Raw genomic sequence first — 134175 nt, forward strand, 5'->3', positions numbered from 1 at the left:
TTCTGGGCAGGCAGGAAGTGACCAGAAGGAAGTCTATGCCCTGAGCTATCAGAACAGAGATCTGAGCTGCGCTGGGCAGAGCAGGGTGGACAAGGCTCCCCCTTCCCAGGCAGAGGGATAGAGGGTCTGCTCCCCCTCCACTGGGCAAGCCCTCTCAGCCCTTTGTCTGCCCCCCTCCCCTCCCCTGACCCAGTCACCCTGCACCCCAGCCCCATCCCAGAGCCCAAGACTTTATAAAGCTTTCACATCTTGTCATAGAGTGCCTTGGGTTATATTTAGTTGTGAAGTACCTGTCTTCCCTGGCAGTCTGAGAGGTCCCCAAGGGCAGGGATTGACTGAGTCACCTCCAACCCCCTCCCTGCCCCGGGCAGTAACTTCTGTATGCCATGTGACCTTAACAAGGCCCTCGAGGTCCCTGGGACTCAGTTTCTTGAGCAACGTGGACAAAACGCCATCTAAGGTCTCTTCTAGCCCTGTTGATCCAGATGCTTCTGTGGTGAGCAGACCGGGGTTCCTCCTCCAACCCTTCCTCTAGTTCGGGGCCAAGAAAGACCCTTGGGTCCTGTCTTCAGCACTGGGGCTGAAGCACTGTCCTTTCCGGGCACCATCCCACGTCGCCTTTGGAGAGCCCTTCGCGAACTCACGGCATTGGGTGGGAGCCTCTGAGGTCACAGCAAGGGGACCTTGGCAATCCTCAACTTCCTTCTCATCTCTCTTGAGCTTCTTCCCTGGGGGTTTGCGGTTTCTGGTCCCTCTTGGAATGTGGTCCCGTTTGCGTAGCCCTTGAATAACAACCATAACATTCCTAGGGCATGAATATTTTGATTCCACCAGAGCAAGTAAACTGAGGCCCTGAGGTGTCTTGTCCCAGCAGAGGAGTGATGAGCTCCGTATCTTCTGAATGCCAGGCCGTTTCCATGCAGACACTTTGGGCAGGGATGCGTGTCTCGTATCCTTAGCTGATGCCCTTGTGCCCATGGGCCCCCTTTCAAGGTTGCTTGCCACGGTCTCCTCCCTACACGCTCACCTCCCTTTCTGCGCCCGGCAAACTACCTGTCCTTGAAGATTTCACTCAAGACCCACACCCCCGCCCCTCTCCAAAGCCTACCTTGAACCTCCCTCACCCCAGTCCTGGACTAGAGACCCTTTCTCTGCACAGTCTTCCCCCTTGTATTGTACTCACTGTCTGTCTTGCTCACCTCCCCCAGGAGACTGTAGACACCTTCAGAACAGGGACCAAGCACGCTTGTTTGTTGCCGTGTCCTCAGCACCCGGGACAGTGCCTGGCAAAGGTGAACCTCAGGAAATGTTTGTTGACTGACTCGACAAGCATCTCATGCCCTTAGAAGAGGTTGTAAGTAACGAGGCTACCGTGGCCTTAGCTGTGGTCCCAGCAGTGGGCACTGTCTGTCCACTCTGTTTTCAACTTTCCAGAACCAGGATGTTTCCGGCCGGAGGCTCCTGTGTAGCAACAAGGACTTGTGGCTTGGGCTGCCGGGGAGACAGGGACTGCACTCCCCCAGCTTTGTGGTCCCAGCCCCATCCTCCCCTCCGACTGACTGCAGCTCCGGGAGGGATGGGCCGAGCGTGTGCTGTACCTCCCTGGCCGGGGAGCATCCCAGGGGAACCCACTGGAGATTTCCTGGCAGGGAGATGGAAAGAGAAAATAATTGCAAGGCACAGCTCTAAGCAGCAATGACAGCAGAGAGAAGAAAGCAGAGCAAGGCAGGGATGGGGAGACCCGGGGGCAGAAAATGCTGTAAACGGGGACAGTCAGGTGGGAACTCGGGCAGGGCGGGGTGTGGAAAAGCAGAGCTCTCCCCTTTACTCACTACCTGATTCTTTTGAGCCCCTTGTGGCTCCTTGAAGGCCTGGAGCACCCCCAAACCAGATCCAGCCCCCACACTCCAGCCTGATGGAAGCCACACCGGCCCCCCTCGTGGCCTCAGCGAGGCTGCCTCTTCGCTCCCAGCCTGCACTTGATCTGATTTGGCATGCATGTGAGCACGGGCTGCTGTGACCGATGCAGGAGTTTTCAAAGCAAGAAGAATGAATTAGCTCCGTGGGCCACCGTCAGCAGCTCCCACCCCTGGACCGGCACTAAGCCAGAGTTCTGAAGTTCTCAGCAGATATCCCCCCTGGGTGTTTGCTGAGGTGCCGCCTCCCTGACCTGCCTCGCTGCGTCCTCAGAGTAGGGACCCAGTCCACAGCTCAACTCGCTCCTGGTAGCCGTTGTCCTGGGGTTAGTCCTGGGTGCACAGGCCCTAGGCAGGTGTCACTGAGCACTGTGGACTCACCACTCCCATGGCGGACGAATCATGCAGACAAGTCCTTCATTGCATCTCTGAGCCTGTTTCCTCCCATGGAGGGCCATGCAGAGCACCCCCCTGTAGAAGATGCCCATCAGTGTGGTGTCCTCTCCCTGGCTACGTCCCTCGAAGGAAGGGGCACGGGGGTGGCACCAGGTGAAGGTACCTTGTGCTGCCACCTGCTGTCTGATGTCCTCACTGCACCACGGTCGCCAGCCCCCCAGGTTGGGTGACGGCTGGCCCAGGAAAGGGCAGAGGAGGCCACGGTTGTGATGGGTGGGGACTAAGGGTGACATTAGAGGTGAAAGCTGTTTGCCAAGTGGGAGAGGTCTGGGTGGGGCACGGGGAGAGGACGGGAAGGACAAGGGGGTGGCAGGCGGGGGAGGGGAGCCAGTGCTCTGTGGTTCAAGGGCAGCATTATGCCGGGGAAAGGTGGTATCTGGGAAACTGCGTGATTGCAGAGACAGCCTTGGCCAGCCTTCGGAGAAGCAGCCAGAGCTCAGGGATGCCTTCTCTTGTGGTTAAGCCTCTCTCCTCACACGAGGTGAAGGACCGTGGGCTCCTTTAAGCCTCTGAGTACGCCAAGCTGGGAGCTCGGGCGTGCATTTCTACGAACACAAATGTGACTGCCTTGGAAAAGGCCTCCCTGGCAAGTCGTTTCATGATCGGGATTCCTTGCCCCATGTCCCATTCCCTCGACAATGAGAAGAGGCTGAGGTGGATGAAGCCGATGGGCTAGAGGTTGGCCAGACACATACGATGCAACCCCAACCCTGCCGCTTCCTGCCTGTGTGATCTTGGGCACGTCACTAAACCTCTCTGAACTCACTGGCTCGTGCAAAACCGATAGCAGTGCTAGCCTCCTTGTTAGCGTGTTGGGAAGAATAAGCGAGAGATTACAGATGAGCCTCAGATTTGTTTTTAGCATCAGCTCAGCTCTCTCCTCTTTCGGGTCCCCACCCCCCACGCCCAGGCAGACCTTTTCCTGGAGTCTTGGGGGGGGAGGAAGCAGAAGCTGCCAAGCCCAAGGTGGGGGCCTGTGGCTGTTGACACAATTCCCTCCGAAGCCCCCACATCCCTGAAGCTCCTGGCCAGTTCCTGCTCCTGGAGGCCTTAATCCAAGACCTGCTTTGCCCCCACCAGCTCCTCCCCCCATCCCAGCCTCCTTCAGTCTCTTCCACTCCCTGCTGTACCCTAGAGCAGATAGAACCATCCGGACAAGCGTCATGAGGTTTGCCTCATCATCATTACTACTGTTAATAAGATTCAGCAGTGTTATTATTTCCACTTTTAATGAGACACATCAGCTTCCATCGTTGATAAAGATTTTACATTGTTGGGGGAGAGGCCACAGTTCTGTCCCCGAAAATGCCCACGTTGACTCCGGGGGCCCCGGGGGGGGGGGGTAGGGGTTAGGGTGAAGCCTTGGATGGAGGAGAGGGTGTTATAGCCAAGCTCTCTGGCTTTACCTTGACCCAGAATCCTCCAACCATTAGAAGGCAAAAAGACCCCAGAGCCCCCTCCCCCAAATCTCCCACCCTCATTAGGGAATAGACAGCTACAGATTTCGACAAATATATAAAAGCTTAATCTGCAGACCTAGGTGACAAAAGTCTAGGAAGTTGGTACAGTTTTGCTTTAAAAAAAAAAAAAAAAGACAGTTCCCATAAGCACCCCCCTCTCTCCACCCAAGGAGGCCAGAGGACAAGAGTTCCACACTACTGCACACCCCAAGAGGATAAAACCTGCTTGCTTCAAGGAGTAGTGTCATTTCTGTCCAGAAGAGCAATTAGAAAACCTTTCGCCACCTTAGAAAATACGGGATGGGCCAAAGCCTCCAGGCTCATCCGTCCAGCAGCCCCGCACCCCTGATCCCAGGGTCGGGGTGGGGGAGGGGGTTGCTGAGGGAGGGCTGCCCAGCCCATTGGAGCTGCCTTTGAGGTTTCAAGGGTCCTGGGGCTTGAAGGTGCTGGGGATGAGGGGGTGGGGTTGAGGTGGGTGTTTGGGATGGCTGGCTGAGCCTGCGGTTGGCTCTGTGGCACTGCCTCTTAGCTCAGGGTTCCAGGCAAGAGAGTATTGCCCCAAGGCAGCACCAGAAAGGAGGTTCTGGGCCACACCAATAATAGCCCCTCCTCCTCTCCCCCTTCTCCTCCTCCTCCTTCTCCCTTCTCCGCCTTCCCTCCCTGTCCTGCCTTCCCAGCCCCTCCCCCCCCCCCCCCCCCCCCCCCGCTGGCTCCCACTGGGCAGGCAGCGGCAGACCATGTAATCACCTTGATGGCGCTCATTCATCACCCCCCAGGGGTCCAGCTCCGCACTCCGCAGCCTGGCCGCCTGGCCCTCCCGACTCCACCGGGAGGTGGCCTTTGGACTCCTGGCCCCCTCCATCTCGGGAGGGAGCAGCCCGCTCTGTTTGTACAGCTTAATCCCATTGCCAGCTTGATGGAGCAGTGCCCACGGTGCGGGTCAGCAGGGCTCCCAAGGCGTGAGGCTAACGCCCAGACCTCCAAGGTCAAGGGGGCTGAAGCCTGGGGAAGGAAAACCCGGACGCGCTTGCCCCCTCCCCCACCGGTCCCGTTGGCAGCGGCTGAGGCCGCCTCCCCCAGTCTCAGTCGGCCCCATTAACCAAAACAGCTTCATTATGCCAATTTCCAGCTTTCAATGTGGGGCTGATAGCTGTCAGCAGAAATAAGAGTTAATCTGGAACTACTCACATTCACAGAGCTGCTGCCTGGCTAAGAGGAAGCGATAAAGCTTTGGTAGAAGCAGTAAACCCTGCTTGCCTAGCCTCCTACCAGGCAGAGGGGCTTCCCTCCTCCCTTGCCCCTGGGGGGTGAGGCTGCAAGGTTGCAGCCCTCCTGGGGGAGGATTAGGTTCTCTCTCCCCCAGCCAGCCAGCCAGACACGCGCGCGCGCGCGCACACACACACACACACACACACGCGTGTGCACGCGTGCACACACACACTCCTATACACACACAGGCAGCTCTGACCCCTTCCCTGCCCGCTGCCCACTCCCCAGCTCCGGGGTTCTTTCTCCAGTGCCACCTGGAAATGCCTAACTCTGTCCCTTTCGCTTTCACTCTGGACCGTGATTAACTTTTTTATTTTGGAAAATTACTTTATTATAGATATAGATATAGATATGTATGTACGTATATATAAAAAGGTTCCATTTCATTTGTAAAATCTTATTTTTTGCTTTTTCTCTTTTTCTTTTTTTTTTCCTACACAAAATGATGACGAGGTTAAAGGAGAAAATAAGTTACATTACAGTTTCCAAAATGGTCCCCGCTCTCCGCTGAAGATGGGCCACCGTCAGGGCTGAAATGCACTCTCGGTCCCAGCTTGTGCTTTGCAAGAAGAGGGGATATAACTAGACTGGTTATTTTAGGTTAAAATAGCCAAGAGACAGACGCCTTCGCCTCAAAAATATTCTGAGACACATAAAAGTACAAGGAAACAAGTCTCTTCAGTCACAAAATGTCGTACATCCCGCATATACTAGATTCAATTAATTTAATAAAATAGAATATACATAGAGATTCTGCACAAACGTATTGCTTTCTCCCAGTAGCTCCTGGTGTTGGGAACCTCAGCTGCACTGGGCCTCTCTCTCTCTCTCTCTCTCTCTCTGTCTCTCGTCTCTCTCTGCCCGGAGCCGGGGTGACCAGGGCTGCTGCTTTCAACGCTCTGGAAATTCTGCTCGCCGGTTCCCAGCGCCACTGAGGCGGGGAGGAGCTCCTCCCTGGAGTCCGTATGGAAGGTTTTTCAGGAACATAGCCCAGGAGGAGGAGCTAGGATTTGGCACCCGGTGGAGAAAGGTGAATGGGGGAGTAGGGCAGGACTCAGGGGTCCAGGTCTGCTGGGTCGGAGGCTAAACCGGAGAGACTCAGCACGTCTTTCTTTGGGGGGGGCGAGGCAGCCATGCTGTCAGGGGGGCCGGAGGCCGAGGGATCCTTGGAGTCGCTGGACGGAGCCCTCCGCCGGAGGCAGACGCCAGGGCTCAGTGGGGGCCGAGGGCCCTGACTCTCTGGGGGGTCTATGGAGATACTAGGCGGGCTGAGTTTTTTCTTGGGCCGGCTTCCGGGCCCCCCAAGAGGCTGGCCCCCAAGGCTAGAGGGGTCGGGGCCCAGGCTGGGTTGGGAGACGCTGTCCAGGCAGCTGACCGCAATGGAGTGCCTCCTCTGTTCATCCAGCCAGGACGAGGGCCTGCGCCGGCCGCTCTGGGCCTCCACACTGTAGCACTTCTTCAGGTCCCGTGGCGACGGGGGCTCCTCCTGGCTGCCCACGGTCAGGGGGTCTCCTGAAACCCAGCTCAGTTCCGTGTCCAGCTCCAAGCTGCTCCTGGTCTCTGGCGGGCCCTCGCTCCAGGTGGGGTCGGAGCCTGGGCAGGGGGCTGGCGGAGGCATGTGCTTCGAGGTCTTGCTCTGGCGGCGGGGTTGCGGCTGCACCTGGGTGCCCGAGTGGCCCCAGAAGGAGGAGGCCCGGGCCAGAGGCGGGGAGGGCCCACTCCCCTCGGACATCAGGTCTTCCCGGCTGCCCAGGCCCTGAACGTCCAGGGAATCAGTCCTTATTGCTGCCTGCGCGAGGTGGGAGGACAGCTCAGCCTAGGGGCTTCGGCTCCCCCATGGACTGTTCCCACCTCCCCCCACCCCCACCCCCAAGCCGGATAACCCCCGCCTCCCCCCCCCGCGGGCCCACCCTAAGCCGGAGTATCAGCGTTTGCTCTTGTTGGGAGAAGGGGGCCACCATGCCTGCTCCCCCACCCCTCCCCCACGCCTGCAGGAATCGTTCTCTGAAGCTCCCCGCCCTCGGGACACCAGAACGCACTGGGCCAGCTCTAGTGCACAGCTGGCTCCTTCACTCTTCCCGGCCTTCGCACAGGCTATTCCTTTGGCCTTGAATGCCCTTCTCGAATGACAGGCGCCCCTCAACTTGACGGGCTCAGGTCCTCTTGTGACACGGTGCCTGACAATCTGTATCCCCACGTTACAACTAACCCATTCCTCCTCTTTGCTCCCTGCTGCATCGCACACGTGAGCATCCCAGCAGCTGTGAGCTATTGCTGCAATGGTCTGATGGCATTTATGTCTCTGACGTCAGACTGGGAGCTCCAGAGAGCAGGGGCTGTGTCCCCAGTGCCTGGCACACAGAAGCTGCTCGGTGAAACTCTGTACAATGGGTGGCGACCGTGCCTGTTTCAAGTGTGTGGCATTGAGCAGATTCTCGTGTGGCCAGGATTACACACGAGGGCACCCTGGGCGTGGGCTGTGGCCTTGTCACAGTGGGGTCAGACAAGCCTCACCTGGCTACATAAGCCTCAGCCCTGTGCCCCGGGAAGGGGGGGCCGCGGGCTTGGCCAAAGGTGGAGATACCCAAAACATGCCCTGTGTGCCGTGGCTAAGTCTAGAAGTACAGAGAATCATTGGAAGGCAACTCTGGGCCAGGGAAAGGGAGTCCAGAGACCTGGGCTCTCCCACCAAGTCGACCTGTGTCCCTAAGCCACCGTGGCCCGCTCCGGTCTCCAGCCCTCCTCAGTGGAAGAAAGGAGCAGGATGCAAACGCCAGAAGGGCACAGACCACTTCTGCTTTGCCAGGCACCGTGCCCCCGGCACCTAGAACTGCCTCTGGACCGCGGTCAGCACACAATAAACGTTTGCTGGAAGAATGAAAAGTGGCCACCTGGTTGTCACCAACAGCCCAGGATTCCCAGCGGAGAGGCCGGCCCCGGGGCCCTGGCCCACCTCTCCACACCTGCTTACCTGGCGCCTGAGTGGCCTCTGAGCCAAAGGGGAGCGGCCCGGTGGGGGCAGTTTGGGGATGGTGCCCCAGGTGGGGGCGCTGTGGGGCTGGAGCAGGTGGGGTGTGTCTTTGGGAAGCTGCAGGATGTAGCTGCTGTCTGCTGGCTGGGAGTGGACTGACAAGACGGAGCCTGTGGGCAGAGAGGGGAGGAGAAGAGGAAGGAGCTGGCAGGTCAGTGGCCTGGCTCTTACCCCAGTCCCTCTTTTCCGCTCTCCCTCCCCCATCGGGGCCTCTCCCCTCACCGCAGACCCCTCGCCCTGGATTGACAACCACTCTCCAGGGGCTGGCGGGGGGGCCCTTGGAGTTCGGAGAGACCTCTTTTGCTGCCTCGGTGCCCCTCCCACCCAGGTCAGGAGTGGGCTTAGGCAAGGATGGGGTCTCCCTGTGCGAGCCGAGCAGCCCTGCCTGAGCCCTGGTACCTGACTGAGCTTTGGGGAGCCCCCAGCTTCTGCGTCCTAGGGACCCCTCGGCGGTGCTCCCGTCCCGGCACATGTAGCTGTCATTGGGCAGAGAGTGCGTCCGGCTGACTCCAGACTTCCGCACGGTCAGCAGGTCTGGTCCCAGGGCGAGGGGAACCTCCTCAGGGTGGGGCTCCATCTGCAAAAGGAACAGGGGAGGGAGGTGGGAAAAAGAGGGGCACCCGGATATCCGGGCTGGCTAACTGAGGCAGAGCTGGACAACAGCAAGCAGAAGCGCCCCCAGGCTCTGGCCCCCTCCCCCCACCCTCCCGACAGGGCGGTAATGGGATGAGTTAGTGGGTGGGGGGAAAGGGGGCAGACACATGGGTGAGCCCTCCAGCACAGCAAGGAAGCAGAAAACTATCCAATACTGCATCATCTCAGAGCCTCCTGGTGGGGATGGTGGAGGGGTGAGAAGGTGTCCAGAAAACAGAGAGCAGCCCCCAGGTCCAGCCCGGCAGGTGGTTCAAGAGATGGTTCTCGGGGCCCCTGTAAGAGGCCCTGGAGCAGGACAGTGGAGGCTGAAAAGCTAAAAGCACCCCCTATCCCAGTGCTGGGGTTGGTGGGGGTGGGGGTGGGGAATGGGAGGACCTGCCCAGTGAGCGAGGACTGCCTACAGAGCAGAGGCTGTTCACCATCCAGTTCTCTAAGGCAACCCCACGACCCAGTGCGGGGCAGGAGCTGGGCTAATGTGGGTTCAACGACAGGTGAACACTAGAGAGTGTCAGCTGGCTCACCCACCTGTGGCCCCGCACCTTTTAATTACTCAGCGGCTCTGGCAGGGGGCAAATGGGAGGTGGGGGGCAAGGTCTGAGTATCACGGCTTCAGGTCCTCCCTTACTGGACAGATTGGGGGTGGGAGTGGGCTTTTTAAATTTGTTTCAAAGAAAAGCAGTAATCTGCCTTTGACCCCAGCTGGAGGGAGCCAAGGTGTGCTCCCAGAAGATTTCTCCATCTCCCTGTGACCCCTTTCCTCCTTGGGGTCCCTTGTACCTTCCATTCCTAATTCTCAGAGAGGCGGGAGGGTTCCTGTCTCCACGCAGGCCCCGCCAGCTAAGCTCCCCAGGAGGGACGGTTGGAAAAGACTGGATCCTTTGCTTCCCCTCTCGGCTCCAGGCTCCACTTCTGCCAGCCACCCCAAGACCCCTAGGGACCCCCAGCCTGTGGTCAAGACCCTGTCGCAGCCGAGCCCTGCTGTGGGGAAGGGGCCCCTGTCTCTTCTTAAGTGCCCAGAGGAGGGGGCAGGCAGGGAGGAGGGGGCTGCTCACAGTCTGAAGGGGAAAGGGAGCTGGGCAAGGGTAGAGAAGCTGTCCAAACACAAAGAACACCCCCCCCCCCAACACGGGGACACACAGGGACAGTGACAGAGGAGACAGGGACAGCCCCCCCAGGTACAGAAGGGCATGGTGGTAGCAGCAGAGAGGTATGAGGCTCTCGGCCACTACGTGGAGGGAAATGGCTCATGTTGCAGGTAGGCGAGAAGGAGGGGGGCGGGGAGGGGAAGGGCTGGCTTGCGCAGGCTCCAAACACAGAGACTGGGTCTACATCGAGGGGGGCCCTTTGGTCGGCTGCCTGATGCTGACCTCTGTTTCGGAGGGCCGTGTTACTACTCCTGGGTGTTGGGATTAACTCTTTCACAACTGCGCCCCTGGGCCCTTGAGGCCCCAATTTAATCTCATCTCATTTCTTGGTCCACAGTGGGGACCCGGAAAGACCCATCAAAGCCTGGAGCGCTAAGTGCCTGCCGGTTGATGCCTCCGGTGGCCAAGAGAGAGGAGGGAGGGATCTGGAGCCCTGCAGCCAGCCCAGCCCCTGGGGAGGCTGGGGGGGGGGGCAGTGAGGAGCGTGTGTAAGTACATTGCTCTCCAGGGCACTAAGTAAGAGTGTGTGAGTGTCATCAGGCAAAGAGTCATCCGTCAGAGCTAGAGAGCAGGACAGTTCAGACACAATCTCTGACGTCAGAGACAGAGCCTCCCTCTCAGCTAGAGGGATCTAGACAGGGAGAGAGATGATCAGGCATTAGAGACCAGGACAGAGGACCCGCTCGCGCGTGCATGCGTGCACACACGCACACACACACACATACACACACGCGCACGTGCACACACACAGGGCCCCCCTTTCCCCCTTTCCACAAAGCACGGGGGAGGGGAAGGCCTTTCTTCTCTCTCCCCTCCCCTCTCCCGAGTAAACTGACAGTGCCTCCCCCACCCCACTTTGAACCCCCCCCCCCCCCGGGCTCGGATCAGAGAGGCTGCGGCAGGCACCGAAGAGCCAGAGCCAGAGCGAACACCGACAAAGCAGGAGAAGCAGAAACTTATTCTAAAGATACCCCAGGAACCTTAACAGCCCCCTCCCACACCACCACCACCAAGAGAGGAAGCGGGGAGCAGGGAAGGCTTTCGACTCTCATAGAGATGATACCAGAAAAAAAAAAACAAAAAACGAAGAAAGGCCAGCAAAGCGCCTCTCTCTGCTCTCGGCACAGACAGAGCCGCGTGGGGGGCGCTGGGGACAAAGCCGCCAATCTGATGACTGTTTTCTGCCTATTCTCTCTGCTTCCAAAAGCCTGGCAGGACTTGGCCTGCCCCCAGATTTTGGCTTCTCCCCTCCTGGGCCCTCCCCCGCCTGCCGGCAGCTTGCCCGCCCTCTTTAGCTTGGGTTCTGGGAGATGCTCTCCTCCTGCCGCCACACAAACTGGCTGGCTCACCAGGGATCTGCAGGGGGACTTCAGTGCCTGGGGGAGAGGAGAGCCATCCCTCCCAGAATGAACCATCCGCCTGATCACCCCATCGCGTCCTCTTCTTTCCCTTTACCTTTGCCCCATGAGCCTCCTTCAGGATGAGAGGCCTTGGGAAGGGATGTGCTCTCTCACTGATCATTCTAGGTCATTGCCATGTTGAAGCGCCTATAGCCTATCTGAGACCGAATCCCAAGGGTGGACCCCTAGAGGCAGGGTCCTTTCTCTATGTGCGGGTCACTGTTCATTGGAGTCAGGCTACAGGTGTCCCAGGTACTGGGAGCCTGCCTTCCTTCCCCTCCACCCAACAGGGCCTGTGGAACTCTAGGCTTTTCTATCTCCTGCTGACACCCGTCTCTTTGCCTCCACTCCAGGTCTACTGAGGTCTTCCCTGCAGCACCTGACCCCGGACCTAGGAGGGACGGCAGGGTGCTCTGCCAAGTGGAGGGGGTCAGGGGCAACCAGACAGGTCAAAAGGTGGGGAAGAGGTGGGTGGGAGAGCCCCAGAGAGCAGGAAAGCCACATTTAGATGGGACTGGGGGAGAAGACCATGCATGAGCTGTGGAAAGGGGCTGGGCTGAGGCAGGACGCCCAGTTTTACTTCACAGTGAGGTCCCCAGAATCCACTCACAGCTGGAACCTTCCAGGCCCTCTCAGGGCCAGGTCAGAAACCACTGTCTACTGAGGGCACTCATCATGTCTAGTGGGCTCCGTGGCTCAGAACGCCACCAAACAGAGGCTTTGGGGGTAGGTGCTGGACACAGGAAAGAATCAGACTGTGGCCGAAGGTATATCCCTCAATGGGTCCCCTGGCCACCTGCAGACCCCCCCAAAGCCCTTCTCCCCTGGGTTTGGTACCTCGCTTCCTCCACCCACTAAGGTCCCACTCCCCGCTTGTCTTCTGCCCTGCCCTCTTCTCTTCTCCTTTTGGTCCAGGTTCCTTCTGACAAATGCCCTCCGCAAGCCCCTCCTCTAGCCATCCTTCACTCCTAGAGGTGCGGTCCTTAGCATCCCTACCTTCCAAATATGTATTCAAGAGGTTGATCTCAACTTGTACGAACCCCTGGCTGCCTCCCGCCGAGCCCAAAGCTCAACTGAGGCCCCGAGGCTGCTCTTTCTCCAGATACCCAGTGGGCAGGAAACACCCCCGCCTCCCCAGAAGCACAGCACAGCATGGCACAGCCCGGCACGGCACAGGGGCACGGTAACCTGCGGGTCGGAGCCGCCCAGGCTGCGGGCGGGAGGCAAGGCAGAGGGCTGGCCCCCAGGGCCCGCCAGCTCTTCCATCAGCTTCAGCTCCCCCTCCAGGGAGCCCTGGATCAGCAGGGATATGGTGTCAAACAGCTGTCTGTCCTGGGGGGGGACCAGCCCATGAGGGGAGCGGGGATCAGAGGGGCAACAATGGGAAGTGTCGTGGCAGGGGATTGACAAGAGACATGGAGGGAAAAGGAGGAAGAGGTAACACACACACACACACACACACACACACACACACCAGCAACAGACAGACAGGAGAAGGGGGAGGGGAGGGGATGTAGGGAAGAGAGGTGAGGGAGGAAGGAGAAGGGGAGCGGGAGAGGAGAAGAGCTCAGGAGGAGAGAGGGAGAAGGGGAGCAAAGATAGGGAAAGGATCGAGAGGTGGAATTGGGTAGGTGGAAGGGTGGGAAGGAAAGAGGTTGGTAATCGGGCAAGGGTAAGAAAGAAACAGGAAGGAAACAGAAAACTTAGCCTTGAACCTAAGAGCCGAGAAGGGGAGGCCGGCTGGGCCGGAGGCACAGGGTGTGCTGGGGGCTTGCCGGGGTGGCCCCTAGGCTGCGAGCGCACGCAGCCACCGTCTGGGGGCGGGCGAGGGACCGCTCATCCCTCAGCATCCAAGCAGGAGGGGCAAAAGGACACAGGCGGGGGCCCCGGGGTCTGCCACGCTGCCTGCCCGCTCCCTGCGCACCACCCACCTGGACCCACCCCACACCCCTCTCGGCAGGGGTGGCTGCTGGCTCACCGTGGGGTGCTCCAAGGAGAAGCGCGAGGCCGCGCTGGCAGCGTGGGCTGCAGCACCGGGCTTGGGGCTGTCGGGGCCCTCCACCCCGGGCCAGAGGAAGGGGCTGCCCAGAGGCGAGCGGGGCTGCGGGCTAAGCGTCTTCATCTCCAACTCCAGCTCGGCCTCCAGCTCGGCCTCCTCCTTGGCCTCCTTGTTGCTTTCCTCCAGGTGCTTCATCAGCACGGCGATCACCACGTTGACCAGCACGAACTGGGCCGTCAGCACAAAGGACACGAAGTAGATGGGGGAGATGACCGTGTTGTAGCAGGTGGACTCCTGGTCACAGTCCCGGAGGGTGTCCTGGGGGCAGAGAAAGCATTACACACTGTCCTGGGGAGAGGGAGTCCCGGAATGTTTCCGCCTGAGGGACAGAAGGTCACATGCTTTCATTCGGGGTCAAGGAATTCATCCTGCCGGGGAATCTGGGCTCCAGGTGTGGCACCGTGTCTCTGGGGCCAGGGCCAGCCGGGGGGGGGGGGGGGGGGGGGGGACACGGCTGTGGTGCTCCCTCACCTTCATAATGCCATTCCAATTGTCACCTGTGGAGACTCGGAAGAGGGTCAGGAAGGCCATGCCAAAGTTCCGAAAAGTGGCATGCCGGCCCAGGCCCTCGCAGGGGTGCGTCTCGTCACACTCTGGAGGAGGAGGGAAGGAGAGAGAGGCCTGAGTTAGTGCAGCAGCCCCGGGGCCTCCAGCCCTGACTCCTCTGCCCTCCCCACCCCGACTCACCCAGGTCTCCAAAGAGCTCCACACCCAGAGCTGCAAAGATGAAAAACAACAACATGAAGAGAAGTCCCAGGTTCCCCACCTGGAAAAGAGGAAAAGAAATGGGAAAGGTGCCACTGGATCTCCCAGCCAGCTTCCCTGAGCTCCCTTTGGAAAGCACCCCCTTCGCCCTGAGGGGACCCCTCCCACCCAGCCCCACCTCCAGCTACCTGGGGCAGGGCCTGCATGACCGTATCCAGCAGTGCCCGCATGCCCACGGCCATCTTCAGCAGCTTCAGCACTGCAGAACAGGACAAAGTTGTGAGCGGGCCCCGCTGGGTCCCAGGCCACACAGCTGGTGGAGCCAGGGCCAGGGTGGGGGCTGGGGTCGGTGGGATGGCCAGCCAGGCCGCCAGGGCCCTACCTCGGCCCAGCCCCCCGGCCCTCCCCTCTGTCAAAGACTGGGAGAGAGACCCATGGGAGCACACACACACACACACACACGTACAAAGTCCCTGGACAGCCACAGAGCTGACCCCTGCTATCTCCCCCTGGGTACGCGCGTGGTGGGCAAGAAGGCGGGCACCGACCTCGGGCAATGCGTAGCACCCTCATGATGCGGATGATGGTGGGGTTGATGGGCAGCGAGGCATTGACCTCGATCTCCTCCAGCGTGATGCCCATGATGGACAGCAGCACGATGGCCAGGTCCAGCTGGTTCCACCTGGAAAGCCCAGGACACAGCTCCTTGAGTGGGGGGGAGCCGGGGGCACCGCGGAGGAGGGGGCAGTCAAAGTAACACAAGTGGTTGCAGAAAGGAGGGTGGAGGTCAGCCAGTCCCGCCTCCCCATCCTGCAGAGAAGGCATGGCTTGACCCTGGTCACACAGCCCATCGGTGGCACGGGTGGGGCCAAGACTTTAGCTCGAGGACCTCTACTTTCCATGTGTATTCATTCATTTTTTTTTTTTTAATTTGGCACTTATATGCTGTTCACTAGGTGCCAAGCACTGTTTTAAGGGCTTTACAAAAAAAACTCCTAATCTTCATAGCTCTGTGATACGGACAGTATTATTATCACTCATTTTATAGATGAAGAAATTGAGACACAGAGAAGTTAAGTCACTTACCCCAAGTCACCAGCTTCTAAGTGGGAGAGCCAGGATCCGAATCCGGTCCAGGCAGTCTGGCTCCAGGCTCTGTGCTCTTAAGCCCCAGTCTGGGCCACATGGACTTCCAGCTGCCAATGGCCCCCAGGCCCTGTCTTGTCAAATTCCTTCCCTTCCCTCCCGTCTCCCAGACTCTGGACGGCCCCCCCTTCCCCCTCGCCATCAGCCCTGGGTGGGTCCTAGCGTGGAGGCTGAACCTCAGGAGTCCAGAAAGGTTTTCAGGCATTTCCCTGGGAGACATGCCCTTTCCCCACTCCCCCCCACCCCCCACCCCCCACCCCTCTCTGTTACCTGTCCTGGAAGAACCGACGGAAGCCAAAGGCCACGAGTTTGAAGACCGACTCTAACACAAAGATGATGGTGAAGATGTAGTTGCAGATCTTCAGGGCCTCGTCCAGGATCTGGCAGGGATGGAGGGGGCGGGGATGTCAATGCAGGGCCTCCTAAGGCCCAGGGGTGATGCCTGCCCCTCCCCCTCCATCACACTCCGGGATCTGGGAGACAGGTGAGTCTAAGGGGGCCGCTGGCCACCACACGGGGACAGAAGAGGGTCCTCATTCACATGCATGAGCCAAACTTTGAGCTAAAGGATCTCTCTCCTTGAGGGATGGTGAAGAGACCACATGAGAACGTGCTGGAGGCCACAGAAGGCTAGAACCTGGAAAGGGCCTCGTGCATTACTAATTCGACATCCCCATTTTACAGATGGGGAAACTGAGGCCTGGAGGACAGCTGACGGTGGCTGATTCGAGGAGTGGCAGGATCATTGGTGAGTTTAGAGCTGGACATTCACCAGAATCTAAACTCCAGAAGGGCAGACACTGGTCTTCACTGGTCTGTCTTCTTTACCCTCAAAGGGTAAAGAAGGAAGCACGTGGCAGGCACTCAATAAATATTTTGTCGGGGAAAGAAATCAGGTCCTCTACTTCCCGGCTGCGGGACCTTGGTGTAGTCGACTAACCTCTCTGAGCCTCAGTGTCCTCATCTGTAAAACCAAGACGATACCCACTTCCAGGGGCCACTGCAAGGTGTACAAGAGGGCGCCCAGCACTTGCCCGAGGTCCCCTGGCACGGGCTGGGGTAGCCTCAGCCTGCAGTCCCACGGCTGGAGGCAGGACTCACTCCTACCTGGGGCTGCTGGTAGTGCTCCATGGCCATGGTGACCACATTCAGCCCGATGACACCCGTGATGAAGAGATCCAGATAATGGCTGGTGCACAAGTGGTGAACGAGGAGCCGGAAGCGAGAGTAGTCTGAATAGTAGGGTTTGCACTGGGCCTCTGGTGGGGCGGGGGGTGGGGGGGGAGAGCAGAGCAGCCGTCGGGCCCCTGCCCGCTGCGCCCCCTCCACCCAAGTCCCTCACAGCCGCCAGCCTCTAATGCCAGAGCTGAAACATTCCAGTATCATCCGCATCCTCGCCCTCCACACACCGCCTTCCTCGGGGCGGGGGCGGGGGGAGCTCTCTCGCGTCTGCCCTCCAAGCGTCTGTTCTACTGGCCACAGTTGGGTGCAGAAGGGGTCAGGACATGCAGAGCTCCCCACCCACATTAGACACCAGGTGAGCCCCCTCCCCAAGGCAGCCTCCCAAATCCGCCGGCCCCTCGCAATGCCCTTGACTTGGCGTTCTGCAGCAAGGCCAGATCGGTAAGACGAAAAACAACCGGTCTTATCAGGCTCAGAGGAAGCTCCATCAGCAGAGAGGCAAAGGCCCTTGCTCTCAAGCTCAGCCCCCCGAGGGGGAGCAGAGCAGATTACACAGAGCTGGGATTTGGAGATAACACCGGAGATTGGAAATTGGACATCCTCTTGGCCGGCCGCGCTGACCCGCCCTGAGGGCCTCCAGAGGGGCAGGGGCCTGGGCCTCCGGTGCCCTCACGGGGGGGGTGCGGGGCAGAGGGGAGGCCACGGGGCTCTGCTCTTCCCCCAGATTCACGTGGGAGGGCTCCACCTGAAGGACTCACCCAGTTTCTAACGAGGCAATGCCCTGCTCTCGAGTGGCAGGCTAGCATCAGGCTCCAGGCTGGGCTGGAAGCACTGTCTGAGATCTGTCAGAGGCATATTTCTCTCGTAATTAGCGAACCACTTAGTTATAAAATCATGGCGCCAGAAGGTTGGCCTGCTAAGCAGGCGGAATGAATCTGGGGGCAGAAGATGGCAGGGGGCCCCCTCCTCCAGGTGCTGAGGAAAGGCCAGGCCAAGTTGGGGATAGATGTCATCTGGAGGCGGTTGACAGATCGGTCTCCCAGGCAGCCACAAAGAAAGAAGAGGCTCCCCGTGGGGAGGCTTGGGGCAGCCTCAGGTCCCAGACAGCCCTTCCCCCTCAGAACGTCTAGGGCAGAAGCCAGCCAGCGAGGGCTGCAGCCTCTGAGGCCGGTGCCAGGGGTGGCTGGCTCAGGGGCAGCAGGAAGCTTTGGGTCCGGGCCAGCTCAGTTGTAAGTGTCCTTCCCCATGCAGAGGACTATTTCACAGAGAGGGAAACTGAGTCAGGGGGTGGCCTGGGGGGTGGCCAGGGGGTGGCCTCCCACCCAAGGCCGAAGGAAGAAGAGTGCCCAAGAGCTGCACGTTCGGCCTCGCCTGACGCCACTCTCCAGCATCGGCCTCGATGTGTGGATAACCAAGAGGCCGGAAGTCCCGAATGTTCTGGCACACCACAGCGTGGGTTATGCCATCATCTCGTTTTCGGAGATGGGCCGGCCAACTGTGGCTTTGTTAGCTCAGGTGGCTCTCCTGATCCCCAGGACGGGGTGGCGGTGGAGAAGCTCAGGACAAGGGACAACATGAGGCCACGGGTCATCCACACTGCGATTGTGGAGGGTGGACCCGGCGAGCCGGGCGTCTTCCTTCCTTCAGTACCCACAAGAACCAGAGGGCGCTAATCGCCCTGCGTTGCCTTAGCAGCTGGAACACTGTCTCTGCATTAATCTCCATAAGTGCCGAGAGCACCCGATCCCATTATGCTAAAATATGAATGGAGAATTAACTAAAATGTTTGAATACAATTAGGTTAGAAAAAGCAGCTCCTTATTAGCCCCATTATTAGCTAAGATAGTGCAGAGGAGAGGTGGGGAGAGTCTCCCTCTCCCCTGTCCCCCTAGCCTGACTAGGTAGCAGCCCCAAACTGAAGGGGGCTGCTGTCACCACCTCTGCCTTCTGGCCTTGCTCTGGCTGTCTGAGGGCAGGTGGGCTGGGACTAGCCTGGGACCCTCCTCCCCGCAGCCCATAGGAAAGGTGGGGACAGGGCTGAGGCCGGGCATCTGCTGGTAGCGACAGGTGCCAGGCCCTTGAGGTCTGCGGCTCGAGCCCCAGTCCCAACCCCAGACCAGCAGATGCCGAGGCTGCCAGAAATCCCCCTTCAGAGCACAGGTCCGAAGAGTCCCAGGGCCAATCTGATCAGCATGTCCTTGGTCAAACCCTTTGTTTTACAGAGGGAGAGAACGAGGTCCAGCACAAGTGGGTTGTCCACACATGGTAAGGCCGTGACGGAGCCAGGATCCGAACTCCCAGCCCCAATCCCTCGCCAGCTGCCTGGTGGGTTTAGACCTCGAAGAGTTTGCCCGAAGGCTCTCGCCGTTAGGCTTTGGATGATACCACCCCCCTGCCTGAGCTCAGAGAAGTAGAGACCTCCTGGAAGAGCCCTGGGCAGGTCTGCTGTTCCAAGAGCTCCGGCCATAGCCCCTCTCCCTGCCCCCCACCAGTACGAGCTGCCTTAGGCGGAGAAAATGGCAGAGCTGGGCAGTAGGAGGAGGGCACCTCCAGGACTGCCCAGCCCCCAGCCGAGGGCAAGAGCCAGGAGAGGAGCAGGGACAGCACGGCTGTGAGTGAGGGCAGCAGGCGCAGGTAGTTAGTAGAGCCCGAGGCACAGCCAGGGCAGAGGGTTTGCAAGGAAGAGTGACAGGGAGTAGGCGGAAGGCAGGGGTCCCTCCCAGGGACACAGGCCCCCTAGGGCAGAGGCCACACCTTCAGCTGCTGTGGCCAGGCCTGATCACTGGGTCCCAGCGGAAGGAGAGAGGGTGAGTGGACGCAGGTGCCACAGATGGCTGAGGGGAGCCGTCACCCGATCAGCCGGTGGCCCCAGTCCCTCCCTTCGCCTGGAAGCTGGGCTGGACCCAGGTGCCCGGTCAGGCCCATTCCCCTGATGATCGAGGACGCTTCCCTTCTGCCTTTCCCTGGGGTCTGGCTGGCCCCCTCCTCTGGGAGCGGCACAGAGCGAGAGCGGCGCTGGCCGGGAGGTGTGGTGCATGGGGGTTTGATTCCAGCTGCCCCAGACTAGGGGCATCACACAGTTGGCTAGACCAAGCACCGTCCCCTGGCAACTGATTGAAAATGCGGACGTTCAGGTCCTGCCCCAGACCGCTCCATGAGAATTTCTAGGGCGGTGCTCAAGCATCTGTGTTTTAGTACGTTCTCCAGGTGATTCTTACACGCACGGAAGTTTGAAAAGCTCTACCAGCGACCACACAGAACACCAGGTTTGGGAAAGAGGGATGGGGGGTGATCTGAGCCCCTATTAAGGGTCTCTGAGTCTTCATTACCAGCTGGAAAGGTAAGACACGCTATTGTCATCAGGGTATATGCCTGTATGTGCCAACGGGCGCATGGCGGAATGTGACTGGAATGGGGGTGCAGCGTGAGGGTAACAAAGGTATTGGGCATCAAATGGGTGTGTTGGGAGGAGCTCTGGGCCCAAAAGAGTCTGAGCGTGTTAATTCCTGGTGGAGAAGCCTCTGTGGGCCAGCCCCAGGCCAGGACAGTGTTGGGGTAAATGTGTATGTGTGGACACTTCGGCCTGCAGGCCAGGTGACCCCGTAAGGGAAAATCTGTAGGGTACTTCCTCCCGCCCTCCCTCACCCCTAACACATCAGGAATTTGCAGTACAGCCTGACACAGAGACATGGGACCCAGGCAAATAGTTACGAATTGGCAAGAGCCTCCTGAACGCCCAGACAGATGGTCTCTCAATGACAAATACCATAGCTTGGCATCATGGGGACAGGAGACATCAACCCTCAGGGATGGCCTCCCAAAACAAGGCTCAGGGGGTCCCTGAGCCCCCACAGATCAGGTAGCCCAGCACCCAGAGGGCAGCGTCTGCCGGGGTCTGGCTTCTGGGGGAGCACAGAATAGTGGAGAAAGTCCCACCCCAGCAGTTCCCAGCCTGAAGTCTCAAGTCCTCTGCAGCCTGAGAAGGCAGCCACATGGGGGTCCTTAACGTTCTTTTCAATATTTCTAAAAGCTTAAAAGAAATCATACATAGGCCTGTGTTAAGGCCCCACGGACTAATTTGATGGCAAAATGGTCTTTCTTTGCTACCGTTGAGTGTGAAACCCTCTGCAGCTCAGAAGCTCTGGTTAGCAATTAGATGTGCCTCTGATTAGTAAAAACAGTGAAAAAAAAGTCATTACTGAAGGTGCTCGTAACTTCAAAGACAGTCTCTTAAAATGTGGGATCTGCTGGAGGACGTGATGAGGGGTGCCCTTGAGGACGAACAGGTTGGGAACCACCTGGGGAAGACATCAGAGGGTGTGACAAGGCCCCGCGACCTGTCACGGGGTCTCCGAGCCTCTGACCCTCTGTCGAGGGCCCGTGTTGGGGGAGGCAGCGGCCAGAGGACCAGGGGAGGGCGAGCAGGACCAAAGCCATCCCGGCGGGGGCAGGTCGGGGGGGGGGGTGGTCACGGCTCTCAAAGACAAAGACCCAATTCACTCCCAAATCTTTGGCTTTTAGGGGTGAGAAGCTTGTGGCCAACTCAGGCCTCAGATTCCCCATCCTGCTGTTCGTAGGGATGACGTGGCCACCGCGATTACTTGACTCTTAATGAGTCTGTTCAATTATTCATCGTTACATTTTTAAAACAAATCCTTTCCCTCTCTGCTCCTCTCATCCTGCTTTGCTTGGATCAAAGTCTTCCCTTCAGACAAAAGGAGACGGGCGAGATTTGCAGCTCTAATAATCGAACGGTGTGACAGGGAGGAGGAGCGGGAGCGGGACCGGGCAGCAGGGGGCTGGGCGGCTCAGCCCTCGGAAGCCTTGCGGGAGAAGGAGGGTCCGCCACGAGGGGTCAGAGGAAGGGGCGTGCAAGGCCCTCAGCCCCCGGCCGGTGTAGCACAGGCCTATAGGATGACGCAGAGCCCGGCGGCGCCCCGGGGACCCTCACTCCCTCGCCCCAAGAGGATGGAATCAATGAGCCACGGAGTGGGGGGGGGGGAAGCAAAGAGGACATCCCAGCACGCATGAGGCGGGCCTGGGGGCAGGTACGGTCTGACTGCCCCCGGGCCTCGCCCTGGAACCCACAACCCCAGACGCAGTACCTGGCGCCGCGCTGGAGGAGCTGCCGGAAGCATTTACATCGTCCAGCATTAGATCTAAAAGAACGAAACACGACATTGGTCACTGGCCGGACCAGCTGGGCTGGGCAGGGCCCCCTAGAAGCAGCTCGCTCCCCCTTGGCTCCAACCCTCACTCCGCCTATGAATGGGGTGTGCTGAGCATGGCTGGCTGGTCCTGAGTGTCCAGCCCCAAACGCCGGGGCCAGGGCACTTGAGGAAGATGAGCAATCGGGCCAGCCCATAGGGGTCACAGGGGCAGAGGTCCGGAGGCACGGCGAGGGGCAGGCAGCCCGTCATCAGAACAGACGTCCACTCCTACCCGTGCCTCGGCCTCAGCACCACCTGAGATAGCTACAGACCCCAGAAGGGGAGCCAGCTGGTCAGGCAGGACCACAAGTGCCTCCTGCCAAAAGCATTCCACGTGCAGATGCCCTGCCGAGAAGGCAGACTGCAAGGAGGGGTGGGGCCGATGGAGCAGGGGTGGGAGCGTGGCTGCTGGGGGTGGTGTGCCGGCTCAGCCTCAGGCATCCACACGGAGAGCCCAGCGGGGGCCCCACCCCAGAGCTGAGCAAGGGGCCTGGGGCACGGGCGTTGAGGACGTGGGACGTGGAGAACCGTACCACCCACCGCCGCCCGGAGGCCAGTATCTCCTCGCCTCCGGTCCTGAGCAGCCCCCACCTCCCCTCGCACAGGGAGCTTTGGCTCTGTCCCTCCCCTGCCCGCCCCCCCCACCCTCCCACACCCCCTCCCCTCACTCCAGGTGTCCCCTCCAGGTAGCAGGAGATAGAGCCACAGGGAGAGTGGAGGGGGGGGGCACCACAGCCCCTAACCCATTTGGTAGTACTCACATTTCAACAAACCAAAGGGAAAGCTCAGAGCACTGCACACATCTTACTGGCGTAAGGAAGGCGGTGTGTGAAAGGAAGGGTGCAGAGAAGGGAACCCCGCAGACCAAACAGAGACAGACACACAAAGGCTTAGAGAAACCCACACAGAAAGACACTCAGCGAGACGTGGGCAGTGACTGAGAGAGAGAGTCACAGAGATTACTGAGTACCAGACACACGGACAGGAACCCTGCAGACAGGGAGACAGGTGCAGACACACCTGGAGAAACAAAGGGGCTCCCGCGCCCGTTACTTCTCTGGAATCCTTCCCGGAATCTGTGTCTTTCCCCTTAGTCTTGGCCCACCCCTGGCGTAAGAGCATGAGGAGGGATCGGATGGGGGCCTCCCCCAGCCCAAGCCAAGAGATGTCGGAGATCACAGGTGAGGGGGCTGAGGGGTCGAAGGCTTAGAGTCCCTATAACTTCAGACCTTCCCTGAGCCAGGAGAGATTTTTCACGCCCCACCCCCGCCCCAGGCTTGGCCAAAAAAAAAAAAAAAAAAAAAAAAAAAAAGGCAGCCAGGAAGCCAGGGACTTTAGTTGGAGATAAGGAGAGAGTGGGTCTGGGGTTCTCTCATGCCTCTTGTGCATTTGTAGTTTCTGCCGAGGCCTTGCTCAGCAGCTACAGACACTAGGCAGGCACAGGGTCAAGGTGCTCGCTCCCCAACCTTGGAGCAGACCCATCTGGCACCTGGGCCAATCCCTGGGTCTCTGGGCGAGCGACAAAGTAGGGTGATCCTTATCCTGCAAGGCTCCCCTGAGGGACGAGCTGGCAGAGGTCATGCATCAGCTTCGACCTGGCATCTCGTCTGAGGAGTACGATGCTGAGACCTGGGGAGCCCCCCACGGTGGGGGGTTGCTCCCCTCCCCCACGGGGCCGAATTGGTCTGCTTCATGCGTGCTCTAAAGGCTGACATGCTCTTGAGGGGAAGGAGGTGAGGAGGGGGCGGTGGGAGCATCTTCTCCCTGCCCCCAGCCCCAGCCCCTGGTCCCCTGCAGTCACAAGGCCAAGGTCAAGCACGACTCAGAGAGATGTGGAAAGACTACCGACCAGCCATCTGCTTCTCCTTACTCCTTCTCTTTTTCTCCAGTCTCCGCAGACGCTTCTCCTCCCGCCGCCGGGCCTCCTCCTCCTCCTGGTGCTGCCGACACTTGTGGAAATTCTCCACCACCACGCCCACAAACATGTTCAGGACAAAGAAGGCCACAATGAGCAGGAACGAGATGAAGTATAGCAGCATCCAGGGGTTGTGGTTCATGATGGGCTGGTGGGGATCAGGAAGGACAGGTGGAGGCATCAGGCGGGGATACGTCAGACCTGACTGTCTCAGGTGCCGCCCCACAGCCCGGGTTCCTTAAGACAAGGTCTGCAAACTTGGTTAGCTACAGGGCCCCAGCAGGTGCTGCGAATGAATGGGAGGGGTGGGGACTGTGGCAAAGTAGAGAGTAGACGTTCTACCCCAAAGAGGCACCGGCTGCTGGGTTCCAGGTTAACTCCTGCCCTGAAGCAGTGCAAGAAGCCCTATGTTCCCAGATCTTCAGACTTCTGAGCAGGCCCAACTCTGGATTTTCACATGAAATCCACCAATTTTTAAATGTTTGCTACTAATTCAAAGAAGTGTAAACATGTTGCAATCCAATACAACACGCCCAGATATGGCCCTCAGGCTACCGGTCAAAGTCTCGGCTAATGGGGTGATGCCTCTTTGATGGAATTTGCCAATCAGCCTTGCCCTCTTTCTGTCCCGTGCCTGCATCCCATCATGCCTTGTTGAGTGACCCGAGCCCAAAGATGGATCCTGCCCACCTCAGCCCTACCTGTTGGTCCACGCCCACGGCATCCAGCCCGTCGTACATGATGTCCACCCAGCCATCTTTGGAGGCCAGCACGAACAGGGACATCAGGGCCTTGGGGGGGGGGGGAGGAGAAACCATGTGAAACCTAAGATGTATGGCTAAACCACCCACCACCTGTCCCCAAAGCACCTCATGGCAGCAGCTCAGGGGACCCTAGCCTTTCAGAGGTCAGGCCTAATCACACTCTGGGCCCTAGGAGAGCTCTCTGTCCCGGGGCTCCATGGCTGGTATGAAGCCAGAGAAGCCATGGAAGACGATCAAGCCCTCTGACCTCAGCCAGGAGGAGCCAGAGACACCAGAGCCCTGGAAAATCCAGAAAGCAAAACCAGGCTGGGTCTGGGAAACAAACCAGCAAGAGGGAGTGAGCCATTTCATTTTCGACATTTCTCCATTTTTCCAAATATGGAGTAAGCAAAGGCAGTATCTCGAGAATATAGATGTGGCCGGTCCCATGCTCAGCAAATCCACACATCATTTCATCGCACCCTTAACGACAAACCCCCGAAGAAATACCATTATGACCCATTAGCCAGTTGATGAAGCTGAGACCCTGGCAAGTCAGTTGCCCTGCGTGCATCACTACGCATGCGCCCGTGTCCCCTCCAGACTCCTGCTACTACCCCTGCCCCCACCCCCACCCCCACGCCCACCCCGGAGCATGGAGCTCACCTGGCCGAGGTTGTCAAAGTTGTACTTGTGCCGGACCCACCGGTAACTGGCCTCAGCACAGTCCGATTTGTTGGTGATGTTCCTGGTGTCCTCGCCCTGGCACACGAAGAACTTCCCTTTGAAGAGCTGGGCACAAACATCCCCAGAGACAGAGCGAAGTGAGCTGTGGCCACGGGAACTCACCAGCCCTTCCTCCCCCACACAAGCCCCAGGGCCAAAGAGCTCTGGGCACACCCTGAGTGAGGACAGGGTGCTCAACCAAGTCAGGGAGACACTGACAGAAGCCTCCCCCGCAGGCACCCCTTCCTCTGGGCTCCTGGGAGCAGAGGCCCTAGAGGAGGAAAGGTCATCAGGGCAGGTGCTGAGGAAGGCTGGTGGGAGGGGAATAGTTCTTTATTTTCTACAAAGGGTGAAGCCAGGGGTTTTCCAAGAGGGGTCCGTGGACCAGCAAACAGCAGCGGCTGGGAACACGCTAGGAATGCAGATTCTCAGGCCCACCCCAGACCCGCTGAACCAGATACTCTGGGGGAGGGGGCCTGGTTTAATGGTGGGGGCAGGCTAGGTATCATAGACTCCACTTTACAGATGAGGAACACTGAGGCTCAGAGGAGTAAATTCACTCACTAAGGTTGAATGTAGGTGGCAGAAAGGGGGCTTGAACGCAGGTATTTCTGACTGGAAAGCTCACCCTCACTCCAGAACACATCTGGCTATGACTGTGGGTGGGCAAGGGATGGGAGGGTCAGGAGGACCAGGGGGTCTGGGCAAGCCACTCAGGAGGGACCTACATCCACTGGAAAAGCCCAGGACCGGGCTCACGAGGGTTGCCTCTGCTCACCCAGGCCGGCTGGAAGCAAGGGAAGGGGAAGGGGCACCACACAGCTTTGGCGAGTGTACCCCAGCCTGGTCCCTGGGGCTAGAGAATTCTAGGAAACCGGGAACAGCCCTCTCCCCGGGGCAAAGAGGACACTCCAGGAAGCCAAAGGACGGGAATGGGGGGTGGGGGGCGGTAGCCACCCAGGAGTTCCCCCGCTTGCCCCAACAGCCAGCTGTCTACCCTAAAGCTGAAACAGCTGGAGCCAGGGGGTTCTGGAAGACTGGGGTGGAGGCAAAGCCAGTTTCCTCCCTGGGCCGGAGGCCAAGTTTCCCCCAGCAGCCCCCACTTCCTGCCTCGTCTGGGGTCTGCACCCTCCTGCCTGCCAGCTCACCGCCGCTAACCTGGCCCAGCTGTCTGGGCCCTGGATCCCCAGGCCTGGCCTGCGGCCCACTCGGCTCAAGCAGGGAAGGAGGGGAGGGGATCCCGGAGCAGACTGGGCCAGGACAGCGTCTGCGCTCCAGAGCGCAGCATGTGAGGGGGGCGGGGTGGGGGGCGGTGCGGCAAGGGCAGTGCGCCAGCTACCACAGGTCAGCAGCCTCTCTGAGGCCCTCATCCCTTTGGGGACCTCTTCTAGGCTCCTAGTTTTCTGCAAAAACGCCCAGGAGGCAAAGGGGCCTGAGGCCTAGGGCCTCGAGGGAAGTGTCCCTGTTTTTTCCTTTCTGGAATAAAGACGGCAGCTGCAGCTCGAGTCTCAGCTGCTTGGAGTCTCAGACTTGGAGTCTTCCTCCAAGAGGAAGGCCACTCCTCAGGTCCCCACTGACACCTGGCCCCCAGGCCCCCACAAACCTGCACCCCCAGGATGCCAAAGATGATGAAGAAGGCACAACAGATGACCACGATGTTGCCAATGGGCTTCAGCGAGGACATCAGCGTTTCCACTACCAGCTTCAGCCCCTGGGCCCGGCTAATGACCCTGGGGGGGGGGGGGGGGAAGAAGACGGGTTCCCTCAGCTCCCACGCTCCCTTGTCCCTTGCCCTGCTGCTCCCCCACCCCCACCCCCCATCTGGGCTCACGGGTCCCCCATCTTGGACTCTGGCTTCCTGGGCAGTTTTCTTTTCGCAAGATCCCCGCCACGGGGACTCCCGCTTCTAATGTCTCAAAACGGGACACAGACACCCCCACCTCCCCTCCCCCATCTTCCCTTCCATTCCCAGACCTCCAAGCATCACCTGATGGGGCTGGGGAGGGGACTCAACCCAAGGGAGGTGTTACCCAGGGATGCAGTGTGTCGTGGGGACAGGGAGGTTGACTTGCCGGGATCATGGAGGGTGCACGCAAGGAGGGGAAGGGGGTGGGAGGTGGATTATCACAGCCAGGGAGGCATCACTAGTCTGTCAGTATGGTCCCCATCCATGGAAAGTTCTGACAGCGGGGTGGAAGGTGATTGAGGGAGGCTTTCCTGAGAAAGCAGATTCCCTGCTAGAGACGTTACCTGCTGGGTGGTCCCTGAGAGGCGTGTGAAGGTGTGTGAAGGGGGGGAAAGGAGTCTGTTACCTCACAGGGGAGGATGGTCATCCCTGACGTTACCACCCAAGGCACAGCTCCAGCTGAAGGATACGAGGGCCCTGCCTGTGGCCTCTTATATTGTGCCCAGCACAAGGTCAGGGGCATGGTAGCCCTGAGCAGTATGTCACGTGGGGAGTATGTCATGTGGAGGGGGCGTGCCCAAGGGGGGGGAAACTCCTGGGGCCAAGGTTTGAGCCCAGTGGTGACACGGTTCCCCGTGGGGGGTCAGAGGCAGGAAGCAGGGGCACGTGGGGCTCTCGCTCCGTCAGGGAGTTGTTGGAGGCGTCCCTGAGGAGGACGCACGGCTGGGGGCTCACCTGAGTGGGCGCAGGGTCCGCAGCAGCCTCAGCACCCTCAACATGCCCAGGATCTTGGTGCCGCTGTCGGAGACCATGGACACCAGGATGTCGATGATGGAGATGAGCACCAGTAGCCCGTCGAGAATGTTCCAGCTGCTACGCAGGTACGCCTGCTCCCCGAAGCACCAGCCCAGCGCTACCACCTGGGGACGCCCGCTGCATCACTGTGGCCGCCGCCCCCTGCGGTCCCCAGGCCTGCCCTCTGATTGTGGTCAATCTCTCCAATCCCCTCCCACCACCAACCCGGCCCTGGGAACCAGACAGCCCCGGAGCAACACCGACCCCCCATCACCTTCACGGTCATCTCTGCCAGAAAGACTGCAGTAAAGATGTAATTGGAGAGGGTCAGGAAGATGCGTTCCTGCAAGAGACAGCAGGTGGGTGTTGCCCACTAGGACCTCCTTTCGTGAGCCAGGGCTGCTCTGCACACAGAAGCCAGGAACTGCCTCCGACGTTTGACTCAGGACAATGACTCCCACCTTCCCCAACAAGGCAGACAATCTCCTCTTCCCAGAATCCTCCTCCCTCTCTCTGTCTCTCTGTCTCTGTCTCTGTCTCTGTCTCTGTCTCTCTCTCTCTCTCACACATACACACACAGAGCCAGCGCCAGGCCCCCTGACTCTCAGCTCTGGACAGCCTCACCCCTGCCCTGGAACAGCACTGTCTCCCACCCCCGCCCCCGCAATGGCCTGGAAGGGGAAACGTTCCCCCGACAGTTCTCATCTGAGCCCCATATCTCAGGCCTATCCTGATTCCCTTCTTAAAACTGGGGCAGGGTTTACCTTGATCTCTGACCCCCCTCATCCTACCCTCCGCCCTTCTGCCTGCACTTGTTTTCCTGCTGTGTGGCCCAGAAATGGAGCCACAGGGCAAGCGAGGCTGTACATCCCTAAGGCGACCCATGTCCCCTGATATCTATAGGCTGAGTCCCTCCCTGGGTGGCCGAGAGAGGGCTGGAGAGGCCTGGAGAGGCAGCGCGCAGAGCATGAGAGTCAGGGAGAGCAAGAAACAGAGAAAGGGAAAGAGAGAAGCGGGGAAAGGGGGGGGGGGAACTGAGGGGAAGATGTGGTGACAATGACAGAGGGCCCTGCAGCGAGACCTTGGGCAGAAGGCCGACCAGGGGCCTATGTGACCAGCTGCCCTCGCTCCACCCTGCACGAGCCCCAGGGGTGGGGATCTCCTCACCCACCTATTTCAGGCCTGCCCTCCATTCAAAAGGGTCTCTCCCTCCCCACCCGGGCCTGGCTGGAGCCCACCCTAATGAAAAACAAAGCCTAGCAACACCGAAATCTGAACGGGCGTTGTGGGAGGCAGTGGGGAGGGGTGGGGGGGCCGCTCCAAGCAAGTGCGGCAAGATGTCATGAGGGGCCACCGTTGTCTGGGGTGGGGACTATGATGCCCGGGTGGGGGGAGACAGCCGCCAGAACCGCTTGTACCCATTCTGAAGAGGTCAGGCCCCTGGGAGCAGGTCCAGATACGCAGGCCTCTGGCCCTTCTTCTCCTTTGGAGCGGGCCTAGAAGGTTCACAGCTAAGCAGAAGTGACCAATGTTCCCCCTGAAAACCTACGTGTTTGTGATCTGGCAGGACCCAGAGGAGCAAAGGGCAGCTCCCTCTCCCCTACTCTGCACTGCCCATGGGGGAGGCTGGGCAGGACGTCTCCCCCAGCAGCGCACAGGTCGTGGGCAAAACCGAGCCCCTTTGCAGGAAGCAGGGGAAGCAAGACACTCAGCCCCGCCGGGGCCAGTCTGCTGCTCCCATCACGCTGACATCGCCGACTCACACCCAGCTGGGCCCCGCAAGTGCCTGGCTCATGAGAACGTGCTGTCTGCAAATAGCCAGGATGCAACGGGGCTCACTTTTCACCCAGGTAAGGAGCAGGGCCCCACTGCCCGAGCTGGGCTGGTGCATCACAGGAGGGAAATGGAGGCAGAGGCAGGAGAAGGACACAGGAGGCAAGCCTGGGTACCAGTTGCAAGGGAAGCCTACAGCCACCAAGTTTAGTCTTTGGTGACTCACAGCGCTGTGGGGGTCGATCTTGGGACGCTCCATGGCGATGGTGATGCAGTTGAGGAAGATGATGACAAGGACCACATGGTCGAACATCTTGTGGGTGATGATTCGGTGACAGAAGAGGCGGAACCTGTTCGGAGACGAGCAAAGGCTGGGCAGGAGGCAGGCCGGGCAGCGGGGAGCGGCCTTGCCTCCTCGGGGCCCTCCCAGCCCGAGGGCCCTCTCTCACGTGCCCTCAGGCCAGGACACTTCTAGCGTCTCCCAGGGTGGTGTCGCGGGATAGTTCCCCAGGAGGAGAGGTCAGGGATCCCCTGCTCACCTTGACTGAGGAGAGAAGACATAGGCGGACCAGGAGTCTCGCTCCCGGCAGCAGGCGGGCAGCCGGGCTCGGATCCACACTCTCATCCGCTCCCCTCTGCTCTGTAGAAGGACCACAGAACTGGTGTGCGGGGCCGGGACCCTCAAGTTCCCCACGCCCTACCCCTTGTCTGCAGCAACATGGCCTTCACTCCCTGTCCAGCCCTTCACACTGGGCCCAGTCCTCAGCCCCGCTTCTCTTTCTTTATTCCTCAGACCCCCAGTCTCCCTCTAAGCCCCTCTAGTCCCCTGAGCATGCCTCGCTTCGTGCATCTCCTCCCTCCTCCCCTGCACGCCCCCCTCCCCCCAGGCTCTCTGCGCTTATGTCTCTGCCTCCAGCCTCCAGCCCAGCCCCGAAGGCCCTCCCTGCTTCCCTCCCCGCTGGGCTTGGGAGCTGCATCAATTATCAAACACTGTACCCATCACAGCTGTCTGTTCAAAGACACACCTGGCGGGAGGGGACGCTGGCCCCTTCTCCTCACACGCTAACCCTGAGGTCCTAGATCCACGTGCCCATCCCCCAGGGTTAGAGGTGGTGGTGGTGGTGGTGGTGTGGAGGCCGGGGGAGGGGTGAATGGGTAAGGACGGGCGTGAAGTCAAGACTTGTGATAAGGTCGAGATGAGAGAGGGGGAGACAGGGGAGGGCATCAGTTTGGAGGGATGAGTTATGGGTATTTCTGAGTCACTGGGGGAGGGCCATGAAAGATTCATACGCATCTGCCCGAAACCATTCATATCCACCAAGGACCGCAGCCCCGCATGTGACGAGGATCTGGGGCTCGGCAGGGCGGGCATAGGGAGAAAAAGGGGCTGTTTGGAGCTCCGCTTCAGGGCCGGCACCCCTTGAGACCCCTCGGGCTCGACGGTAACTCCCTGAATGCCACGGAACTGGCCGCGGGGCGTCCAGCCCAGCGCCAGGTCAGGCATTGCCCCCCTCGCTCAAGGTCAGGTGTGAGAAGTCACCGCGCCCGCAGGGGCCTCACCAGGTTGCCCTCGTCATCGCCATCGTCCCCATCCAGTGGGGGGGCGTCGGGCCGCTGGGCCCGGGCCAGGCGCCCCGAGGCCGACTTGCCATTGCAGTCCTGGTGCTCGGAGGCCGAGCTGCGGCCACTGGCTGTGCGGTGCAGCCCGGGCACCTGCAGCGTGTCCGGCAGGTCAAAGGAGCTCTTGGCCTCCCGCTCCAGGGAGCCCCTGTGGCGACGGTCGCTGCCCACCGGGCTGGCTCTCTCCTCTTCCGAGCTCTCGTCCTCGTCCTGGCTCTCCCGGCCCTCGCCCGACAGCAGGGAGCGCCGTTCCCCACTCGGGCTCCTTCGCTTCAGGCTGGGGGCGCGGCCCAGGCTGTTCCGGCTGGAGCGCCTGCTGGTCCAGCTGCTTGCCGCGCTCCAGGGGCTGTGCGGAGAGCTGCGGGCGCTCGGCTGGGGGTGGGGGTGAGCCAGGGAGAGGGCGGTATCAACCAGGACCCCGCAGCCCTGCACCCCACCCCCCACAGGCACCCTGTCTCCTGGGAGCCTCCTCGGCGCCATATCCGGAGTCGACGTGTAAGCGGGAGCCGTGGACCAGACGCCTGGGTTCAGATTACTCGCTCCCACCAGCTGGGTGACCCTGGGCAAGTGACTAAACCTCTCTGTGCCTCAGTTCCTCATCTGGAGAAGAGCTACGACACTAGTACCTATTCCTCATGTAGCTGACTGGCCGTATAAAGTGACGGCAGGCGCGCGGGCCCCGACGCCGACTCCTGGATTAAACTTCTGGCTCTGTCACCGGCTCACTGCCGAGCTTCCCACCAATCAGTTTGGTAAGCTAAGACCCGGGTCCCCATCTGTCAAGTGGGGATAATAGTGAGACCTACCTCATGGGGTTGCGCTCGTACAGAATCAGTAACTGCACGGGGTTTGCTATTATGATGAAGTATTAAGGAGAGAAGGAACCTCCCCTATCTTATAGCAGAGGCTCAGAGGTTGAGTTTCACCCAAGGGCAGTTCAGGAACACAAGAATAGGATTAGAACACTGCTCTTTCTCCCCCCAAGGCCAGAGCTCTGCACCTGCCTGCATTACTAGCCCTACTGACCTCCCGGGGGCTTGTCCAACCTAGGGCTCAGAGGCCTTGGGCCTCTCCGCCCCCATCCTCTCTTCCCTCCTGACCTCTGCACATGTCCCACCGTAGGGCACCCATGTGCACCCCATACCGGTGACTTCATCTCATGGGTCGCCCCTGGCTCAGCAGACCCGCTGCTGCTGGTGCGGCGGGAGGCGGGGCCCAGCGCCTCGGCCAGGCCGGTGCTGGAACTCTTGGGGAGCGACATGGGCGTGGCGGCCGTGTGGATGATAAGAGGCGGCAGCAGGTTCTTCCGCAGCTCCGGGTGCTCTCCCAGGGACACCACTGCCGGGGGAGTGAGAGGAGAGACCCTGAGTCCACTCAAGGCTGGCCCAGGGCCAGGGCCCGCACCCCCAGGATAGATACTCACGGGCCAGGCGCTTCTTCCTGTCCCCGTCACCATCCAGGCTGGGTGAGAAGAAATCGGGCTCTGACTCGGACTTGGTGGCATCTCCCTAGGGTGGGGGTGGGGGTGGGGGGAGCAGCAGGCCATTAGAGACCTGGCCCGGCAGGGGCTAGTGGGCTGGACTGAGGCCTCCCTGTCTCCACAAGCATACACCACATATAGGCTATGGGAACCAGCAACCACGGCACGAGGCATGCACTGGCACAGGCCACACCATCCAGGCGTGGGGCCCAGAGCTCCCCAGGGCCTCCGACACCTCTGCCTCCCACCTGCCACACCTCAGAGAAGGCCACGACTAACCCCATAGCCCACGACACAACCAGCCTGGCGGGGACTGGCTCCGGGAAGGGCTGAGGGGAGAGGGGAACAGCCGGGCAGGCGGGTGGGCGGGTGGCATAGGCCAAAGGGAGCTGGGGACCTGAGTGAAATGGTCACTAGAGCCTAAATTCCCAAGGCCACTTGTGCCCTCTGCTTTCCTTCCATGGCTGCCCTCCCCTGAGCCGCAGACCTGAGGACCCCAGAAGAAAATTGAAAGACCCCAGACAGAGCAGCTCAGCCCAAGGAGGCCACTTCAGGCCCTCTGTTTCCTTCCCCTCGTCTTTCCCAAGACCCCACCCCGTCCCCTGGCCCCATTTTTACCTCTGTCCCTGTCTCTGGGGTACTTTTTTCTTCCTTCTTAGCAGGTCAGTGGGTTCCCCAGTAATTACACACTTCTCCTTAAGAAGTTATTAAGAAATACTTGATTGCTACTTTTGATAAGGGCATAAATATTGCGTAATTGGCATCTCAGGGGATCATTTTCATTAACTCAGTTTACATCCCTAACGAGGCCTTTAATTATCGAGTGGGATCTCCAGGGGGCCGCTCGGGATGCACAGCACTGTGGGGTCCCGCGGGAACCCCGGCCTTGGCCCGAATTCCAGGGCCAGCGCAGGAAACAGTGGAGCACGGGCTCCGTGTGGAGGCCAGAGTGGGGGCAGGCCCCCAAATGTCTGCTGGACCTCCCAGGTGGCCAGGGGGCCAGAGACTCGGAAGTGGGTTTAAAAATCTGGGACCTTCTGGCAAAAGGCACCCCACCCTCACATCCTCCAAAGACTTGTCCTGAGCTGAGGCAGCTTGTGGGGGTCTCCAATAGGGGCTCAGGGCAAGGGGGAGGGGAGAGAGATGGGGAAGCACAGTCTGCGGCCATGATCCTGAGACTCGGACTCCTCAGGGACCTCAGTGTAGGCACCCACACGCGGTGGACCACACACGTGCACACAGAGATTCTAAGTCCCTTCCTTCTCCCGCCCCTCTACTGGTCCAGCGGGGGACGGGAACAGTGCCCTTGGCAGGGTGGTGGGGGCAGAGGCAAGGAGGCCCCTCCTCTCCATGTCCTCAGGGGGAAGGGACTTAAAATCGAAGCAAACCTCACGACACCAATGACCACCACAGCTACCACAGTTGCACAGCGGCTGAGCGTGAACACGAGCACAGAGACACGGAGGTGGAGGGGGCACAGGGCACGGGGAGCGGGGGCATGCCGACTCATGATCGCGTACCTACCCCCTGGGAGTCGACAGGCAGCTGAATACAGCTTAACTGTCCACTCGCATCTTCCCGTTTGCTGATTTCCTACAGGGAGACGGGGAGGCAGGGGACGGGCGCTGGTCACAGGTGCTCGGGCTTTCAAACATCAGCAGTGTCAAAAGAGGACGAAGAAAAGGATGGCACAAACCCGACAGGGGTGGAAGAGGGACGAGACACTGGGGGTAGGGGAGGAGGAGAAAGGGGACAGACGGCCTTCCAGAATTCAACCACAGGCCCTCGGGCCCGAATGAATCTGAAGGGTGAGGGCAGAGGCCATGAAGGTGGGGGAAAAGGGCAGGCAAGGAGATCGAGCCCCCCAGTAGTCCTAATAATGACAGCTACGATGCACAAGGGGCATGCCAGCCGCCCAGAAACCGCTTTAGTCACACCAGCTCGCCTCTCGCGAGGCGGGAAGGAAGTCACTCGTGTCACCATAAAGGAGGCAGCTGAGGTTTGGAGAAGCTAAGACAGCTGTCCCCAGGCACGCAGAGAGTCAGAGGTCTACCTGGGCCTTGCACCTGAGTCTCCAGCTCACCTTGTACTGGCCCCGCACTGGCAGCGGGCTTGGGGATGGGCAGGGAGGCGGGGAAGGAGGAGGGCATGAGCCAGAGGCCGGGAGGAGGCTGCGGGCCAGGAGCTGCAGCGGGGCTCCCCACTCCCATACGCCCAGACTGCATCCCCCAGAATCAGACCGGGTCCAGCTGCTCCCACTGGGATGGGATGTGACAAGTAACACTGGGATGACAGCTATGATGTTGTTTAATACCAATTAATGGCCTCACACAGGGCCTGCTGTCTGCTCATTTAATTAAGTGTGTGCATGACAAATACACAGGGATTCAGGATGCTGCCCCCTGCACGTCGGCAAATGGGCAGCCGAGCCAGCCCCGTCTCCCGGGCCTCCTCCCTCTGACCTCTTGGCAAGGTGGCCAGGCCAGCTGGGGCTACCCTGGAGCCCTCCTGCTGCTGACGACCAACAACTTCCTCTGCAGAGGGGGGTTGCCTGTTTTGTAAAAGAGCGGGCCATCACAACAGCAACAACCAGCCTCTCCTGCCAGAATGCGGGGCTTCCTCAGAGCCACATGTGCAACCCCCCCCCCCCCTTAAAACTCTGTACAAGACAGGGCAGGTGCTTCTGGAGGTATCCAGGTCACCGGCCTGGCTTGACCGGCCCTCCCCTCCCCCACCTAGGTGTTGGCCCACGACACACAGGACAGTGGGCGGCTGGTCCAGCCCCTCCCGCGGGCACTTCAGGGTCAGGCCGCCGCCCACCCCCATGGAGGGGGGTTGATCTGGAAATCCTTCCTCCATCCCAGCCCCGACCTGAAGCATCAAACTCTGAGACCCTTGCCACTGGGCACCTGTGCCCTGCAGGTTGAGGCGGCCGTGGCCCCAGGCCCTAGCTGACCCGTCGGGCTGGGGCAGCCACAGGCCCCCGGCAAGGCCAGAGTGACCTGTCTTCCTTCCCAACAGCAGACATCGCCGCTGCCTAGCAACCAGGCCGGCTTGGCAGCATTCAATTTAACAAGGTGTTTGCTGAAAGGGCCGGCGGTGGGGAGGGGGCTGTCTGCACCGGGCACCTCCAGGGCTGCTGAGACACCAAACGGCCAGCTGAGGGGAGGGGAATAGGCTCGGGGTGTTTTCCATATCCCCTCGCGGAGTTCCTCGGGGATTTTTCTGAGGACATCTTAGCCGCCAGGGGCAGTGGTTTGCAAGGGGCGGCGGGACCCCCGTCCCCGCTCAGCAGTTCTTCCCACCGGCTAAGAGCGGTGGGTGTCCACGGAGACCCTGGCTCTTACGGGAGCATGGTGTCACCCCTGAACTTCTCAGGCCCCGGGGAACCCCCAATGAAGTGCCTCGTCCCTCGGCACAAGAGGCCCGGCCATCACCAGAGGCAGGGCCGGCCTCCCCCACCAGCTGCCCTCGCTGCCACCCAGTGGGAAGAAATGCGATAATGGATAAGTACAGAATGTGCACGGCCGGCAGGCAGCCGGAGAGGGCCGGTGTGGGACAGAGGCACCCGCACCCCACCAGCCCAGCCGGCCTACGGGGAACGGCCCTCCCTTGCGAAGGCTGGGAAAGAGTCGGAAAATAGATTTTTGTTTTTCCACCGTGTGCCGAGTATTTATAGACCAGGCCGCAGCGGGAGTTTCCATCCGGGTCACCCGGAGAGAACTGGACCAAGAGCTTTTTTGCGCCCAACCTGGAGCATTTCTAGGTTGGGTCAACCTGCCTGTGAAAGACGCCTGGACTGGAGGCTGGGCTGGGCCCGGAGCTCGGGGGACGGGCGGGGGGGAGCTGAGGGACAGGAACGACGTACGGCCCTCCAGGCAGGTGCTGAGCCCTGGCACAGCCAGGGCAGGATCGATGCAAATCAATATGAATGGATGACGCTGCCTGTGACGGAGGTGATGGAGCCTGGGCTGGAAATAGGACGCTCGTCTCTGCCACGCCTGCAGCTAATTGGGCTCATTTCTCACCCTGGGCAGCTTAGCCCTGCCTGGGCCCTGGTGGCATCTTCATCAGTTTAGCTGGAGCTTGGATGATTTGCACCCAAGCTGCCCCCACCCCTCGGCTCAGAGGGGTCCCCTCTGGATGTCCCCGAGAGCACCCGTACTCGGGATCCAGCTGGCACCGTGTGCCAACACTTATCCAGCTCTCCGGGGAAGAATCTGGCTGACCTTGATGCGGAAGCCCACTCAGGAGCTAGTGGACCCAGGGATCCCCCACAACCGCCCTGTCTCCCCGGTGCTGAGGGGCTGCCTGAGACCCGGGACCTTCCACCCCAAGTCCCCCAGCCTGGCCTGATGGGCACTTTCTGCGAGACCTCCCCGGCCACCATGGCTCAAGCCAGGCAGCCGACTCCTCCCGGAACTGGACTGCTGTGGGCAGGGGGTTACCTCCGCCTGGAAGCCCTCCACCAGAATGGCGACGAGCAGATTAAAGAGCACGTAGTTGCCGAAGGTCATGAGGGCAATGAAATAAAGAGCAGCCCAGGACGACGTGGAGGCCATTCCGTTGTAGAGTACCTTGTTCCAGTCCTCCTGGGTCAGAATCTGTGGGCAGAGGCTGGAGGTCAGGGCCTTCACCGGGGGTGCCCCGCCTCCCCCCCCCCCCCCCCGCCGTCCACCCCTGCCTGGTTACCCTGGCACCTGAAAGACGGTGACGATGGCCCAGAGCAGGGAGTCAAAATTCTTCCGGTCCGGCAGCGTGTCCCCGTCCCGCTCAGATGCAAATTTGCAGCCGAAGAGATGCATGCCCAGGATGCTGAAGACACAGGAGCCGGGAGATGGGGGGCAGGGGCGGGGGCACCCCCTGCCCCTCAGGCCCTCCTCCCAGCCGGCGCGGAGGCCGCCCCTGCCCTCACCTGAAGATGAAGATGAAGAGCATGAGCAGCATGCAGAAGGTGGCCACGTTGTCCATGGTCTTCATGAGCACCACCAGCTGTCGCTGCAGCGCCGGCAGGAAGCGCACCAGCTTCAGCACCCGCATCAGGCGGAAGGTCCGCAGCACCGACAGGCCACCCCCCTGCTGGCCCACGATCTCCCACACGCTGCAAGGAGGGCGGGGAGCCTGAGCCCCTGCGGGCTCGCCCTCCCTCCACCCCTCCCTCTGAGAGGGCCTGGAAGAGCCGGCCCAGCGCCAGGGCGCGGGGCACAGGCGGGAGCCTCCGAGACGGGTGTAGGTGACGGCTCCGGCCCTCTCCACGCCCTCCTCTCTCCAGGCCGGAGATCACCTCCTGGCAGCGGACAGCCCTCTCCCACATTCCGGCCCATGCAACAGCGTCAAGTTAGGGAATATTTGCTTTGTTCCCTTCTAATGAAATCTAAAGCCGGTTCCAAAAAGCAATAAAGGCAGTTCTCCTGGCCCCAGGCCTAGGGGGACGGAGCACTTTCCCAGGGTCTGGGAAACCCTAAAGCAAGTCGAGGGTGTCTGAGATGGTTTCCAAGCACTTTGCTGGCCGGGCTTCACACCCCCTTCAGCTCCTCTGCAAAGCCAGCTGCCCAGTCCTCACTCGCCCCGGGGCCCGCATGGGCTCAAGGGCAAGAAGCAGAAGTGGGGAGAGGAGACTGCACAGCGGGTCACCCCCCGCCCCCCACTGCGGAAGCGGCAGGGCCTGCGGGGGTCAGTGGGGCCTGACTCCAGACCCCTCCACCCCAGAGGAACAGGCTGCCTGGCTTCTCGTCCAAGCCACCCCACGGGCATTCCTCAGGCGACAGGCAATGGAGGGGCCGCCATACCTGATGACGACGATGACGCCATCGAAGATGTTGTAGGGGTTCTTGATGTAGCCAAAGGGACCGTACACAAGTAGCTTCAGCAGCATCTCCAGGGCAAAGAGGCTGGTGAAGACGATGTTGCTGATTTCCAGGGCGTTGGTGAGCTCCTCGGGCTGGAGGGCAGGGTGGGGTATGAAGCAGCCGAGGCTCACCCCTGAGCCCCTCACCCCTGCCGTCCCTAGCGGAGGCCACCGGCAGAGAAGCAGCAGGAATAGCAAGGTGGGGGGTAGGCAGGGCGGGGGGCGGGCAGTGGTGATGCTGGATGGACTCTCCAGAGGAGGGCTCACCCCCAAACGGCCCATGAGGAAATGCGCTCGGGGGCAGCTGCCACGCCAAATCTCAGCCCCGGGTCTCAGAGCCTGGGACCGCAGGCTCGCGGGAAGCCTGTATAATAGGTTCTGCCCACCGCCTGCGAGGAGGTCCGAGACCCTTCTTATCCTGTGCTGCTCGGTCAGCTCAGCAGGCCGTGGCCAGCGGCGCAGCGAGGCTGGCCAATGTCACAGGGCGACCGCCAAGGCCTCACACGCATACCCAGACACACAGCCACACGCAAAGTCACACGTGCTCTACAATTACTCTGTGGATTTGGCAGCCTTCTCCCGGACAACTGTTGGCTAACGTTGCTTTCTTCCAGACACAGGCACACACGGCACACCCCCGCACACCGTGCACACAAACACACGAACGAGCACACGCGCGCGCGCACGTACGCCCGCAGGCACACGCAAACGTGCTGGTGGGCAGAAAGGAGGTGACCGAGCAGGTTGTTGCAGACGAGGAGGACCTGGGGCTGCCCCCTGAGACTGCGATGCCTGGGTTCATTGCCAGCCCATCCTGTCCACTCGCTGTGTGACCTTCAGCAAGATTCTCAACCTCTCTGGCCAAATGTAAAACACTGGCGGTAATCACTTTTATGCTTCCAGCCAGGGTCCAGGATTGGGATCGAGGACCCATCCTAGAGAGGTCGTCAGAAATAATGAAAAACGTCTGCCACTCCAGCTCACTCGTCGCCGCCCTCCCTCCCTTCCGTCAAAATTAAGCATCTACTGTATGCCTAGCAAGACATCAGGTATGAAAAGGAGCCGCAAAAACATGCCGACTATTCTCCCTCTGCCTCCCGGGAGCCCAGAGTCTCACTGGAAACAGGTCGTACACAAAACAGCTGAGTAACCACAAGAGGCCTTAGATACTTAGATGCCAAAATAAATTATCCCGACGGTAAATCCAAGAGTCCAGGGGAGAGACGGTGAGGGAGGAACTAAGGCTGGGAAAGCCTTAGTCAGGAAGCAGCATTTGCAATGAGCTCTGAAGGGTAAGGTCTCTCCAGGGAAAGGGGCGCGGAAGGCGTCACAGGGCGAAGCACGAGGAATGAACCATGTTTGGGGAGAAAGAGAGCGGCAGGGCTGAGCTGAGGGCTGGAGATGCAGGGTGAGGTATGATTGGCTCAGTGGAGCTCAATGCCTACCTAATGGGGTGTCTTGATCGCCCCAAAGCCTTCGTTTCAAAACAGCTCAAGAAGTTTCAGTTAAAATAAACAACCAGATGAAGCCCTCAGTCCATCAGACACCTCCCCCTGTTTACCCAGCTGCCTCCTCTGGCTGGCTGCCCAGGTAGGTCACCCAAGCACGGAAGCAGGCCTGGGCACCCACCAAATGTATCCTGACGGCCTGACTTTGTGTGGCCAGCCTGGGTAGGGGGTGGGGAGACCTGGAAGGAAGGGCCTTCTGGCTGGCAGGTGAGGGGTGTTTGGGGGTCAACAGCTACTCAGGAGGAGAGAAGCTCTCGGCCTGTGCACGGATTCTTTCCGAAGGCAGGCCTGGGGGGCCGGGCCAGGGTCAGCAGGCAGGGCCGAGAGCCAGCCGTCCAGAGAGTGGGTGGCTGGTACAGGGCCGGTGTGGCAAGGAGCCCATTGGTCCAGTAGATCCCGAGCAAGTCCTTGCTCCCCAGACGGAAAACGGGGGCAGGAAAGGACACTGCCACCTGATCTAGTGAATGGGGTCACAGACAGACAAGATCTTGGGCCCCTCTAGCATTAGCATAGTGCAGGTGGCGGGGAAGGGGTCATCGTCAGGACAGGTAAATCTCGGGGCTCAGATCCCTCCTGACTAAGTGGATCCCCTCTTGGCATCCCAAGTCCAGTCTGCCAGGGACCAGGCTCAGTGAGCCTGCCTCCTTGTCACTCTGCCACCTGCCCAGCTGTCCAGCTGGATTGCATAAAGGTGATGGGCACAGGTGCAATGCCTTGAGGGTCCCCAGGCTCACCCTGCGTCTCACCTCATGCTATCCACATAACTGCCCTGGCACCCTCACTTCAGATAAGAGCCGAAAGGTCAAGAGATGGTGAATGATGGGTTCAAAGTCACGGGGCAGGGAGAACCAGGGAGTGGGACCCAATCCCATTTCATTCAGACTCTGATAACACGACGCAGCAGTCAGGGGCCAAACCCACCCCAGGTGACAGCCAGGCGCCCGTGAATCCAGACACACTGAATTCATAACACGCCTTCCAAAGTCTACAAAACCATATTTCGCATGAACTTAATGTATGAATAAAGAACACGCTGATTCGAAGGCACAGCTGAGGTACAGCTTACAATGGGTGAATTTTATGGCATATACACGATACCTCAAAAAACGGTGCCAAAAATAAAAATTAATAAACCTTTTTTTAAAAAAAAGTGGCTGAAAGCACAGTAGCTTTCGGCCTCTTGCGTCGACTCCATTAGTGAATCTTAAAAAGTACGACCAGCATGGGGCATGTGGAGGGGGGTATTTCCAGAATTCCCTGATGTCATTCAAGGTGGGGCGCAACGTCTGTACCCGACGGCTCATGGCTCATGGACACCTGCACACCGGCCGAGAGCCTCACTGGAAAGGTGGTACAGGGCTCCCCTGAGGTCCTGGTTGAGGGGGGCAGGGAGCAAAGGCTGGACCCCCCCCCCCCTCATGCCTCCAGGCAGCTGAGACAGGAACAGCAGGTGAAAAGGAAAAGCGGGCACTGTCCCTCAGCCTGCCCTCTCTCTTCTGGGAAGTCTCACGGCACACACCTCCGGGCAATGCCTATTTGCTCCCAGGGCCCCGGAATCCCCCCGTGATCCATGGGAAAAGGCACTCCTCCCCAGACAGGTCAGCCCAAGTTACTAAATCGGAGGCTGGGAACGTTCTGCAAACACAGGCAGGACGCAGGACGAGGATACAGAGACACAATCTTAGCAACACGGTGGCCCCAGGGACCAGAGCCGTGATCACAGCCACTGCAGCTGCAAAGGGGCAGGGAGGGAGCCAACTTCTGCCAGTATCTCCCCGGGGCAGCGCGCTGGCTACCCCGTCCCTCCCAGGGTTTCATTTCCTCCCTGCCTCCTTAGATAGCCGGGGAAACTGAGGCTCCAAGAGGTGTGGTGACTTGGTGGAGGTCACACCGCTGGCTCAGGAAGGCCCCCCCCACACCAGGTGGGCACCAGCCCCCCTCCCGACTCTCTCCTGCTGCCAGGAAGTCCTTTCTCAGGTCTCAATCCTCCCTCAAGACGTCGAGGTGCAGCGGGGGGCTGCAGTGAGTTGAGGCCAGGCAGCCTCTCCCACACAGGGGCCCCGGGCTCTTCTTTGGGAAGATGCTAACTGCAAACGCCCCACCTCCTAACACTTCCCCTCCCCTCAGCCTGTCCCCTTGGAGCAAGTATAGCACCCCCCCCACCGCCCACAAGCTCCCCGATACTTCTCGGCACCAGGACTCCCCCGAAAGCACCAGGACTCACCTCCATCAGCCAACCCTTAATGGGCCCACAGCATGCAGAACACTGGTGATCAAAACATGGGGTGGAACCAGAGTGTGGGAGGCCGGCCAACCCTGAGACTTTCTGCCTGTGTGACCTTGGGCAGGTCCCTTAACCCCTCTGATCCCCAGTGGCCTTCGCTGTTAAACAGGGTAGCGTCACCTCATGGCAGAACTGCTCTACAGAACAGAGGCGTTAAAGACCGTGAAAACACCCGGCCCAGAGCCACGCTCAGGCGGCCCCGCGGGCACTGACGGTGGACGCGGGCCTCACACACGGCAGGACGGAATGCCTGCAAGGCCGCACGAAGCCCCACGCTGGGGACAAACACCAGGAGCACCCCGGGAGCTCAAACCCAGCTGAGGCCGGGGAGGAAGGGGCGGAAGGAGAACCCCGTGGAGGGCACCCCCAGCTGAAGGCGGCACGAGCAAAGATGCAGAGGAAGGAATGCATGGGGACAGGGACAGAGAATCAAGTGCTTCTCCGGGGTCAGAGCGGGGGAGGGGTCCGTGGAGGACACGGCTGCAAGGCTGGCAGGGCCCAGGCAGGATGGCCTTGAACTCTGTCCCACCACTGGGGCTGGACTCGCCTCTGCCCGCGATGCTGCCACTGGGGCTTCTGGGGGGAGGAAAGAGATGTGCAGAGCGGTGTATTAAGAAGATTAATCTGGCTGCGGTGGTGGCAGCATGCTGATGGCTTGGAGAGACGGAGAGACGGAGACCAATTAGGGGGATGCTGCAGAGGCCCAGGCAGGAGGCCCAGGAGCGGCTCCGGCACACGGGGACGGCGAGAGGAGTGGGCGAGCCGGGAGACAGCTGGGCAGAGGCTCGTACGAGTCACCCCAGCCCTGCCCCATTGCCACCCCACCCCCATCTCCTCCGCTCCCAACAGCTCCACTGACCTGAAATCTCTGCTCCTTAGTTCACTTCACCTCTGCTTTTGACAGTCCTGCCCGCTGCACCCCCTCCCCCGACCCAGGATGGGGGAATCCAGGCAGGTCACAGCGATGGGGCAAGGGTCACTGGCACCTCTTGCCTCCTCCTCCTCCAAGGAGGGGTGTGGGAAGTCAGGAGCCACCTGGATGGCAGGTGGTTTCGAGCAAAGCCCACGGGCTTCACCATATCGATCACCACCTTGCTCTTCTCAGACCTCCGGGAGCTCTCCAGCTTGGAACTTTGCCTCTCTGGGCCAATCCCCTTGCGGCCCCTCACGCCCACTGGGCCCACTGCTGGGTGTCACTGTGCCCCAGAACCCCGTATCCAGGGGTGGCTCCAGCCCCTCCCCACAATCTCCTACCAGCACCCGGAAGTCACCTCCAGGAAACACACCAGCAAAGCAGGCACACGGCACTCACAGTGTGCTCCCAGCTGGGACACAGCCAAGCCAAAGCCCCTGAGACTCCAGATTCTGGAGCTGGGGCCCCTGCCCCTCACCTGCCAGGACACTCTCGCAGCCTGGGGCCCGGGGTGGACCATTTCAAGGCTGCCTTCCTGCCGCAGACCTCAGAGCGCCCCTGCCGGGCCGGCCCCAGCCCAGGTAAGACCCCACCCCCTCCGCTTCTGCTGCAGCCATCGAATTGTTGAGCGGTGCTGTCACGAGCCTGTGCTGACTGGACAGGGCAATGCCAGCTGGGGGCCTCACGGCAGCTCTGTACCTTCCCTCACCCTCCTCTGCTGCTGGGGCTCCATCTCTCCCCACCTAGAGCTGTTCCAAACCTTCTCCCTCTCCTCGCCCCGCCTCGTCCCCACTCCCAGCCTGGCCTCTCCCCGCCCCCCCCCCCCCGGGCTCCGCTCCCCACCCCGCAAACAGCTCTGTGACGCACAGCACAGCCGACTCTTCTCTCCTCCCCTCCTCCACCTGCACCTGCACCTCCCTCCACACACACCCCACGTCCCCAGGGCCCTGTTCACGTATCTCCTGTTCCTTCACTCCCCCAGTCTCCTTTCCTGGGCTCAGAGCAGAAACCCCCATGTGAGTGCAGGCCTAGTCCCCCCAAACCCCAGCTCTTCCAAGTCCCTCTCTCAGGGGATGCCAGGACAGCACCAGAGCCTGCTGTCGGCCCCACCTGCCAGCGCCTGTGCCCCCTCCTGCCCTCCTAGGGCTCCTCTCCCATCCCCTTTCTCTGCTCAGAGTTCAGTCAGAACCCACTCCCTCCTCTTGCCCCCCAGCTCCCGACTCCCACCACCGCAGCCCCCTCCCACCCGGCTGTCACTGGGGTGTGGACGACACTAAACAATCTCCCTCCAAGCCCTTGGCTCCTCACCCAGAGAGCCAACCTGCCTGATAGCGTTCCCGGGATGGCCGGCCTCCAGCTCAAATGCAGCGCTCCAAAACAAACCCTCCCACCCCCTCTCCATCAAACCTGCCCCTTCCCGGACGGCCAGCTCCATCACCCTCCAGAATTCTGTCTTGGCTCCTGGGAGTTATCTAGGATTCCTGTGGGCCCTCATCCCTCCAGCAGCAGGTGCCGGCCCCCGCCCCCTTGTCCTTTCCTCCACCACCATACTTGGGGCCCTCGCTGCCTCTGGTCTGAAGGACAGAAATAGCCTCTGGGCCTCTCCCTCGACCCAGCCCGCACCCACTGGAATCTCTGGCTTCCTTCAACACAGCTGGGCTCACATCACTCCTGCTCAGACACCTCGGTGGGGGTGGGGGTGGGGGTGGGGGTGGGAGGCAACATGACTGTCCTCCGAGCGTCCCACGCCACCCTGTGCTCCTCCAGGCTAGGTTGCCGGATTTCCCCTTAATCCTTCCATCGAGGCCTCTCAGCACCAATCCCGCCTAGCTTTCAAGGACCCCTCTCAACAGCCACCTCCTTCGTGAAGCCCTTCCAAGCCCCCAGCTGGGTGTGAGCATCTCTCCTCCGTCCCCAGAAGCCTCCCTTACGACATTTGGCATAATCGTCCATGAAGCAGAACTTTTCGGCTAGAACCTACATTTCTCCGGTGCTTCTGGTGCTTCTGGCTCTGTCCCCCGCCCCCTGCCATTCTGCCATCCTATTCTGGCATGCTGTGCACAGGAGGAGGTGTTTGCTGAGCCGCAGGAGCCTATCGGACCAGAGGACGCCTGAAGGAATGTGAACACCCCGTTAGCCAACCATCTCCAAAACAGCACCCATTCCCCACCCCCCCACATCTGGAGAGACTTTGGAAATCTGGGGCCAGGACGGCTCTAAAAGGATCATCCCCACCCCCCCCCCCGCCCCCCCGGTTCTGCTTGGCTCAGCCTCAGCTCCTGAGACAGGGCTCCTCTGTCTGGAGGCCAAGAACTGCTAGAAGGCCCAAGGGATAGACTTGGGGTGGGAGGTGTCCATAAACCCTTGTCCTCGAAGGCCACATGTGGGGTGTCCCTGCACGTGTGTATTTTCTGGGGAGAGAGTCCCCAGTTTTCAGCAGAATCCCAAAGGAGTCTGTGAATCCCTTCAAAGTTAAGACCTGCCACATCTGGATTTCCACCCCCCCACCCCCACCCCACTCCACCCCCAACTTCCCTTGCCTTGAACAGCTGACCTCACTCACTTATAAATAGAAACCCTCCCTGGACATGTATCTAGAGTGACAGGATGGGTCCAGAGTCTGAGCAACGAACGGGATCATCACCTGCCCTGTCCTCTGCTGGCCCGAAAGGCAGTCTACTCTGGACCCTGCCTCTCTCTCTCATTGGCAGCCCAGAGACCCACTGGGCCACACGCCCCTCCCCCACCTCTCTCTGTTGTCCCTCCTCTAGAATGTGAAGTTAACCTCTGCCCTCAGCACCCCGGAGCTAGGAAAGGGGTGATTAGGAAGCTCCTATGTCCCCAAGACCCCCTCCCCACACCACCCCCACTCCTCCTGGAGCAGCTTGGCCCCAGGGCAGACGCCGGCCAAGACACTCTCTTCTGAGCTCCAGCAGCCTGCTAGGTACGCCCCAGGATGGCCCACGGATGCCTTGTACGCAACGTCCTGCAGCCCCAATCTGCTCAAGGCCCAGTGCTCCCACCCTAAGCAGAAACCTGGGTCTTGTCCTTGCTGTGTCCTCCCCCCAAATCTCCAATTGGTGTCGAGTCCTGCAGATTCAGCCACCTGCCAGCTGTCCCCAGCCCTCTTCCCTCCACTTCCAAGGACAGAGATGTATGAACCGTTTGGACCACTGCAGTAGCCCTCTCCTTGGCTGCCCTGTTTCCTGTCTCCCCTCCTTGGCTCCACAGAATGTCTACTGATAGAGCACAAACCTGCTTGTATCACTGACCCGCTTAAAACATTTCTGGGGAACCTATCACCTTCAGGAAAAAAACTTCTTCCTATCCCTCTCAGGACCTGGCCCTGAATTTTTTTTCCAAACTGGTCTCTTGTCACTTGTCCATCCCGGCCCCCAGCCTGTGCCCCACTCATTCTGAACTCCTCACAAATCTCTCAGTTTTGGTGTTTGGTGCCCCTGACCCCTCCCCCCATCTTGTGCCCTACACACACCCCCCCCTTTTGCTGGCTACACCTCGCTCTTCCTGCAGACTCTGCTCCCAGATCACATCCTGCGTGGGGCTCTCCCTGAATCCCTTCCCTGGTCTGGATCCCAGACTACTCCGCACGTCTGTCTCTGAGCACATACTGCATCAAGTAAATATGACTGTTCACTTGCCGATGACCTCTCTGAGAGGAAGAACGCAGTGTCCTAGGCCCAGTGTGTGTACGTCTCTTCCCGACCCCACAGTCAGTGACATCATGCTGCTAGCTTGACATGGGTCATGGTGACAGCATTTACACCATGGTAATTGGTCAACACTATAAACACCACAAATCAAGATGTTTTTCCCCAACTCTGATGCACAGGAAATGTGTGTGGGAGGGAGGGAGGGAGGAAGGAAGGAAGGAAGGAAGGAAGGAAGGGATGGATGAAAGAAGGATGGCTGGATGGATGGAAGGAGATGGGGAGGGATGGAAGGGGGGATGCAGGGATGGGTGAAGGATGGATGGATGGATGGATGGATGGATGGATGGAGGGAGGGAGATGGGGAGGGATGGAAGGAGAGAGGGCGGGATGGATAATTCACAATAAGTTCCTTGCTCCATATTCTGCTGTCTCATGGATGGGGCACACGCATGCTTGTCCTCCATCAGGTGACACTTCTGTCCTCAAGTCACATTCTTGCTCCCTTCTCAGTGTCCCGTGTCCTTGTCCTCCTCACAGTCCCTCTGGGAGAAACAGTCCTGCGGGTCTCACCAGCCAGTGGGTGAAGGGGTGGGGGGAAGCAGGAGGCCATGGACAGCGCGGGGCCTACCTTGGGTTGGGTATGACAAAATGGGAGCTTCCTCTGTTGGTAGAGAGGGGCAGGAGGGCGTCACCATCCCTGGCAGGAACACCGAGTGGGGGGTAAGGTAGGTGACAGTAGGAGAGGACAGGCCTGGGGAGGGCAGCAGCCATGGGCGGGGAAGAGGGCTGGGCCCCTCGCTGGGGATCCCCAATACCGGGATCCTCTCCTGACCAATACCAGGGTCCATGGACATGGTCGCCTCGTTCAGGGTGCTGCAGGGAGACCACGAGTCACTGTGGCTCCTCTCCTCTGTTGCCACATCCCCTCAGGTGCCCCCCCCAACTTTGTTCCTCACCTGGTTCCCCTCTCCCTGTCTGGGAGGCTCCATTTGAGCCTGTGTCCCGAGCCCTGCAACCCCTCTCCGCATCTCTGTCTCTGTCACCCCGATGTCTCTGTGCCTCCATCTGTCTGTCTCGTCCCCGAGTGTCCATCGCCCCCTCCGTAGCTCTGTCCCTCTTGTCCTTGCGTCTCCGTCCTCCCGTCTTCGTGCCTGCCTCTCTCCCCCCAGGTCTTCATCTTGCTCTCTGGGACCCCCTCTCCCGGTCTCCGTCTCCCTCTGAGTCTCTGTCTTTCTGCCCCCGCATCTCCTCACCCACCTCCCGGCCCCCCTCCGCCTGCTCAGGCTCTGAGGCGCAGATGGCGGGACGTTCACGCCGCAGTGCCTGCAAGCACAGGGCCGTGGCTGCTTCTGGGACTTCTTCCCCGGCCCCTGAGGCTGCGGAGAGCAGTCAGTCATCTGCCCCGCCTGCTGGGGACTCCCACTCACCCCTGTGGGGCCCGCGCAGCGACCAGGTACTGAGACAGACCCCTCCCGGGAGCAGACGCTGCGCCACCACCAGGGGGGACCCCCTGCCGCTAAGGGCTTGGTGGGGGGTGCCCCTGCTTTCCTCAGGGACTTGGGCAAGGAGATGCTGCAGGCACCCCTGACGGATGGCTTTTATTTCCCTCCCAAGGGGGTGTCCTTCTTGACGTCTAACCGAAAGGCTTCCTGCTGCCGCTTCATCGGCCCTCGGTCTCCGTGACTCAGCTTCTCCCCAGCGCGGTCAAAGCCTCCGCCAGCAGCGTCCGCTAGGGCACGTGGCGGGATGCAGCGCCCCCCAGGGAGAGAGACACCTGACCACGGCTAGAACTGGGGGGAGGGAGGGGAGGCTGAGGTCCAGGCTCACGGAGCCGGGGTAACGGGAGGTCAGGGGCTGCCCTCACCAGCCTGGCAGAGTGGAGCACCTCTCCCCAGGGGGCCGGCTGAGCGGGCGTGTGCACACACACCATGCCCCGTGCGCCCAGACACAACACGCCTACCGCGGTGCCGTACTCCCCACCTGCTGGAGCCGCAGCCGGCGTCCTGCCCCCTCCCCGCACCTCACCTCCAAAAAAAGAGGGAATCTGGCATAGCCACCTGGGGGGAGGGGGAGCCCTGAGGCAGGAGGAAGGGGTGCCAACATGGTGTGACGGTGATGGAGGCGGGGCTGGGGCCGGCGTGCCCCTGGCTGGACAGGGCAGCTGGGTTAGGCGCTGAGCGTGCACCACGTGAAAAGGCACGGAGGTCGGCAGGGTTGGGGAGGGGGCTCTGATCCCCCTGAAAAGTGACCGTCTCATATCAGCTCCAGCCCTGGCTTGGACCCAGACCCTCTGTCCCCCTCCGCCATGAGCACCACCTGGCCCGTGTCGCCAGCACCTGCCCCGTCCCCACCCCCTCCGCACACCCCTTCAGTTCTGTATCAGGAAAGGTCAAGTTCTGGTGGCCCAGTCCCCTGCCTGAGCCTCCGGGAGGCAGGAACACCCAGGAAAGAGCACAGAAGGGCCTGGAGGAACACCTGCCTCCCTCCTTTCCCGAGAATCAGCCAAGGGGGGTGACCCGGAAGGCCAAACCGGGACTAAGGGCCACCTTCTGGAAGGAGCCCTGTTGGGAAGCCCGGCCCCAGTCAGCGCGGGGGGTCGAGGGCAGGGGTGGGGGTCCCCCAGATCACCCTTCGCATACTTTCACAGCCCTGGGAGTGAGAACAGCCACCTCCCGTTCGGCCCAGATCCCATCTGCTCGCAGCCATCGGCCCCACGACACAAGCCTGCTCCCTCTTCCACATGACAGCCCTTCAAATATTTGAAGACAGCTCGCCTGTCCCCGCTGAGCCTCCTCTTCTCCTGACTAAACATCCCGGTTCTTAGAACGATTCCTCAAACGCGATGGTTTCAAGTCTCTTCAGCATGCTGGGCGTTCTCATCCACCCAGCCGCCCCACTCACAGCAAGGCTCCCGGAATGGAGGCCGGGAGCAGATGGCCTCCCTCCCTACCGGCCGGGCCTCAGCTCCACCAAGGCGCCGCCACCGACCCTCTCCTCCTCGCCTCTACCTGCTGCCAGTCGGTCACACTCCCAGTTACTGAGTCAGGTGGATGCTGGGGGGACCCAGCACTGGGCTGGGGGATCCCCCAACACCTTCTCTCCCCTCTGTGTCTTCTCCAAAGACCCAAATCTCTTCCAACGACTTGTCCCTCCAGAGAGGCCTTACCCACACCTGAGGCTCCTCACTCACTCACATCCCTCAAAGCCCACCTCCTCTGGGAAGCCTTCCCAGATAGAACAGGCTCAGTTCAGACCCTGCCCCTGCCCTGGGGCCACCTCCAAACACACAGACTGCGTGGCATTCATCGGTTTTCACCGTCCAAAGTCCCCACACATTGGTGCACCTCCTTCCTGTCCTCCTCCCCGCCATCAGGCTAGCAGCATGGAGAGGAAATGGGACCCGGGGGCGGGAGGGGAGGAAGGCAGAGGGTCTCCAGGTCCAGGGCCCGTGCCCTTGCACATGCCCCTACCTGTTCATGGTACTCGATGCCCATGCTGAGGGTGTTGACCAGGATAGCAATCATGATTCCCCGACCAAAGTACTTGCTGTCCACGATCTTCCGGAAAGTGTCACAGATCAGCCTCCAGAAGGCCAGCACAGAGTTGGGCTCTGCGTCCAGCCCTAGACTCTGTCGGTGCCGGCTGTGAGGGTCCCGGAGATCACCGTGCTGGGCGTCTTGTGTGAGCTCATAAACTGCCTCGCTGTCTGAGTCAGGCATCTCGTGGCCGGCGAGCTCCACCTGCCCTGCCCCCGCCCGGGCACAGTAGGGGCAGCTGTCTGGGCCACAGGCTCCACTGTCCGCCTTCAAGCAAGGGCTGGAGATCTTGCAAGAGCTTTGGCAGGCGCCTGGGACAAGAGGAGGGTAGAGGTTAGAGGCTGCTGGGTTTCCTACGTGGGGCGGCCCTTCCCTCACAGCACATATAAAATGAATTAGGTGGGGCGCCTGGGTGGCTCAGTCGGTTAAGCGTCTGACTTCGGCTCAGATCATGATCTCACGGTCCGTGAGTTCAAGCCCCGCGTCGGGCCCTGTGCTGACAGCTCAGAGCCTGGAGCCTGCTTCGGATTCTGTGTCTCCCTCTCTCTCTCTGCCCCTCCCCTGCTCATGCTCTGTCTCTCGATGTCTCAAAAATAAATAAAAACATTAAAATAAAATAAAATGAGTTAGGAAGTTAGGGGTTCTTTCAATGGTGGGGGTGCTAGGCACTTCATGGGCCAGGAGTACTTAGTGCCGGCAGTGTGGACAGTCCTGAGCAACAGAATGCCCCCAAATACCGATAGCATTCTACTGACAGTCATTGTTGGGTGTCCTGGGCTTTGGCAGGTGGCCTTGATGTCCTCTGAGGTCCTGGGCAGCTCTCCTGTCCTGGGAGCCTTTAGCAAGGAGCCTAGACCATCTCTCCTTCCCGTGAAAGCCAGCCCTGCACCAGCACTGCTCTGAGTAGCATTTTCCAAGGGATCCTTATGACACACACCCGCAGATGTGTGCTCACGTACACACACACACACACTGGACACACGCACGCACGTGCACTGGCCATTTGCATACACACATGTACTGTGTGCGTATACGTACTGTTTGGGAACCACACACACCTGCACAGCCGACCACGAGCATGCACAGATACATGCACGTGATACAATGCACACGTGGGCACGCGTCCTGACCAGACAGGGGCACCGCCCTTGCGTGTGCACCCATTCGACTACACATATCAGACACACATGTACACAGACACGCACGAACATCAAACACGTGCGTGCACATGCCCACATACACACACTGGACGCCTTCCTGCACACACACGCACATACATACACGCCAGACCGCACACGCTCATGCACACAGTGACCTATGCCAAGACGCCAATCAACGTCCATTTAAATCGGCTTTGATCATAGAATCTGAGAGCTGAAGGGCACCTCGGAGGGCACGCAGGGAAAGCACGTACGTGAAGTGAAGGTGCCTAGCTCGGGGCCCAGCCCCTAGTAAGCACCCAATAACATTCCCCCTTCTGACTGCACCCAGGAAGGTTCGCCAGCAACCGTGGTGGCCCCCGCCCTGCCTTCTACACAGGACGGAGCTGAGACACACATGCACGTGACTGGCTTACGTCCCATGGCAGGGTAGCGGAAAAGCTGGCACGGGCACCGTTCGCACGGCATTCCGCACCGGCACCTTCCTGTCCCAGCCCACGTTCCCACATGACTCCCACACGTATCCCACTGCTCCCACGTGCCACAGCCTTCCCGAATCCCAGGCCCTGGGCTTCGGCTGCAGTGCGTCTGTCTTCGGAGGAGGGCCCGCCACCCCTGTCTGACGGGGGGGACGCCTACAGGCTGGGAGTGTCTCACTTCCCCTGTGACGCTGGGTGTTCCTCCCACCAGGCTAGCAACCCCCTGAGAACTTCCTGCTTCGGGCCCCCGGTCTCCCTGTGGGGAGGGAATGAAAGTCGTGTTTACAAGTCTCCTTAGCAGTGGGGTGGGGGTGGGGGGCAATGCTGGCCACAGTCACACATCATTGCCCCTCTGGGCCTCACAATGTAGTGTGCGGGCCTCAGCGTCAGGTGGCCCTGAGTTCACCCCTCCCCAGTGGCACAACCTTGGGCAAGTCAAGCAACCTCTTCGAGCCTCCTTTTCCTCATCAGTAAAATGGGGACAACAAGAAAGCTCAGCATCTACACTGTTGAGAGGATCCGATGGGATTCCGCCCGCAGAGCATGGGACAGGCACTCAGCAATCGGTCGACACCCGTTGACCTCATAGAGCAGAGCAGATCGGGTGCTCATTACATGATCGATATTGTTCCCATTACAACGTGGGAATTAAGATTCCCGTTTTAGCAGATGAGGCCATTAGGGCTCAAAGACGCGACGGGACGGCTCGAAGGTCCCAAGGCCTCAAGTGGCAGAACGGAAATCAGAGGCCTGTCCTTGGGGCGCCAGGCCCCCAACCCTCTCCGGGACCCCACCTGGCCCCCGGGCAAGGGTCCCAGCATGCCCCACCCAGAGCGCTCACCTGTGCTCTGTGTCTCGAGCAGCTTGTGCATGGAGCTGTAGGGCCCGGGCGGGATGTTGAGGCTGGTGAGGGTGGGGGGTCCGGAGGTGGGGGCCGCCTCCACTAGCGCCTTCTCCTTCAGCATCTCTGGGGGAGGGCTGGTGTGCACCGTGGGGTACACCTTCCCGCTGCCCACGGTCCTGCCCGACGCCTCGGACGGCGATCTGGGAGGGGGTGCCTGACAGCGGACCGGCTCCAGGCGGCAGTCGGCGTGGTAGAAGCTGTGTACGGACTCTGCGCCCCCCGGGGGGCCCCCGGAGAGGGCAGGCGTCGAGGGCGGAGGCAGCATCAGCCGGCGGGCCCCGTTGGCATCCCTGTCCTGGATCTCCGGGCTGGCCCGGGGGGCCCGCAGCGTCCCGTTGCCCAGGTGGTAGTGGTGGTGATGGTGGTGGTGGTGGTGAACCAGGTGGTGGACAGACGGACGGCGGTGGGAGCGAGAGCAGCTGCCGCCGGGCTGGGGCTCCTGGCCGCCGCGCGGCACCGGGCTGCTGAGCAGCCCGGCCCGCACACCCGCCGCCCGGGAGACCTGGGCCAGCCTGCGGGCCGCTTTACGGAGGACGTACACCAGGTACTTCAACAGCTCCTCGTAGCAGCTGCCTGGCTCCGAGAAGCTGGCCAGGGTGCTGGCATTGGACAGGAAGCGCACGCGCTGCTCCCGCATCAGCTGGCTCTCCCGCTGCTTGGTCTCTGAGAACTGCGTGGCGATCACCACCAGGCACAGGTTGATCATGAAGAAGGAGCCCACCTGTTGGGGTGGGGACAGGAAGAGGAGATATCCTGAAGAAAAGGGCACCGCTGCCGCGGCCGCGTACCCCCGTGCCTCTCCCCTCCCCCAGCCGGGCGATGGCCCGGACCCTGACCCCTGCAGGCTAGCCAGGCTGCCGCTCTTGAACTCGCCCGCGCTCCCTCGTCCCCCACCTCCCTGCCTCAGTTTCTCCGGGACTCCTGGATGGCATCGCTGGGACAACAATCCAGAATGAAGGAAATGAATATTTATGGTGACAAGGCAGATTTTTTTTTTTTTCTAGATTGTGTCCTAGTAATTATGATAATTAGCTTCACTAGTATGATTCCAGAGAGCTGTTTGGAAGATTCTTCACGGAGAGTGTGGGTGGAAACTAGGCCCCTTACCTCCCTGTCTGCTTCCGTCCCCTCCCCCCAGCCCAGGGAGAGAAGCACAGTGAGAAGACCACGCTTCCCAGAGGTGCTGGCCTCACTCCGCAGGTGGCAGGTGACGGTGGGGGAGGGGAAGAGGCCCCAGGCGTGGCCCCCCTTCCACATGCAGGGGCGACAGGGATAGCCTGGAGGGTTTGCTTTTTCTCAGAGCCTCTGCCTGTCACCAAGAGCTGCCTTAGTCTGTCTCCACCTCTCTCTGGAGATTGTCCTAAATCCTGAGTAGATTTTTTTTTTTTTACGATGTTTACTTATTTTTGAGACACAGAGAGAGACATAGCATGAGTGGGGGAGGGGCAGAGAGACGGAGGGAGACACAGAATCCAAAGCAGGCTCCAGGTTCTGAGCTGTCAGCACAGAGCCCGACGCGGGGCTCGAACTCACGAGCTGTGAGATCGTGACCTGAGCCGAAGTCAGACGCTGAGCCGACTGAGCCACCCAGGTGCCCCAGTCCCGAGTAGATCTTAATCTCCGTCTTCATCTCTTTCTCTCCATATCTGTCCCTCTCTCTCTGGCTCTGTCACTGGCCTCTTGGTGACATGGAGGAGGGCTGGACTTGGTGTCCGGAGCTAGGCTCAGCGTTCTCATTTAGGAGGTGGGACCACACCCTCTCCACTTCGCCACCCCCCCGCCCCCCGCCACAGGGCACTATGAGGATTAAACAGGTAGCAGATGTCATAGCACACATCAACCCCAACGCCCGCCCAGCGAGATTAATCCATGGCACCCGCAAAGCCCGTGACAGGGACAGACAAATGAAGACAAGTGGGTTTCCTCTCTATAAAATAGAGATGATAACAGGACCGTGGTGAGGATTCGATGCACCAGCACAGAAAAAGTGCTTAGAGCAGGACTGGCGCAGAGTAAATGCTCAATAAATATTAGCTGTAAGTAGAAGCAGTTTAATTATTAACTATGAATGCTGGTGACTAAAACTATTAAATATTGCTACTTTTGCCTCTGCCTTCTGCCCTCAGGAAGCCTTGGGATTTCTGAGCTGGAAGGAACAAGAGGTCAGGCACTGTTTCTCAACACAGGGTGATGGGAACGGGGGGTGGTAACAGTCCTCTGTTTGGGGGACAGTCATTTCAGGATGTTTGCCAGCTCTCCCCAGCCCCCCAACAAAACGTCAGCGGTGCTCCCCTAGACCCCGTAGGAAACAGGACCACCCTTTGCCATTTCCAAATGCCCCCTGAGAGAGGTGATGCCAGCTTGGGTTGAGAATCGCCTTTTTTACTGAGGCCTAAAGTGGGGCTGGAGGCCTCGTGGGGAATGACGTTGCCAGAGGTCGTAAGTGGTAGTAAGTGATAGAACCCAGCCTCGACCTTGGATTTCCTCCTGACTCCTCATGACGGGTGCCCTCTCTCTCTGCCTGCCTCTCTATGGGACCCGTCCTGAGAGCCAGAACTTCAGACCCAGGAGGCCTTCCCCTCTCTGGGCGCCCCACCCTGTGTCCCCAGGATCCCTCATCCCCACAGGGGCCCAAGGAGCACTCACGATGATGAGGAGGATGAAGTAGATAAAGTTGTAGAAGGAATGAGCATCCATCACGAAGTACATGATGTCGACCCAGCCCTCCAGCGTGATGACCTGGGGAGAGCGCAGAGGGACAGGCTGGTTTGGGGCCCCCTAAAGCCTCCTGCGGCCCCCTCGGAGGCCCCGACCCCATCCCAGCCCTGAGGACGGCCGCTCTGAGGCCAGACTGCATCCTGGCGCTTGCACTCTGGGGAACCTCCCCGTGCCCAGGCCGCCCCACCTGGAAGATGGCAATCCAGGCATAGCCGATGTTGTCGAAGTTGATGGCGCCCTTGAAGGGGTTGTGCTCCCCTGCGGAGCAGTTGGTGTAGTACTGGTTCCAGTTGACGCAAGTGGTGTTGCTGGAGCTGTTGTAGGCCTCGTAGTCCAGGCCGCAGGGGGGGCCGCCGCCACCCTCCCCGCGCAGCGTGGGCACACTCCTGCACGAGCGCATGCCGTTCTCCCGCGGCTGGGAGCAGATGAAGGGGTTCTCGTCCTCATTCTCCGTCTGGTAGTAGCGCTCCAGGTCCACGCTCAGGGGGCTGCAGAGGAGACAGGGAGGAGCTGGGGGTGGGGGGCTTCCAGGGAGAGGGCCCAGGACGGACGAGCCGCGTGGGCGCGCTGAGACCCGCAGGGTGAGCAAGCAGGGGGCAGAGCCGGGCACGCACCAGGCAGGGGCAGGGGCCTGTGGGTGTAGGTTGGAGGGCACCAGGAGTGTGCGGACTGAGTGTGCAACTCCAGAGTCGGGCTGATGGAAGGTTACGTCCCAGACGGATGGTTTTCCCACGCGGCTGCACATGAGGCTCATCGTGGAGCCTGTGCGGCTCCCCACGCCCGTGCTGAACCCCAGACGGAGGAAATCAGAGTCTGTGGGGGGCGGGACCCAGGCCGCGGGGACTCCAATGCGTAGCCAAGTTTGAGAACCAGACATGGCACCGGTGTGAGGACGGAAATGTCAACGGCAACGGGGACTGAGGTCGCCACCCCCCCCCCGCCCCCGGCAACCACTCCCAGGTCACGCCCACTCTGGGCAACACTCACAGGCTGAAATTCTCCGGCAGGAAGCACCGGTTACGAAGGAGCCCGGCCCACAGCTGGACGCCAACGATGCCGAAGATGAAGAAGACGAAGAAGCAGAGCAGCAAGACGTTGCCCAGCATGGGCAGTGTGTCCAGCAGCAGCGTGACAAGGATGCGCATGCCTGTGGGGCAGAAGCCACGCTGGGGGGGCGGGGGGGCCAGGCAGCACTCCCAGAGGAGGCCCTTCGGGGCTTCCGGGGCACAGACAGCCGGCTCAAGCTGGCGGGGAGACCGGTAGACGCCTCTAACTCCACCGGCAGCCCCGGCAGCCCCCGGCCCCTGCCCACTACCCGTCTTGGCCCATCCGTATTAATCAGGGCACGGTACCACCAAGGATGAGACACAGAGATGGAGGTTTCCAGAGCTCTCTCCTGCACTGCTCCCCACCTAACTCCCCACATCATCTCAGCTTACAGAGGAGGATCGAGGATGCCCAGAGGACTGACATGACTTGTCCAGCATCACAGAGCTGCCCCTGGATCCTACCCCCCAACACACACACACACACACACACACACACACACACACACTCTTCTCCTACTTCCTTCTCTCACCCAACACAGTCACCTGACCTTTCTAAGTTATCACCACTGTAGTCACTGGGGAAACTGAGGCAGGGAACTCCAGGAGGGACATCAGCTGACAGGCTCTCACTCTGAGAGCCATCCTTTCAGCAGGAGTCCAGATACCCCCGAGCTTCACCATGGTTCTGAGCCCCCTGCCCCTAGTCCATTCTCTGCTTGATACAGATCCCCACATCGGGACGCGAGGAGACACAAGGCCATCTTTCCAAGTGGCCATCAATTAACAAGTCCCTCTGCAGGAACAGCCACCACAGCTGTGCCCCAACAAGCCTTGTTAGAGATACTGCCCTCCCTCCCCATTCCAGGTCTGGGACCACCCCCACATGGTCTGAACCAACCCCCGGGCCATTAAGCCCTTGTTAAGCACACAGACCTCTAATGACCGGTTTGACCCCCAAAGTGCCACTCGTGGCCCCCTGCCCCTCCAGGGAAAAAGCTTCTAAGCAGCAGCCAATTAACCCTCTTGGTGACTACAGCCGCCCTGCCCAGCCATTCTGGCCCGGACTTCTCACTCCGTCCCTCACCACCACCACCACCCCCACCCCCAGCCCTCCAGCCCCATCCTCCTTCGGCTCCTCTGTGCTCCAACTGAGATCAATTCCTCAGGGTTTGCATTAAGAGAATTACACCGGTGGGTAGACAGCGGCCTATAAATCTGCCAGCCATCACCTGGGGTGGGAGCGGGGGTGATAGCCTGTCCCTCGTCCAGAACTTCCGTTAACACTAACTCCCCAGCACACCGAGCAGCTCTGCCCACCCGAAAGCAGCCGCATCTCATACACACACACACACATACGCGCACATGCGCACGCACACACGCACGCACCGCACCGCACAGGGGGCTGCTGCTACCTCAGGCGCAGAAACCCCCAAACATGCCCCTACCCCTCATTTCTGGAACTGCAGTGGAGACCATTTGCAGCTTGTATAGGTTGAGGAGTTGCATAGGGGGCCTGAGTAAGAGTGGGGGGGGGGTGGCAGGATGTAGGGGGAGCTAGGGCTGCCAAAGCTTGGCTGGCTCGGGAAACCAATGCGGTTTAATTTAGATAATGGTCCCGGCAGTCAGTTGCGGCAGTGGGTTGGAAGGGAGTGGGAAGGAGGAAGGGGACACAGGCGGAGCATGAGACATGGAGTGGCCTTGCTTTGAGAGAAGTCATGCTCGGTGTGGCCAGTGTGGGCTCACCAATGAGAACCAGACTGCGTGAGAGGCCGTTCTGGCTAGAAAAGGCCATTACACTTTGTCCCCACTCCTCCTGGCCTACCGGCCTCTCCTCATTCCCACTCTCCACCCCCCTTCCGCTGCACGGAGTGATCTTTTAGCTGAAGGGAGGGGTCATCTGAGACATTTCTGAGACTCTGACCCCAAATCAGTCTGAAACAAGGGGGAGGGTCTTTCCTGCTAACTCTCCCAGTGCCACAGCCAGGTGTGGGGGCTCCATTCGGCTCCAGGGGCCCTGATTCCCCCACCCCCATCCCGAGCCCTTATCTGATGAGGTCTGCCTCAGAACGCCAGGCCTATGAGTGGTCAGAAGGTAGGGGTGGGGTCTGGGGGTTCCATATTTCCTCTTGGGGCTCCCTGTGCAGGGGCTGAGGGCCAAGGGGTCACTCACTGGGCACCCGGTTAATGGCCCTGAGCGGTCGCAGCACACGGACTGTCCTGACAGCTGAGAAGCTGACGTTCTGAAGGTCCAGCGAATACTCCAGCATCCTGCAGGGAGGGGCCCAAAGGGAGGCCCTTTGAGTCTGAGGCCGCCGTGGGGGTCAAAAGAGGTCAATGAGGAATCCTGCTGCGGTGGGGCAGCACAGCCTCTGACCCCTCCCCAACCTCCACCAAGGGGCCCTGAAGAGCCGGCTCTCTGTCTGGGGGCAAGGCCACCCCCAAGCCAAGGACAGCTCCCCATCAGAGAATAAACAGAGGAGGGGACGGATTCAGGGGCCATGGAATTCAGAAGTACAGGCTCGAGTGTCACAGGCACTGTCTCGCCCACCAGGACCGTCCAGGCTCGAGGGTCCGGACAGCCTCGGACCCTTAGTGGACAGCCAAGGAGAAAGCATCGTTGTAAGTGGGCTGGGCAGGGGCCGGGGGTGGGGGCAGTGCTGGGGCCTAGAACCCTGGCCCTGGGGTCGGGGCTGATCTGGTCATTGCTCTCCCACCTCTAGCCCAGGCCCTCACCCTGCAATGACGATGAAGAAATCAAGCCGGTTCCAAGTGTCTCCCAGGTAACACTTTTTCCCGAAGATGCCCAAGGCCACCATCTTCACCACCATCTCCACGGCGAAGAAGGCAAAGATGAAGTCATCGAAGGCCTGACGTGGGGACAAGAGGTTTTGGAAACTGAGAAGGGGGAGGGGAACCCCCCCCCCCCCCCCCCGCCCCCGCCCGCCCCACGCACACACACTCACCTGCAGGATCCGGCAACGCTGCGAGTCACAGGCGATGTCCTCACATGGCCGGAACATGCCCAGGGTCACACAGTTGAGAAGGATAACCAACATGCTGATGCGCTCAAACCAGGTATCCAGGCGGTCAAGGAAACAGCTGGCCGGGGCTGGAGCCGCGCCCGCGCCCGCGCCTCGTGCCCCGCACCTGCCCTTGTGCCTCCCGCTCCACGACCCCCACCCCCCCAATCTGAGGTGGAGCCAGGTGCGAAGGGAGGACCCCGGCTCACATGTCTGACCGACCCCAGGTCCGGGCCCACCTTGGCCGTCACCCCACTGGACCCAGACTCCTCGGCGGTGCAGTAGGAAAAGCCACAAATACCCTGACTATTTGCACAAGCCACTCGGGGGATAAAATCGATCGAGCTTGTGGAAATGCCAGACACTGAGAGTGTGCTGCTGAATCTGAATCCTATTCTCCCTACCTCACGGGGAAGATGTGAGAAGCAAATGAGATAATGTATGTGAATGTGTGACACAAACCTAAAGTCGGATTATGCCTGCCTTACAGTTTACCAAGCACCTTCACGCCATGCCACATCTGAGGCTCGCAACAGTCCCGTGAGGTAGCGGGGGTAGACCATTTCCTTCCCCAGAACCCAAGCACCCGGAGGCCCAGAGGGCCAAAGTCATGTGCCGAAGGTCACGGGAGAAGCCAGGATGAGACTGAGGTGTCCAAGTCCCCCATCTGGGAGACTTGTTTCCATAGTTGCCCCGGCCTGTGGGGGAGGGGTCAGGATCATCCTGGCACCAGACAGACAGGCCGAACTAAACAACAGGGTCCTTCACCACAACACGGCCTCAGCCTGCCTCTCCCACCACCCACGAGCCCCCTGGCCCCCCGAAGCCCTCGGATGCCTCCAAACACACTCACGCATTTAAGTAACGAGGACCCACTCCACATCAGGCCCTGTGCTAGACAGAAGTCCCCAGCCCACACAGAGTAGAACGTACCCTGCACACACAGGCCCTGAGTCTTTTCCACATAGTGGGTTTTATTAAGGGACTCACTTCCAGCCCATCAACAGGAGGATGTACAAAGCGGCTTCTGGACCTTGGAAGGTTCTGGACACCGGACTGACAAAGAAGTGAGCCAGCATCCTATTCTTCTCAAAGACAATGCAGAGTGGGGGAAACAAAGAGGCTAGAAAGGAGGAGAGAGTGGAGACTGGGCGGAGGATGGGCCTCGGGGCTGGAGGTGAGGAGGGTGTCATGGCGGCCCATGGCATGACCCACGAAGCCAGACTGTGGGGCGCAAAGGGCCTACAGCAGGTGGAATCTTCCTGTCAGGGCCCCACTTCTGGAGTGAGAAGGCTCTGTCAGGGAACCCCAGGGCTTTCCTCCCAGCTGGTCCCAGCCACCGCTCCCCATCTCCATCTTGAGGCTCATGCCATCCCACTCTGCAACGGCCCGCCATGCCCTCAATCTCCCCTCCCAGGCCTCCTCTGCCACCCAGGCGGTTTGCCTTCACATCCCTGCCCACTGACAGGCACCCACGTGGGCAGAGGCACTACAGTTTCCCCTGCCTCCACCTCCTCCTCACAAGAATAAGAGTAAAAAAAAAAAAAAATAGTTCTAGGTTTTTGGGGTAAGTAGATGGACGAGGTAAATAAAGAGTGCTCTGTTTCCATGGAGCTGTTTTCCAGAGTGGAGCCTGAGCCCAATGGATCTCTCCCCAGAATGGGGTCAGCCAGGGGTCACCTTGGAAAAAGGAGGACAGGGAGGGAGCTCTCTGAGGGTGATTATCGGGAAAGAGCAGGACACAATTACCCTCAAGAACCGGTCTGCCCGCCCCGAGCTACCCCCTCCTGTCCTCGGCAGAAAGGGACCCATTTGAGCAGTTACCTCCACAAGGGGGAATGTGGGTAGTTCCGTTGGGAAAAGCTCCTGGAACACCTGTTTGGACCCCTCCAATGGCAGTGACTCCACCAAGCCATCTGTGCACTAGTCTTGTCTCCCTTGCTGAGGCAGGCACACTCTGATTTTACAGCTCATACGAAGCTTACAGTAGTGCCTGTCCTGTAGTCGATGGTCAATGCATTGGGAAAATGAATGAATGAATCAATCAATCAAGCAAGCAAGCAATCAATCTCCCTGCTTAGAAACCGGGTGTATCTCCCCATTCATGTTTTCCTGCCTTGTCTGCCTCAACAGTGATAAATTGATAACTTGGGGTGGGCGTGGGGGGAGTGAGGGGCAGAAGTGACACCACAGAGGAGCCGGGACTCCTGTTCCCACCTTACACATGCTCACACTGGGGCCTCTTATAGCTAGATTCTACCTCCAAATAACCCCATCTCCAGCTCTTAACCACAGAAACCCCCCTGGCAATTTAGCTTTACTCCCAGGTACATCCTGTCTGCTCTCTACCTTCCCCTTTCCCTTCAGGGAAATGTAAACGGACGAGGGAAGACACCAAAGCAGGGGGAAATTTGGGACAATCTGAACTGGGAAGTAATCAGTGGGGATGGGGGTCTTTCACCCTTCTCAGGGTAGGGCTTGTTTCCTTGGGAACATGGCCTTATGTCACTGTGTGATGTTCCTCTGTTGCCATAACAACAGGAGGATGTGTCACCAGGTGGTGTGGATTTGTTGCTATGGCAACTAAAAGGGACCCCTCACACATGAACTCCCCTTAGCCTGACTGCTGTCTTGTCCTCATGCAGGGAAGGGAAAGCAGGAGGACCCACAGGTTATCAGGTTGGGGGGAAACCATGTGACAAATCCCCATGGCAACCAAGGGAACGGGGGACACTGGTTGCCATAGTGACTATGAGAGACCTGTGCGGTCACATGTCTACTGTTGCTATGGTGACTGTCCGGGCTGGAGTGGATCCCAAAGGGGGAGGTGGGTAGGAGAGGGGAGGCTTTCTTCTCCCCACAGCCCACCATCAAAAGCAGAGAAAAAGGAAATGGCAGGGCGAGGAAACACACTTCCATCCCTCCTCCTCCAGGAGGGAGAACTGGAGCATGTTATCTGCCCAACTGAGTCCTCTCCATGGGGCTTTATCTAGTGCCCTTTCCTAGCCTGGCAGCTGTAAGGGAGAGGGGGGTGGGTAGAGGAGGGAGGAGGGGGGGGCACCTCCAGGGGCACGTGGGGGCCCGGGTGTGACTGAGAAGGGAAGCAGGCCTTCCAGCTGCCCCCCTTCCCAACTGGGGCCTGGAAATCTGAGACTGCACAGCACTGAGGAGGAGACGGGCCTGGACCCAGGAATCCTGGCCTCCCAGTATGAGTTGGGAAGGTGGGATCCTAGTCTGGTCCACCCTATGAGAGGCTGGCGTCTATGGGAAACGGCACTCCCAGGGGGTAGGGTGGGAGACGGGGGCTCGGCCATGTGGCTGGCACTGGGCAGGCCGAAAGGGGGATTCCCTCCAGCCAAGCCCCCACTCCCACAGCCCGTTCCCCAGTGGTCTCCTGCGCTCCAGCCTGTGGGCGTGCAGGGAGAGAGGTTTCCAGCTGAATTGAAAACTGAAGCCCAAAGAAAGGCAGCCGGCCCCACCCAGAGACAGAGACGTGAGACCCAGAGACACAAGAGAGAGCCGGCCTGTTGGAATCTTTGGAAGGGGAAATAGGCCAGAAATCTGATTCAAATGTCTGTGACTGTGTGTGTGTGTGTGTGTGTGTGTGCGCGCGCGCACACACACGTGTGAGTAGTTGTGTCTGTCGCCACCCTGGCTGAGGCAGGCAGGGTGGGGTGAGGGCTGGGGCGGGAGCAGGCGAGGGGTGAGGGGGGGTTGAGTGGTGGGGGTAATCCCAGGAATGGCTCCAGCTGGCACCATGGGTGATGGGGAGTCCCCCAACAGTTCTGTGGAGTAGAATGGGTGTGTGACCCGGAAGGAAGGTGGGCCTGGGGCAGAAGGAGTGCTAGGGGATGCTCTGCCCTCCCCAGTCCTGTCCCATTCCCCAGCCTCAACCTTCCTACCCAGAACCCCTCTGGAGAGTCTGGAGTTTTAAAATGAGACGAGGGAATTGGTGAGGAGACAGGAAGAACACCCCCCTCCCATTTCCTCTGAGGACCAAAATGGAGACTTCTCCCGAAGGTAAGAGACACAGGCAAACTTGGGGCACTGGGACAGTGGCAAGGAAAACTCCAGAAATTCCCGGTGCCCCCTCCCCTCCAGACACACACACTCAGACACACACACAGTGATGCAGTCACACACTCACACTCACTTCTGGAAGCCATTAGGGCTCCTGCCTTTCGGGCCTCCCCCTTCTCCTTCCCCTACTCCTGGCAGGCTCCCTTCTCCCCCTCTGGCCCCCCTCCCACTCCCCCTCTCGGCATCCCAAATGCCAGCCTGTGATTTCCAAATGAGAAAAAGCTGTGCTGGGCTCTGAGCTTGGAGAAACTCCTACACAAACTTCCAGATGTGACACAACAGCCGGAGAGGGAATGCTCAGGATCTCCTTTCCGGGAGGGGCGCCACACTCCCTCACACTTCAAGAAACACACACTGGAAAGTCCAACACGCTCCCCTATAACCGGGGAGGAGGGGGCCCTTCTGATGTGAGTACCCCTGGTCTTCCCAGCACGTGCACTTCTGAGCCTCTCTTCCTTTTGCTGCCCTCCCCTCCCCCCAACACACACACACACACACACACACACACACCTTCCTACCTGGGTCTAAATCTCCTCTCTAGGAAACCTGGTGTCCTCAAGAGGCTCAAAAAGGAGGGGCTGAGAAAAATGCCAACAAAAGTGGAACTGGCTTCAGATAGTGGGGGAGGTGCCCCTATGTCCCTCAGACTCAGAGGTGCAGAGGACCTTGTGGAGTCAGGCGGAGGTGCACTGACACCAAAAAGAGAGAAGGGAAAGCCTGAGGTCCAGGAGTCAGCTCAGAGCCCACCGCCCCCACCCCCCGGCCATGAAAAGACAGGTTTCCCTTGACACTCAGGTGTGATGGGATTGGTGGGGCACGGCTTAGGCAGTTCCCTTGCCAAGACACTGTTCTCTCAGCCCATCCTCAGCCAACCCAGGCTTAGCGACTTGTCTAGACCCAGTGATGCCAATGCCCCACACCCCAGACTCCCACCACCCCAGGCGTAGGCCTGCTTTTCCATCCCCAAGACGAGCCCTGGGGTCCCACCTCTCTTCCCTCCTTCCAACCCTCTCCACTTGCTCCCTCCTGGAGCCCCTCAAGGAAGGAATCTGCACCCAGACCATCCACTAGCACCTAGAGGTAGGGCAGGTGGGGAGATGCTGGCCCAGAGGTCTGGCTGTTTTAGAGGAAGAGGGGAGGCAAGGTCTCACTATCTCCCCTGGACCCCCAGGAGAAGGGAATGGTGCTTTCACTCCCCATTCCTGGAGAGGGCAGGTGGTGAGGGGTCGAGAGGAAGGATGTGCTGAGCTCATCCTCTCAGAGACATTTGTTCCCCAGGTCCCTCTCTGCCATGGAGAAAGGGGCCTCGGGGGTAGGGGAGGAGTCAGAGCTCTCTGAGACCTCCTACCTCTCTCTTTCGGCAGCTCAGAGAAAAAAGAAGAAGGGGCAAGCGATGGAGAGAGGGTGTCACGAGGGGGGCTTCCTAAAGACCCGCGGGGTGTAGAGGATGGGGGTTGGGGGGGGACCCAAGCTCACATCCCTGCTTTGCGCACTAGAGGCAGCCGAACTGCAGAGTGAGGTGGCACCAGGCTCCCCCCCACACCTTCCCCAAAGCAGAGTCCCGGTTGGGCTCTCAGGGGTTACAAGGGAAACCTGAGGTCCCCCACCCTGGTGCAAAAGAGCCTCTGAGCCAGGAGGAAGGAGTCAGGAGAAGCTGTCAAGACCTGGGATGGCAGCACACCCCCCCCCCTCCCCTTTCCTTCCGGCAGTGACGGGACCCACCCGGAGCCTGGAACCCGGCAGTAGTCAAGCAGCGCTTTGTGCTAGGAGCTGAGGAGAAGAGGCCAGGGGGGCAGGGGGGTTGGGGTCTCCCATGCCACCCCAGACCAGGCAGAGAACAGGGGGCAGTGCTAAATCTATCTCCCTGAAATGTGGGGATTGCATTCCACACACCCAGCCAAGGAGCAGACCCTCCGGGGTGCTGGACCCGAGTCTTCCTTAGCCGACCGGCTCACAGGCTCGCGGTTCCCCCAATACTTTCTTGGAGGGCTGCGGTCTCCCATACCTGCTCTGCCCTCAGGCGGGAGCACTCTGTGTTTGTGAAAGGGTAACTTGGACCCGTTCAATCCCATCCCCCGCTTGCCAAAGCACTGGCCACAGTCTTTCCCTCTACAAGAAAAAATCTAGCACAAAACTCCCCAACCCACCCTTAAGCACCCCGCACTGAATAAAGAATTGGGGAGAAAGGAGGCACTCCGGGCACTGGGCTCCAGCTGAAAGGGTCTCTACTCCGGCTCTGGGGGCAGACAGCTTCCCCTTCACCACATCTTGTTCTCATTCTGCGCCCCTGACATCAGCCGCCGCCGGAATCTCCTTGTTGTGCCTCCAACCCGCGGGTGGGGGTGGGGGAGTTAGGACCCGGTCCCCGCCCCCCCACCCCCAACATCTCCCTCTGGGTCAGTAAAAACCTCAGCCTCAAGGACCAGGTTGGGGGTGGGGATCAGACCCTAGAATCCACCTCAAACTTTGAAGCCGGTGGGGGGGGGGGGCGGGCAGGAGGGAAACCCAGGAGATTGCAGTCCCCCTCCCCCGCCCCGCAGCTTCCTCCCCACCCCACCCCCCAAAGTCGGAAACCAAACCCAGCTCGCTAACGGGCGGCGGGCGGAGTAGAGCTCCCAGGCTCCCGAAGCTTCCCACATCTGGAGGATGACGACCCTCCCCTGCCCACATCTGGAGAGCATCCAGCTACAAACCGGCGGGGCACGTCTCCTCTCTTTTCCTGGCCTGGATCCCAACCCCCCAAGGAGGACTGAGGTGTGTGTACCGAGGTGGGGCTCGTCTGGGGTATCAGCCAAACCTGCTCGCGGCTCCGCTCCCACTCTGAAGCCCCCTCCCTCCCTGAGCAGCGCCCCCCCCCCACTCTCATCTGCCCACCTTCCAGGCTCACTTCTCCGACTCACCTGGCTTTCGGTCCCCTCCGGCGGCTCGGCCCGCCCCCCTGCGGACCCCCCAACCCGGCCGTCGTGCCCTGGAGGATATGGGTTACAGACCGTGCGGAGACACCAGCTCCGCGGGCGGCTGTCCTGGCTCAAGTAGAAGAAAACCACCGGGGCCAGCGCCGGGTACGGCAGCCCCTCCGCCTCGGAGTCCGCGCTGCCCGGGTCCTTTTCCGTCGACCCCGGCCCCGGCCGGCCCCCGGCCCCCGACAGGTCGTTGAGCCGCATGAAGCTCCGGGGCTGTCCTGACTCCTCGGTGCCCGCTCCATCCTCCTCCTCGTCCATCCTCTGGCCAGCCGGGGCCCCGGGCGGTCTCGAGAGGGGCGAGCGGCGCCCCTCAGAGGAGGTGTCCTCACGCAACCGGGGGGCCCCGGCGGGGGCGCATCTGGGGGGCTCTAGGGCGCAGGCTGAGCCCCCGGGAGGGCCAGTTCAGCCCAGCTCCCCCTGCCCGCAGGGGCATGCTGCCCGCGGGGCGCCGGGTCGCAGGGAAGCCCCGCCCGGCGCGAGTCCCGCTTCCCCAGGGCTCCTGGGGCCCCCCGGGCCAGCCGGCCGGTTCCCCCTCACTTTGTTCCGGCTTCTTCGCTTCGCGCCCAGGCTCCAGTCGCCCGATTCGGCGCTACCTTCGGCGAAGCGGCCGGGAGAGGGGGAGAGAGAAGGGGGTCGGAGAACAGGGGGTACGGGGGAGGGGCGCCCCCTCTTCCTGCGGCGCAGCTGGAGCAGGATCTAAGGGGTCAGCATCGTCCCGGCTCCGCGCCAGCGGCGGCGGGGGGAGGGGAAGAGGGATCTCTTTGGGGGTGGGTTTGAAGGGGGTGGGGGGCGGCTCCTTCCTCCGCCCCGCGGCGGGCTCCCGGTCCGGGAGGGGCGGGGAGACGGTGGGGGGCCGTCCCGGGCGGGGGTGGAGGCGGAGATGCCGCCGCCGCAGCCGCCGCGGTGGCTGCCGCTGCCGTAGCTGTCGCCGGCGCCACTGCCTCCTCCTCCGGCCGAGACGCGGAGCGAGCGAGCGAAAGCGGCCGCGAGGAGCCCGGCGCACACCACAGCTGGATCCCTCACTCCAACTTCAAGCCTCGGCCCCGCCTCTCCCCAGCCAGCCTCGCAGCCAATCGCTGCGCGCCGCCGGCCCCGAGCCCCGCGCCCATTGGCGGGCCGCCGTGGCAGTGCGGGCGGGGGCGCCGGGGGAGAGAACCACAGCTGGAATCCGGTTCCCACCCTGAAGCCCAGGACCGCCCCTCTCCCCTCCCCTTGCCCCTGGGTCCGCTCCCGAAGGCCAGAGCCAATTAGACGGCTACCCAGACCGAACCCATTTTCCTATTGGCCACTGGGGTCTCTGGGACTCCCCTGGAGGGAGCCCCGGGGAATCAGAGTGTTCGGCGCCGGGTCCCGGGATAGCGCTGCGGGCCCCGGGGCATCCTTTGTCCAAGACCCCTGAATTGGACCGCAGCCGGAGGGCGGGGCCCAGCTCTGGGCGGGCCTGGGCAGAAGAGAGGCTGGCGGCCGGGGCTGTGGGTGGTGACCAGGGTCCCCAGAGCGAAACCCTGGGTGTCCACCGGATTAATCGCCTACCCTGGAGTCGAGCCCGGGAGCGCGACTGAAGAAGGGGAGGAGCGGAGTAGGATGTCCCGGGGGTAGGGGCTTCAGGCTTGGAGAAACAGGCGGAGCCTAGGCAAGTCCCGGGCAAGCAAGGTCTGGGCGTGGTTTCCACCAACCTCCTTATGTAGACCCCTCTCCCAGGTCCACTTCTGCGACGTTGACCCTGACCTTCTAACGCTAAGCCGCCGACCCTGACCTCAGGTCAACACTCCTGAGCTTCCTCCTCTCTGCCCCTAGGGATCCTTTGGAGGCTGTGGATCTCTCGCAGGGGCTTCGACCTCGAACACGTGGCCCCAAACAGGTCAAGCCAGTCCCAGAGCCCAGGTCCCCAAGATCAGCTGAGGAGCAGAGAGAAGCTCCCTCGAAGGGACCTGCGGGGGCCTCCGGTGTGTGGGAGGGAGTGGAAGCACGGAGCTGGGCTTTGCTGGCTCTTGGCCTGCAAGGTCTTACCAACCTCCCACCCCGTGTCTCAGTTTTTCCCTCTCGAGTTCCAGTACGGCTGGGAAGGCAGCCGCAGGACAGGAGCTTCTCGTGGCTGCTCTCGCACACCTCTGCTACCGGGGGAGCGGGTCCTCGAGTGTCTGCAGCTCTCCACTCGCGCACACGCTCGTGTGCCCCGGGAACCTCGCCCCGCCCCACCTTCGCGAGTCCCTGGGCTCAGTCAGCTCCTGCTCCCTCTCACCGCCAGCGCCGCCCCAAAAGGCTGTAGGTGCCCGGGTGCAGAGCGCCGCGGGAGCGCTGGGCGCTGGAGCGAGGTGGGGCGGAGAGGGCGTCGAGCATTAGACGTCCGGAAAGCACTTCCCCACCTCTGGGAAGGTGGACACGGCGGCGGGACCAAGAAGGTCAGTCAGTGCTGGGTCCCGAGACTTCGGGGTGCTGACGCCACTGCGGAGAGGCAGAGGCGTGGACCGGATGATCTCCCGTCCCCGCCCCCCCCTCCCCCCGGGCCACCCGAGCAGCCCCCGCGTGCCTCCGGCCGCCCGGGGTGGGTGTCTCAGCCCCCTCGAGGGCGGGCTGCAGCCAGTGCAGTGGGGAGGCGCCGAGGGGTTGCAGCCTCTCGGGTTGCCCTTTCGCCAAATCCGGGCACCGAGTTGTGTAAATGAGGCCGAGCTCATTTGCATTGCATGCTAATGAGCAGATCCCTTAAGTGCCTTTCCCTCCTGGCGGGAGTCTCTGCTCTCATTCCGTGTGTGCCGCGCCAGGCTTGAACTCTCAGCGGTCTTCTGGGAGAGGGGCCTATTTATGGTTCACTCCACGTGTCTGACACCTTCATCCCTCCCGCAGGTCCGCAGTCTGCCTGGTCGGCCTGCCCTTCCCCCACAGTGTCAAGAAGCCCCAGGGCTGGCACCAGGACGTAGGGACTTTAATCATCCCCTCTTTGCAGAGGGTACAATGAGCCCAGAGAGGCTTGCCCAGCCCAGTGGTCAAGTTTCCTGGTGGTCAGCAGGTCCCACACCTCCATCCATCATCCAGGCCACCCCTGTCTCTGGGCTGAGCTCTATTCTAGAGCATACCCAGGAAGGTGGCAGGGTGTGGGGCAGACACATTTACCTCCCTGGCCTTGGGACCTGGGGTGACCTGCCCCCTAAAGCATCCTGATCCCTGGGTGGGGGCACCAGGGGACCCCGCCTCAGATGCTCTCTTAGCCTGAGTGGGTAAGGGGAGAAGGGAAGCAAGACCTACAGAGAAGGCAAAAAAAAAAGGGTGAAACCCTCTTTAACTCCTACCTTCCAAGTCTCAGCTCCACCATCACCTCCTCAGAATGGCCTTTTTCAGCAAGTATTGCAGTGCTTACTAAGTGTCAAGGTGCTGAGGACACAGTACAGAGCTAGACAAGAATCTGGAACCTCAAAGGCTTCACCCAGACTCGGATTATAGGTTTATGTTTGTAGTAATGAAACCCCCTCTAGGCTCTATGTTCCCTCGGGCAAGACTTTATGTCCATTTTGCTCACCAGAGCCTGGTCCCATGTTTGGCACATAGTAGGTACTTAATAAATCTTTATTAGATGAATAACCTTAGGCAGGGAGGAGAATGAGAGGGACAAGAAATTCCTTTCCTTGGGCCTCAGTTTCCTAACAAAGAAGTTAGGCCTAAGTGTGTCTAAGATGTCCTCTGGGTTTGAGGGAGAGCCTTCATACCTGCTCTGCCAGCCCCACCAGCCCTCTCCAACCGTCTCCCCCTTACACCTCCTTCACAGCCTGGCTGGCTCCCTCAGGAACTGAGATAATCTTCCCATCTCTGACATGCTCTGCTCAGCGATGACACATCATTCCATGTAGTCACCTCACAGCCTTGGGAGTTGGGTGGAGGTCGTCCCATTTTTTGGATAAGAAAACTGAGGCTTGGGGAGATGACCTTATTTCAGTGACTTCTCAAACTGGGAGGTCCTGTCTCCAATGGCACTGGCCCACAGCTCCTCCAGAACAGCCCCTGCTGGCTGAGCGAGGAGCGGATGCAAGCGGGACCAGCAAAGGCTGCAGACTTTAAAAATCCCGTATCTGAGCAAGACTTACGTTCAGCTTTGTCCTAGTCAGAAAATGCTAGCTCTCCCGGGAGCCCTAACCCTTTAAGGCCCTAACTGCTTCCTTTGAACCTGTTACAGGATCCCTTTCTCAAGCACATGCCTGGTATCAGAGGAAGGGAACTGAGGACACACAGAGCAGAGTGAAGGCTGGCTAGAGAGGTAGGAAACACCAAATGCACCTCCTTTCACAACTGTGCCTGCACCTCCTGGAGGAAGAGGAAGGTTCAGCAGTTTTTACTGTACCCTGAAGGCCCCAGAAAGAACCAGATGTGATGAGTGGTCGCAGGTCCATCTGTTACCCTCCCTGGGCCTTGAATATCTAACCATCGAAGGCCAAAGGTACCTGCCTCACTGCCTCATTCGTATGGGTCAATGAGACGGACGCAGAGGGTTTTGCAAACTGCCCAGACTTTCCAGAGCCAGGGCTGGGGCTGCCAAAAAGGCCACCTGTGCTTCACCACACTCCATCCTCCCTCCTCACTGCCCACCCCCCCCCCCCAGACCCGGCTCCACTGGCCCAGTCCTCAGACTTCCTGGCCAACACGGAGCAGGCTCTAGCCAGAAAAGGGCCAGCTGACCTTGTTGGCCAGAGCCCTAATCCCCTCCAGATGGGCCAAGGTGGCTTGCACCATCAAAAGCTGCCCAGCCAAAGCTGACCCTGGTCCCACTGAGCATGTGTGGCTGTGTGTGACCATGTGCAGACCTTGCAGTGACAGTCCGGTCTCCCACTCCTCCCCACTGCTGACATCCACACAAACAGTGGCCCCACTCCAGTCTCGCCTCCAACAGCCTCTTCTGTCTGTCTGTACTGGGTGGCTCTGGGGCTGCGACAGTGCCCAGGCTCAGCAGACCCCTGAAGGGTGTGGGGAGGGAGAAGCTCCTCCCACCCCCCCACCCCCGCCTGTCAGCCTCATCCCGCTGCACCTGCCCTTCCCAAAGCATGCTTCCCAGTACCTTCCCCGCGGCGGAAGCTAGATGGGGTTTCTGGGGTCTGTGAAGATGTGGAAGCCAAGGACAGGACTTGTGATCATCTCCCAACACGGAAGGGACAGGAGGAGGCCACAGAAAAGTACCAGCTTTCCCTGCAGCAGGAAGGAACCCGATTTGGAGAATGACTTCCAACCCAACGGATGTTCCAAATGAAGGAGAACTCTCCCCAGACTGGTTTGTGTGAAAGCAGGGGCAGGGACAGTATGACCTCCTACAGGGAGGCCTCCATCCTGGTAAGGCTGGGGGCTGGGTGGACACCCCCAAAATGACCATCCCTGGTTCTTAGCTCCCATGATGTGCCAGAGAATATGCAAATGTTACCCTTCCTTGAAAAATAAACGCTCATGTGAAGCATCCTCTACCACTGCTCCAGCTTAAAACAGGAGACAATGGGAAGAGGAGAGCAGGCCCCTTTCTTAACCCCACTGAGGGCAAGGACTAGCCTTTCCCCTCCAGGACAAGTCCACACCCCAACCCCACCCCTGGTGATCATCACAGGCCCCCAGCCCTCAGTTTCATTCAAGCTGCAATGACCATGGACGGGGCGGCGTCAGCCTGGTGACCTCTAGAGGTGAAGAAGGAATTCGAGAAGGCAAAGGGGTCAGCCGGAGGCCCCTCTCTCCCAAGCAAGGCTGAGGCCCTGAGATTACCGCAGGATGCCGTTAGGTTTATTCCAGGGTGAGTGGGGGCCCATGGTGGGCCAGTGAGGATGTCCGAGGGCATCCGGTGACAGGGTGCCCGGGGATGGCCGCAGGGTGTGCAGGGCCCTGCCAGGCCTGAGTCTCTGTTCAGCTGGGAAGCTCTGCCCCAGCCCGAGGAGGGCGAAGCAGTCACTGATGTAGCAGTTTTCGTAACTCACAGGGCTCCGTGATGGGCACTGAGCAGGCTTGATTCTCACACACGTAGGCCGTGGCCCGGTCTTCTAGCCGTCGCAGGGTACTCAGGAAGGGCAGCTGACGGGACAGGAAGCTGGAGGGGTCCCCGTTGGCCAAGATCAGCACCTGTGATAGCAGCAGAGTAGACGGTCACCCAGGGGGGCGCTGGGACACTGGCAGGGCCCACTGGTGGGCTTCCTCTCCCAGGCCTACAGAAGAGGGGATCATTGGAGAGCCGCATGGGGGTGGCAGACAAGGGAGCTGGAGGGTGGGGCCGGGCTCACAGTCTCGAACCTTGTTAGGAATGTAGATGGAGTGGACACACTGCAACAGAGCCTTGGTGTCCTTGGCCTGGGGGTCTCCACAGATCACGATCTGGCCGGAACAGAAAGGCAACTCCAGGGTCAGGTGCAGGGAGCTGGATCCCCACCTACCACGGTTTCCCCATCTTCCCTCCACCCCACACTACATCCCCGGGAAGGAATGGGGACTCAGCTCAGCATCCTCCAGACCCGCTGCTGGGAGGCTGCCTCAGGGAGTCACTGCTGGGCATGTGGGAACACGTACGTACACGCATGAGCGCACACACACACACACACACACACACATACACACACACACAGAGGCAGAGATATACAGGCAAACGTGCAAATATAAGCCGGCAGACCTGAACCCGGGGCATACACGTGCAGACAGGCAAACATTTACTGGTGAACGCTCAGTGTTCAGAGCCCCTGCCTCTTGCCCTCCCTACTCTGAGAGCCCCAGTAACAGGCAGGCACAGAGGCGCTCCCTTGCCAGAGGCCTGGCTCCTCAGATGCACACTCGCTCAGATACCTCCGCTGCCTAAAGCAGCTCGTATAGATATGCCCCTGGAGACACGTGCACACGTACTCATAGATGGCCGCACGCTCACAGACCTGAGCTCTGGGGGGACAGCTCCAGGAGCCCCACCCCATGCCCCTGTCCCCCACGGCAGCCCAGATGCCCCCCAACTCAGGGTCCCAACGCAAACGCCCTTGCCCCCCACACACACACCTGCTTGAGGGTCTGCTGATGGGCTGAGAGGGCACGGACCATCTCGGGCAAGGCCACGGGCACACGGCGCAGGCGCTCAGAGAAGGCGGTCAACAGGCTCACGCACTTGTCCATCCAGTCTTTGTGGCCCGTAAAGCCGTGCAGCCGAAGCAGGTTGTGGGCCGAGACGGAGTTGGCACTGGGCTCCGCGCCATCCTGGTCTGCAGGGGGCAGCGGGGGGTGGGAGCGGTGAGGGAGGGTCACTGGGTCCCGAGACTGTGGCCAGAGTGGCGGGGGATGGGGACAGGATGCAGAAGAGTCTACCGAACCCAGCCCCCACCCCCACCCCCACCCCCCGAGCTGTTCAAGCCAGAGTGCCATCACCCTTGCCTCTCCCTCCCTTCTCTCACTCACTCCCCACTTCTAATTCCCACCACCCCGCCCCCGCCCGAGTCCACAGGGCCTGCAGCCGGAGTAGACCTGAATCCTACCATTTCTCCCCATCTCATACTTCCGGCTCGTCCGAAGCCTTTGCCAGCCCCTGCGGGACTGAATGCCGCTGACAGGTTTCCTACCTGGTCACCCTGTTTCCCCTGCCCCCTTCTGAAGGTCCCTCCTCCATTTTCAGTCGGAATGACGTTCCTAGACCTAACCGGACCCGATCACGACCCACTTAAAGCCCTCCAGAGACATCCACTACTCGTCACGCCTGTAAGACCTTGCAGGGACCCAGCTTTGCCCACGTGGGCACACCCCGCCTCCGCCTCGACCCTCCTGGCCTCCCATAGCCCTTGGCTCAACGACACCTGTTCCAGGTTTGGTCTGACCTCCCTGGAGCTGAGTCAGGCCCCACCGCTGTTCTCTCCCCAGGTCCCTTTGGGGACTAACGTTGACGTCAGCTGACATTGACGGAGGACCTACAATCTGCCAGACTGCACTAGACTCCGGGCATGTAGTGACAAAAGGCAAGGCCTTGCTCTCAGGACACTTACACTTGGGTCGGGTGGGGGAGAGAGCAGACCATTAACAGACATGTCCGGTGACGGAGAGCGCTCCTGAAGAGGCAGGGGCCAGGCACCTACTCCTTTATGGCACTCTCATTGCAACCACCCATCTGCGCGTGCACTTTCATGTTAGTTATTACTGTTGACTAGTTGTTTCCCCGGGGCCACGCTCTTGTACTTCGTGAGGGTAGGGACCGAGCGGGCCTCGTGTGATATATGAATCCCAAGCATGGCAGTCATTGCTGCCAAGCGTGTTCGCATAATGGCCAAATTCATCTCTTTCGCCTCCCCGCAAGTACCAATGTTGGCTGTTTCACATATCGAGAAACCGACACTCTGGAATTTAATGAGACCAACCCAAAGTCAGTTAGCGGTGGAACCCACGCTGGCTCCTTATGACCACACTGCGCTGATGCCTCCCACAGGGAGAGCCAAGCCCTTACCGGGTCCAGGCCAGCTCCAAGCCCACCACTGACCGTCCTTCAGACGCAGGGGCAGACCAGCCCCCAGCTCGGCCTCGCTGCAGAAGTAGCCGCCACCTTGGGAGTCCCAGAAGAGCCTGTCCTGGGCATCTTGCAGCCTCAGAGCCCACTCGAGCCACGAGCTCTCCTGCGAGGCCTCGTACAGGTCCAGTAGGCCCCGCACTACGAAGGCATAGTCCTCCAGGAAGCCCCAACAGGGTGGGTTGCTGGGGGGGGGGGGTGGGGACAGACATTAGGGAAGAGGCTACCAGCAGGCCCAGGGAGAGAGGGGCTTTCCCAGAGGAGGCCCTTTGCACGCATCCTTTCGCTTAACCCTCAGAATCTACCTCTTTGTTGGGTACCATTAGCCCATTTTCTGGATGAGTAACTGGGCCCGGGGAAGCTCAGAGCTCACGGCGAGCAGATGGCAGAGTCGGGGTTGGGGCCTAACAGGAGGTAGGGGAGAGGGGCAGAGACAGGCCTGGGATGCCCAGGGAGACAAGCCTTCCCAGGCTGCCCGGCCCCCGACCTGTGCTCCACGGTTCCCCCGGAGCCTGCATAGCATGTCCGCATGAGGCGGCCACTGGCCACGTCAAACATATGCCGCTTCAGGAACTTGGCACCATTGGTGGCATAGTTGATCAGCCTCTCCAGGCCCAGGACAGCCCCAGTCACAGCGAACCCAGACACCATCAGTCCTGGAGGGAGGAAACACTGGTGGCCGTGAGAAGCTGGCCGGGGGGAGGGGGGGGGGGCTCCTTCCAGGTATGCCCACCCTGACCCCCTGAGCCCTGGCCTCTCTGGAGCAATGGGGTGAATGGGTAAGAGCTCCTGGCCCCTGTGTGTGACGTCGGGTGGGTCACTTAAGCTCTCCAAGCCTCAGTTCACTCGTTTGTAAACTGAGGATCAGAAACAAGATACAGGGAGACCTGATTTCTAGCAGGTGCCTGGCACACAGAAGGGGCCCTCGTAGAGGGTAAATCTGTAAATGGGACCCGGCCTCAGGCACGGCCGCCCCACCGTTCCAGGAAGCCAGCATCTTGCTGTCCAGGTGCGGCCTCGGCCGATGTTTCCGGGCCTGGAAGAGCTTCTCCAGCCCCGTATTGAGCAAGGTCCGCACGGCCTCCACGTCCAGGCCGAAGCGGGCAGCGGTCAGTTCCAGCGAATAGCGGACAGTCAGCACATTCCGGCCGTGCAGCTCCCCCTGGGGGTCCTGAGGAAAACGGCCCCTGTGAGAGGGAGTCCCCCTCACCCGCCTGGCTTCAGGACCCCTTCCCCATCCTCAAGCGTCCTCACCTGACTGGGGCTGATGTTGCCCGCCTCCGTGAGCCCGTAATGCTTCATGAGGAGCTGGCCCGAGGTCAGGGGCTCCGTGGCACCCGGCACAGGCTCAGGAAGTAGCTGCTGGACCTCTTTGACCGTCCACACGTAGAAGGCACCCTCTTTGGGCTGCATGCCCCGCTCTGGGGGTGAGTCTGCGTCCTCTGCGCTGCAGAAGCCTCCAGACTGTGGGGAGAGGAGATTTGGCTGGCCCCGGCCTTCAGGGCAACGGGGGGCCCCCAAGCCCTCCCACAGCCAGGCCCGCCTGCCTCAGTGGACACACACCCGATGACTCAGGTTCCGAGCCACGTACTGCAGGATGCCTCTGGCAACATCGGAGTAGAACTCGTCACCAGAAATCTGAGTGGGGAGAAAGCAGACTGTAAACAGAGTACCAGGCCACCGCCTGCCTGGGTACAGAGGGGACAGCCAACATCGTCCCAGGAGGGCCAGGGAGGGAGCCTGGGCACAGGGGAGGGAATTAAGAATGAAGTTGAGGCGGAGCCACAAGTCCCCAAGAAAGCCCTTGACTAAGAGGGGCAGCCGGGGGTAGGTGGACAGGCTAGGTGTCTTTGCTCTGGGCTGGGTTCAGGGGTCACCTGGAAGGCCTGTGAATAGGCCACCGCGAGCTGCGCCTGGTCGTACAGCATCTTCTCGAAGTGGGGGATGTGCCACTGGCGGTCCGTGGAGTAGCGGTGGAAGCCCTGTGTCGGGCAGGACACGGGGCTGGTGGCCAAGCCCAGCCTCTGCCTCCGCCCCCCTGCCCCCTCCCGGGAATGCCTAATCCCCCTCACCTGTCCCACGTGGTCTCGGATGCCCCCGTTAGCCATCATCTTCAGGGTGTGCAAGGCCATCTGCTGGGCCCGAGAGCCATCCTGGGTGAGTCGATGGCTGAGCCAGTAGGAGAACAGGAAGCTCAGGATCACTGTGGGCACCAAGTGCACTTGGATGAGAGAATGGGGGACGCAGAGGGCAGAGATCTGGGCGATCAGAGATCGGGCCAGGCTGGGGTTGGGAGTGCACTCAACAGGCCGTCTCCCTGGACAGACTGCAGGTTAGGGAGTCAGCGGTCAGCACAGACGACCGAAGATCATTACCCAGGCCAGCGTCCCGGCGTTGCTGCGGAGACCAGACGTTAGGTCTACGCTAGGTAGCTAGTGCCAGGCTGGGGTAAGGAGGTCACTGGCCAGTCAGGAGAGCAGGAGGCGAGTGACCAAGCCAGAGGTCAGAAGCTGTTGACCAGGACAGGGATCAGAAAGCTGGGATGGGGATGGGGCAGGCATGAAGGGGACACTGACCCGGCGTGGGGAACTTGGGGGCCTCGGCGAAGCCCCCGTACTCCTCGTCATAGCCCTCGTCCAGCTGCTGGAAGCAGCGGCTGTTCATGGTGGCACCGGAGGGCGGCAGCTGGCGGTCACCCATGCTGATCTCTGAGCGGGCCAGTAGGGCTGCGGTGACACGTTGGCTGTTCTCTAGCAGGGTGTTCTTGTTCTGTTTCCACTGTGGGAGGCAGGGCAGACCTGGAGGTCAGCATGCGGTGGGGGGGGAGGGCTCTTGTTTCCTTGCCCTTGACCCACCCCCCAGTCCTCACCCCTCTCCCCTCCCCAGGGGGCATATACCCACCTGCTCCCGTATCCTCAGCAACACCGTGCGGAAGCCAACTCGGGTCAAGCCATCCTCAAGGGGAAAGTAGGTGCCCCCCACAAAGGGCTGGAGGTTGGGAGTCAACCACACGTTCATGGGCCAGCCCCCACCACTGCTGGTGGCCTAGCAGAGAGAGGGCGGGGGTGAGGGGAGTGGCCCCCCCCATGCGGGGACCAGCCCCCCCCCCACCGCCCGATACGTGGACACACTACTCACTTGTACGAAGGTCATATACACCTTGTCCACATCTGGCCGCTCCTCCCGGTCCACTTTCACGCTGACAAAGTCCTCACTGAGCAGGCGGCCGATCTCCTCATTCTGGAAGGACTCCTCCTCCATCATGTGGCACCAGTGGCAGGTGGAGTACCCCACTGGAACGGGAACATGGTGGGCCAGGCGGGGGGCGGGGGGAGGGGGGCATCCAGTGACTGGCTAGAGATTTCCTGGGAGGTCGCAGGCCCAGAGGACCCTTCTGCCCCTGCCCCCATCCACTACTGCTCCCTTCCTCCCATCCCAGGGAAGGTGGCTGTGTTACCTGAAAGGAAAATTGGCTTGTTTTCTTTCCTGGCCTTGTCGAAGGCTTCCTGTCCCCAGGGGTACCTAGGGCGGGCAGGGCTGGGCATCACTCACTGGCCCCCGGGTGTGGGGGAGGGGTGTAGGAGGGGCCAAGGGCCCAGCTGCCCCAGGGCAAGGACATCAGGGGTACTCACCAGTCCACAGGGTTGTAGGCATGCTGCAGGAGGTACGGTGACTTCTCATTGATCAGGCGGTTGGGGACCTTCTGGGGTGTGGATGGGGAGCAGTTGGTCCAGCTTCCCTTCCCTCCAGCGGGCATGGGCCCTGAACTGCTGACCGTCACACTTCGGTCCTTGTCCCGGGAGGAGCTACCCCTGGCACGGGCAGGCAGGTGCAGTGAGGGCTTTCCAGCCCACTCCCTCCTAGGCTTTCCCCAGAGCTCCGCTCCGCTCCACTCCACCCTGCCCTCTGGCACCTCCCCCCGGAACCCCCTGCTCCCAACCCAACCCACCTTTCTGAACCACGGGGGAGACCGTGGCCTTTGTGCTCCCCCTTGTGTTTTTGGGGGGGTGAAGAAAGGTGGCTCATTGGGGGCTCCCTGCCAGGTTAGTCTCCCCCAACCTCTCGGACCTGGCGGTGGGAAGGCTGATGACTGTGAGGTCAGGGTGAGTCACAATGGACAGAATGGTCCTTCGGCCTCCATTCTTTCCCCCTAACAGGGCCCCTCCCCAGGGAGGCTGAGCTGGAGGGGTCTCTCTGGCAGGCCTGGGTTGGTGGTCTGGGCAGGAGGCTGCAAGCTCTTGGTGGCTGGACAGGGCAATAATCAGATCTGGGACCAGACCGAGTGAGGGACAACGAGGGGAAAATTGACACAGAGGACCGTGTCACTCAACATCATGCCCTGGGCACTTCCATGAGGCCAGACCCCCAGGACCCCTAGGAAGTCATTAACTGGCTCAGATCTCACAGGGCTCAGCTTGGGAGCCTGGTGCCCCGGCGGCGCGGGGAGGAGGGGGGGGAGGCAGACCTAAATGACAGGCTCCTGAAGCCTCGAGGACTGTGATCAGCCCAGGGTGCTGCCGGATAAGGATCCTCGGCCCAGCATTGGGGTTCAGGGAAGGCTTCCTGGAGGGGGTGTCTGAAGAGACCCAAGGGAGCTAGCCCTGCAGCTGGAAGGGACTGAAAGGAGTAGAGGGAAGGAGGTCGTTACTGCCCGGACCAGGTCGCGAGCGCAGACTAGGTGCGGCGAAGTTCCGGAGGAGGCAGTAGGGGTGGCGGGGCTGGTACTAGGGAACCAGCGCGGTGACAGCCGGCCCGGGACCCCTCGGGCGCAGCGCTCGCCGCGGCGGCCCGCTCACCCGCCCGTACCTGGGGCTCGCGGCGCGGCCCGCCCGGGCGCAGGGCAGCAGGAGGCCGCGGCCCAGCCAGGTCCGAGCGCCCAGCATGGCTGCTGGCGGCCGAGGCCGGGACGCTGCGCACCGGGAGGAAGGGCGGCAGGCTGCGAGGGGGCGGGCCCCGGCACCCACCCGAGCCGCAGGCGGGTCTTCGCCGTGACTCCCGGCCGCGTGGCCGGTCTCCGCGCGCCGCCCGGTGGCCGAACTTGGGATTGCAGACCGGACCGCCCGGGCTTGGGAGGACTGGAGTCTGTGTGCAAAACTGGGCCGACTCAGCGAGGCCTAAGCCAGCGGCCGGCGGGAGAATAACCCCCCTGAGGAGAACATGGGCGGTTATGAGGATGCCAGGGCCTCGGGTCATTTTGTCGAACTTCGCTCCTTTTACAGATAAGAAATGAGGCGCCAGCAGAAGGCATGGCTTGTCCAGGCCTGCCTGGCCAGTGAGCTTTGGCCTGCTCAAATCCCACCCACTCCAAGAAGCCTTCCCTGAATAACGACGACGAGCCAACTTTGTGTCCCATCATGTACTTTTACACTTGTCTCATTCGCTACATTTTGCCAATATTTATTGAGTGCCCGCTGCCTGCCAGGCACCCTGCTTAGGTACAACGGTGGGTGGAGAGAGACCAGGCTCCTGCCCTTGTGTTGCTCACAGTCTGTTGAAGGAGACGGAAGCTAATCTGACAGCCATACACACGAATGTACAACCACCCACTGTAAGAAGGGCCGTGACTAACAAGGAGCCTGGCCTGGTAGGAGAGGCTTCCCTGAGGAAATCACATCTGTGTAGCAGCCATGGAGGAACAAGAAGGTGGGGTGTGGAGAGGGCGTGGGGGGAGTGCTGGGGAAGCAGGAGGAACATGTGCAAAGGCCCTGTGGCATAGTGGTGAGTCAGAGTTGAGGAACTACGGAAGGCCGGCATGGCTGCCGGGCAGGCATCCAGGTCTTGGAGGGACTCCGGAAGTCTGCGTAGCAATTCTGGTTGCTGATGAAAGAAGAAAGATGTTGAAGGGCTTTGGTCAGGGGAGTGATCCTGCACTTTGGAAAGGTCCCTCTGGCTTCCTAGTGGAGAATGGACTGGAAAGGGGCAGGAGCGGAAGAAGGATTGGTTGGGAGGCCGTAGCAGGACCCAGGGGAGATGGCGGAGGTCTGCAGCAGGTGGAGGCAGAGGTAGTGAGAAGGGTCTTGAGGCCTGTAGAGGAGGAAACATCCTAAAAATTGGCAGTGAGGGAGGGGGAGGCATCAAGAGTGGTTTGCAGAGGGGGGATTATGCTGGACGGTGAGGCCATTTGCTGAGGAGGGGGCACTAAGAGGCTCACGTGGAGGTTCGTGACGTCATTTTTAGACATGTTCACTTGAGGTGCCCTTGGGACGCGTGTGTGGAGACAGCACGGCTCTGGGACACAGAGGAGAGGTTGGTGGGAGGGATCAGGGTGTTCATTGTGGAGATAGTGCAGGCATGGAAGGGAATCATCTGGGGAGCAGCAAGAGAGAAGCAGGCTCAGGCCTGGGCTCAGGGAACTCAGGAGTGCCCCTGTGAAAGAGAAGCACTAGAAGGTCAAGGGAACCCCAGGAGAGGTGGTGTCCCAAAGGCAAAGGGATGGAGAGTTGCAAGGAGGGAGGACCTTCATGGTCGGACTCTGGAAAAGCCGACCAAGATGGGACTGAAAAAAGCCTACTGGTTTCAGCATCATGGCGGCCATTGGGTGGGCTTAGCATACAGTGTTCCAGTGAGGCAGGGCTGACAGCAGAAGCCGACTAAAGTGGGTTAGGAGGACGGGAAAGAAGGGACATGGGGGGCACCTGGGTGGCTCAGTCAGTGGGGCTTCCGACTTTGGCTCAGGTCATGGTCTCAGGGTTCCTGAGTTCAAGCCCCACATTGGCTTGCTGCTGTCACCACAGAGCCCGGATCCTCTGTACCCCCCCCCCCTTTCTCAGCTAGTGCTCTCTCTCTCTCAAAATATAAACATTTAAAAAAAGAAAGGAGACATAGGGAGGTAGTATGGGTGTTTGATATGAAGGGAAAGATGGAAAGACTTTCAAGATGGATGAGGCAGATTATGACAAATATCAAGGGACAGGCTTTGGTTGAGAGAAGGCGATTGATGACATTGAAGGTGGGGTCACGGCAGAGAGGTTGGCAAGCCGGAGGGTATGGTGGATGCCAAGGAATGAGATTAAGATCAGAGAACAGGAAGCCTGCCTTGAGTGGGGAGGAATTTGGGGTGATGACAAGCCCAAAAATGTGACCATGGGTGAGAGGTCAAGGCCATCCTCCTGAATAATAGAGTCACGCGGGGTTAAGCAAGATCTGGATGAGAAGACTGTGAGCCAAGCCTGAAGCCTGGTGAGAATGGGGTGGGGCACAGACCCAGGCACAGCAGCCCAGTGGCTTAAGCCTCTAAGAAGGAAGGTTCTCATTGGAGGAAAACGGTCCAGAAATAGCTACAGGGAACAAAACTACCAATCTCTTCTTGGTGGCGGTCAAGCAGGACCCCTTGGGAGTCCTGAGGAAAGTCAAGTCCATGGGGAGAGTCAGTTTAGAAGAAGAGGAGGGCACAGGTAGGGAAGGGGTGACAGGTGGGACAGTGGCCAAGAACGATGGAGACCTCCCAGGTGTAGGTGCACATGCCAGAAGACAGATGGGGGCTGGACTCGGCACTGCCGGGCAAGACCAGGAATGAGGGGTATGATGGGCTCACTGCTCAGGGTTAGTCTCTGACGGGGGTAGGCCCCGGGGCCAAACGGACACTGACCCGGGAGGAGCCGCCGAGCAAACCTCATAAGGAAGGAATTCTTGTTCCCGTCTGACAAGTAAGGAAACGGAGGCACAGAGTCATAGAGAGGTTAAGTAATTTACTCAAGGTCAGGGAGCATAACCACTTATTACTAAGTGATTACTATTATTATTAAGTGCACATCTTGGAGCAGAGTTCTGAACTCTGGGGGTCTGACTCCTAGTAGGTGCTCTTGTCCATCCCACCTGTAACAGTCACAGCAGAACTCCCTCTCTCCCTCTAAAAAAAACACCAAAACCTAAACCAAAACCCGGCAGCTCCTTTCCCTGCATCCCCCTTCCACTTAAGAAAGACAGCAGCATCCTGTTCCGTGCCCCCCCACCCCCCAATTTTCTTCTGGCCTATAGAAGGCCATCTTCCCTCAGTAGCAGGCTCCTTGTAGGGCCAGACTCTGAGCACTGAGGACAAATCAGCGGTTGGGAGAGCACTGAGCGGAAAAGGAGTAGGGGTGACCAAGGTGGCCCCAGGATGAGGTACCAGGCCCTGCCCCTCCCTTTGGTTTCTCAGACCCCACGGAAGCCCCCGGGAGGGGTCAGGCTCTCTCAGCATGGCTGAGATTGAATTTCTTGCCCTGGTGAAGAGGGGGAAGGGTAGAGCTAGATTTAAGGTGACTCAGTAAAGCAAAGGAACATGAGGGCTCCTCTACCTGGCTTGTCTCCCCAGAGTTCTGAGCTCCTGGAGGCTGTGGGCTTAGCAGCCCTTGGATCCCTCCCAGGTGAGCCCACCACTTTGTTCTGGGCTGTTAATATTTGCAGATGAAACCGGGGGCCCAGCCTGGGCGCTCAGGGCTGTGGAGCCAGACAGTCTGAATCGCAGCCCCAGTGTGTGCTAGCTTTGTGACTTTGAGCATGCCACTTAACCTCTCTGAGCCTGTTTCCTCACCTCTAAAGTGACAGCAGGACCGAGGGCTGTACATTTGCTTTAATGCCCTGCTGCCCCCAGTTTGCTATTCTTAATTTGGAGCAAGGGCCCTGCATTTTCATTTTGCACCGGCCCCCACAAATTACGTAGCCAGTCTTGAATGGGAATAGTATTATCTACCTCAGAGGGCTGTTGCAAGGATTAAATTAAATAATCTGTCTAAAGTGCTTACAGCACAGAGTGCACAATGAGCGGGAACAACTGCCTATTGTTCCCTGCCATTAGATCACCCCCAGTGCAGATCTGTGGTAAATGAATGAAATGAGAGAATGAGCGAGAGCCCGGGGAGCATCTGGAAGCGAAGGTGCCGGGGCTGAGGGGGTGGTACGGGAAGTGGGAGCATTTTTGTGCCCCACACGGCGAAGCACTCGTTCCCACGGCAGCCGGTGGTTTGCGCCGTGGTCCTGACCCAGACACCACGCCTCGAAACAGTCCACTCGGTGGGAGCTGAGGACGCGGGCGTGGTCTCAGCCCCCGGCAGTCTTCAGGGTCAAGCTTCCAGAGCGGCAACAGAGGGTCGGCGGGGGCCACTTGGAGCGTCCAGGCGGGACTGGGGGCGGAGTCAGCCCTTCCGGCCTTCCCGGGGGCGGGTCCTGGGGTGACAGCCCCGCCCCGCGTCGGGGACGGGGCCTCGCGCATGCGCCGGCCAGCCGGGGCAGGGCGGGGCTGCGCTCAGAGGAAGGGGTTGGTGCCGGGATGCGGGGGCGGCTGGAGCGGCCCCGCGGAGCCCGACGTGGGCAACAGGGGCTGTGGCAGGCTCGCGGGCGGCGGCGTGAAGGCGCCGGCCTGCGGGAAGACGCTGACCGAGGCGGGGAGGGTCACGCCGGCTGGCACGCTGCTGAGCGGGAGAGGCAGGGAGGCGCTGTAGGTCATGGAACCCAAGGGCGCCCCGACCGGCCCGCCGGCCGCCAAGCCTAGCGCGGGCGACCCGGTGCGCATCTGGTTCAGGGTCGGCCTGGCCTGCTCGCTCCCACCGAACGGGTTGGTGGGGGATGGAGCGCTGAGACCTGCGGAACGAGAGCGGATGGGGAGCTTGGAGTGCGCCGGGGGGGACACAGCCCTAAATGGGGTGGCGGGGAGAGGAGGCACGATCTGGGGTCTCAGAAATAGGGAAGAAAAGTAACATTTTGAGGGCAGGGGCTGAAAGGAGGGAGGGAGAGAGCAGGGGCCCCCAGTGTTGAGACGCGGCAGGGACAAGGGGTGTCCTACCTGTCAGAAAAGGGTTTCGCGTCTTTGCAGCCTGGGGCGTCTTGACTAATGAATCAAGGTTGACCAAGGAGGAGGCCGAAGGGCCCAGGAAAGACTCAGGAGTCCGGCATGCTCGGGCCTCCTTACTGGGCTGGGTTAGCGCTTCCTCCAGTACACCCAGGTCAAAGGATTCTGGCTCCTTGGTGCCATTTTGCTTGGAACTGGGAATGGGGTCTCCAAACAGGTCCAGCTCTGGAACAGAAATGATTGAGCTCATGGGTAGGGATGGGGAGTGGTCACTCTGGGAAGAAGAGGACAGAGGCCACCTCTGGGCAGGTCCCTCATTCCCCAGAGCTGTATCATCCCCTGCCTCCTGCTTACCCACAGGACTGCCGGGCTTTCCCGAAGGCAGGGCCTGGGCACACTCCGGCCCCTCCTTGGTCTCTGTGGATACTGGAGGGTTGGCAAATGGGTCAAAAGGTGAGGTACCACCTAGAGCTAGCCAAGGAGGAAGAGGAAGATGAGATGGGCTGGCAAAAAGGTCAGGCACTGGTCTGACCCCTTTTAGGCAAGCAGCTGTCTTGACACAGACAGGATGTGCTGCCCCTTGGCGCTGGAGGGAGGGGACCCGGAAGTCCTTCCAGGCCCTCTACTTACCAGGTGCATTGGAGGTCTCCACCGAGGCTCCCCAGGGGTCAGCCCCAGTGTCGGGGAGTTGGTGATGGGGGGAGTTCTGTGCCCAGAGGTCTGTGGATGGGGGTCTGGCAGGCAGCACTGGGGTCCGGCCCCAGGGCTCTGAGGAGGAGAGCATAGGGGGCAAGTCCCAGGGCTGGCTTCTGGACAGGGCACTTCCCGAGGGGACAGGAGACCAGGGGTCTGCGGAAGGCCCCCAGGAGGAGCCACTGGGCTCTGTGTTCGGCCTGAGACCTAAAACGGAAACAGTACAGACATGACCCCAGGCCCACCTTTACACCCAGCCCAGGGCCCTTCCCAGTTACCCAGACCAAGTTGGGAGGCCAAGGGTCCCATTTCACAGATGGGATGCTGACTCAGGACCACCCAGCAAGCTGGAGCCCATATTCGTCAAGTTCTGCCAGGAACGTGGAGTCCCAGGCATGGGCAGCTCAGGCCACCTTCCCAGTCAAGGGCAGGGACGGGCTGGGGCTTCAGGAAAGCCAAGGTGACCGGGGGAACCGAGAGAACATCTCCGAGTTTTCCATGAGCTGGGCTCTTCAGATGTGCGCTTCCATCTCTCACTACAACCCCATGTCCCAGAGGAAGCTGAGGCTCAGAGGGGTGAGTGTCTTGCCCTCAGCTGGCCCTCAGCTATGGGGAGGGGCTTTCTGGGGCCAGCCTGGAAACCTCTTGCAGCCCTGCATGCCCACCTGGGATGTCCCATGGGTCAGCAGAGCAGCGTGTGGAGGGCGGGGCCGGGGCAGGTACAAAGATGTCTGCCAAGTCCAGAATGGAAGACTGTGGAGGGAGAGAGGCAGCCATGGCTCAGAAGTGGGCGAGACCAGAAGAAGGGCGGTCCTTGGCCTGTCCTCCTCAGCCCAGCTCCTTCTCGCCTTTGTTCACTTCACAAACATCTACTAATGATCCCTTGTCTCCGTACAGTGCTTTGCAGTTTATAAAATGTTTCCTCATCCGCTTGGTGCCTGCACAACAACCCTGTGCACTAAGTAGTGCAGGTCGTGGTGTATCCATTTTATAGACGCACCAGCGGAGGCTCAGAGAGGGGAAACGATGTGCAGGGAGCCGCACAGCTGGGGAGAGGCAGAGCTGGGATAAACCCAGGCCTGCCTGACCCCTTCAGTTGTTCTGCTCCCCAGCCCATCAGTGGCAAAAGACAGATTTTATAACAAGTCTGCTTTCCTAAGTCGGAAACCAGCCACAGTGAACACAGGCAGAAAGGGGATAGAGACATCCTAGCTCCGTGCACAGCTTTGGAGGGTGGCCTTGTTCCCAGAAGCTACCCACTCCCCTATTCTTGGAAAGTATGTATATGAGCCCAAGATATTGTGAGTACCATGTGCCTGAGCCCGCCTCCCCCCGCCCCCAATCTGGATCCACAGTATCACGTAATCCTAGAATACCAGAGAGAGAGCTGCCCAACTAAAGGAGGAAACTGAGCCCACAGCAGTGATGTGCCCCAAGTCAAATAAATGACAGCAAATCCAGAACCCAAATCCGGGGGAGGGGATCAGGATTCTTTGTATCCCACTTTGCTGTCAGCCCAGTCACCAGCCCATGTGGTCTGGGCCCGAGGGCTGCTGCACCCCCTCTATCCCTCTTTCCACTGAATAAACACTTAAACGGTGCTTACTATATATGAAGTGCAGTTCTGAAGTCTACAAATACCGACTCAGCTCATCTCTCAGGCTCAGTCAGCCCGTGCAGCCCAGCCCCTCCCTACCTGGCTGGTTTTCAGCTTCTCCTCCTTTCCCTCTTCTCTCTCTGGCTCTTTGTCTTGCCAACGGCGAACTGCAGCCCCAGCACCATTGGCCACAGGGGAGTCCTCTCCCCGCCAGGACCTCACCTCCTGTGGAAGGCACAGGGGAGTGAGGACAGCACGAGCAGCCCAGGCTGGACTTGAGGGGACCGGGGGAGCTGGAGTCAAGAGGAGTGCAGGGAGAGAGGTTAGGCACAGCGGGGCCACTGGGTGCAGTGGGAGGAGCCTGGTTAGTGCCTGTGTAGCACCAGCACCTGCACCAGCACCAGCACCTGCACCAGCACCTGCACCAGCACCAGCACCTGCACCAGCACCTGCACCAGCACCAGCACCTGCACAGGAGGCTCGGCCTGCTACCTTCTCGTGCTCCTGCCGGCTCAGGCGCAGAGCCAGCTGCAGCTGCAGGTCCTCATCCCTGTGGGAGGCTGGGGGGACGGGCTGCAAAGGAGGAAGGAAAGGGGTGAACTCGGCCCAGTGCTCCCACTCCTGGGTGGGAGGGCAACGTAGCCCCGCAGGGGGAAGGGAAGTGGAGAGAGAAGGGCCCACCCTGAGTGGATGTGGGCATCCTGACCCCAAGGCATCAAGATGTGTGTGGCCTTCTCCCTGCCTGGGTCTGTGATGCAGTTTCCAAGATCAAGGAGATTGATCCTTCGCTTCCGGGTCCCCTGAGCGTCCCCAGGCCCTGCTGTGTGAGGCCCGGCTGCTTCCTGCCCAGTCTGCCTGGATCCGCAGAGAGGATGATGACGGGGAGGGGGGGGGGCTATCCCTGCCCCCCTAAAAGGACAGCAACCCCACAGCAGGGGATGTGGGGGCGGCATATCTCTGGGTCTCCCAGGAATGTGTCTGTCAGCGCACTTGCCTTCCCCGGGGCCGCAGCAGGCCCGTAAGACACATATGTGCTCTCACCCCACTCAGCGTTCGCTGCCCTTTCCAGGCGCAGCCAGAGGGGACCGCAGGCAGGGAGGCAGTCCCTGCCAGGACAGTCCCGGGGACACGGACAGGCCCTGTGCTGTCCAGAGTAGAGGAGCCTAGGAGCCAAGGGTGTGGGGCACCAGTGCCCTCCCCAGGCCACCGGGGGGCCCTCACCTTCTCAGCCTCCTCGCGGCTCATGGCCAGAGCCAGCTGCAGATGCAACTCCTCTTCTCCTGACGTCTGGGGCCGGGCCTGCTCCAAGTCGGACGTGTAGCGGGGGGATGAGGAGGAGGCTGCAACGACCGTGGACCGTCGGCCATCATGGCTCCTGTGACCGCGTGCCTCCCCTCCCCTGCCCCTCCCCCCACAACCAGGAAGCTCTAAGGCTCAGAGGGGGAAACTGAGGAAGGAAACGACTGGCAGCCAGGGCCCCAGGGGGACAGGCAGTGTGCTTGGCACTCTGTGTGAGGCTTCCCATGCCCCCCCCCCCCCCAACTAGAGACTCCAGTCCCTCCTTTACAGACGTGCCAATAGCCAGAGGTTGCCTGGCCAGGGTCCTAAGGTAAGACTTGGAGCCAGGTCCACTGACTCCAGTTTCTGCAATTTTCTGGCTCGGGGGGGCGGGGTGCCCATCCTGCCTGGGGTCAAGTGAGGTGGGAGGGAGAGAGTTCCAGCCAATCAGGGCCACGGCTCTCAAAGCCCTTGGCACACTGTCAAGGGCTTTATGAAAGGAGGACCATCCTGAGTACCCCTCAGATCCCAGAAGCCCACTTCGGGGCAGAGAGGAGAGTCCAGAACTGCTCTGCAGGGGCGCCGGGGTGGCTCAGTCAGTTGAGCATGTGACTCTTGATTTCGGCTCAGGTCACAATCACGTGGTTCATGGGATCGAGCCCCATGCTCGGCTCTTCGTTTACAGCATGGAGCCTGCTTGGGATTCTCTTTCTCTGCCCCTCCCCCACTCACATTTCTCTCCCTCCCTCTCTCTCTCTCAAAAAAAAAAAAAAAAACAAAAACTCTGCAGCACCCTGTTTTCAGGAGGGGATCATGAGGAATGCCACTGACGGAGCACCTTGTGCCCTGTGTCTGGGCACAGGGCCAAGGGCATTCCTGAGCCTGGTCTCATTGATTCTCACATCCAACACCCGAAAGATTTTCCCTGCTTCACAGATGAGGAAGCGGAGACTCAGAGAGGCGGCCGTCTAGACCCCTCCGCTCGAAAGGGGCAGAATGGGGAACGCTGCTGGACTCCAGAAGCCTGAGCTTCTGCTACCACAGCAGCCCACGGGGCATGGTCCCACTGTCGTCTGCGCTAACTTGCGGGGCACCTGCTGTGCCAGGCGTCCTGCCTTCCGTGCTCCATTCATCACCTCTCTGAATGCTCGCGGCATCCCCCTGACCTCGGGCTGCCTCCTGGCCCCCAGCCACAGCCCCGGGGCTCACTCACAGTTGTAGGAGGACGGGGATCCGTGGCGGCGGCCTAGGCCCAGCTGCCCGCTGCCGATGCCCATGCCCTCCAGCGCCATGCGCTCCTTGGTCTTGAGGGCGTGGGTCCGCTCCTGCCGGAGGCGCTCCTCGTCCCTGAGCAAGGCCATCACCTGCTTGACCTTCTCGCGCACGTTGACGCCCTGGTCCTTGCCGTCGCGGTCGATGTACTGGAAGTCCTTGAGCGTCTGGATGGTGTAGAGGTTCTCGCGGCACTGGTGGGCCACCCTCTCGGAGCCCGTCTTGAGCAGGTAGTCCAGCAGCGTTAGCGCCTTGTACACGTGCCGCCAGTTCTTGCCGCTGTCGTTGAGCCGCCGCCACAGCATGCCCATGACCTCGGCGAAGGCCACCGTGTTGAAGGTCAGGTCGGCAATCTCCGACATGAGCGAGCTGGGCGGGCCCCACGGGTCATTGCTGGTGGCCTCGCGCACCTTGATCTCAGCCTCCGAGTAGTTGTGCACGATGTTCTTCACCTGGCGCCGCAGCGCTGAGGTCGTCATGGCTGGGGACTTGGAGATGGGCGGCCCCCGCCCCCGCCGGAGGTGGAGGGCCGAGGGCCACCGTCTCGAGGTCACGGTCTCCAGGGATGGGCCGCCGAGCTCTCAGCAGGGCGGCTGCGTCCTTGGGTTCCACATGGGTCTGAGGAAGAGAGGGACTGGAACTCAGGAACTCAGGGGCAGTGGCTCACCTGGACAGCCACTCGGGCCTGGCCGGGGTCCCCGCTGCCAGGAACAGCCTCTGGCAGGTGCTCATTCTTATTTTTCTTATCTGATGCATTATTCAGCCAACACTTGCAGCTTTGCGTGCTCTTTGCTCTTTTGCAGTCCCGCTACAAAGACGGGGTGATTATTATTATCTCCATTCACAGATGGGGAAGTGAGGTTCAGAGAAGGAGTGAGTGATTCGTTCGAGTTCACAGAGCTGATGCGATTGGGAGTGACCCCGGCAGACGCACTCCCCACGTCCTCACCCTTAGCGACAGGCAGGAAAGCGACCCCCAGGAATGCCTGCTCACCTCCCTCCTGTTTAATTACCTCTCCCTCCCGTTTCGGAGGCCAGGATCTCACTTAGGAGCTATCCCTCCCAGCTCCTCGTTCCCCACTCCTCGTTTCTCAAATCACTAGTTTGTGCAGCTTAATTCATTCGGCACCTAGTTCCCAGGGCCTTCTCTGAGCCCGACATTGTGCCAGGCACAGAGCACAAGTCCTGGTCCGCACACGTCCAGATGCAGGGCATAGACGATCCAGCCTAACACGGACACGCACAGGAACACCCAAGCTAGGAAAATCAGGGGAGACTTCCCAGTGGAGGTGACAGCCTGAGATCTGAAGGGGAGGGTGAGGAGGAGCAAAGCCACAGGGCCGAGGAAGGACAGATGGGAGGGAATGCTTGTGCTGGGCCAGAAGGCCAGAGAGGGACATGGGGCAGGAACATAAGCTCCCTGAAGGCAAGGCTGGTCTGGGCTCCCCAAACCTGAGGCCCTGGGTGCGTGGTCGTCTCTGATAGCCCAGCGGGGAGGGAATCAGGGTCAGCCCTCTGCCCTCCCCACAGCGTCAGGACCAGGCCATCTGGAGAAAGCAAACCCAGGCTCATGACAGAAAAATGTTCTTCCAGGGTCCTACCAGAAACCAAACCCAGAATCCTCCTGCCACGGCTGTTTTTCTGGTATGCACACACACACACACACACACACACACACACACACAGGCTGGACCCACAGAGCCTCCACACCAACCGTGAACCCCCACCCCCACTTATGGAGAGGGCGCCTCTCAGCACCTCTCCGCTCAATCCTGGGGCTCAATCCTGGGGCTCAATCCTGGGACTCGCAGGAGTCAGAAGCTGCCTGTCCTGCCCTCCCCCAGTCTGGGCTTTCCCTCCACCCGGCCCTGCCAACCCTGGGCTCGGTTCAAAGCGGCCAGCAGGCCTTGGCAGGCTTCTTCAGGGCCCAGGTGTCTGGGAGAGCTTGGGCCCGGAGGAGGGGATCCTGTGGGAGACCAGGCGGATGGAGTGCTGACTGAAAGGCTGCCTACCTTCTGTCTGCTGTCTGTCCGTCCAGCCTGGCAGGCCCTTCTGTGGGGATGCCACGGCCAACGCTTGTTTAACTCCTGTCCTCCTCCTCACTAGTGACTCAGACCTATCTTTACCTCCCCAACCGGTGGGCTGGAGGGTGGCAAGAGTCAAGATGAGAAATAATTGTCCCCCACAGCCCGCCCGGAGTGCGCGCCCCTCCCAGTGCTGGCCGCAGAAACCAGCAAAACCAGTCAGGCATCCTGCCTCCACCAGCAGCCCTACTTGAGCCTGGCTGCCGAGCCCTCCAGCCCAGCCTGGGGGAGTGGGAGGGGCCCTCAGTGCGGACCCTGTGGCCCTGTCTGGACTTTCCTCCTAGAAGGGGGAACAGAGGAAACTCCTCTGCACATCTCTGCTGGAGCTGGGGGAAGAGAGGGATCAGAAACTCCAGGGAGGTGCCTGGACCTCCCTCCCCTGAAGTTAAAAGGGACAGGTTGGGGGGGGGAGGGAGGGGGGAAGAGGGGGCAGGGTGAGGCCCAGGGAGCACGGAAGGGAGGGAGGAGGAAAGGAAGGATCGCGGGAGGGAGCCGCTGGGAGCTCTGCCAGCCGTGTTACAAGCAAAGGGTTTTATCGAACACAATATGCCCAGAAATAAAAGGGAGTGAAACAGAAACCCGGCAGCCAGTGGCGGCAGCGGCAGGCCCGGGAGGCCGGGTATGGAATTACTGCAGTGACCTTGAGCCAGACCCTGTCAGGTGGAGGGAAGGACACTGAGAAGGCAGAGCCTGAGAGGCTAATTCAGAGATGGGGTGGAGGGTGGGGGGCAGAGCGGGGAGGGGAAGGCTGGAGGAGGAGGCGGGGCACGGAGCACAAGTATCTGCTCTCTCCTTTATATAAGGTGCCCAGGAGAACTTGGTAGGGGGGCGGCTCCTTTTTTCGGGACTAAGGGAATCCTCAGGGCTGAGGAAGTCGATGGCCATCCCCCGAGTGGGGATTCAGGGAGAAGGAAGGAGCCTAGATATGTCGAGTCACGTGCGAGAGTTTGTCCAAAGTGTGTGTGCGCCCCACCAGCCCACAGTCCCTCCCATCCTCTGCTAAGGTGCCCCGGCCCCTGCCCTGCATCAGGTCAGCGGCTGCTAAGGGGTGGGGGGTGGGAAGGGAGTGGCGGTGCCCTAACTCTTGCCCGCGGAGGGACAGGAGCAAGCTAGAGCTCTAAGCTGGAGTCAGCCCTGAGGTGGCTGTGTCCTGGGGCCCCGGAATGGGGTAGGGGCTGCCCTGAGGCTAGAGGTGCCACAGAGGCCGAGGGGGAGGGGTGGGCAGAGGAGAACGGGAGTCTGCGGCGGGAATGCCACCGGAGATGTTAGTCCCAGGGTGGGGAGCCGATCCTTGAGTCCTGCTTCCCGGGGGCTGCAGGGAGGGGAGGAGGGAGCGGCAGCGGGCAGAAAGCCTCCAGGATCCGCTAGAGCCCTGCCCTCCTCACCCCTCTCCGTGGGACCCGAGAGGGAGGCTAAGCCCCGAGCCTTCCATGGGAGGCACCACCGCCTCCACGGAGGCACCAGCTTACCTCCGGTGCAGGCTCCCTTGGCCCCAGCCCTGGGACCACGAGCAGCCTCTGCAGTGACCTTCCGACCTGCGCGGCAGGGGGACAGCACAGCCTCGGGAGCGTCCCCAGAGCCATCCACCACGGACCCCGGTCCTGGAGATGCCCACCCTCTCCCAGGAGGCGCAGACCCCTTGGAAGGGTGGAGGCAGGGTCCCCAGGAGGGGCTGCAGCCCTGCCTCTTGCCCGTTGGTCTTTTAGCCGCCCAGCCGGCAGGCAGCACTCGGAGGAAAGTTGCCCAGCTGGCCGGGCAGGTCTGCCTCAGCAGTAACAGGACACAGGAGGAAGCGCAGGGTTGTTAACCCCTTCCTGCTGGCTGGGCAGGCGGCACGGGCAGAGGGGGGGCGGGCCTGCCTGCTGGCTGTCCCCAGGACGTGCACATCCAGAGCCAGGGCTGGTAGCCCACTCCCACCCAGCAGTGAGTTAACCCTTCCCCTGCCTCAACAGGAAATAGGGTGGGGAGGGCTCCAACACCCACCCCACCCCTCCCCCATCCCCCCCGGAGCCAGGAAGACCATTCCCAGGCCATTTGGCGGAGTCTTGTTTTCTGTGGGCTCCAGCTGGCCCCCTCAGCCACCCCGAGAGGGGCACGCAGGCTCCAGGCACAGCCTCTCTGAGGAACGGAGTGACCTGATCTTTCCAGAACTCCTCCCGCTCTCCACTGGAGGATGCTGAGGCCCACGAGGTCCTTATCAGAAGCACCGCATTCGAAACCAAGCCGGCAGGAGGCTATGGCCACTGCCCCGTGTCCCACCCACACCCCTGCTCCACCGGCACTTAAAGCAATGAGCCCAGCATTAGCACAGTTGTTCTTTGAACTCTGGGAGCCGGGACCCGGAGCCCACTCGCACGGGAGGCCTGGCCCAGAATGAGGATTTCGGACAGACAACCCCGTTCGGGTATGGAGTCTGAGTGGACAGCACTTGTCTTTCCAGGGGCCACCTCTTGTCCACTTTGCACTGCTCTGAGCAAGACGGTGGGCATTCAAGTCCAGAGGCTGTTTTTAAGGCAAAAAGTGGCTCAAGGAAACCAGCTGGTCTGACATGAGGCGGGGCAGAGACAGGCTGCCGAGGACACGGGATCTGGTCTCTGGAGTGGGGCGGTGCAGTGAGCATGATCCCCAGGGCCCTTGGACCCAGCTGAAGTGGGAGGATCTCAGGGAGCCAGGCCCCATGGGGTCTAGTTCTCCTGGTCTCACATTGGTCATACTTGGTGATGACACTTGGGAAAGACCTGGCTCCCGGAAGTGTAACCCCAAAAGCCTGGGCCAAGGAAGGTCAGAGGCGGGGTTCATGACAGGTGATGCTGTCCTGTCACCGGACTCGTTCCTTTTCCTGCTACCAACCTGCTCTTCTGCTCAGCACCCCACACATCACCTTCCGGGTGTGTTTCTCCTACCTCCTGTTGGATGGCTCCAGGAACCGGGAGGAGGGGGATCTGGGGCAGGTGGGACATGGGAGACCTGGGTCATGACCTGGCTTCATCAAGATCCGACATTCAAGACACAAAGGCCTAAAAGTTCTTTATTGACTTGTTTGTTAATCAGTTTCCCAGAAGGCACCTTGCACGCGTGAATCAGATACAAAGACGCAAAGTCTCCTCGACATTCTTTATGGGTCTGAGCTCGTCAGCCAGGACCATGAGGTCAGTCACTAGGGTGTCCAGCAGCCCGTAGACCTGGAAGAATGGGATGAAACCACAGGCCAGGGTTTGCTCTGTGGGAAGCCCCTACACAAGGGAGCACCCGGCAGGCTACGAGGGACATGTCTACACCAGGACAGAAGCGGCAGAAGGGGTAAAAACAAACTTGTGGAGCTTCTGTAGAACTGTTGTTTTTGCAGAGAGCTTTATTTTTCGGACCGGCCTGCGGAGGTCATCCTGCACTAGCCCCTTGGACATATGGGGGCCTTAGAGCCTGGGGTGGTTGAAGAGGCAATTCCAAGGAACAGTGGGGCAGTCCAGTTCCACCCTGGCCATCGGGGGTGTAAGATCCTTCCTGTGAGATCACAGATCCACATACCGAAATGTCTCCAGGACCAAGCCCTCCCGTGGGGCCGGACCACATGAGCCTCGGCAAGCTGATTCTTTATTTCAAAGAGCCCTATGATTACTCTCTAAACCCCATCAGCCTTCAGAAATCACAGTGATGTCACCAGTAGCAAATGGAACTTCTGATCAAATGGGATCCGGAGCGTTACCACAATGTATGATGCAATCGCGGCTACCTAGCTGTCCGCACCAGAGGAAGACAAAGCACTGCCATTAGACACAGTGACAATCGAATGTGGCTCCGTGGACCTCCGCTCCGAAATAACAAAGAACAGAACACAACACCTGAGTGACTCTCTAAGGACTTACCGCTTAAGAATAGACCATTATGCTCAGGTCACGATCTCCCCGGTTCATGAGACCCAGCCCCGCGTCGGGCTGTGCGTTGACAGCAAGGAGTCTGCCTGGGATTCTCTCTCTCTCTCTCTCTCTCTCTCCCCCCCCTTTCTCTCTGCCCCTCCCCCACTCGTGCATGTGCCCTCTCTCTCAAAATAAATAAATAAACATTTAAAACCAAGAAGAATTGGGGCGCCTGGGTGGCTCAGTCAGTTAAGCGTCTGACTTCAGCTCAGGTCATGAACTCGTGGTTCGTGAGTTCGAGCCCCACATCAGGCTCTGTGCCGACAGGTCAGAGCCCGGAGCCTGCTTCGGATTCTGTGTCTCCCTCTCTCTCTCTGCCCCTTCCCTGCTCGTGCTCTGTCTCTCTCTCGCAAGAATAAATAAAACATTAAAAAAAATTATAAAGAAAGAAAGAAAAAGAGCGTATACCATTAGGAAGTCTCTGCAGTGCTTTACAACCCTCACAGTTGCTGAAAATCCACCCTACCTAATGTTCCCCCATCTGCCGTGACGCACCTAACACAGACAGGAAGTGGGGGTGGCAGAAAAGGAGGCGCTTCTGCTCTGTTCCCCTAGTCTGTTTTCCCAACCACAGCCAGGGTGATCTTCTAAAGCCTAAGTCAGACCATATCACTCCTCTGTTCAAAACCCTGGGACTTCTCATTTCACTCAGAAAAACCCCAAGGCCACACAATGGCCTATGAAGCCCCACACGCCCTAAGACTTGCTCCCTCTCGGTGGCCTCTGTGGCCTCTGTCCTCCCGGCCACTCCCTCCCCTGCCTTAACTGCACCCTCTGCCTGGGGCACTCTTCCTGGATGTCCACATGGCCGCCCCTCACCTCCCTTCGGGTCTGTTCCGTGTCGCAGTGAGGCTCACCTGCCCCCACCCAGGCCTTCCCCACCCCCTGGCCCTGGGTTATCTCTCTCCCACACTGCTGGTCACTGAACACACCCGGTGTGCCATTTATGCCCGAGGCCTGTCCCTCACACACCAGGATGCCCTTCACAGGGGCAGCTCTGCTTCCGTCTTCCATCACAGACACGCTAGGCGTTTCTCGCTCGTGGAATAAACAGGATGAATGAGGGAGGGGAGGATGGCACACAGAGCAGGTGTGAGCGAGGGGAGGGCTGGGTGCGGGGCTCGGGCCCTCACCTCCGTGTGCAGCCTCTCGGTGTATTTCTTCATGACCAGGGGGTCTGTGGGTTCCTGGGAGGTCATAATGCTGTCAGGGGCAGGGTCTTCCAAGGAAACCCTGTCCCGACTTGAAGACTTCAGCGGTTTCTTGTCATCCTTTGCCTTGTGCTTCTTGCTGTTTAAACGATCCTGCGTGGAGAGACGGAGACACGCACAGCCTTCAGGAGCTCCCGGGGGAGGGCCAGGGCTTTCTCAAGAGCAGTTCACTGGGAGGCCCAGGGTCTCGCGCTGGAGCGACCGTCCACCTGCCACAACCCCTCCGACGCCTCCCCGGCCCCACCTGAGGCCCACACTATGTCCCAGCATGCCTCTTTCCCCGGCAGCTTGGCAGGTTTTCTATCCTCTTTCTCTCTGATTCCCAGCTGCTTCTTTTCCTGGGCTGCCCCTTTCCGGTCCTCCTTCCCAACCTTCCCGGCAGTCACTTTCACTTCTGTGACGGGCGGGGACTTGCGATCTAAGGGAGGTGGATGCAAGACGGCGTGACCTGGCCTCGCTGACCCCACAGGCAGGGTCGGGAAAGCCAAGGACCCTGGGCTGTCGGTGCTCCGAGAAGGAGCAGAGCACGTGACCTTGGGCAGCAGGACTGCAGGGCAGGGATGAGTCATTCAACCTCTCTAGGGCTCCGCCTGTCAAACCAGGGGACTGAGCGAAGGTGGGCACTCAGGTCGCTTCTGGGTCCCAAGTCCTGGCAGCAGATAGAAGGGTAGTGGGGCCCACCCCGCGGATCCACCTGACAGAGTTTCCACCAGGAGGGTGCAAATGGCTGAGGGGCCACTGCCAGCGGGGCGGAGGGGTGGGGAGGGGCATGGCTGCAGTCTGACCTTGCTCTTCTGGTAGGTCCAAATAGATGGTCTCCTTCTCAGGCAGGCCCAGCAGAGCCCTCAGCCACAGGGAATGGCCCACCAGGCCATCAATCACATCCCGCCATAGCTGCAAACTAGAGAGCAGGGCATACTGGAGAGAGCCATCACCCCTCGTTTGCCCTTGAATGTGCAGAGGCGTGGGTCCTTCCCTTCCAGGACACGGATGCCAAGGGCTACCACGGAGGGGCCATGCCCCGCCTAGCCCAGCAGCCTCACCAGTACCCGTGCAGGTGCTCAGACGGGGATCTGGCTCCCCTCAGGCAGCCGCCGGGAAAGAGTGGCCCGGGGCTAGGGGTAGGTCAGTCTAGGCTCCGGCTTGAGACCCTGGCTAGACTTGGGACTGACCCTGTGGGAGCAGGGTAGCTTTTGCGAGGTTCCCCGAGGGCCCCACTGAAGGCGCTCATGCATAATCAAGCAAGTTCCAAGCAAGAAGGGAGGCTTTTCACGGATTCTGCTCTTCTCGCTGTCCTCCGGTTTCTCCTCGGCCCATTCCTCTGCTGGTTGAGAAGGAACCAGGAGAGGGGGCGGGAAAGAGAGAGCAGCCGCTTCCTCCACTCTGGAGAGCAGCCGGTGCCCGAGAGGCTGCCGCGGCAGGTGCCAGAGTGTGGGGGGTCTGCGGCACCTTTTTTGCGACCTAGGACTGCGCGTGCCCAGAACCACAGGCCGTCAGACGCCCCATCGGGGAGCCCGGGCCAGCTCTGCCGGGGGGCACCTACCACATCTGGTGCAGCAAGTCAGATTGCAGGGGCCTCGGTTCCTGGCACAGCTCCAGGGCTGCTTTGTTGAGCTCGATGAGGACGTCCTCCCTCTGGCTCTCCTCAGGGAGTGCCATCACTGCCTGGCAGGGTTGTAGGGAGCATGAGCAGTCATTCTGCCCGGGACACCAAGGGTCCCCGCGTCCCCTAGCGATGGGTCTCGTGCAGTGAGGACAGAGAGCCGTACGGGGGTGCGGCCATGGAGGGTGGACCTCCCCCAGAAATATGTACCCGTGATCCCCTTCTCCAACGTGCGCCTGGGTCGGAGAAGGCACCCCTCCTATCCCGTGGTGGCCTAGGCGCCCGAGACAAAAAGAGACGACCCAAGAGATTGCTTTCTCCGGGCCTTCACGAGAGTTTGCTTCTTCGCCCAAGGGGGCAAAGGGGACAACTGGGGCCCTCCCTCGGTGCGCTGGCACCTCCACCAGGGCCGCCCTCCTACCAACCCCTCAGGGTCAGGGGAGCACCTTTCCGAAATCCTCCAAACAGAGGTTCCACTCAGGTGGGGGAAGGCCATCCAGCTCCCAGGGGCTCTTGGTGCTCCCCAGGTCTGGGCTCTCCTCCACCAGGATCTCCTCCATAATGCTCTTCCGCTGAGAACTCTGAGCCCCCGCTCCAGGCTTCTGGGACCCTAAAGCGTCTCGGGAGTCCCTGAAGGCCTCACTCTCCTGCCAGGGCACTTGGGATTCTGAGACTGGGCTCTTAGAGTGTGCCGAGGGCTCCACGTTCACGGAGGCCTTCTCCAAGTAGGCAGCCCGGGCCCTGGGGCTGTGGCGCTCCTCCTCACTGGGCCTGGCCTCCTCGGCCTTGGGGGGCAGGGTGAGGTACTGGCGCCACAGCCTGTGCAGGTTTTGCACCACTTGGTGCTGGTAATGCAGCTGCAGCAAAGGCAAGGGAAGACACGCGTTGGGGAGGCTAGGCCGTGGGGCACCCGGAGTCCCAGCCGGCCCGTTCCCTCGAGGGCACTGGTGGGGGGCTGCAGGGAGGAAGCCAGCAGGGGCCACGGTGGCCAGAGTGGCCCCTCGCATCCCCTTCAAGCTGTTCTCGCATTCGCGATCCCAAGTTAAGATCGCGTTTGAATGAAGGAGTTCCCGAAGCTCTGTTCCCGACCCAGCATCCACTTACTTGCTAAGTTATCTTGGGCAAATTTCATAACCCGCCCTGGGCCTCAGTTTCCTCACCGGAAAGCGAGGATGTAACTAGTACCCCCGTCACAGGCCTGCACCTGAGGATTTCTGTGGCGGAACAAGTCCTCCTCAGTGAGATAGGCGTCCACGGGGGACGGCGCACGCTCTGGGGTCAGGATCCCACTCAACAGCTCCTGCAGCACGCTGTCCACAATGGTGACCGCTTCGTGGGCAGCCAGCTTGTCCTGGGGAAGGGAAGGTGGCACACGATGGCGGCTCAGCCTTTCAAAACCCCCGCTGCATCCCTGAGGGGAGCCGGAGCCCTCAGGACTTTGTGCCTTCCCAGGGGCTGAGCTCTTTCTACCGTCCGTCTCTCTCACACGTACATACACTCCCGTTTCCGGACTCAAAACCCCCTCGGTATCTCCAAACATCCATGTTCCCTACAACTGGCTGAAAGCCTGTAGGAGGGGAGCCAGTCCGAGAGAAGTTGCTCTCTCATGGGGCCAGAAGGTCACACAGTCAGCATTTCTCCCAGATTAGGAAGGAGGGCAAGGGGCGGGGGCCACATGGTTTGGGTGCACCGCGGGCGGAGCCTCAGCTAAAGTAGTTGGCTTATGTCTGGGGGCCACAATAGGAGAAAAAAAAAAAAAAAAAAGCCCAGCTTTCTATAGAATGCCCGAAGGCACAGCACCAGGGGCCAGCTCTGGAACTGACTCAGGGCCGGGGCTGGCGGACTCCCAGTGCCCACCTCTCCCAACAAACACTCCCCAGGTCTTTGTTGGCAAAAACAGCGGCCTGTTGGTGAGAAATTCACCTCTTGGGCTGGAGGAAATAAGATCCCCGCGGGCAGTGCCAGGAAGAAAAGCAGAGGAACCTATCTGGTGTCCAGGGGGAGGTGGGGGGAGGGGGCAAGATCCTGGGTTACCTTCAGTAACTTCCTCTCTTCCCTGAAAACATCCTGGGTCAGGGAGACTGCGCGGAGGTTGACCTGCAGGAGAGCACCTCCTAATAAGGCGGGGTGGGTTCCAAACTCCCAACATTCCCTGAAGATGCCAGCATTCAGAGACTTGAAGAAGAAGGTAAAGGTTTTCGTTTCTCCAGGCAGAATCACACCTGCCAGGGACAGAGACGGAGGTTTTCACCACATGGGAGCTAGCTGAGCCCCAAGCCTGCACAATATTCACTGAGCCCTAAGCCCATGCACACAGTTAACTGGGCCCCTGGCCAGGGTGGTGACCAGAACCGAGGGGTTTCCTGGGAAGTGGGACTTTTGACTTCCTGCGCAAAAACTGACAAAGTCCCAGGCAAACGGGGATGAGGTGTGTGGGGTGGGGGTTCATCCTAGCCTCAGGCCTGAGCATATGGGTAACTGAACCCCTAGAAAGTTTCTGCTCCCTGGTGAGCGAGACTCTCTGTGTTCTCGAGTTCAGCTGTTCCCCCAACAGACATGCACAGTTAGGAGAGGACACAATTCACAGAAGAAATGGACGAGAGGAGGCAGAGGAGAGGGGTTCAAAACTTGCAGACACTTCAGCTAAACTTTGGCTCCTCGCAGACCACAGACAGGAGCCCGGGAGTAGGGCAGCTGGGTACCTTCTCGATTGTTAAAGTAAAACCGCTCCATCCTGTTTCTCTTCAGGTCTTGGAAAGAGTCCAGCTGAGACCGCCTCCGCCAGTTGTACCAAATGGCCACGGTGCCATTATTGACCACGGTCAGTTCCGAAGAGGTCTTCTCCCTTTCTAGAGTTTCGAAGGTCAAGCGAACAGCGATGCCAACACGCTTCTGGGGAAGGAGAGGTACGAGAAAGGTCTTTGAGGGAGGTTCTGGGCCAGGGTGACCGATTCATCCTCGATTGCCAGGGGCGTTTTTGGGTTTGGCCCTCCGGGGCCTGGCTGCTCTCAGGGTGCTATCACTGTACCCCGACAACGGCTGTCTCTGAGGCTGCCGTCCACGGCAAGAAGGGAAGATAAAACAGATTTTGTATCTGATGGACAATTCTGCTCCTTTAGAACCTTCTGGAAGCCATACCTGTTCGAGAAGTTTCACTTATTTACATGCTTGGGGGGCTAGGTACAAGCTGGGTGGCTTGTGACAGTCTCTTTTCAGTCTTGTGATTTCCTTCTAGCTTAAGTTAGCCTTGCTGTTACCATTTTCAGACCTGCTGAATGCCTGACTAGATAAAAATGCAAATGGGTGACTATCCAGGCTCCTTGTGACGGCGCCTGAGGGAGGCCCTTCCCGCAGGTAGGTGAGGGTGAAGGCAGTTTTACCTTGTCTTCTGGGTTACGGCCTCTGATCCAGCAGGCTGGCTTCCCACAGAACAGCAGAGAAGGGCCAAGAACAGGCATGGGGACATCGTCAGGGTAACTGGCCAATGAGTCTCTGGAAGAAAACCCGAGGACTTCCTTTCCCTGAGGCTACCACGGTCTGGCCATGTGCAGCCCACGGAAATGGCTGCCAGGCCTAAAGAGGGGCCCGGCTCTACCCTCTGATGGAGGGCTCCACTCGGGCTCAGCTCTGTCCTGCTCTGTTCCTGCAGGTGGGCATTTCTTGGACACAGAGACTCTTCACGCACAGCCATTTGGTGTGCAAGGCATTTCACAGCATTTCCATGGCTGGAAAATCCCCATTAGGGGCTGGTTGCTGGAAGGGGGCAGACGGTCACAGAAAAGCTGGTGCAGGTGTTGGAAGGGGCCCATTGAGAGGCCGCCAGATTTCAGAGCGGGGAGTCCTCCCTTTATACTGTGGGTGCAGGGCGGGGGTGGGGGGGCGGGAGGCCGCTCTTTCCAACCTCTCTGCCTAGGGCCCAGCCCGACTCACGAGGGCCCTGTGTCTTCAGAGGAACTTTCTTGGCTCCTATCGAATACTGGATAGTCTTCCACGGTAACGGTCGAGAAAGGCTGCCCTCTGCCCACCACCTCCAGGCCATCGATATCCTCAGGGAGACCAAGAAAGGGAAGATTAGCTGACTGAAGACAGGCCCAACGTTAAGGGGTTTCCGGGCACCGAGGGGCACTGACCTGCTGGCTGAAGTCCAGCTCTGCCATGACGCTCTGCAGCTCCTTGCGTCGGTAGATCAGGAACAGACTCCGATCCCAGGTGTAGCGGTACCAAGCATCCTTCTGGGCCGGCAGTCCTAGAGCAGCAGGGTCCAGGGACCCTCAGCACGGTCTGCTGTGGGGGCCTCTTCTCCACCCGCCGTCAGGGCTCTGAGAGCACCCAGCCCGGCACCACTTCCGGGAAAGGGGAAAATACACCTTCCCTGTGCAGCTGGACTCTGGTCCGCCTGCCTGCCCCATACCTACCACCTCCGCAACGCTGCTCAGGGCTCCCACAAAATCAGCTTGCAAAGCTGCAAACCTTTGGGTTATAACAGCAATAGCGGCTCCATTTGACTGTGTTAACAACCCGCCAAAGCCTCTCACATACGCGCCCTGTCTCATTTAACACTCTCTTGTCCCACGGTACATTACAGATGGGGAAACGGAGGACCAGGGAGGTTAAGTAACTCACTGGAGCTCACAAACCCAACACAGCTGGGGTCTGAACCCAGGCAGCCCAGCAGCCTCTAAAGCAGTGCAGCCGCACAGAAATATCACGCAAACCGCACATGCAAGCCGCCAATGTAATTTCAAAGTTCCTAGATGCCACGCTGAAAAAGGCGAAAACAGGTGAAATTAGCCTTAGTAACCTAGTTCAACCCAGCAGATCAAAGATAGTATCAGTTCAGTAAGTAATCAATATAGACATGATTCGTAAAAATATATTTAATGGCTTGTATTTTATGCGAGTAGGAATCTTCGAAACCCAGCGTGTAGTTGAGACTTACAGCACTTGAGTTCACACTAGCCACGTCCCAGGTGCTCGATGACCCCAGTGGCCACGGTGGCCGCGTAGACAGAGCAGCCCTACAGCTCACGCTCCAGCTCGCCTCCCCATCGCTGTCTTACTGCCGGGGGGACTGGACCTCCAAGGGTTACGGGCCCCCATCCCAGGCCGTTCTCACTCCACAGTCATGCTGTCCCCCGTCCCAGGCCCAGCCCAAGCTGCTGGTTTCCCGCCCACCCCTCACCTGTCTCCGCCTGGATGCAGTGGGGCTTCCTGACGTGAGTGATCGGTTCCAGGAGGCCACGCTGAGCTTTGGTCTTTGTCATTACCAGACCCGTCATTTCATCTCCCAAGTATTCCAGTCGACTCCAGAACCCACTGGTCTCCTCACAGCTCTGGCAAGGAAGGACACATGGGTCAGATCACCTGGACACTTTGGAGAGAGGCTGGCGGAGGTGGGGGGTCCGGGCGGACAAGACTGCCCCACAGACTTCAGATGCTCCCTCTGGGGGATTCGCTGCTGCCCTGGGAGCAGGAAAGAAGCACCCGTTTTGAGGGGCGCCTGGGTGGCTCAGTCGGTTAAGCGGCCGACTTCGGCTCAGGTCGCGATCTCGCGGTCGGTCCGTGAGTTCGAGCCCCGCGTCGGGCTCTGTGCTGACAGCTCGGAGCCTGGAGCCTGTTTCAGATTCTGTGCCTCCCTCTCTCTCTGCCCCTCCCCTGTTCATGCTCTGTCTCTCTCTGTCTCAAAAATAAATAAACGTTAAAAAAAAAAAAAGAAAAAAAAAAAAAAAAGAAGCACCCGTTTTGTTCTTAGGATGCCCTGCTTCAGCCCCACACGGATAGTGTGGGCCAAGACCGGCCACCGCACTGACAAACCAGAACATAGTGTGGTGCCCTGGGTCATCTGAAAGCCGGAGCCTCAGCTTTTAGGAGACAACACGGAGACTGTTCTAGTAACTCAGTACCCGTGATATCTTTGTCCTCCGGCTGACTACTGCTGACCACCACAGGCTGAGTAACTTAGCTTGCCAGGCCCCCAGTGCCTGATAACAGGACCCATAATAGGATTTAGCAAAGGCCTGGAGGGCTTAACAATGTCTTTCGAAGGAGCAGATTTTTTTTTTTTTTTTTTTTTTTTTTTGCCCCCAACTGTGCAACCTGAGGCAGCCACCCCTGGGTCCGGGCCCCCTCCGCCCAGAGCACTTGGCGACTCACCTTCCCATCATGCTGTGTCGGAAGCGCTCGGTCAATGAGCTCCCGCTCCTCCTGGATCTGCCTGTAGGCCTCCCCAGTGTGCATAAGCAGCTCGCCCACCGGCTTCTTGAGGCGTTCTAGAGGGAGCGAGCCAAGAATGCAGCCTGCCATCGAGTCAGGACGAACAGGGGCCCTAGCACTGCTCACGGGTCAGCCCCACCGCCGGGCTGATCTCAGGACCCGCTAACAGCAATAAACACTGGGGAGTGGATGGCGCAAATGCGACCAGCCTGAACCCAGGCTCCGGCAGGTGGAGCGACAGAAAAACCCGGCACGGGAGCCTTGGTGGTTGATGAGGCCCGGCAGGAGCCCTGTCCGTTTTGCTCACCACTCAGGGCTTCCTGCTGCTGCTTCCGCAAGGCTAGGTTGCGCCGCCAGTTTTTGAGAAAGTTGTGCTGAGGAGGCGGGGCCCAGGGATGCGCCTTCTCCTTCTCTTCTTTTGGGGCTTTCCGCTTTGGCTCCTCTTTAGCTGAGATGAGGGTCACCAGACAGGGCGGGGTGCGTATGAGCTCAGCCAGCTAAAAAGTACACCGAGAGGGGTACTTGGGTGGCTCGGTCGGTCAAGCGTCCAACTCTTTGATTTCAGCTCAGGACGTAATCTCACGGTTGTGAGATCGAGCCCCGAGTCGGGCTCGCGCTGGGTGTGGAGCCTGCTTAAGACTCTCTCTCTCTCTCTCTCTCTCTCTCTCTCTCTCTCTCTGTCTTGCCATTTGCAGCGACGTGGATGGCGCTAGAGTGTGTTATGCTGGGAGAAATGGGTCAGTCGGAGAAAGACAAATACCACGGGATTTCACTCATGTGCAGCTTGGGAAGCAGAACAGATGAACATACAGGAGGGGAGAGAAAAAAAAAAAGAGAGGGAAACAAACCATGAGAGACTCTTCCAGACAGAGAACAAACTGAGGGTCGATGGAGGGAGGTGGGTGGGGGATGGGCTAGATGGGGGATGGGTACGAAGGAGGGCCCCTGTTGTGATGAGAATTGGGTGTTGCGTGTAAGTGATGAACCACTGAATTCTACTCCTGAAACCAGTATTGTACTGTATGTTAACTAACTAGAATTTAAATAAAATTTTGGAGAAAAAAAAAAAAAGATTCTCCCTCTCCCTCTGCCCTTTCGCCCTCCTCCTCTAAACAAACCAACGAACAAACAAGTAAATAAAAAGTACACGGTGAGCATGTGGATCCTGGCGAGGAGGAGCTGAGCCGGGGCTGAGCAGACTTCTTTAGGCCTAACCTCCTGCAGTCCCCCCAACGCTGCTCAGAGTCCCTCCTCTCCTGGACCCCAAGGTAGTGAGTGACAGAACCAGGGGGCCTTGGAAGCCCCTGTCAGTTCCCTCTCTTCCAGAGGGGAACCTTTGCTCTAAGCCTGTGGCCGACAACTCTCAGTGTATCTGTCCTCACAACTGATGCTGATTGGCACCAGCACCTGCAGGGTGACAAGAGACATTTTGATATGACCCCAGGCCCCTTAGCACCACACCAATCGGAGATGTTTTGCCTGGAACCGGGGAAGCAAAGGCACTGAGAGAGAGTGAAGCACCTCACGACGGGAAAGTCAGACAGACATGTGGCCCTCTTCATGTGGCCCTGGGAGCTGCGGGAAGCCACCTTCCTCCACCCTGTGGACCGGAGAGGAGAGCAGGCCAGACCTTGGAGAAGGGAAAACGAAGCCGGCGCCCAGAGGAGTGGAGGGCAGCGAAGCAGTGTGAGCCCTGAGCCCAGATGCCTCTCGGGGTTCAGGCTAACTGGGGCTGGACACACTGGCTTTGGGGTTCCTGGAGGCACCTCTGTATCCTTATAGTGAATTCCTGGCTTCAGCTGAACTAGCTTCAGGTGGCTTCACGGTTGCCAGGGGGAGGGTCACTATCACTTCAGATTCCCCGGGGCCCCGAGACTGAACTGCCTCTCTGGGACCCCAGTCCTTCTTGACTGTGCCAGGTGGTTAAGACCGAGATGACTTCAGCGACTTCTCTCATCCCAGCGGCTCTGTACAAACAAACCTGGATGTTTCCTCGAGCAACTGCAATTCTCTTAAAGTCCTGGAGACTCCCCAAGATGTGGTGAGGCAGAATCTGGTCACAGCCATGGAAGCTGTCACCCGGACCTGGGGGGGAAAGGGGAGGGGACAGAGTAGGTCCTGTAAACGATTCCAGATTCGAGGGGTTACTTTCTGATGGCGACTCGGCTTTCTCTCAAGGCCGCTCCACGAATTCAGAGACCAGTGAGGCCAAGGCCAAGGCCAAGGCTGGGCATACCAGAGTAGTCCAGGGGCTTCGTGGCTGCATCTGGAGTAGCAGGATATGCTACTAAGTGGCAGACCTTCCTCTTATGATCCTTGGGTTTGAGTTTACGGATGATAAATTTCTGGGTGACGACAGGTCTATCTTGTGTCTCAATAAAGCGAGGAATGTGTTGCTAAAAAAAACAAAAAACAAAAGAGGAGAATCCCACTTGAGATCAGGAGGAGGAAATAACACCACCCGTCTCCTCTGTCCTAATTCTTGGTGGGATTCCTGAAGGCTGACAAATCTGTTTCTCCAGTTCTGTCCATATGTTCTGTCGAGGAAATGCCTATGCAACAGACTTACGACTTAGCAATGTCCTGGAGGGGAAAAAAAAAATAACATCTAATGCCTCCAGACAGTTCAGGTGAGAGGTGGTTGACTCTTCCAGGTAAAGCGTGGGGTTAGGGTTTAGCAGCTTTATCCGCCTCTGTAACATGTTTCTCAAACTCACTTTTCCCTTCTGTGAAATGGGGATCATAGACACTTGCCTCCATGGGAAGCAAGACACCTCAACATCTCATTTCCCGGGGGTTCTATGTAAATCTCAGAAACGTTTAAACAAACAACATAGTAAATTCCTTTAGATGCAAAGGTGAGGGCACCTGGGTGGCTGAGTTGGTTAAGTGTCCGACTCTGGATTTCGGCTCAGGTCGTGATCTCACGGTTCGTGAGTTCAAGCCCCAAGTTGGGTTCCACACTGACAGTGTGGAGTCTGTTTGGGATACCCTCTCTCTCTGTTCCTCCCCTGCTTGTGTGCATGCACTCTCTCCCAAAATAAATAAATAAACTTAAAAAAAATTTAGAGGGGTGCCTGGATGGCTCAGTTGGTTAAGCGTCTGACTTCGTCTCAGGTCACGACCTCACAGTTCGTGGGTTCGAGCCCCGCTTCGGGCTCTGTGCTGACAGCTCAGAGCCTGGAGCCTGCTTCGGATTCTGTGTCTCCCTCTCTCTCTGCCCGTCCCCTGCTTGTGCGCTTTCTCTCTCTCTCGAAAATAAATATTGAAAAAAAATTAGATGCAAAAGTGAAAAGAATTGGTGCTCAATTCCTCCATGGAATTAGACGCTCCCCCTGCAGTGAGGGGATCCCTGGATTTTATCCTTACCTTCTTCAAGTCTTCCTTTTTAATGGCTAAGGCCAGGATGTCACCCCCTTGTAGGACACTGCTAACAGGCTCAGGTTCTTCCTGAATGGGGGGTGTGAGCTGCTCAGGTACCTTTGCCCGCTTCCTTTCTGAAGAGAAGCAGAAAAGTACGAGTGCTGAAATAGACATATATTTCTAATATATAACATATATTATAATATAGCTATGTAACATATTCTAATATATAGTATCTCTCTACATATATCAGATTTCATGGCGAGAGGCAGAGCTCAACACCTGCACAGACAGCAGAGGCTGCCAAGGTGGCTCGAGTTCTCTCCTGAAGGTCCCCCTACCCGTTCCCCCCTGGCCTGTTACAGTGAGACTGAGACTTCTGAAGTTGAGACCAGAAGATATCCCATTCCGGGCTGTGCTACTTATAAGCTGTAAAACCTTGGGTACGTACATCGCTTGCCCTCTCCTGGTCTCCTTCCTTTTTGTAAAAAGAGAAAGCTGGACTAAATCAGTGGTTCCTGAACATTAGTCAGATGCCTGCCCGAGGATCTTCTGGAGAGATTTACAAACACAGCTTCCTGGCTGCTGCATGGAGCCGGTGCTAAGGGAAACCGTTATTTTTTTAAAAACTCCCTAGGTGGTTCCGATGCACGGAAGTTTGGTACAAGTGGACTAGATGCTTTCTCAGCCTCCCCCCATTGCTGGCATTGATGCATTGTTCTAGGGGAAGGCGTCAGGTTTCCTTCTTTTTTTTTTTTTTAAACGTTATTTATTTTATATTTAGAGAGAGAGAGACAGTGCTCGTGTGCGAGCGGGGTAGGGGCAGAGAGACAGGGAGAGAATCCCAAGCAGGCTCTACACTGTCAGTGCAGAGCCTGATGCGGGGCTTGATCCCATGAACTGTGAGATCATGACCTGAGCTGAACGCTTAACTGACTAAGCCACCCAGGTACCCCAGCATCAGGTTTCTTAGGACACTGTCTAAAATGCAGATGCTCTGGGGGAAACAGAACATTCCCCTCTGAGCGTATATTGCATATTCTTTCATTTAATAAATACTTTTAGCCAGGCATCTTCTAGCTAGGCACTGTGCTAGGCTCTGGGGATATAAGGCAGAGTCCTGGGCCTCAAAGAGCACAAGCCCATGGGAGACAAGGCTGCCAAACAGCGTCATTGAACTGGGGTTACTATGGAAGCATCCAGGGGGACCCCAGCCCAGTGTGCAGGGAGGCCGGGGAGGGCTTCGGGGGGAGGTGATGTTTAAACTGAGAGCTAAAGATGACAAAAGTTACACATGGGAAAGGCACTGGGGGACAGGCATTGCAAAGGGAAGAGGCCTAGAGGCAACAGAACAGTGTATGCATGGGGAACTCAGAGCACATTTTTTAAATAGCTGGAGTTCATCAGGGCGGGGTGGGGGTGGCTGGTAGGAAGAGCTTAGTGAGCTGTGGAAAGGACTTCGGTCTTTACCCCGTGGGCCACAACATAGCAAGGGAGGGCTTAGGGGGTGTAAGGGTGAGGACAGGACTAGTTAGGAATCTACTGCAGGAATGAAGGGGTTGACAAAAGTGGCTCATGGGACTGGGGAAAGTGGAGAAATCTGAGCCGATTTCCCTCAGGTGCCAGACTCTGAGATCTCATGGGACAGAGTGAATCCTTCTCCAGTGAGGACGCACTCCCTGCCTTCCTCCCACAGAGGTGTTAACGGGTTTCAAGTGCATTTTGCTTCTCTGGCTTGGGTCCTCCTGTCTGCTGCCCCCTGGTTTAGAAAGGTTCGACCCAAGGCCCGAGGCTGACACGCGAAATACCATAAGAAAGCCTAAGTCCTGTCTTTAAGGACTTTAAAAACAAAACCTGGATTTGTCCGCTGCTATGCAGAGTAATTTTCGAGGGGCAATGTCACTAAAACATCAAGGCAGGTATTCGGATTATCAAAATCAAGTGTTTTTAGGAAATGCCCACATAGTGGCCAAAAATCCCAAATCGGAATCATTCCAACAGAACTCTAAATCCAGCCTATCGTTGAGTCTGTCTCCTCAGCAACCGGTTCAGCAGAAACCCAGGTGTATCTGTCAGTTGAACCACATGGCGCTGTGCGCACACGCGCGCGTGCACACACACACACACACACACACACACACACACACAGGGCTGAACAGCTCCACCCTGAGTTCTGGTCCCCTCCGCCATCGCGTATGAAAATGCAGCCTTCGGTTTTAACTTCCACTTCCTCTCTCCCTTCTTTACAAAGGCACCAAAGGTGATGGCAGACCAAGAGAGAACTGGTAACAGCTGAAGGTCTGCCTTTATAAACATTTTGGAATTTGGGGTGCCTGGCTGGCTCAGTCGGAGGAACATGTGACTCTTGATCTCGGGGCCATGAGTTTGAGCCCCACATTGGGTGTAGAGGTTACTTAAACAAACAAACAAAGACTTTAAATAAATATTTTGGAATTATTTCTGTTTTCCAGGACATTTGCTTCCTCTGTCTGTCACCTTGGCTGACTCTAACACCTTCCCAAAGGATTAAACATCTCCCGATGTGTGCTTTTTACTGGGGCGTGTATAATTACCATGTGTAGGGGCGCCTGGGTGGCTCAGTCGGTTAAGCGTCCGACTTCGGCTCAGGTCATGATCTCACAGCTCGTGAGTTTGAGCCCCACGTCGGGCTCTGTGCTGACAGCTCAGAGCCTGGAGCCTGTTTCAGATTCTGTGTCTCCCTCTCAACCTCTGACCCTCCCCCCTTCATGCTCTGTCTCTCTCTGTCTCAAAAGTAAATAAACGTTAAAAAAAATTAAAAAAAAAATAATTACCATGTGTAAATTTATTTTAATTTTTTAAAAAAATTTTTAATGTTTATTTATTTTTGAGAGAAAGACAAAGCATGAGTGCGGGAGGAGCAGAGAGAGAGAGAGAGAGAGAGAGTGGGAGACATCCTCTCCTAAGCAGGAGGATCTTAAGCAGGCTCCAGGCTCCAAGCTGTCAGCACAGAGCCCGACGCGGGGCTCGAACTCATGAACCGTGAGATCATGACCTGAGCCGAAGTCAGACGCTTAACCAAATGAGCCACTCAGGGACCCCTGACTAAGTGTAAATTTACAAACCTTCAACATTGCTGAAGACTTCTGAAATAGTGAAACTCTGGTCTGAGGTCTTTCTGAGGTTATCTTGGGTACAGTTCAATACAAGCCCTGTTACTGCATACAGTCAGTGAGTAGTGTGTTCTAGTTAATAAAGTATTTATCAAAATGACATATACACAGAGGATATTGACCAAGCAACTTCTTTGCGCTATAAACTACAGAGAAGATGATATAAAAGGTTGAGATACGGCTCCTCGGGGCGCCTGGGTGGCTCAGTCGGTTAAGCGTCCGACTTCGGCTCAGGTCATGATCTCGCGGTCCGTGAGTTCGAGCCCCGCATCGGGCTCTGTGCTGACAGCTCAGAGCTTGGAGCCTGTTTCGGATTCTGTGTCTCCCTCTCTCTCTGACCCTCCCCTGTTTATGCTCTGTCTCTCTCTGTCTCAAAAATAAATAAACGTTAAAAAAAAATTTTTTTTTTAAAAGATACGGCTCCTCTTGAGAAACCGAAGACTAGAGCTGACACACACACCAGCATAACATAAGGGCCTAAGTTAGTGGCACAGACAATGCGTTTGGTTACTTGTCCAAGAAGGAACGGATGGATGTGGCTCATACAGTTTAGGGCTGTAAAGAAAGGTTCGGAAGAGAAGCTGCGGGGGTCATAGGCAGCTCTCCAGGCTAAGTCCAGGCCTTGAAGGAGAGGAAGCCTTTGCCCAGAGAGAGCAGCAAACAGAGCTGTTCCCGGTGAAGTCACAGAACGAAGATGGAACATGGCTTCCGCGAGGCGTGGCGACACAGAATGCGTGTTGGGGAAGTGGGGGTGATGTTGGAGATGAGAGAAAAACCAGGGCATGACAGCTTTGCAAAGGAAGGCTGAAGCATTGGTCTTCCTGCTGGAAGGAAGCAGGTTTGGTCCAGGAGGGTGAGTTGGTGAAAGCCGTGTTTCAAAGTGATACATCCAGTGCGGGTAAGTCAGGTGGCTGGGGCGGAGAGCGGGGGGTATCTCAAAACCCACGCTGAATGCGGCTTCTGGTAAGCCCCACAACCAGCATTTTCCCTCGATCTTGGCAGCTGCGAGGGGGTCAAAGACCAGCCCGGGGCAGTAAAGTGACACATCTCTTCGGGAGCCAGGCCGGGCAGCTGGAAGCAAGGTGCTCAGGTCAGGTGGGAGTGGGGGAAAGGGGAAGCCATGGAGGGGGAAGAAACCCAGCCTCCATGTTTTGGTTTCTTGTTTTATCTAAATGTTACTCTTTTTCAGTGTTGATTAAGGCCCTTGGGAAATTCTCACTTTGGGGTTGCTCTGGAGGAACCAAGGGAGAGGCTGTCCCTACCAGGCCTGAGCTTTAATTGATCAGGGAGGGGCATCTGTTACTGCTGGGAGTGCTCCTGGTTTCTTAACAAGAGCAGGGAGAAACTTGGGAGTCCAGAAGGACTCACTTCTCTTAACAGGTTTCGTCACAATATTTGCTTGCCTTTTTCCTTATAATTCAGAGACCTTGGAAAAACACAGCATGAGATTACGTGTGTTGATTAGCTATATTGCTCTGAAAGGGGGGGGGGACAAAAGCATTGTCCTACTACACTGACGTCCCCTGAGATACTTAGAGGGGAAAAAGGAATATTGCATGCTAAACTAAACACTCCGCTTTGTTTCCTCCTCGCCCTGGTGCATGTTCTCAACTCGAGGGCTATTTAACAAACTAAATTTCCCCTTCTTAAAAATAAATACGCAGTGATAAATCTTTCCTTGATTTGTTTACAGCAGAAAGTTCAAATCTGATAAGATGCAGAAAGCAGGAGGCAGTAGCTAGGAAAGCCCTTGACTGCCCTTGGGAAAGGGGCCAGCTCTTCTCTCTCCATCGTTAAGAACTATATCATGAAACAACATCTCAATCCTGCCTACATCTGACTTTTATACCATAAAGAGGGATTAAAGCCAGCCATACTTAGTTAGCAGGCCTCCCAGGGGCCCCTGCTGACCTGCAGACCTGCCCTTCCTCTCACACGGTCACTACTACCTGAGGCTGGCTCTGAGTCTCCCCAAGGCCTGCAAGAGCATGCCCAGACTTTCTGACCTAGCAAGGTGTGGCCCCTGCCTCCCTGTGCATCCCTCTCTGGCTCTTTTCCCATTCCTCCACACTCACCACCTCTGCCCTGGCCACCAATGTCATCTACATTCTCAGTTCCATGCTTCAGCGGATGCTGTTCCCTGCTCCCTAGACCTGGACAAGCAAACTGCCTTTTGGGGGGCTGTGAAGTGTCAGCCACAGATGTCACCTGCTTCAGAAAACCTTCCCCCCAAATTCTAGCATCTAAGACCTAGGTCAGGGGCTCTGAGCCCCCTTAACTGCTAGGGATCCCTATATCACAGCATTGATATTCATCTAGTTCCTCCTCCGGCAGTTCACTAGATTCTGAGTTTCTTGTGGGCTGGGATCACACAGTTAATACTGACACCATTGTCGTCCAGCACGGTGCCCACACACAGCAGGCCCCCAGTAAATGGAAACAGCAAAAAATGATGGAAGAGGGGGTGGGTTGCAAATGGGAACACGTCCAGGGGGTCAGTCTGCTGTCACACACCCTGGGACTCTCTCACCTGCAACCAGAGGGTAGCTGAGGAGGCCAGGAAGCAGTCATGCCTGCGACTGTCTCCAGGTTACACAAATGGGACGCGTGTCATCCAGCCAGAAAGGGTATATATGTGGTGGAAAGACACAGGAGGCAGAACCGGCCAGGTTAGGCATTTCTCCTGCGTTTTTCCAGCAGGCCTCTTAGGTGAACACCCTCCAAAGAATCCCCCCAAGTTGTTGGTTTCACGGCCCCAACATGTTTCTTGCATTCTTTCCTGAATTTCTTTTCCCAAGGACTCCTGTTCCCTGCCTTTCTGAAACTCTTTCCTGACTCTTCTGCACCTCATCCAGTGGAGGGCTCCTGTCTTCAGAGTCCCACCCTAAGATTTGGCTAGAAGTAGAAGTCTCCTATGCCTTCCTGCCCAATGCCATCTCCCCAACAACTGATCCCTGGGGCCTCTGGCAGTCCCCTACTTCCTAATCCCCATCCCCAAGACCCTGTGCACTGGGCCTCCTCCCTTTCGGGGGTCGCTGCCTTGTACATCATCCCTGAGGTATGGGGTACGCCTTGTTCCGTACCCCATTCCCCCATGATCTTTACCTCCATCCTGGTATCACCCCCGTCCTCCAGGCCCCGTGTCGTGAATCCCATCCAAGAACCCCAGCCCCTGTCGGGTTCTCCTGAGCTCCCAAGGCAGCCAGCGCCAACCTTTAATGAGTTCTGCGGCCTCCAAGAATCTGCTTGCGGGTATTCTCAAGCGGGACTCCTTCTTTACTGACTTCATGGTGTGGCCCGGGCTGTGAGCGTGGCCCTGCGCCGCGGGGACCTGGGATAACGAGGCTATGCGGCACCCCGCCCCCCCCCCCCCCCCCCCCGCGACCCCGCGCGCGAGCGCGCCGCCTGCCAGCGGCCGCCAACGCGTCCATAGCAACCAGCGCCCCGCGCGGGGGCGCGCACCCACCGATCAACTTGGGCGGAGACTGCTTGGCAGCCACTTTTTTCATCTGGCCACGCCTACGCGCCCGCCGCGGGCCGCTCCTCCCGCGCGCGGACCCCGAGAACTGCGCCGGCCGGGGTGTGACGTCACAGGGGCGCCGGCGAGCGCCGTGACGTCAGCGGCCAGCGGGGGCGGGGCTGGGGGCGCAGGTGAGAGGGAGGGATGCGCCCCGCCTGCAGCTGCCGCGGCTCCAGGGCCTTCCTTGGTGCTTCCGGATGGCTTCTTTCACGCCCTGCCGAAGCCCCCCTGCGTGGCTTCCCGTGGGTTTCAGGGACCTGGTGGCCCCTGCCTGCCCCCTACGCGCGCGCCTGTGACCTGGCCCCACCCGCGCTTGCGACAGGCCCACCATCGCTTCCCAAACAATCCAGGCTTTTACCCCGACTTGGGCCCTTCTCGTACTGCTGGTTTCAGTCCTTGGAGATGCTGCCCTTAACCGCCCAATCTAAAGTAGCCCCTCTGCGGTCCCAACGTTACAATTGCACTCGGGTTCCTTTTTTTCCTAGAGCCCGAACGTATTTGCAAATTATTCTGTTTGTTTACGGGGTTGCCTGTTGGGAAGTTCGCTGTGAGAATGTAAATTACGTAGGAGCATGGAAGGCCTGTCACTGGTCCCCACCCCAGACCAGGTTTAGCACATAAGTAGTCATTCAAACTGTGTGTGGAAGAATGAAAGGTCTTTAGAGCCAGACTGCCGGCTTGCTAGCTTTGTGTTCTTGGACCAGTGCCTTGCCGTCTCTGGCCACAATTTTCTCCCTTATAAGGTGGAGGTCATATTGCCTCCCTCACAGGGCAACTTGAAGGATTAGCCGAGAGTATGCACTTAAACTACCCACCACAGTGTCCTCCATAAACTGTAGAACCTTCTCAGTCAGTTCTCAAAATCCTGCTGGGGTTGGATGGGGGAGATACACTCTATACCCATTTTACAGATGAAAAACCTGAGGTCTATAGAAGAGAAGAATGTAAAGTCACCTGACTAGCAAGAAGCATCGTTTGAACCTGATTCTCCCAAATCCAACTTCAGGGGTCTTTGTGCCCTGTCTTCTAGGCTAGTTCCGAGATTTGCTGCAGTCTGCCCTAGACAGGGGAGAAACTAGGGAGGATGCCTGTAGGACTGGTCAGTCAATCTCCAGGCTCCCTGTGTGTTCCCCGTTACCCAGCCTCTCCCAGGGGGCACGGCCTCTTCATGCCCTTCTACATGATCTCTTATGACTGAGACATCCTCCATGGGCAGCCTCTCTTCTGCTCTGGGAGGTCCAAGCACCAGCCTCCTTCCAGTTCACTCCATTAACATTTACTGAGCACTTAGGGTAACCAAGCTGAGCACTGTGTCATCTGGGCTCTCCGGGAGGCAGACACTGAGATGGGGTCAGGAGCGCAAGATGTTTATTGTGGGGAAGAGTGGGGATAGGGGAGGGCTTATGAAAGATGAAGGGGGAGGAAGCAGGATTGGGCTGGGAGAGCCACAGACTGCGTGGCAGATCTCCCAAAGTCATGGACGTCTGGGGCAAAGAATGTTCATTAGAGGCTGTCAGCTAACTGCTCTCCTTGCGGGTGAACAGTGAGTTCTTTCTTGAGGGAAGAAACCTGGAGCTCAGTGACATACAGAGGACAGTAAGAAGCATTCCCTCTTGCCCTCTAGGTGCTTAGAGTGAAAGACAAACACTCACGCAACTCATTCCAGGAGCCCAGCTTCCGGAGGGCCTTTTAACTTTGGGGCGTGACACAGCTTGTGCGTAGCCTGGCTCAGCACAGGACGGAGGGCTGGGGGCCATTCGGGTTCAGCAGAGGTTAAAGGACAAGGGAAGAAAGGGGGGGGGGAGAGATGTATGGTTAGGCTGATCTCTGCCACCATCCTTTGAGTGAACTTGGACAGATCTCATCCGCTCTCTGTGCTTCAGTATCACCGTCTGCTTCATGAAGGTGCCAGACCAGATCAGAGCTGCTTGACCTTCGAAGAACCTAAGCAAAGCTAGGAAGTTTCCCCCCTGATATGTGCATTTGGATTTTTTTTTTTACTATGGTAAAATACATGTAACATAATATTCACCATTTTAACAAATGGCAATTCAGTGGCATTTAGTACACTCACAATGCTGTCCAACCATCACCACTCTGGTTCTAGAACTTTTTAATCATCCCCAAAGAAACCTTGTATCCATTAAGCAGTCACTCCCCATTCCCCTCTCTCCCCAGCCCCAGGCAACCACTGATCTCCTTTCTGGCTTTATTGATTTGGATATTTTCTATATATTTTCTATATTCTGGGTATTTTCTATAAATGGAATCACACACTATTCAGCCTCTTGTGTCTCTCTTCTTTCAGCATAATGTTTTCAAGGCTCATCCATGTTGTAGCACGTATCAGCACTTCTGTCCTTTTTATGGCCAAATAATATTCCCCGATACGGTTGTACCACCTTTTGTTTATCCATCATCTCTGCATCTGGTTTTGCACATGATTTTGCGTTCAATTCCAGGAACTCCCTGGAGTGCACTCATGTGTCCCTGGGGTGAACCGGGCTGATGTCAGTGTGCCTTAGACACGGAGCTGGGTCATCTCAAAGTGGATTTCCAACTCTAATGTATGCGCTCAGGGGGTAGTGATTAATCACAAGTCGGGAAGGCAGAGTGAATATCAAGGGAGCCTTCCTGGAGGAGGTAGCATTTGAGGCAGGCTGCTGAAGGTAAGAATGCAACAGGCAGGTCCTCCTCAGGAGGACACAGCAGGAGCTGAAGCCCCAACTCTAGAGCTAGGATAAAGCTCTAGAGGGGTGGGGGTGGGGGGAGAGGACAGAATAGCATCATTTAGCTACTGCAGCTGTGACAGTCTCCTCCCCCCCTGAACAACAGCCAGCCGGGGCAAGCCCCGGGGACGAGGCGGTGGCTGGGTTGACAGAGGGCACAACCTCAATTACTGCCTCATGTCTCTGTTTGTTTCCACCCAGCCAGGTGCCGGGCATGTCGTCAGCCACTCTTTGCAGAGGCTAACTAGCCTCCCGAAATAGAAAATGTGTTTCCTCCACGGGCTGCACCGCCCTCTCCCAAGGCCTGAGGCTGGGGCAGCTGGTTCTCCAGCCCCTCACATCTTTTTTTTTTTTTTTTTTTAATGTTTATTTATTTTTGAGAGACAGAGACAGAACATGAGCGGGGGAGGGGCAGAGAGAGAGAGGGAGACACAGAATCCGACGCAGGCTCCAGGCTCCGAGCTGCAGGCACAGAACCCGACGCGGGGCTCGAACCCACCAACTGCAAGATCATGCCCTGCGCTGAATCGGGTGCTCAACTGGCTGAGCCACCCAGAGGCCCCGCCAGCCCCTCACATCTTGCTGGCCGCCCTCCCCTCCCTCTGGCTCTCTCCTCCCAGTTCAGGCCACTGCTTCCGCCTCCCCTCCGCGCACACACACCCGGCCCACTCTCCACATCTGGCTCCCTCTCCTCTAATCTGGCCTCCACCCTCTGAACTGACTACTCACACCACCACCCCCTCCTCCCTGGAACCTCGCTCAGCCAGCACTCAGCGGCAAGCTTCTGTTCTCCTGGACCCGAAAGTCAGGCCACAGCCGGACTCTGTTTCCAGGAGGGACTGACTTCAGGTCAGGGATGGTGCAAAGACTCCAGGCGCCGCCCCCAGGCTCAACCTGCCCTTACTCCCCCTGCAGAAGGACGCCAGGGGAGACTTTAGGAGCCTACACAGAGTAGAGGTCAGGAGCAAGAGGAGGTTTGGAATAAAACGGGGCGGAGGGGGACAGGGGTTACATCTTAACGTTGCCCTTCCTGAGCCATCTCTCTCCTTTTTGGAGTGGGGGCAGCACTGGCCTCAGAGTCGCTGTCACCCTCTGTCGTCTCACCCTGTTTTGCTATCCTCAGAATCCTTTCCACATCCTCCTCCTCCGTCTGTTACCGTCGGCCCCCTCTGAAGCGTGAGGGTCAGGGGCGCAGGCAGTATCCCAGTTCCTGGAAGCGTGTCTGGTACACGTGAGCCATCAACAATGGGTAGGTGTGGGGGGGAGCCTGGAGAAGCAGCAGTAGGTTCGTGGCAGCTGCCTTTCAATATCTTCGGGGCAGGGAGAGAGAGCCTGGCTCCCGGGGAGCAGTGCTCAAAGGCAAAACCCGCAAACCACAGGGACGCATTCCCAGGAGGTTTGCCGCAAGACGTCTAAGAACCAGAGCTCTTGCCTCTGGTTCAGGAATTGCTGGGACCATCTGCCTGGGGTTTGCAGTCAAAGACAAGCCCCGAGGGTCCAAGGTGAAACCTCCCCCAAAAGGAGGTTCTCTGCCGGTTCCTTCCCTCTCTCGCTCCCTCCCTCCTTGTGCTGGTCAGAAGGCTGCTTGCTGAGGGAAGAATCAGGGCCCTGGGGAGCTGTCTTTTCTTCCTCTAGACTGTGGGGGTACCCCGCTCCTCCAGTGAGAACACTGTTCTAGCAGCTCTCGGCTTGGAACTGAGAGGGAAGTTGCTGGCGAACGGCCCTGGGCCCGAGTCTCTTTCTTTTTCTTTTCTTTTTTTCCTTTTTAATGTTTATTTATTTATTTATTTATTTATTTATTTTTTTAAATTTTTTTAACATTTATTTATTTTTGAGACAGAGAGAGAGCATGAACAGGGGAGGGTCAGAGAAAGAGGGAGACACAGAATCTGAAGCAAACTCCAGGCTCTGAGCTGCCAGCACAGAGCCCGACGCGGGGCTCGAACCCACGGACCGCGAGATCATGACCTGAGCCGAAGTCGGACGCTTAACCGACTGAGCCACCCAGGCTCCCCAATGTTTATTTATTTTTGAGAGAGAGAGACAGACAGACAGACTGAGTGCAAGCAGGGGTGGGGGGCAGCGAGAGAGAGAGGGAGATACAGAATCTGAAGCAGCTCCAGGCTCTGAGCTGTCAGCAGAGTCTGATGCAGGGCTGGAACCCACAAACCTCGAGATCATAACCTGAGCTGGAAGACGGGACGCTTAACCAACTGAGCCACCCAGCGCCCCCACCCCCCAGCCCCAGTCTCTTTCTACCTGGGTGACTCTGGCCCTGTGTCTCCCTCCTCTCCTCCCCTTGCAGAATGGGCTCCATACCGCCTTCCTCCATCCACTTCCCAGGATCAGTGCAAGGAGAAAAACAAAAGTAAGTACTCGATGTGTAAGTACTCTGAAAACTACAGATGAAAGGGATTACAGTTAAGGCCCAGAGCACTCCAATCCACTAGATAATTTCTGTCTTAGACTGTGCAGTAGGCAGAGTGATGGCTCCCCAAGGATTTCCACATCCTCAGCGCCAGAAGCTGTGAATTTGTTACCTTAACACAGCAAAAAGGACTTCTGCAGATAAGGCTTCTGAGAAGGGGATATTATCCGGAACTATCCCATGGGCCCAGTGTAATCCCAGGGCCCTTATAAGAGAGAGGCAGGGGGGTCAGGGTCAGAAAAGGAGATGGAATGGCAGAGACAGTGTTGGCATGATGCGACAGCCTTTAATCACCAAAAAAGGCAAGGAGCACCTTCTTTCCTAGAGCCCCAGGAGAAACACGGCTTGGCCGACACCTGGATTTTAGCCATTTCTGTCTTGTGACCTCCAGAATTGTAAGATAGTAGATGTGTGTTGTTTTAAGCCACTAAGTTCGTGGCAGTGTGTTACGGCAGCAGTAGGAAATTAATATAGACAGGGCCATACAGACACTGCTTCAAATTGGGTTCCCTAACACGCTTTTTCAGTATTCCTCCTTGGTCAATGCTAAGTGCTGTCATTACCAAGTTAAGTCATGACTCCCATGTTCCCAGTAAGTAGATCACTGTTTATTGGTCTTGACTTCCATTTTAGCAGAGCATCCAAATTCCCACACAACCGAGTTCAAATCCCAGCACAATAATTTTCTAGCTGGTGACCTTGAGCTAGGTCACTTAACCTCTCTGAGCCAGTCTGTTCTATGGCAAAAATAGGGAGTTGTAAGAATTAATAGGATTCCATTCAAAAACTCTTTCCTTTCTCAGATATTAAAGGGTCGTGTTCAAGGTTGCCAGATAAAATACAGAATGCCCAGTTAAATTAGAATTTCAGATAAAACAGGGGCGCCCAGGTGGCTCAGTCAGGTAAGCGTCTGACTTCAGCTCAGGTCATGATCTCATGGTTCACAGGTTTAAGCCCTGCTCAGCCCCTGGAGCCTGCTTCGAATTCTGTGTCTCCCTCTCTCTCTGTCCCTCCCCCACTCACACTCTGTCTCTCTCTCAAAAATAAACATTAAAAAAAATAAAAATAAAATAAAACAGGGGCGCCTGGGTGGCTCAGTTGGTTAAGCATCTGACTTCAGCTCAGGTCATAATCTCACAGTTCATGAGTTTGAGCCCCGCATTGAGCTCTGTGCTGACAGCTCAGAGCCTGGAGCCTGCTTTGGATTCTGTGTCCCCCTCTCTCTGACCCTCCCTCAGTCATGCTCTGTCTCCCTCTCTCTCAAGAATAAATAAACATTAAACATTTTTTTAAGTTTTTTTTCAGATAAAACAAATAATTTTTTTTTCAGTATGCCCCATGCAATATTTAGGACATATACTAAAAATGTATTCATTGTTTTATCTGAATTTCAAACGTAACTGGGTGTCTATATTTTTATTTACCAGATCTGGCAACTCTAGTCTTGTCCCAGGTCACATAGCTTGTAAGCAACAGAGTGAAGGGCCTGGCTTTGAGCAGATTGGCTGAGCCACACAGCAGCCCTGAACTCACAACTCAGGGGAGGCTTCAAAGACAAATGCAATTTGAGCTTTGGAAACCCATTTCATATCTTAAAAATATCTAAAATGATCATGAAAATCAAATTTTCTTTTCTTTTTCTTTCGTTTAATCTCCACACCCAGCGTGAGGCTCAAACTCATGACCCTGAGATCAAGAGTCGCATGCTCTATTAGGGGAACCTGAGTGGCTCAGTCGGTTAAGCGTCTGACTTCAGCTCAGGTCATAATCTCCCTGTTTGTGGGTTTGATCCCCACATTGGGCTCTGTGCTAACAGCTCAGAGCCTGGAGCCTGTTTCGGATTCTGGGTCTCCCTTGCTGTCTCTGCCCCTCCCCGACTCGAGCTCTGTCTCTGTCTCTCTCCCTCTCTCAAGAATAAATAAACATTAAAAAAAAAATCTTAAAAAAAAAAAAAAAAAAAGAATCACATGCCCTATGGACTGAGCCGGTCAGGCACCCCATGAAAATCACATTTTAAACCACTACACAAATAAATGTTTGTCTCTGTTATATGTACACATGAATGTGTGTATAAAGTATACAAAATCAAAACTGATCTGGACCATTCCACAAGTCCCGTGGAGTTTAAGCTAAATGGCGACTAACCTCACTGAGGGCTCACCATGGCCTGGGGCACCTTCTACAGAGCTTAGGTGTACTGACTTTTTTAAAAAACCAAGAGGAGGGGCGCCTGGGTGGCACAGTCGGTTAAGCGTCCGACTTCAGCCAGGTCACGATCTCGCGGTCCGGGAGTTCGAGCCCCGCGTCAGGCTCTGGGCTGATGGCTCAGAGCCTGGAGCCTGTTTCCGATTCTGTGTCTCCCTCTCTCTCTGCCCCTCCCCCGTTCATGCTCTGTCTCTCTCTGTCCCAAAAATAAATAAACGTTGAAAAAAATAAAATAAAATAAAAAACCAAGAGGAAATTCACATGACATCTCATAGAACACAGAGTTTGCCACTTAGGGGCACCTTGCTGGCTCAGTAGGTGGAGACTGTGACTCATGATCTTGGGCTGTGAGTGAGTTTGGGTCCTGTGTTGGGCATAGAGATTACGTAAAGAAAAATAAAATCTTAAAAAAAAAAATTCACTATTTAAAGTGTGTCAATTCAGTGGTTTTTGCTATATTCACAAAGTTGTGCAACCATCACCACTATCTGGTTCCAGATCACCCTGGAAAGAAACCTTGTGTCCATTAGCAGTCACTCTTTGATCCACACCCACCCCCCCCGACCCTCACCGGTTCCCTGGCAAACACTAATCTACCTTCTGTCTCTACAGATGTGCCTCTTCTGGACATTTCGTGTGTATGAAATCATACGGTATGGGCCTTTCGTGTCTGGTTTCTTTCACTTAGCATGATGTTGTCAAGATTCATCCGTGTAGCTTGTATTGGTGCATCACTTCTTTTTATTGACGAATAATATTTCTTTTTTTTTTTTAATTTTGTTAATGTTTATTTTTGAGAGACAGAGAGAGAGAGACAGAGGAGTCTGTCCCACAGTGCCCGACGTGGGACTCGAACTCACAAGCTGTGAGATCACGACCTGAGCCGAAGTCGGACACTTACCCGACTGAGCCACCCAGGCGCCCCCAGCAAATAATATTTCGTTGTATGAATATACCACATTGTATTTCTCCATTCATCAGTTGATGGGCACTTGGGTTGTTTCCACTTTGTGGCTATTGTGATTAATGCTGCTTTGAACATTTGTGTATGAGTTTTTGTGTGACCGTCTGTTTTCAGCACCTTAGACGCATACCCAGTCATTCCACTCCTGGGTCATGTGGTAACTCTATATTTAACTTCTTGAGGCAAAAAACCTTTGTTTTCCACGCAACTACACCGTGTTACATTCCCACCAACACCAGCGGGGTGTGAGGGTTCCAATTTCTCCACAAATGTACCGACATGTCTTATTTTCCTTTCCAGAAATAATTATAACCGTCCTTGCGGGTGTGAGGTAACCTCTCACTGTGGTTTTGATGTGCATTTCCTTAATGGCTGTAATGATGTCAAGCAGGTTTTCATGTGTTATCTGTCTTCTTTGGAGAAATGTCTATTCACATCCTTTGCCCATTTTTTTTTAAGTTTATTTTTGAGAGGGAGACGAGATGGGGTGAGTGGGGGAAGGGCAGAGAGACAGAGAGAGAGAGAGAGAGAGAGAGAGAGAGAGAGAGAATCCCAAACAGGCTCCACGACATCAGCACAGAACCAGACATGGGGCTGAAACTCACGAACGGTGAGATCATGACCTGAGCCAAAGTCAGACGCTCAACCAACTGAGCCACCCAGGTGCCCCTATGTATGCTAACTTCTTTAATGCTTATGATAATCAAATGAGGTGGAGAATCTTATTAGCATTCCTGTTTTACAGATGAAGAAACTGAGGCACAGAAAGGTGAAGTCGCTTGCCTGAGATTAAGCAGCAAACAGGTGACAGAGCTGGGATCCGAACTGTTCACACACCAGGGCCCCAGAAGGGCCCCTGTTCACCCTGTGCTCAAGCTGGAGTGCCTGAGTAGGATCCTTAAATTGTCCCCGGACCAGAGTGCCTCGGTGGGTCAGTGGGTTGAGCGTCCCACTCTTGATTTCAGCTCAGGTCACAATCCCAGGGTCATGGGATTGAGCCTCGTGTTGGGCTCCATGCTGAGTGTGGATCCTGCTTGGGATTTTCTCTCTCTCTCTCAAATAAAATATTAAAAAATTTAAAAAAATTGTCCCTAGACCTTCAGATCTTGTTCAAGATTAGGATTGCCTGCTGGACAGTTCACAGAGCTCATTTGTATTGCCCATGAATTACCCTGAAGGGTCAGTGCTGGGAGGGGATTGGGAGGAGGGGGCATTTGTTTCCTCCATGATGTAAAGCTGAGACCCTGCCCATCCTGTCCCCCCATTGGTGTCGCCAAGGCCCTCAGAAAGGCATATAGTCTCTCATTGGGGTCTTTTTATTATTATTATTTTTTTAACATTTATTTATTGTTGAGAGAGAGAAGAGTCAAAACACGAGCAGGGGAGGGGCAGAGAGACAGGGGGACACAGAATCCCAAGCAGGCTCCAGGCTCTGAGCTGTCAGCACAGAGCTGGATGCGGGGCCCAAACCCATGGACTACAAGAATCATGACCTGAGCTGAAGTCGGATGCTTAACCAACTGAGCCACCCAGGCGCCCTTCATTGGAGTCTTAATCACAATAAGAAAGGTCATCAAGGAGAGTGAGGTAAATAGGTCAGGTTCAAGGGCAGTGGAAGCCCAGGCTAAGTCAGGAACAGCAGGAACGGAGGTAAGAAGGCCCAAGGTCTAGGGAATGAGAGGCAGTGGGAACCATGAGAGACCTAATCAGGAGCCGGGCACAAAGCAAAGGCTCGCTCTGGGAGTGTGCCTCAGGGGTCTGGAAGGCAGGTGGGGGCAGTCCCTGCCCTCATAGGTCAGCCACCTGAAGAGTGGGGCCATTCCTGTCTGACCTGCTAGGAAAGAGAGAGAGCAAGGAACACTGGTATAAAAAGTCACCAGGCGAGGGGCCCTTCTTTCCACTGTGGGTGATGCCGCCTGGGGGCTATCACTCTGCCCTGTGGCCCACACCCTCCCAGCCACCTGGGAGGTGGCAAATTCTTCATTAGGATGGCAGGAAAAATCTTCCAAGGCTACCTACTGACAAGTTTGGGCATTCACAAAGAATGAAGGTGTCTTCGTCAGTCACCAGGAATTCCTGTTCAGGACCTTGCCTTCTTTGAGGGCTGGCATGCCAGGGCACTGTACATGACAATGAAAACACTAATAGTAATAACTACTGCAGTTTTCAAAGGTGCATATTGTGCCAGGAATTGCACTAGGCTCTTCTCATCCAACAACTATCCCATCCATCCACCCACCCACCCAGCCATCCATTCACCAGCACAGCCACCAGCCATCCCACCCACCCAGCCCGCAATCGCAATCCAGCAATCCCGCCAGCCATCCACCCAGCCATACCACCCAACCCCCACCCAATCCATCCCTCCACCCATCCATCCACCGCACCCACCCATCCATTCATCATCCATCACCCTCCATCCACCCACCCCACCCATCCATCCATTCACCCATCCATCCACCCACCCACCCATCCATCCATTCACCCACCCATCCATTCATCCACCCACCCACCCATCCATCCATCCACCCACCCACCATCCACCCATCCATCCACCCACCCATCCATCCATCCATCCTTGCCAACCTTATAATAACCTTGAGAAAGGCACAGTCCCTGCCTTCAGAGCTGAGGAAATGGAGACTCACAGAGTGAGCGGCTATATTAAGGTCACCCCCCTAGCTTACAGTTACTTTGGTCTTCTGTCCCATGCACTTGAACCCAAACTTAACTGATAATCACCTCAAACCTCTGGAAGTATAAAGGGGACTTTCACACTTTACCTTCTATGCTACGGCATTGCTGGTGCTGATTGTTATTACTTTTTACAATAAGAATATATTCATGTCTTCGTTGTATACACGTCTGTTTCAGAGTCCCAGAGAACGCAAATTGAATGCCAGCCCCACCACTTCCTACCTATGTGACCTTGGGCACTCGGTTAACTCTCTGAGTCTGTTCCCTCATCTATAAAACTTATCTCATTGGGTTGTTGTGGAGCTTAAATGCACTAATGCAGATAAAATTCTTGGCATCATGCCTGGCTTACAGCTATGTCTGTACGACATAATGCTACCACACAGGCACTGATGGTGGCAAAACCAAGGAGAAAAGCCCAGAACATATTGTTGAGTAAGAAAACAGCTTGCAAAACTGGCACACGAGTGTGATCCCTTGGGTGAAAAATTATTTTTATTTCTACATCTAGCTGTATATGTATGCATCAAGACATGTCTGGAGGGACGGTTGTCCAAATGTTAGTAGTGGTAACTTCAGGGTAGTAGAATTTTTGCTTTCTTCTATACGGTTGAAAAAAAAAGCATTATGATTCCTTGAGCAGGAAAGTGAAAAAAGAAAAAAAAGAAAAAAGAAAAACCCTTCGGAAAACAATATAACGATTCACACCAAGAATCATTAGAGCATTCCTACCCTTTGACCCAGCTATGTCACTCTTGGGAACTGACCCGAGGAAATAATTCAAACGAAAGAAGAAGCTATATCCATAAAAGCATGCACTGTGGCATTATTTATAGTCGAGGAAAACGAGTAACCACTTAAGTGGCTTGCATTAGGGTAATAATTATTAAATTATTCACCCACTGGAACACTGTGCAACAATTAAAATGAGAAATATGATAACTGTGTAGCAACGTGGAAAATGCTGATGACCGAATGAGGGGCAGAACGGGTAGATGCAGAATGAGATCTGTGAGCACGGGCAAAAAAAATAATCCTGCATGCATTTGGATGAGGACTTCAAGGAACACAGGCAAGTAAAAACCACTGAATTTGTTGGGGCCATTGATTGTCAGAGAAATTTTTTTTCTTTTTCATTTAGAATTCTAACGTTTCTATAACGTTGTTTGTGTAATTTTTTTTTATCCTTTTTTTTTTTTAAATGGGGAGCCCGACACGGAGCTTAAACTCACAACTCTGAGATCAAGACTGGCGCCGAGATCAAGAGTTGGATGCTTAACCGCGCTCCTGTGAAACAATTTTTTCAATGGAGATTGGGGTGCCTGGGTGGCGCAGTCGGTTAAGCGTCCAACTCCTGACTTTGGTTCAGGTCATGATCTCAGGGTTGTGGGATCGAGCCCCGAATTGGGCTCTGCGGTGAGCGTGGAGCCTGCTTAACATTTTCTCTCTCTCTCTCTCTGCTTCTGTCCCTCCCACTGCTCCTGTGTGCACCTGTTCACGTTCTCTTTTTCTAAAAATAAAAATAAATATAAGAGGAGAGGGGCTAGATGGGTGATGGGTATTAAGGAGGGCACTTGTGATGAGCCCTGGGTGTCGTATGTAAGCGAGGAATCACTGAAGTCTATTCCTGAAACCAATATTGCACTATATGTTAACTAAATAACATTTTCAAAAATGGCTTTGAAATCCCCTTGGGGAACAGAAGGGGAAGCAGGGAGAGGTAGATAAGAGGGAGGGGCTCCGGAGAAGTGAAATGCAGAGTCGATCTAAAATACAGGGCAACATTTCCAGCGTGGCCTTTTACCTGGGTGGCTTCCGAGGTTGCACCCACTTTGTTTCCTGACTTGAGAGCGATCAGACGGACAGCAGAGTTGCCCAGGTTAAGAAGGCTGGTAATAAAGCTAGGGTTGAGTGCTCTTCAGATTGGGGTCATTTGGAAAAGTCCGTCAGGCTTGCCATTGACGAGATTATAGAGAAGCGAGCGCTAGCTTGGGAGGGTGAACTGGGCAGGTTTCTTGGAGGGTGGTTTGGCATCGTGTAGCCAAAGAACGTGCGTGTCCTCAGAATCGGCAACCCCACTTCTTAGGACTTATCCTCAACCTAAGGAAATGATTAAGTTGGTGCATAAAAATATTTACGTAGGATGTTCATCACACACAGTTTCATCGGAAAAGAATTGGTAAACCAAATTTTGGCATAACGGTGCAGTGGTACATTATGGAGCTACATTAGGGTAGAAATAACAACTTTTTTAGATGTTTATTTATTTTGTGAGAGAGAGCACAGGAGAGGGGCAGAGAGAAAGGGAGAGAGAGTCCCAAGCAGGCTCCGTGCTGTCAGCACACAGCCAGACAGGGCTTGAACCCATGAACTGTGAGATCATGACCTGAACCAAAATCAAGAGTCAAGTTAACTGACTGAGCCACCCAGGCGCCCCTAGATAACAAATCTGACATGGTAAGATGCTCACCACATATTAGGTAGAAGACCGAGGCAAGACATAGATTATCCCATTTTTGTAAGATTAGGTATGCAAGGGCACCTGGTGGCTCAGCCGCTTACGCGTCTGACTCTTGTTCTCCGATCTGGCCATGATCTCACAGTTCATGAGTTCGAGCCCTACATGGGGCTTTGCGCCAACTGCTTGGAGCCTGCTCGGGTTCTCTCTTTCCCCTGCTCACATTCTCTCAAAATATATAAATAAACTTAAAAAAAAAAATCTGTTCATTAAAAAAAAAGATTGTGGGGCCGCCTGGGTGGCTGAGTCGGTTAAATGTCTGACTTCGGCTTAGGTCATGATCTCATGGCTTGTGAGTTCAAGTCCCACATCGGGCTCTGTGCTGACAGCTCAGAGGCTGGAGGCTGCTTCGGATTCTGTGTCTCCCTCTCTCTTTGTCCTTCCCCCGCTCATGCTCTGTCTCCCTCTCTCTCTCACAAAAAATAAACATTAAAAAAAATTTTTAAAAAAGATCGTGTATGTAAACATGTTCATTTTCATGTAAGAATTTCTCATGGTGATTAATCTGAATGGTGGGATTATCAATTGCAGGGGCCAGTGTAGTCTCAACTATGCTGTAGTAACAAACAGCCCCAAAACTTATCAGTTTCCAACAGCAAAGATAATTTCTCACTCGGCTCATGTCTGTTGTGCTTGGCTACTCCTCTGCCCCCCATCTTCACTGCGGGGCCCAGGGTGACATTCTCTTCCTGAACACTGCAGGTCTCTGTGGCAGAGAAAGGAGATGGTGGCCCACCCATGTAAGACATGGCTCTTACAGATGGCACTAGGCAAGTGTCATGGCCCTTCCCAGGTCCAACAGGGCAGGCATATGATCTCCCATGGGTCCTCAGGGAGGGGTAATCAAGGAGGGGTAGTAAACATTTTCAACAGTAGTATATCTACCACACACGTTATCTCACCCTTGTCTTAGTCCCTTGGGCTGTTATAACAAAAATGCCATAGATGGGGTGGCTTCAACAATACACATGTACTATCAAAATAACACCAGCATTCTTCACAGAGCTGGAACAGATAATCTTAAAATTTGCACGGAACCAGAAAAGACCCTGAAGAGCCAAAGCAATCTTGAAAAAGAAAACCAAAGCAGGAGGCATCACAATCCCAGACTTCAAGCCGTATTACAAAGCTGTAATCATCAAGACAGTATGGTACCGGGGCGCCTGGGTGGCGCAGTCGGTTAAGCGTCCGACTTCAGCCAGGTCACGATCTCGCGGTCCGTGAGTTCGAGCCCCGCGTCAGGCTCTGGGCTGATGGCTCAGAGCCTGGAGCCTGTTTCCGATTCTGTGTCTCCCTCTCTCTCTGACCCTCCCCCGTTCATGCTCTGTCTCTCTCTGTCCCAAAAATAAATAAACATTGAAAAAAAAAAAAAAAGACAGTATGGTACCGGCACAAGAACAGCCACTCAGATCAATGGAACAGAATAGAGCACCCAGAAATGGATCCACGAACATATGGCCAACTAATCTTTGACAAAGCAGGAAAGAATATCCAATGGAATAAAGACAGTCTCTTCAGCAAGTGGTGCTGGGAAAACTGGACAGCGACATGCAGAAGAATGAATCTGGACCACTTTCTTACACCGTACACAAAAACAAACTCAAAATGGATGAAAGACCTCAATGTAAGACAGGAAGCCATCAAAATCCTTGAGGAGAAAGCAGGCAAAAACCTCTTTGATACTGGCCGCAGCAACGTCTTACTCAACACATCTCTGGAGGCAAGGGAAACAAACAAAAGCAAAAATGAACTACTGGGACCATCATCAAAATAAAAGCTTCTGCACAGCGAAGGAAACAATCAACAAAACTAAAAGGCAACTGACAGAATGGGAGAAGATATTTGCAAATGACATATCAGATAAAGGGTCAGTATCCGAAATCTATAAAGAACTTATCAAACTCAACACCCAAAAACCAATAATCCAGTGGAGAAATGGGCAAAAGGCATGAATAGACACTTCTCCAAAGAAGATATCCAGAAGGCTAACCGACACCTGAAAAGATACTCAACATCACTCATCATCAGGGAAATACAAATCAAAACCACAATGAGATACCACCTCACACCTGTCAGAATGGCTAACATTAACAACTCAGGCAACAACAGATGTTGTTGAGGATGTGGAGATGCCACCATTGTTGGCAATGCAAGCTGGTGCAGCCACTCTGGAAAACAGTATGGAGGTTCCTCAAAAAACTAAAAATAGAACTACCCTACGACTCAGCAATTGCACTACTAGGCATCTATCCAAGGGATACAGGTGTGCTGTTTCGAAGGGACACATGCACCCCCATGTTTGTAGCAGCACTATCTACAATAGCCAAAGTATGGAAAGAGCCCAAATGTCCATCGATGGATGAATGGATAAAGAAGATGTGGTATATACATACAATGGAGTATTACTCGGCAATCAAAAAGAATGAAATCTTGCCATTTGCAACTACGTGGATGGAACTGGAGGGTATTATGCTGAGTGAAATTAGTCAGAGAAAGACAAAAATCATATGGCTTCACTCATATGAGGACTTTAAGAGACAAAACAGATGAACATAAGGGAAGGGAAACAAAAATAATTTAAAAACAGGGGGACAAAACAGAAGAGACTTACAGAGAACAAACAGAGGGTTACGGGAGGGGGTGTGGGAGTGGGGATGGGCTAAATGGGTAAGGGGCACTAAGGAATCTACTCCTGAAATCATTGTTGCACTCTATGCTAATTAATTTGGATGTAAAATTTAAAAATAAAAAATAAACAAAAAAACAATACACATTACCTCTCAGATCTGGAGGTGGGGAAGTCCAAGATCAAGGCGCCAGCAGATTCAAGTGTCTGGTGAGGGCCCACTTCCTGGTTTGCAGTCGTCCACCTCCTCTCCAGGTCCTCTGGTGGCGGAAGGAGCAAGAGAGCTCTCTGGGGCCTATTTTATAAAGGCACTAATCCCATTCATGACTCCCGGCCTTGTCACCATCTGAAGGCCCCACCTCCTAATACCATCACCTTGGGGATTAGGTTTCCACTGTATGAATTCCTGGGGTGGGGGTGGTGGGGGGATAACACAAACATTGACTCTACAGCAATCCTATTAAAGTCCTTTTCGGGGCGCCTGGGTGGCTCAGTCAGTTGAGCGTCCGACTTTGGCTCAGGTGGTGATCTTGCGGTCCGTGAGTCCGAGCCCCGCGTCGGGCTCTGTGCTGAGAGCTCAGAGCCTGGAGCCTGTTTCGGATTCTGTGTCTCCCTCTCTCTCTGACCCTCCCCCATTCGTGCTCTGTCTCTCTCTGTCTCAAAAATAAATAAACATTAAAAAAATAAATAAATAAATAAATAAATAAACAAATAAAATAAAGTCCTTTTCTTTGCAGAATGTAGTTCTGTCCTAGGAAGTGGGTGGTCTCACTGTTGGAGACTCCACGGGAGGGAGAAGAGACACCCAGTCTAAGCTGCTTGTCACCAGGCATAGATAGCCGCTTCAAGCCTGAGGCCGAGAGGCCTGAAAGAGGTCAGAAATCTGCCTAATTTAGGAGGCAGGTTAATCGACCTGGACCCAGGGTAAGTTTAAAACCACAATGTAACAGAAAGTTCTGGATGTCCAGAAGTGTTATGCCAGGTCTGCTGCTTACCACTCATACGACCTGAGATTCAAGAATCTCTCTGAATGTCCCCGTATGTAAAATGGAAATTAAAATATCTGCCCCAGGGGCACCCGGCTGGTCAGTCGGTACAGCATGGGATTCTTGATCTCAGGGTCTCGAGTTCGAGCCCCACAGTGGGCGTAGAGCTTACTTTAAAAAAGATTAAAACAAAACAAAATAAAATAAAATAAAATAAAATAAAGGGCACCTGGATGGCTCAGTCGGTCGAGCATCCGACTTCAGCTCAGGTCATGATCTCACGGTCCGCGGGTTCGAGCCCCGCGTCGGGCTCTGTGCTGTCAGCTCAGAGCCTGGAAACTGCTTCGGATTCTGTGTCTCCCTCTCTCTTCCCCTCCCCCACTCACACTCTGTCTCTCTTTATCAAAAAATGAATCAACGTTAAAAAAAATTAAAAATAAATAAAATAGAATAATAAAACAAAATAATAAAGTGTAAAATAAAATAAATAAAATAGCTGATCTGCCTACTTCACAGTACCGGGGTGGGGGGGGGGGCGTGGCTCAGTCTCAGGCTTTAAAACTGTAGAGCTCTTGCACGTGGAAAGTTTGGTGCTTCAAGCTGTAACCACACACTCCCACATATTACATTTCCCCAGCTCCTCACATCGCTTCGTCCCCAAAGTGGCTTGTCCTCCCCTTTGGTGTTCGTGTGCTCCCTGTAAGGGGTGGGTGAGGTGTGTGAAAAGATGACAACTCAAATCTCGATTCGGAGGAGGAGGAGAACCCCTCTGATGGCTGAGCCACGGAAGGCCTGGGCTGCAGAGGGAAGGGCCCCACTCCACTTCGTCCCGTCGAGAAGTACCCGTGTCCCCCCCCTTGTTCCTCCTGACTCCAGCCTCTCAGGATGGAAGGCACGAGATGCCAGGGCTTCCCAAACTGGCCTGATCGTTTCAAAAGCGAGCTTCCTGGGCTCCACCTCCCAGAGATTCTGATTCACCTGGTGAGGGTGGGACCAGGCTGAGTCACCGAAGGTGATCTGTGCCACCCGCACCTGGTCCTGGTTCCCGTCCAGGCCCTCTGCATGGGCCTCGTGAGGTGCCCCAGCAAGGCAGGGCCCAGACATCTCAGGTGGCAGGAGCCCTGGCAGCTGGGAGAAACCCGAGTACACCCAGGTTATCTGATGGCTCACCTGCTCCGGCCCTGTGTTCACTTCTTGAATATCAAGATCAGGGGAAGGCTCTGGAAGACACGCTTGCCCCCACCCCTCGCACAGGTCACCCTGCAAGCTGCCCCAGGGCCAGAGGAGGTAGTGAAAAAATATATTCCCCCTTCCCGCTCCCAGCCCTTCAGAACCAAATGCACTGCAGGCTTCCACAGCCTGCTGGCACATCTTTACAGATAACCCGGGGATTTATCTCTTGACACATCTATCAACAGGCCAGTGAGTTCCTCGAGGACTGGGACAGGTCTCACTCCTCCCTGCGTGCCCTGCACAGGGCCAAGCGCCCCATTAGCGCGTGCTGAATATTTCACGAATAAAGGAGAGGCAGTAACACTAACCATGTTACCACAGGGTCACAGAAGGACTGATATTCACACCCACTGGGCACCCAGGGAATGCACGTGCTCACCTCTGAGGGGTGGAGGGAACCCCAACCTTAGTGCCCCAGCTGGAGGCTGAGCTTCCCCTGCCCGGATCTGCAGCAATAACTAAATTACTTTTGACATCACAGTACCCTTTGATGTGATAAGGTATGAAAGTTACAGAGCCTCTGTACAGGAAAATGCCCCTTTCTCTCTCTCCCTGTCCCCCACCCCTCTCTGCCTGTCTGTCACAGGCGCACACACACGCACACACACCCTGCATACAATTTCTAGGTGAAGAGTTTCAGCCCTTCAAAAACAGGGAAAGCTGGGACGCCTGGGGGGCTCAGTTAGTTAAGCATCTGACTTCAGCTCAGGTCATGATCTCGTGGTTTGTGGGTTCGAGCCCCATGTCGGGCTCTGTGCTGACAGCTCAGAGCCTGGACCCTGCTTCAGATTCTGTGTCTCCCTCTCTCTCTGCTCCTCCCCCGCTCACACTTTGTGTCTTTTGCTCTCTCTCTCTCTCTCAAAAATAAACATTAAAGAGAGAGAGAGAGAAAGCTCTTTTTTTTTTTGATAGATGAATGCCAG

General features: G+C 57.8%; 4 protein-coding genes and 1 long non-coding RNA gene across 24 annotated transcripts; 1 reads left to right on the forward strand and 4 right to left on the reverse strand.

Annotated features, from left to right (window-relative positions):
- Positions 1-5807: 5807 nt before the first annotated feature.
- Positions 5808-66982, reverse strand: CACNA1G (calcium voltage-gated channel subunit alpha1 G). 11 transcript variants are annotated; one of them, XM_030296325.1, is made up of 38 exons: positions 66741-66982; positions 59625-59736; positions 59395-59528; positions 58832-58929; positions 56600-56759; positions 55800-56100; positions 55541-55633; positions 52832-53615; positions 50286-50662; positions 38381-38532; positions 37507-37692; positions 37292-37406; positions 37040-37195; positions 34116-34184; positions 32535-32619; positions 32256-32449; positions 31052-31483; positions 30031-30131; positions 29718-29841; positions 27993-28061; positions 27659-27843; positions 26621-26747; positions 24958-25083; positions 24250-24339; positions 23504-23696; positions 21529-21582; positions 16349-16500; positions 15512-15621; positions 14644-14777; positions 14284-14354; positions 14078-14156; positions 13862-13983; positions 13310-13648; positions 12520-12663; positions 10428-10562; positions 8532-8709; positions 8073-8242; positions 5808-6890 (listed from the first exon to the last, which is right to left on the reverse strand). In XM_030296325.1, exons 1-38 carry the CDS (start codon positions 66980-66982, stop codon positions 6156-6158), a joined length of 7128 nt encoding a protein of 2375 aa, XP_030152185.1. In that variant the 3' UTR covers positions 5808-6155. The 11 variants fall into 11 exon arrangements, with proteins under 11 accessions (XP_030152185.1, XP_030152186.1, XP_030152177.1 ...); XM_030296326.1 differs by lacking the exon at positions 21529-21582 and having other exon boundaries at positions 23483-23696; XM_030296317.1 differs by lacking the exons at positions 12520-12663; positions 34116-34184.
- Positions 66983-72447: 5465 nt separating this feature from the next.
- SPATA20 (spermatogenesis associated 20) lies at positions 72448-79007 on the reverse strand. 2 transcript variants are annotated; one of them, XM_032591206.1, is made up of 15 exons: positions 78833-79007; positions 78658-78722; positions 78339-78493; positions 78102-78245; positions 77777-77978; positions 77273-77403; positions 77078-77182; positions 76764-76838; positions 76455-76664; positions 76179-76371; positions 75688-75856; positions 75174-75385; positions 73715-73914; positions 72971-73051; positions 72448-72802 (listed from the first exon to the last, which is right to left on the reverse strand). In XM_032591206.1, exons 1-15 carry the CDS (start codon positions 78955-78957, stop codon positions 72632-72634), a joined length of 2238 nt encoding a protein of 745 aa, XP_032447097.1. In that variant the 5' UTR covers positions 78958-79007; the 3' UTR covers positions 72448-72631. The 2 variants fall into 2 exon arrangements, with proteins under 2 accessions (XP_032447097.1, XP_032447098.1); XM_032591207.1 differs by lacking the exon at positions 72971-73051.
- A 5416-nt stretch (positions 79008-84423) lies between these two features.
- On the reverse strand, positions 84424-93835 carry EPN3 (epsin 3). Of its 3 annotated transcripts, XM_030296507.1 has the most exons (10): positions 93360-93834; positions 89748-90424; positions 88478-88596; positions 87749-87829; positions 87356-87481; positions 86325-86412; positions 85597-85866; positions 85321-85437; positions 84961-85191; positions 84424-84758 (listed from the first exon to the last, which is right to left on the reverse strand). In XM_030296507.1, the coding sequence occupies exons 2-10, from the start codon at positions 90283-90285 to the stop codon at positions 84424-84426; spliced, it is 1905 nt and encodes a 634-aa protein (XP_030152367.1). In that variant the 5' UTR covers positions 90286-90424; positions 93360-93834. The 3 variants fall into 3 exon arrangements, with proteins under 3 accessions (XP_030152367.1, XP_030152369.1, XP_030152368.1); XM_030296509.1 differs by lacking the exon at positions 87749-87829 and having other exon boundaries at positions 93360-93835; XM_030296508.1 differs by lacking the exon at positions 93360-93834 and having other exon boundaries at positions 89748-90607.
- Positions 93836-94900: 1065 nt separating this feature from the next.
- LOC115501425 (MYCBP associated protein) lies at positions 94901-114865 on the reverse strand. Of its 7 annotated transcripts, none has more exons than XM_030296506.1 (19): positions 114813-114865; positions 108201-108328; positions 107068-107227; positions 106813-106916; positions 105139-105328; positions 104772-104887; positions 103801-103951; positions 102749-102864; positions 102549-102664; positions 101999-102110; positions 101321-101510; positions 100653-100840; positions 99823-99969; positions 99065-99475; positions 98559-98680; positions 97801-97916; positions 97288-97433; positions 96938-97108; positions 94901-95072 (listed from the first exon to the last, which is right to left on the reverse strand). In XM_030296506.1, the coding sequence occupies exons 1-19, from the start codon at positions 114853-114855 to the stop codon at positions 94971-94973; spliced, it is 2829 nt and encodes a 942-aa protein (XP_030152366.1). In that variant the 5' UTR covers positions 114856-114865; the 3' UTR covers positions 94901-94970. The 7 variants fall into 7 exon arrangements, with proteins under 7 accessions (XP_030152366.1, XP_030152361.1, XP_030152362.1 ...); XM_030296501.1 differs by lacking the exon at positions 114813-114865 and adding an exon at positions 114560-114701; XM_030296502.1 differs by lacking the exon at positions 94901-95072 and adding an exon at positions 95079-95391.
- Positions 101457-103943, forward strand: LOC115501428. The gene is made up of 3 exons (XR_003964787.1): positions 101457-101524; positions 101885-101972; positions 103889-103943. It is a non-coding gene; the product is annotated as an uncharacterized LOC115501428 (long non-coding RNA).
- Positions 114866-134175: the final 19310 nt, after the last annotated feature.

This window comes from Lynx canadensis, chromosome E1 (genome assembly GCF_007474595.2).
Source record: "Lynx canadensis isolate LIC74 chromosome E1, mLynCan4.pri.v2, whole genome shotgun sequence".
NCBI classification, from domain to species: Eukaryota; Metazoa; Chordata; class Mammalia; order Carnivora; family Felidae; genus Lynx; species Lynx canadensis.

What these genes read in the sequence shown, in the direction of transcription:
- CACNA1G (XM_030296325.1), bottom strand. Translation starts at nt 66,982, where the DNA reads ATGGACGAGGAGGAGGATGGAGCGGGCACCGAGGAGTCAGGACAGCCC. An exon ending in CTCCTCCAGCGCGGCGCCAG is followed by an intron (nt 16,501 to 21,528) that starts GTACTGCGTCTG and finishes CCGCCCCACCAG; the next exon opens with AGGCCCAGTGCAAACCCTAC. An exon ending in CGTCGGTTCTTCCAGGACAG is followed by an intron (nt 14,778 to 15,511) that starts GTAACAGAGAGG and finishes TGGGCTTTCCAG; the next exon opens with GTGGAACCAGCTGGACCTGG.
- SPATA20 (XM_032591206.1), bottom strand. Translation starts at nt 78,957, where the DNA reads ATGCCCGCTGGAGGGAAGGGAAGCTGGACCAACTGCTCCCCATCCACA. An exon ending in CCTATTCACAGGCCTTCCAG is followed by an intron (nt 76,839 to 77,077) that starts GTGACCCCTGAA and finishes CTCCCCACTCAG; the next exon opens with ATTTCTGGTGACGAGTTCTA. An exon ending in CTCGGAACCTGAGTCATCGG is followed by an intron (nt 76,665 to 76,763) that starts GTGTGTGTCCAC and finishes CTCTCCCCACAG; the next exon opens with TCTGGAGGCTTCTGCAGCGC.
- EPN3 (XM_030296507.1), bottom strand. Translation starts at nt 90,285, where the DNA reads ATGACGACCTCAGCGCTGCGGCGCCAGGTGAAGAACATCGTGCACAAC. An exon ending in GGAGACCTCCAATGCACCTG is followed by an intron (nt 85,438 to 85,596) that starts GTAAGTAGAGGG and finishes CTCCTTGGCTAG; the next exon opens with CTCTAGGTGGTACCTCACCT. An exon ending in AAAGCCCGGCAGTCCTGTGG is followed by an intron (nt 85,192 to 85,320) that starts GTAAGCAGGAGG and finishes TTTCTGTTCCAG; the next exon opens with AGCTGGACCTGTTTGGAGAC.
- LOC115501425 (XM_030296500.1), bottom strand. Translation starts at nt 114,635, where the DNA reads ATGAAGTCAGTAAAGAAGGAGTCCCGCTTGAGAATACCCGCAAGCAGA. An exon ending in GGCCGCAGAACTCATTAAAG is followed by an intron (nt 108,329 to 114,559) that starts GTTGGCGCTGGC and finishes GCTTCTCTTCAG; the next exon opens with AAAGGAAGCGGGCAAAGGTA. An exon ending in TTACTTTAACAATCGAGAAG is followed by an intron (nt 100,841 to 101,320) that starts GTACCCAGCTGC and finishes TGTCCCTGGCAG; the next exon opens with GTGTGATTCTGCCTGGAGAA.